General features: G+C 51.5%; 11 protein-coding genes across 30 annotated transcripts; 8 read left to right on the top strand and 3 right to left on the bottom strand.

Moving 5' to 3' along the window:
- The first annotated feature begins 11,243 nt into the window (after positions 1–11,243).
- Positions 11,244–19,085, top strand: Pklr (pyruvate kinase L/R). Its single transcript, XM_036190770.1, has 11 exons — positions 11,244–11,343; positions 12,275–12,457; positions 14,872–14,963; positions 15,048–15,179; positions 15,308–15,494; positions 15,791–16,061; positions 16,174–16,324; positions 16,518–16,670; positions 16,765–16,931; positions 18,140–18,321; positions 18,828–19,085. Exons 1-11 carry the CDS (start codon positions 11,244–11,246, stop codon positions 18,932–18,934), a joined length of 1,725 nt encoding a protein of 574 aa, XP_036046663.1. The 3' UTR covers positions 18,935–19,085.
- Positions 19,086–20,717: 1,632 nt separating this feature from the next.
- Hcn3 (hyperpolarization activated cyclic nucleotide gated potassium channel 3) lies at positions 20,718–34,552 on the bottom strand. 2 transcript variants are annotated; one of them, XM_036190763.1, is made up of 8 exons: positions 34,108–34,552; positions 26,804–27,233; positions 24,844–25,005; positions 24,244–24,279; positions 23,712–23,858; positions 23,085–23,325; positions 21,962–22,126; positions 20,718–21,622 (listed from the first exon to the last, which is right to left on the bottom strand). In XM_036190763.1, the coding sequence occupies exons 1-8, from the start codon at positions 34,407–34,409 to the stop codon at positions 20,922–20,924; spliced, it is 2,184 nt and encodes a 727-aa protein (XP_036046656.1). In that variant the 5' UTR covers positions 34,410–34,552; the 3' UTR covers positions 20,718–20,921. The 2 variants fall into 2 exon arrangements, with proteins under 2 accessions (XP_036046656.1, XP_036046655.1); XM_036190762.1 differs by having other exon boundaries at positions 24,244–24,462.
- Positions 34,553–38,566: 4,014 nt separating this feature from the next.
- LOC118585820 (dual specificity protein kinase CLK2) lies at positions 38,567–56,463 on the top strand. 4 transcript variants are annotated; one of them, XM_036190774.1, is made up of 20 exons: positions 38,700–38,862; positions 41,218–41,387; positions 42,813–43,041; positions 43,712–43,799; positions 44,146–44,212; positions 44,374–44,490; positions 47,094–47,260; positions 47,932–48,026; positions 48,677–48,806; positions 48,902–48,984; positions 49,144–49,223; positions 49,397–49,487; positions 51,709–51,786; positions 52,857–52,985; positions 53,078–53,198; positions 54,387–54,515; positions 54,814–54,973; positions 55,071–55,172; positions 55,626–55,743; positions 56,011–56,463. In XM_036190774.1, the coding sequence occupies exons 2-20, from the start codon at positions 41,218–41,220 to the stop codon at positions 56,155–56,157; spliced, it is 2,301 nt and encodes a 766-aa protein (XP_036046667.1). In that variant the 5' UTR covers positions 38,700–38,862; the 3' UTR covers positions 56,158–56,463. The 4 variants fall into 4 exon arrangements, with proteins under 4 accessions (XP_036046664.1, XP_036046665.1, XP_036046667.1 ...); XM_036190771.1 differs by lacking the exons at positions 51,709–51,786; positions 52,857–52,985; positions 53,078–53,198; ... (3 more) ...; positions 55,626–55,743; positions 56,011–56,463 and adding an exon at positions 50,141–50,668 and having other exon boundaries at positions 38,567–38,862; XM_036190772.1 differs by lacking the exons at positions 51,709–51,786; positions 52,857–52,985; positions 53,078–53,198; ... (3 more) ...; positions 55,626–55,743; positions 56,011–56,463 and adding an exon at positions 50,141–50,668 and having other exon boundaries at positions 38,567–38,862; positions 43,715–43,799.
- A 71-nt stretch (positions 56,464–56,534) lies between these two features.
- Positions 56,535–62,852, top strand: Fam189b (family with sequence similarity 189 member B). 6 transcript variants are annotated; one of them, XM_036190765.1, is made up of 13 exons: positions 56,535–57,667; positions 57,873–57,929; positions 58,138–58,248; positions 58,355–58,474; positions 58,609–58,716; positions 59,155–59,330; positions 59,460–59,559; positions 60,298–60,367; positions 60,575–61,123; positions 61,641–61,709; positions 61,789–62,042; positions 62,134–62,336; positions 62,432–62,852. In XM_036190765.1, exons 1-12 carry the CDS (start codon positions 57,422–57,424, stop codon positions 62,305–62,307), a joined length of 2,034 nt encoding a protein of 677 aa, XP_036046658.1. In that variant the 5' UTR covers positions 56,535–57,421; the 3' UTR covers positions 62,308–62,336; positions 62,432–62,852. The 6 variants fall into 6 exon arrangements, with proteins under 6 accessions (XP_036046658.1, XP_036046657.1, XP_036046659.1 ...); XM_036190764.1 differs by having other exon boundaries at positions 62,134–62,852; XM_036190766.1 differs by having other exon boundaries at positions 59,158–59,330; positions 62,134–62,852.
- A 7,347-nt stretch (positions 62,853–70,199) lies between these two features.
- Positions 70,200–76,006, top strand: Gba (glucosylceramidase beta). Of its 2 annotated transcripts, XM_036191026.1 has the most exons (11): positions 70,200–70,332; positions 70,726–70,813; positions 71,053–71,244; positions 71,365–71,511; positions 72,651–72,784; positions 73,001–73,173; positions 73,379–73,613; positions 74,427–74,651; positions 75,020–75,183; positions 75,635–75,751; positions 75,839–76,006. In XM_036191026.1, exons 1-11 carry the CDS (start codon positions 70,264–70,266, stop codon positions 75,942–75,944), a joined length of 1,650 nt encoding a protein of 549 aa, XP_036046919.1. In that variant the 5' UTR covers positions 70,200–70,263; the 3' UTR covers positions 75,945–76,006. The 2 variants fall into 2 exon arrangements, with proteins under 2 accessions (XP_036046919.1, XP_036046920.1); XM_036191027.1 differs by lacking the exon at positions 70,200–70,332 and having other exon boundaries at positions 70,754–70,813; positions 71,168–71,244.
- A 383-nt stretch (positions 76,007–76,389) lies between these two features.
- Mtx1 (metaxin 1) lies at positions 76,390–82,775 on the bottom strand. Its single transcript, XM_036191028.1, has 8 exons — positions 81,873–82,775; positions 80,925–80,994; positions 80,737–80,816; positions 77,916–78,008; positions 77,590–77,772; positions 77,403–77,479; positions 76,806–76,960; positions 76,390–76,721 (listed from the first exon to the last, which is right to left on the bottom strand). The coding sequence occupies exons 1-8, from the start codon at positions 82,398–82,400 to the stop codon at positions 76,507–76,509; spliced, it is 1,401 nt and encodes a 466-aa protein (XP_036046921.1). The 5' UTR covers positions 82,401–82,775; the 3' UTR covers positions 76,390–76,506.
- Thbs3 (thrombospondin 3) lies at positions 82,007–93,929 on the top strand. Of its 2 annotated transcripts, none has more exons than XM_036191024.1 (23): positions 82,007–83,377; positions 84,528–84,734; positions 85,600–85,856; positions 85,942–86,044; positions 86,848–86,874; positions 87,019–87,101; positions 87,183–87,234; positions 87,358–87,506; positions 87,828–87,968; positions 88,124–88,201; positions 88,578–88,730; positions 88,930–89,040; positions 89,135–89,242; positions 90,112–90,271; positions 90,477–90,595; positions 90,737–90,789; positions 91,022–91,215; positions 91,357–91,535; positions 91,656–91,704; positions 91,905–92,101; positions 92,338–92,510; positions 93,397–93,536; positions 93,618–93,929. In XM_036191024.1, exons 1-23 carry the CDS (start codon positions 83,302–83,304, stop codon positions 93,674–93,676), a joined length of 2,868 nt encoding a protein of 955 aa, XP_036046917.1. In that variant the 5' UTR covers positions 82,007–83,301; the 3' UTR covers positions 93,677–93,929. The 2 variants fall into 2 exon arrangements, with proteins under 2 accessions (XP_036046917.1, XP_036046918.1); XM_036191025.1 differs by having other exon boundaries at positions 82,008–83,144; positions 93,618–93,925.
- A 1,735-nt stretch (positions 93,930–95,664) lies between these two features.
- Positions 95,665–100,907, top strand: Muc1 (mucin 1, cell surface associated). 2 transcript variants are annotated; one of them, XM_036190381.1, is made up of 7 exons: positions 95,665–96,221; positions 96,888–98,797; positions 98,897–98,949; positions 99,068–99,201; positions 99,305–99,426; positions 99,502–99,651; positions 100,544–100,907. In XM_036190381.1, the coding sequence occupies exons 1-7, from the start codon at positions 96,164–96,166 to the stop codon at positions 100,616–100,618; spliced, it is 2,502 nt and encodes an 833-aa protein (XP_036046274.1). In that variant the 5' UTR covers positions 95,665–96,163; the 3' UTR covers positions 100,619–100,907. The 2 variants fall into 2 exon arrangements, with proteins under 2 accessions (XP_036046274.1, XP_036046273.1); XM_036190380.1 differs by lacking the exon at positions 95,665–96,221 and having other exon boundaries at positions 96,392–98,797.
- Positions 100,908–101,737: 830 nt separating this feature from the next.
- Positions 101,738–113,535, bottom strand: Trim46 (tripartite motif containing 46). 6 transcript variants are annotated; one of them, XM_036190086.1, is made up of 10 exons: positions 113,284–113,535; positions 111,731–111,992; positions 111,173–111,516; positions 109,784–109,927; positions 109,601–109,696; positions 106,750–107,003; positions 106,366–106,487; positions 105,092–105,394; positions 103,955–104,252; positions 101,738–102,844 (listed from the first exon to the last, which is right to left on the bottom strand). In XM_036190086.1, the coding sequence occupies exons 1-10, from the start codon at positions 113,467–113,469 to the stop codon at positions 102,451–102,453; spliced, it is 2,403 nt and encodes an 800-aa protein (XP_036045979.1). In that variant the 5' UTR covers positions 113,470–113,535; the 3' UTR covers positions 101,738–102,450. The 6 variants fall into 6 exon arrangements, with proteins under 6 accessions (XP_036045979.1, XP_036045983.1, XP_036045980.1 ...); XM_036190090.1 differs by having other exon boundaries at positions 113,274–113,531; XM_036190087.1 differs by lacking the exon at positions 113,284–113,535 and adding an exon at positions 112,692–112,765.
- Krtcap2 (keratinocyte associated protein 2) lies at positions 113,498–117,038 on the top strand. 3 transcript variants are annotated; one of them, XM_036190094.1, is made up of 5 exons: positions 113,498–114,090; positions 114,396–114,547; positions 114,687–114,750; positions 116,621–116,687; positions 116,874–117,038. In XM_036190094.1, the coding sequence occupies exons 1-5, from the start codon at positions 114,087–114,089 to the stop codon at positions 116,992–116,994; spliced, it is 408 nt and encodes a 135-aa protein (XP_036045987.1). In that variant the 5' UTR covers positions 113,498–114,086; the 3' UTR covers positions 116,995–117,038. The 3 variants fall into 3 exon arrangements, with proteins under 3 accessions (XP_036045987.1, XP_036045986.1, XP_036045988.1); XM_036190093.1 differs by having other exon boundaries at positions 113,499–114,090; positions 114,393–114,547; XM_036190095.1 differs by having other exon boundaries at positions 114,059–114,172; positions 114,393–114,547.
- A 16,173-nt stretch (positions 117,039–133,211) lies between these two features.
- Dpm3 (dolichyl-phosphate mannosyltransferase subunit 3, regulatory) lies at positions 133,212–133,900 on the top strand. The gene is made up of 2 exons (XM_036190975.1): positions 133,212–133,428; positions 133,550–133,900. The coding sequence occupies exon 2, from the start codon at positions 133,555–133,557 to the stop codon at positions 133,831–133,833; it is 279 nt and encodes a 92-aa protein (XP_036046868.1). The 5' UTR covers positions 133,212–133,428; positions 133,550–133,554; the 3' UTR covers positions 133,834–133,900.
- The last annotated feature ends 180 nt before the right edge of the window (positions 133,901–134,080 follow it).

Raw genomic sequence — 134,080 nt, forward strand, 5'->3', positions numbered from 1 at the left:
CCAATGTAAAATATTTAAGATTAGTTGTTGCTTTTCTTAGTTTAAAATTAAATTCAACAATCTACCCTTTTATCCTGTCATCTCTATATCCCTTCTCCTTTCCTTTTCAGAACAAGATCATTGAATCTAAGCTCCTTTGTTCAGCTTTTTTCCTGGTCATTACCAATAACAACTTGTAACCAACCCCCCTATATGATGACAAACATCTATAAACCATTGAATGACCAAAAAACAGCCACCCCACCTCTTGGGAATGTGGGTGCTGTGTTCTCTAGACTTCTTCCTGTTGTCTGGGGGCACTGGAATCTTTAGGGACCCTGCAAAAATTGAGATAATGGTCAAGTCCTGGGAGAGTTAGCTGTAACATTTGCTGTCCAGTCTCTGTGCAACGGGAAAGTGCAGGCTTCTCTGCAGTCCTGGCTAGAATAGTCTGAGAGGCTGGATCATCTCAGCCAGCAGCCTTGAAGCTGTTCTGGATGCAGAACTCTGAGGAAACTGCAACAGAGGCACTCTGAGAGGCTGGACCACCTGGGCGCCTTTTTGTTTGTTTTTTGTTTTTGTTTTGTCAAGACAAGGTTTCTCTGTGTAGCTTTGCACCTTTCCTGGATCTCACTCTGTAGACCAGGCTGGCCTCAAACTCACAGAGATCCACCTGCCTCTGCCTCCCAAGTGCTGGGATTAAAGGTGTGTGCCACCACCACCCAATTGGGCACCCATTTTTATTGGTGTCTGGTCCCCTTGCTCTAAAACACACAAACTTTCAAAGAAAACATACATATCTGCATTAACACAAGTATAGAATGTACAGTAAGCACAAGTCAGTTAAAGGGTTTTTTTTGTTTTGTTTTGCTTGAGCAGCTAAAAGGCATCTGTCAACTTTATAAGCCTGTTTGGACTGTATAAATAAATTCAAACTGTAGTATAAATCTCTATCCATGTCATATGAAAGGATGTAATGTAATAATAAGTCATGAGAATTTTGTAGCTAACAAGATGTATCATGACTCATCTCATGTCAAAGCTCTTCCCTGCTACAGGCCTCAGGAAAATATTATAAGAACTCAGCTGGCCAGGTGGTGGCGCACGCCTTCAATCCCAGCACTCGGGAGGCAGAGCCAGGAGGATCTCTGTGAGTTCGAGGCCAGCCTGGTCTACAGAGGCCAGGACAGGCACCAAAACTACACAGAGAAATCCTGCCTTGGAAAAGCAAAACAAAACAAACAAACAACAAAAGTAACTCAGCTGATTATAGCAAAGTCACTACCTGAAGGGATCAAGGAATTCCTTCAGAGGAACCCAAATTCCAAGGAGTTTTTGGTGTCATTTGGCTTATTATATATCAGCTGTCTTCTGTTATGAAAATCATGTGTGCCTTCATAGTTTTCCCAAATGATTTTTCCTTAAGAATTGCTAACAGTGTGGACTGATCACTCTCTGTACATATACACTCAAGGTATTTGGAGAACAGCCCCAGGAAAGGCTTCCTTCCCTGCAGCCCATCCATTTCTCCCTTTTCAGCACTGGAATCAGATATCTCCCTTAGCCACTTTCAAGGACTAGTCACCACATACTAGTCTCCTGATTTAATGTAAATTCCACAAGGAGACACCACCTAGGTCAGGTGGACCTTAAGTAATAGTTTTATACAATTTAGCTCGGACCCTCCTTTCTTACAGCCTTACTAACTTTATAGACCTTTAACTCCTTACCTAACCACTTCTAGAAATGTAGACTGAGCACACAGACCCCCTTTTTCATATACTAACCGGTCATTAGCTCTCAGGTGACCTTCTCTTTTGCCACTCCCATTTTGGATTGTAAAAGAAAGCCTGGTGGTCACTGCCTGAGGAAAATTCTTACTTACCTTTATGACTCCGTAGAATTCAAGCCTGGTGACCTTGCTCGACCAGGGAATTGCTACTGCTTGGGTCTATAACTGGACTCCTGAGAGACTTGGAGAGAATTTAGAGATGGAGAACAGAGAGGGATAAGGAGGATTTTGACCAGAGAGAACGTGTGGACGAGATGGGAGATGAGGAAGAGCCAGATGGGGAAGTCCTAGCTGGGTAAGAACAAGATGAAAAGGACCTAGATGAGGCAAAATTAAGACGAGAGAATTTAGATAGAACTTAAGAGGGAGAAGTAGATAAATACAGAGAGAAATCAGGCAAGAAAGGAGCTAGGCACGAGAACAGAACTGAAGCTGTGTAGATGGAATGTTATACCAGAGGAATTAAAGTGAATGGACTAAAGAGCTCCGTGTGCTGAGATTCTACTTCCCGAAAACAGTCCTCGCCGTTAGTAGTTCTCTCTCCTGGGATGCATAATATTAAGGCTGGTCCCTCCAATATTATACAAGACCTGGCACCCTTGGGTACCCAGTCTCAGGAAGAGTAATCTACCAAGCACACTCAAAAAGTAGTGGTGTGCTTCGCAGAGGCTGTCCAGAGATGAGGCAGTCTCTCCGGGGAGTCGTAAAGGTGACCCCGAAGTGCCGGCTACCAACGGACCTCACCAAAGGTGCTACAGCCCAGGAGGGACCCCAGGCCTCTTGGTGGTGAGTAGTTGAACACCCCCTTCCCTATTAAGAATCCTTCTTGCCCCATGAGTCAGAATGAGTCTAAAGAGAATCAGGTTTTGACGGAAGTTACAGGACACAGGCTTAAGACGAAAGGCATTTCAGTCAGCTCCAGTCTGTTTACAGGCTTAGATAAGGAAGCAACAGACTATCTTTTTTTTTTTTTTTTCATTTTTATATATTTATTTATTTTTCTATTATCAGCTTGATATAGTATAAATTCTTATCCTAATAGTGATAGTGAAATGTTTCATTGAGGCTTCCCTAGTAATTGAGTAAAACCAAAACTTATTATAAGCCACAGTTATCCTAGGGTCCCCCCTGCTATATAGCCTCCTTGGTTCTGTGGGTTGCAGTCTGATTGTTCTTTGCTTTATATCTAGTATCCACTTATGAGTGAGTACATACCATGTTTTTCCTTCTTAGTCTGGGTTACCTCACTCAGGATGATATTTTCTAGTTCCATCCATTTGCCTGCAAATTTCATGCTGTCATTGTTTTTCTCTGCTGAGTAGTACTCCATTGTGTATATGTACCACATTTTCTTAATCCACTCTTCAGTTGACAGGCATCTAGGTTGTTTCCAGGTTCTGGCTAATACAAATAATGCTTCTATGAACATAGTTGAGCATGTATCTTTGTGGTATGATTGAGCATTTCTTGGGTAAATGCCCAAGAGTGGTATGGCTGGATCTTGAGGTAGTTCAATTCCCAATTTTCTGAGAAACCACCATACTGATTTCCACCACCGCCCGGCTTCCTTTCCAATTTGCATCCCCTTGATCTCCTTTTGTTGTCTTATTGCTCTAGCTAGAACTTCTAGTACTATATTGAATAAATATGGGGAGAGTGGACAGCCTTGTCTTGTTCCTGATTTTAGTGGAATTGTTTTGAGTTTCTCTCCGTTTAATTTGATGGTGGCTGTTGGCTTGCTGTAAATTGCCTTTATTATGTTTAGGAATGTTCCCTGTTTTCCTGATCTCTCTAAGACCTTTATCATGAAGGGGTGCAACAGACTGTCTTAATCCCATAAGACCTCCTAAAAAACATAAGGAAAGATTTAGGGGACCCCTAAAAGCCACTGACCTTATGGGATGGATTTACTGGCAGACTATGATAAGCGGCAGAGATTCTAACCCCTTCCTTTTAGGGAGAAACCTACTTCATTCGGGGTCTTACAAGGAGGTAACACAATATTGTCACACTACCAGACCTCCTGAGAGAGTAAACTAGAGGTAATGAAGTTCACTAAGTTCTCCATAGCAGCAGCAGCGTCCTGCCACCAACAGCCCTTTTTGCTGAAACCACTGGAATCTAAGGGCTAACTTGAGCTGTAACCTCCAAAACTGCCCTGCAGCTAACTAGGAGCGCTGAGTAGCAAAACCGTGTGGATGTTTTTACACCCGAGGTAAAGGCGGTCTACTGAACCCCAAGCACACGACACCAGACTTTGACAACTGTCAACATTTTAATGATTTCTTTTATCACTTCACCTTCGTGCTGTCTGTTCCACCCGCATCCCAGTTTTTGTTGAGTTATTTAAAATCAGAACTCTCAACATTAATATCATCTTAACAATAAACATTTCATCCAACACACTCATAAACAAAATTAGCAGTAATGCCTCAGTGATACTTAACATGCTGTTTTAGTCAGGGTTCTCTAGACAAACAGAACCAATGGGATACATTTGAATATGTACACATACACATCAGATTTGATTTTATTTTGTTTGGTTTTTGGTTTTTTGAGACAAGGTTTCTCTGTGTAGCCTTGGCTGTCCGGGAACTCAGTCTGTAGACCAAACTGGCCTCGAACTCGCAGAGATCTGCCTGCCTCAATCTCTGGCATGACATCCAAATCACTCCCGAGATGCTGGAATAGCAATAGGTACTTGGTCTTAGAGGTTGGAAGTCCCACACCAACTAAGGTAGTCAGGACAATACTCTCCGTGAGGGTCCCTGCTCGGGTAATCCGAATTTATGGCAAGCTGACATTAAAACTAACTGTACTAGACCCAGCCCATGTCCCAAGCCCCTGAGTTCTCTGCTCAGTTCAGAAGTCAGATGAGGTCCACACACTGCACTTAGTTGATTGAGTGTCCTCCTCCCCCAGACTCTACATGGTCCTGACCATCTGGTACTTGCTTTATAGTCCAGGCTGGCCTCAAACTCCTAGAGATTCTTCTTCTGCTGTCTTCTGAGTGCTGGGATTAAAGGTTTGCACCACTGAGCCCAGCTTCCTTTTATTTTTAATTTTATGTGTTTGTGTCTGTCTGGGTCTGTGCATGTGAGTACAGATGCTCACAGAAGCCGGGAGGACTCAGAACACCTAGAGTTACAACAGTTGTGAGCCCACAGACATGACTGCTGGGAATCAGTCAGTCCTCCTAAAGAGCAGCACTCAGACCTTAGCTACTGAGCCATCCTCATAACCCTGTGTTTGTGGAGTCAAATCATTTTTACACATGTAGTATGTGAACGTGTGGGGCCTGTGCACATGTGTGCGGGTGCTTACGGAGGACAGGATAATCTCCATTGTCATCCTCAGAACAGCTGTTCACCGTCTTGGGAAAGGGTTTTCATTGGCCTGGAGCTTGTTAGGCTAGACTGGCTGGCCGGCAAGCCCTTGGGATGCTTCCGTTTCTGCCACCCCAGCACAGGGATTACAATCGTGCGCCACATTGTCTGTATATTTATTTTCTGTATATTTATTTTAAGGATCAACCTCAAGTCCTTAAATCTTGACACAGGTTTTGCCTGCACATATGTCTGTGTGAGGATGTCAGATCTCCTGGAACTGGATGGAATTATAGACAGTTGTGAACTGCTATGTGGTTGCTGGGAATTGAACCTGGGTCCTCTGGAAGAGCAGCCAGTGCTCTTAACCACTGAGCCATCTCTCTAGCCCCTCCTTCCCGTTTTCATTTTGCTGGCAGTCACTCGTGCGTTCTGAGCCATCACATCTCCAGGTTTTACCTAGTTCTCCCTTTCCTTGTACTTCTAGGTCAACTACTAGCTAGTGCTGAGGCCTCATGGGGATCCAAACTTCTCTGAGGTTGCCGTCAAGAGCACACTGGCTTGTCATCCTACTGTTACTAGTAGCAAACCTGCTGGATTTGTAGCTATTGACATGTTCTAGATTGCCCTTTCCCTATGGTAGTGGGAGCTGAACCCAGGGCCTCACACACAGTAGGCCAGAGCTTGAACACTTGGCCACATCCCCAGACCTTGGCTTACTTTTCTTTCTTTTCCGCCAAATTATTATTATTGTTGTTGTTATTATTATTATTATTACTATTTTCATTTTTCAAGAACTTTCATTTTTTGGAACTTGCTCTGTAGACCAGGCTGGCCTCAAACTCACAGAGATCCACCTGAATGGTGGGATTAAAGGCGTGTGCCACCAGGCCCAGCCAAATTCATTCTTTTTTTTTTTTTTTCTAATTACATTTTAAAAATCTATTTGTGCCCAGGCGGTGGTGGTGCACGCCTTTAATCCCAGCACTCAGGAGGCAGAGCCAGGTGGATCTCTGTGAGTTCGAGGCCAGCCTGGGCTACAGAGTGAGTTCCAGGAAAGGCGCAAAGCTACACTGAGAAAATCTATGGGTGTGTGTACAGGCACACTGGTACCACAGCATGGGTGTGGAAGTCAGAGGACAATTTTAGGAATCACTTCTCCCCTTTTACCATGTGGGTCCTCAGACATGAAACTCAGGCTTGGGAGTAGACACCTTCACACACTGAGCCATCTCACCAGCCCACCTTTTCATTTGGAGAGAGAGATACTCGCTAAGTTGCCCAGGCTGGCCTTGAACTCTCTCTGCAGTCTTGGTGGGCCTTAGACAGAGATATTCCTGCTCTGGTTCTGTAAGCAGCTGAGATATAACAGTCCTGCTCTAAAAGATATGCCTTCCTGTGTTTTCTAAATTAACCGAATTCTAAAAGAAAATGAAGCCTATTTAAGGGTGCCAACAAAGCTAACAACCATCTGTAACTCCAGTTCCAGGAGATCCGATGCCCTTTTTTGGCTGGCACCAGGCACCCCCATGGTGCACAGACTTACATACAGACAAAACACCCACATACATAAATGAAATTTAAAGAAAATGGGGGCGGTGGTGCAGAGGGCAGAAGCTGACTTGAGCACAGACAAGCGTCTCAGACCACTCCAACAGATCCCTGACTTGGGGAATTGAGGGGTACAGTGGATGGATTTTAGGGAGTCCCGGACAAAAACTGAGCTGAGCTCTCAGTGGAAACGAGTCCAAGGTGGGTTTGCTAAGTAGGGCTGGGCGGGGTGGGGTGGGCGGGTGTTTGTCGTTCTGTGCTGCTGTTGGCCCGCCCCTGTCTTTCCTCTCTTCTTGGCCTATTTCTGGCAGGATATTACAGGAAATTCCGGGGGCCCGGTTCCAGAATGGAACGTGCACTCCGTGTGCTGCACAATCACCCTCCCAATGCGCAGAAGCACATTTCGAACACACCTGGCCTCCGCGGAGGGAGGAGCGGCTGGGGCGCGTGCAGCGACTGGAGCAGGCGTCACAGCTCCGAGCTTATCACCCGGCACCCCCCACCCCACCCCCCACCCCGTTGGTTATCTCAGTTCACAGAGGACCAAGCTGACACCGAATTCCCCGCCTCGCCAGGCCGCCGCGGCTCTCCAGCGCCCCCCTCAGGCCGCCACAGGCTTTGTGCTGGGTGTGCCGAGCAAAGCCTCCGGAGGCTGAGGAAGGACCCTGTTGCCCTTGGCTGCTGGAGGAGTGGGGTGGGTGTGCACTTGGGTGTGTGCACGTGTGTGAATTTCAATGTGCTGTGTGTGGAAAGCAGAGAGTGGGGTGGGGTGGGGAAGGGGGGAGTGTCCTGGTTCTCAGAAGCTGTGAGCTGCGCCCAGAACTGGGGCCCAGAACCTGTGACCTAGAGGTATCAATGATTCACACATGTAGCAGCACCCTTAGAGAGAATGGAGAAGGGATGAGGAGATGCTTGCATCTGGGTGAGGAGAGACCTGAGAAAAGCAACGGAATGTCCTGACAGGAGGAATGGGAACTCAGAATTATAGTTAAACTCGATTAAAGAAAATAATATTAGGGTTGGGGATTTAGCTCAGTGGTAGAGCGCTTGCCTAGCAAGCACAAGGCCCTGGGTTCGATCCTCTGCAATAATAATAATAATAATAATAATAATAATAATAATAATAATAACAACAACAACAACAATAATAATAATAATATTGACAAAACATTGATAGGCTCAGTGTCTCTGCCTGACTCTGCAAGCCCGAGGCTCAAGTCTGCAGTCCTTAATGTCTGCCATATCCTTTCTGGTGACCAGTTATCAATGCTATTTGTTCTGTATTCTAAACACTGACATCCAAGACCCTGGTACTCATTTTCCCAACACCTCCTAACTCTCAGTTTCAACTCCAGAGTCGGAGGTTCTCCTCCTCCCTCCACCGACATGTCCCCAGAGGAAGGAATACAGTCTAGTGGGGTCAGGTCAGGCTCAAGTGCAACTTTCTCTCCAGATAGTTATCATCCTGGGACACAGTTCCTCCAGGAAATGAAGCATTCCCTCAAACTAGAGAGTTGGAGTTTAACAAGATTATCTGTGGAGGTTTGGGCAGCAGGGTCAGTAAACTGCAAGGCACCAGCCAAGATCAGCCTTTGTGAGCTCATTACCCCAAAAGGCTGAGGATGGAAGTGGTTCCTAGATCTGGACAGAGAGGCTCCTCTGTTAGGAGCATGTGCTCAGCCTCTTTCTCCTCACCTAGTCTCCGCTGGCCAAACTCTCCAGAAGCCATTGGACAAAGTCTTTGGCCTCTGGTCCCAAAGCAGAGCAGAAGGGAGCAGAGTCTGGTCTGGAGTGGACCCGGATGCACAGCTCACTCTCTTCAGCGCCTTAGGTCCTCCTGTCTTGACAGGAAAGCAAGCGTATGTCAGTGCTGAGTGAAAGGACCAAGCAGACACCATAACAGGCTGCTCAGTCTTCTCTCAGAGATCAGGCCTCAATTTCAGTGTCCTGAGACTTGAGCAGCAGTGTCTGGGAGGGCCGTGAATAAAAGACGTAGTCCCTGCAGTAGCTCCCTTTCTGCATGTACTCTGACCGCTCAAAGTTCAGCCAATTGTTTACTGTCTGGGACCCCTCAGTATGTCCATGGCAGCTCAAGGACAGAGCCTGGACCACTGAGCCAGCCCCCACAGTCAGTACGTGCTAGGCCAGCCAGCCCCCAGGGCAGCTCAAGGACAAAGCCTGGGACTTGTCCAAGACAGCCCCCAAAATGATCATTGTGACCCCCCACACACCAATAAATTCAAAGGTTACATACCCTCACCCAATTAAAAGAGAACAGAGATAAAAATAAACCAATCCCAGTAGCACCCAAGCCAACCCCCCCAACCCCCATGAAGGGCTTGCAGTTTTAGCCTTTAAATAGCCAGCCACACAGAAAGAGCACCTCCTCCCTGCCTCACTGTATTGGGTGCAGGAGCGAATTCCCTGTCTAGACTTGTAAACTTAAACAAAATAAACCTTGCTGTTGCATTCTGGACATCCACAGCTTTGGTGGTCTCTTTGGGGTCATGATCTGGGCATAACACTGAGTGCTCAAGGAACAATCCAGCTATCAGCCCTGGACTTCCGTGATTAACTGACACCTCAAATATAGCCTGGCTAAAACAGAAGCCTGGGTCCCACATTGTTTTGTTTATTTGCTTGGTTTTCAAGACAGGGTTTCTGTGTAGCCCTGGCTGTCCTAGAACTCACTCTGTAGACCAGGTTGGCTTTGAACTCAGAGATCCATCTGCCTCTGCCTCCCAAGTGCTGGGATTAAAGGCGTGCACTGCCATCACCCAACTGGTTTCCTCTCTTATCTCAGTGGGCAGCAGGCACTACTCTCCACTCACCTGCTCGGGCGTTCTATTAGAGGCCCCTTGAAATATCCTTTGCCCCTTTTCACCCTTCAGCCCCTCCTTAATCCTTTGGCTCTAGAAAAGGCCCTCCTAGACGCAAATGGCCTTTGTGACTAGTGCAGGAAGTCAGATTCCACCAGAGACCCCACCCAGCCCGAAGTCCTATGCCTCACCTCCCCAGGAAAGCCCTTTGCGCCCCTATTCCAGGAAGGTAGAGTGTTACAGAATTATCTCTCGCATCTTCAAGGGCAGCCTCCTGCCTATATTGCCTCAGCGCTGGTTCTGGAAGGGCAGATGGACAGGACATTTGACTCCAGCACAAAGTCAGACTTCTCCATGTTGTACTCCATGGAATGAAAGCCTCTCTTTCATGCAGATTCTGCTCCAAAACACATCTCAGACAACTCCCTCCCAGCCAGGCTAGCCTATCACCTTGAACCCAGATGTACTTCCAAGGCCCACCAGTGTCTCCTGCACCTATCAGCTAGAGCTACCTAAAACCTTATTTGGATTATATTATGTCCCTGCCATCAATACTAGGCCCCGCTCGGGTGCCCAGTTTCACCATGGCCATGTTCTCCCATCCAGCCTCTTTTACGTAACAAACTTTGTCCTTCTCAGATTTACGGCATATATTTCAGTACAGAAAACTGTACCCTCTGTCCCTGCTGGTTCCTTCTCATCCTTAGTGTTTTAGCTTAAGCAGAATCACATCAAAGAAACCCTCATCTTATTTAAGAGGCATCTAAGATACATCACTGCTCCCACTGGCCTCTCGGCCCCAGTATTGGGATCCATCCCTGACAGCCCTTACCCAGTTTATGGCGTTCCTTTATTTCTTTGCTATCAGTCTGTCTCCCCACTATATTATAATCCACAGGTGGGAAAGGTTCCATCTGCCTGACTCCCACAGAATAGATGTGCAATAAATACTAGATGGCAGTGAGTAGACAAACACTGGCCAATGTCATAGTGATAATGCCACCAAAGACTTTCCAGACACTACCACTGTTTTATCAAGGCTGCAAAGTCACCCAAGAATGGCGTCAGGAGAACCCCCAGAATGGGGCTAGCTGGGATTCCAAAGACAGCAGGAAGTGCCAGGTGGTCCATGATGGGTTGTAGGGATTTTACCAGCAGTACTTCAGCTTGTCCTCATGGTGGCCGGTAATGCAAGTCCCTCTCCCTGGTGCCAAAATAAACAGTGAGCTGGGTGAGGCATCCGTGTGATGGCTGAAGAAATTTGGCCAAGTGTTATCAATATGGTTGATCAATGACAACCTAGACAAGTTTATTAATTAGTGCCTAGAAATGATCATGGTTCCGCTTTTGGATTCACAGAAAAACAAGTGGGAGAAACTGAGGTAGCCTTTAGCTTTCACACTATCGAAGAGCTCTCCTTCCCTCTTTCCCACACTCTAGTCCCCAGCCTTCAAGCCCTTGTGTGGAGAATACACCCCGGACGCTCTTCTGGAAAATACAAAGAGAACGGGATTGTGTCATTGGCAATCAGTCTCTACTGGAGCTGAAGACCGTGTGAAGGAACTAAAAACTGATCAGGAAAAATGGATGGCTTAGGGAAGGGGAGAGGTGGAGGCAGACTGCTGGCAGTCCTGAAGAAGGGACAGTGTGGGGACGGGGCTGCCTCCTGGGTGTGCCCCTTTTCTATTCTCTGGCTCCCTCAGATAAGACCAGCGGTTCAGGCATTCTCTCCTCCCGGCCTCTGCTGCTGCAGCCCCAGCCTCACCCTTTGGAAGCATGTCTGACCAAGAGAACATTCCACCCCAGCAGCTCTCACCGCGGATCTCTAGGTCCCAAAAAGACTTAGCAAAGTCTGCCCTAAGTGGGGCTCCAGGAGGTAAGAAGAGGAAGGGACGCCACCGAACAGAAGGGGATTAGGGTAGAGTCAGAGTTGGGGGTGGAGGCCTTGGGGGAAGGACGTCCATTACAGCATCACCTGTGTTAAATACAGACCTGATCTGAGCCTTTGATCCAGGCTCTGCAGACAGGCCAAAGGAGATTCAGCAGCATGGATGCCACGGGGCACTCCCGTGGCTCCTGGACTCTGGCCCTTGGTGTACAAGGCTTCCATTGGCAAGAGAGAGATGCTGCTGGTTATATTTTAACCAGTCATCAGGGCTGAGCTCATCTAAGCCAGGCCTCACACCACTGGCAACACATCATAAAGCAGACCCACAGCCAGAGCAGGTAGGAAGCAGCATGGAGGGTACTTCTGGGCCGGATGCTCTACTGAGTTGGGCTGGATCAAGCTTTAGGATCCCTGGGGCATGGAGCAGCTCTGGGTAGATGGAGGGAACTTGGAGGGGAGCCAGGAAGTCCGCGTGTGGCCTGGAGCTGGAAAGAACTGGGTGAATCCAGAGCTCAATAAGGAAATGTAGATTTGAAGGAGCCGGTTAGGTTAGGCAGGCTGAGGCTGAGTGGTCTGAAAGGAGGCTGGGGTGGGGAAGGGTCTTTTTATTAAGAACTTGAGTTTGGGGTTAGCTACACCTAGATTTGAATCATCTTACTTGGAAGATGCATTTTTCTTGGACAATGTATTTTATCGCTTTGAAGTCTTTTCCCTTATTTGTAAAATTAGGATAGAGTGCTCCCAACAGCCTGCTCTATAGGACCCTGGAGACCAAATAAAGTAACATTTGTATGATACTCCGATTGAAGGAAGGCCTCACACACACTGGAGAGCTGAATGGATGCAGCGTGCACTGACGGGACACACATGGAGGGCAAGCAGGTGTCTGTGCACGGCCCTGAGTGCCCTTCTCCTGCAGGGCCAGCAGGATACCTTCGGCGTGCTAGTGTGGCCCAGCTGACCCAGGAGCTGGGCACTGCCTTCTTCCAGCAGCAGCAGCTGCCCGCAGCTATGGCGGACACCTTCCTGGAACACCTCTGTCTGCTGGACATCGACTCAGAGCCTGTGGCCGCTCGGAGTACCAGCATCATTGCCACCATTGGTAAGCTTGCATGGCTCCAAGTTTCTCCTTATTTTTTGCAATCTTTGGTCAGTCATTCAACAAATACTTGTGAGGGGTTTTTTGAGGGGAGGGGAGTTGTTTGATGTTTTTTGAGACAAGGTCTTTTTTTTTTTTTTCAAGACAGGGTTTCTCTGTGTAGCTTTGGTGCCTGTCCTGGAACTCACCCTGTAGACCAGGCTGGCCTTGAACTCACAGAGATCCGCCTGCCTCTGCCTCCTGTAGTGCTGGGATTAAAGGCGTGTGCCACCACCGCCCGGCGAGACAAGGACTTTCTATTCTGAAGTTCTGACTGTTGGGCAGGCTGGCCTTAAACTCAGAGATCCACCTGCCTCTGCTTCCTGAGTGCTGGGCTGCAATGAAAGGTGTGCGCCACCACACCTATTTGAGGCTTCTTTTTGAGACAGGGTCTCAGGTAGCCTGGGGTGGTTTTAGGCTTATTATATAGTCTTAGCCTTGAATTTCTAGTTTTCTGGTAAGATCTACTGCAGTGACAGCACAGGTGTGTGAAACCACACCCAGCCGCACAAAACACTTGTTGAGTCCCTGGAAGCCAAGGTTTGGAATTGGGAGCAGACCAGTAAATAAACAGTCCAGCAGGTAGGAGGCCTCAAACACTAAGCAATGACTCATTAAAATGTAATTAATTCAAAGTCACACTGGAGAAACTGAGCTCTGAGGATTGTAAATTTGAGGCCAACCTGGGCTAAATAGAGACCCTATTTCAAAAATCAATAAGAAAGAAAAAGGAAAGAAAGTGTCATCTGCACACAGATTGTCCCCCAAGTACAAGGACAGCTGGGGTCACAGAGTCAAGGTACCCACAGTAAGAGCTGGGGTCTAGGCAGACACACACACCACACATGCACATACACACCAAATACCACGTGCACACACAAACACTACATATATATACACCACACATGCACACACACAAATACCACATGCACACACAAACACACTATATATATATATACACCACACACACACCACTCGAGCATCACACATACATCATACACACATATGTCACACACACACACACACACACACACATACACTGCTCACACATCATATACTCACACATACACACACAGCTCTCACATTGCACACATCACTCACACATCATACACATACACACACATCACTCACATCTCTCTCTCTTTCTATTACACACACACACACACACACACACACACACACACACACACACACCATGATGTAGAGCCAGGTTCCTGGTGTACTCTTTTAACAGTATCACTTGAGAGGTAGAGGCAGAGGATCAAGTATTCAGGCCCTAAGGGTTGGTAAGATGGCTCTGCAGGTAAAGACCCTTGCCATGGAGCCTGATGACCTGAGTTCGATCCCTGGAACCCACATGATAGATTCTGACCACACACACTAAAATGAAACAAACAGAAAAGAACTCAACGCCAGCCTGGGCTGTATGAGACGCTGTCTCAAGGAGAAAGAGGGTGGGGTGTGTAGTTCAGCAGGTAGAGTGCGTGCCTGGTGAGCATGAAGCCCTGAGTTCTGTCTCTGGCGCTGCGCAAATGGGGTGTGGTAGAGCACATCCTTAATCCCAGCACAGGGGAGGTGAGAACAGGAGAGTCAGAAATCCAAGGTTATCCTCGGTAGCATAGCAAATTCAAGGCTAGCCTGGGTTCCAGAAGATCCTGTCTCAGAAGGAAGGACTGTGAAGGGTGGGAGAAAAGAAGGCAGACAGAAAAACAAAGGACGGGGCAGCACTCACCCAGTGTGGAGGAGGCCCTGGGCTCCATATTCAGTGCCGCAAGAAAGGAGGAGGGGCGGGTAGTGGTGCCTTTAATCCTAGCACTCTGTGAGTTCGAGGCCAGCCTGGGCTACAAGGTGAGTTCCACGACAGGCTCCAAAACTACACGGAGAAACCGTATCAAAAAAAAAAAGGATTAAAAAAAAAAAGAGGGGTTGGGGATTTAGCTCAGTGGTAGAGCGCTTGCCTAGCAAGCACAAGGCCCTGGGTTCGATCCTCAGCTCTGGCAAAAAAAAAAAAAAAAAAAAAAAAAAAGAAAGGAGGTCTGGAAGAGGAAGGCAGGAGCATGTATCAAACACTGATGCTGATTTAGGATGAGGAGGATGGGGAACGGGACAGAACTACTTGGCCTGCCTTGTGTTCTGACCCTCAAAGTAACCTCCATGGTGAGGCACTTCATATCAAGCCCCTTGCTAACACAGGTACCTAAGGCCTGGCTGAGGTTAAACATCCCCACAAGCTGCCTTCCCAAGGGAGCGCATGCTGCTTGGAGTGGAACTCCAAGAATGAAGGACTACTGGAATGGGGCAGTCTCTCGGAGGGTGCTAATGGGTTTGGGGGTGAATCAGGTTTGGGAGGAACTTCATAGCAGAAGCTCTGGTTCCAGGGCCAGCATCTCGCTCTGTGGAACGCCTCAAGGAGATGATCAAGGCCGGGATGAACATTGCTCGACTCAACTTCTCCCACGGCTTTCATGAGGTGTGGGGAGGTCCTGGAGGGTGGAGCTGGAGGATGCCCCAGGTCCTGCCCACTTGCCCTTGAAATTTTCGCTCTCACGGCTAGTACCATGCAGAGTCCATCGCCAATATCCGAGAGGCAGCGGAGAGCTTTGCAACCTCTCCGCTCAGCTACAGGCCTGTGGCCATTGCCCTGGACACCAAGGGACCTGAGATACGCACCGGGATCCTGCAGGGGGTGAGAAGCGTATGGGTTGGTCAGCCTGGGGCCAGAGGAGTGTTCGAGCTCTGGGGGCGGGAGAGAGGGTCAGCGCTGGGCCTACCCTCCTACGTTGGAAACTCACGTCTCTCTGGCCTCACCCACAGGGCCCAGAGTCGGAGGTGGAGATTGTGAAGGGCTCACAGGTGCTGGTGACTGTGGACCCGGAGTTCCGGACACGGGGCGACGCACACACAGTATGGGTGGACTACCCCAATATCGCCCGGGTCGTTGAAGTGGGGGGCCGCATCTACATTGACGACGGCCTCATCTCGTTAGTGGTGCGGAAAATCGGTGCGGACGTGCCTCCTGCTCAGATGGTGCTCTAACACAGGGCACCTTCTCTTCTCTTTGGTCTGCTCTAGGTCATCCATACCTTCTCCTGGCTATGCCTACTTCCCCACATGTCCTGGTGGCCCCCTGCCCTCATCACAGTTTGGGGCTGGGCATTTGATATCTCTTCTTGGTGTGTGTGGAGGGGGTGAAGGGCTCAGAAGTCCGATTCCTTGAGGCTTCTAGCTGAGTTTCCTCTCCGGTGCCTATAGCACGGTGTCAGCCTTGACCGACGCTGACTCTCTCTGTACCCGCAGGCCCAGAGGGGCTGGTGACTGAAGTGGAACACGGTGGTGTCCTGGGCAGCAGGAAGGGTGTGAACTTGCCAAATGCTGAGGTGGACCTGCCTGGGCTGTCTGAGCAAGATCTCTTGGACCTGCGCTTTGGGGTGGAGCATAATGTGGACATCATCTTCGCCTCCTTTGTACGGAAAGCCAGCGATGTGGCTGCAGTCCGGGCTGCCCTGGGGCCGGAAGGACGGGGCATCAAAATTATCAGCAAAATCGAGAACCATGAAGGCGTGAAGAAGTGAGGCTTGGATTTTGCTCCCATCAGCCCTGTTTCCCATTATCCCTCTCCTGCACACCACTTCCCAGCATCTCCTGGCTCTGCCATAGTCTGGATTCCTTCAACCTCCCAGGTTTGACGAAATTCTAGAGGTGAGCGATGGCATCATGGTGGCACGGGGTGACCTGGGCATTGAGATCCCAGCTGAGAAGGTTTTCTTGGCTCAGAAGATGATGATCGGACGCTGTAACCTGGCTGGCAAGCCAGTTGTTTGTGCCACACAGGTATGGCGTGAACTCCTGGGCTGTGCTTTAAAGATGCTGAGCAACTCTACACTTTGCTGTCTAGTGTCTGGTCACATATGACAAAGTTAGGTAGCGATGACATGAACTTTCCAGGGTTTCGTAGAACTAGCACGGGTAGGGTCCCCAGTCAGAATGTGACTTCTACAGCTTTGACATCCATGGTGTCACCCAGATGCTGGAGAGCATGATCACTAAGGCTCGACCAACTCGGGCGGAGACAAGCGATGTGGCCAATGCTGTGCTGGATGGGGCTGACTGTATCATGTTGTCTGGAGAGACCGCCAAGGGAAGCTTCCCTGTGGAGGCTGTAAAGATGCAACACGCGGTAGGGACTCAGTCCTGAAAGTGGATGGACCAGGGACTCAGACCCCTCTGGGAGCCCACTGACGCTTCTCAACCCCACTTACTGGTGCCTGCAGATTGCCCGAGAGGCAGAGGCTGCTGTGTACCACCGCCAGTTGTTTGAGGAGCTACGCCGGGCAGCGCCACTGAGCCGTGACCCCACTGAGGTCACCGCTATCGGAGCTGTGGAGGCAGCCTTCAAGTGCTGTGCCGCGGCCATCATTGTACTGACCACCACGGGCCGGTGAGACTTACTGGAAACAGGGCTGTGGTGAGCGAGCGGCTGACACAGTGCGTGATGAAAAGTGTTGCTTTAGGGCAAGAGATAGCCACGAATGCTAGAGACCAGGAAAGACAGCGCTTGGGCACCCCAGGACCTCTGCCAGTGAGCTCCAGGGAGTCAGCAGGTGGTGATCTAAGCACCTTGGTTTCGGGGCATTTGGGCTGCAGGGGCTGAGAGCGTTTCACAGTGCCAAGAGCCCAGTAAGCCTGCCCTCTGAGGATTTTCTCTCAAACTTAGCAGGGAGCCCCTAAGTAACTCACTCAGACCCACAAGTCGTCTGACTCCCTGGGTCTATGTGAGCCTGCCATTTGTTCCCCCATGGGGCTGTGAGGATGAACAAGCAATACTAAGTGTCATATGGAGGGTGGATATGAAATACATATACATCTTCTAGACAGTTTTACCCTCTTTTGTTGTTTGTTTGGTAGTATTTTCCTGAAATAGGGTCTCATTAGTCCTGGCTAGTCTGAAGTTTACTTAGCTAAATAGCCCTGAACTTATCCTTCGTTCTCCATCTTCCAAATGCTGGGATTATAGACACGTGTCACCATGAATTGCTGGCTGGTTTTACATTTCTAATTTTTTAAAATTATTTTTAATTATATGTATGTATGTGGGGGGATGCGCATTTGTGTACAGTACCCAAGGCCAGAAGAGGGTGTTGAATCCTCTGAAGCTAGAGTCACAGGCAGTTGTAAGCTATTTGATGTGGATGCTTGGGACCAACTCAGGCCCTCTGCAGGAGGTCTAAGCGCTCTTAGGGACTGAGCCATCTCTCTAGACTGGGTTTTATATTGTTTATTAATTATTTTTTAACTATGGATGGACATTTTGCCTACCTGTATGTCTGCATCATTTGCATGTATGGCACCAGTGGAGGCCAGAAGAGGGAGTCAGAGCCCCTGGAAATGGTCTTACAAACCACTGTTAGCCACCATATGGGTGTTGAAAACTGAACACAGGTCCTCTTCAAAAGCAGCAAGTGTTCTGAATGGCTGAGCCACCTCTCCAGCCTTGGTGGGTACTTAGTACTTAGTGAGAACGTCAAAGGCTAGAGAAGTGTCACTTACCCAGGGCAACATGGTTTCTTAGTGACATCTGGAGCCATAACTTAAACTCTAGTCTCTCAAGGTCAACACTGATGTTCTAACCGTCTCCCTCTCATCCAGCTCAGCTCAGCTTCTGTCTCGGTACCGACCCCGGGCAGCTGTCATTGCTGTGACTCGTTCCGCCCAGGCCGCCCGACAGGTCCACCTGTCCCGAGGAGTCTTCCCCTTGCTCTATCGTGAGCCGCCAGAGGCCATCTGGGCGGATGATGTGGACCGAAGGGTCCAATTTGGCATCGAAAGTGGTAAGCCTTTGAGACCTTACCCTTCTGCTCCACAGCCTGGCTTCTCACCCTGACCCAAAGGCTGTGCCTGTCCTCACTGGTCCAAGGGTTTCCCAAGGAGCCACTAAGATAGACAAGTGTCTTGGATGCTAAGCGGGGAGCTTAAGCTGAAGGGGAGGGAGGGAGAGCAGACATCTCCCTAGGAAGTCTGCGGCTGTCTGCCGCACCTAGTAGGACACAGGAGCAAGGAGAGGTGGGGGCAGAAAGCCAGAGGCGCTGGGACTAGATCTTAATGTATAACCATCATGACCACACCTGCCCTTGTCCCTCAAGTGCAACCACATGGGTGCAAAGGCTCAGTGCTTAGAAACCGTACTCTATGTCCATACACACACACACACACACACACACACACACACACACACACACACACACCCTCATTCCTTCCCTCTTACAGGGTAGCTTTGAGGTGCTGGATGGTGATGGTGACCTGGGTTTTTCATTGACTGTCACTTTCCACCTCCCAGGAAAGCTCCGGGGCTTCCTCCGTGTTGGTGATCTGGTGATTGTGGTGACAGGCTGGCGACCTGGCTCTGGCTATACCAACATCATGCGGGTGCTGAGCGTACCCTGAAATGCCTCTCTCCCTTCTGACCTAGTTGCACCCGGTTTCTTCCAACCTGCACCCCTCCCACAGCCCCACATCTGCCATCTAGCCCCATCCCTGTGCTTCACACAGGCCCTGAATGTCTGTCCAGTTATGCACTGGCCATCCAGCAGCATCAATCCCTATCTCAATCCGCTCAGTGACTCTAAGATGCCCTGAGCCTTTAATCCCAGCCCAGCTGGTTAATTCTATTCCTTTAGGCTCCCTATCATTAGAATGGGGGGGGGGTGGAAACAGGGTGATCTTGTCCAATTTCCATAGAACCATTATTTTAAAAACACTTCTGTCCTCTGATGTGGCCCTCTTGACTATTTCCTGAACAAAATGTCATCTTCTGACGGCCTTAAGTCAGGGCAGAATATTCATGGAGCCGTGGAGCACAGAGCCAGAGTCTAGGGGAGGTTGGGGTAGATGGGTACTGGGGAAAACTGAGCCAGGCTGCTTCTTTTTTTTTCCTTTTCTTTCTTTCTTTCTTTTTTTTTTTTTTTTTTTTTTTTTGAGACAAGGTCTCAATGTATATCTCAGCCTAGCCTGGCCTCAGATTCATAGAAATCCTCCTGCCTGACCCTCCCAAGGGTAGGGATTACAGGGATAAGCCACTACACTGGACTTCAGACAGCCTTATTTTCTTACTGACTCCTCAGCCTCGGAGCTGAATTTACAAGCCACTAATCTGGCTGTTCTCATGGCCACTGCTCAGCTGCGCCAGATGATCCAGAAACTTGTTCACAGCCACTTTTTCCCCTACACACAGTGCAATTACAAAAATTACTTTCACAGGCCAAGAATCCCAGAATCCCCCCACCCAGAAGAAAAGGAGATGTGTGGTCCTGGCCCCAAGCTTCATACTACAGTGTAGGAAAGGGGACCGAGTGGGTGGGCAGGGGTTACTCTCGTCCCTGAAAAAGCAGGGGTTTGCTGGTCCGCCCTTCCTAGGCTTGGAGACTCCAGGCCTTCCTCTTCGGCACCAACAGCAAGAGCCGATGAGGGGGTAATAAGTGCAGCCCTCCTATCACCCCCTCTTCCCACTACCTCAATACAGAGTTTGAGTATCGCTACTGATGGCACTGTGCAAGGACCACAACGATGTCCCCCTGTCCCCCAGCCTCCCTACCAGGAAGTGGGGAGGACAGATAAAGGAATGAGTAACAAAATGAATAAGTCAGATTAGCAAATGAATAAATAAAATTAATAAGTGACTGAATAAATAAGACAAAGAAGGAAAGATAAAAGGTCACATGAGGATCCAGCCCCCTGCCCCCCACCTGGGGGAAGCTAGGCTGGCATAATTTGTAAGGATGTGCCAAGTGTCCCTTAGCTTTAAGGGTGACCACTGAGGCAGGGAACACAGTGAAGAGCAGCTTCTAGAGTACAAAGGCAGTGCTACCACACAGCAACTGTGGAGGGCAGGCAGACTACGGCGGGCAGATACGTGTTCTCACCTGGTGTAGCCCACACGTAAGAGGGTAGATGTTCACACTCAGGACCCTAGACATTTGTTGGCTGTAAGAGACAGTACCCAGCTATGAGGAAGGGGACAGGAAGGTAAGACACCCTGGGCAGAGCCCACAGGGTCACTGACAGGGAAAGAGCCATCTAGTTACTTGGCAGTGACGGTGGCAGCAGGTATTTGTGCTTAGTAAAGGCAGGGTTGTCGCCGGTGCCTGCACCTGGCAGGACAGTGGCCTGGGGATACCCCTGTCAGAGGGCTCTGAGTCACTTCTACTTGGCAGTGGAGACACACAATGCCTTGAACACGGCAGGCAGTGGGTACCTATGACAAATGGGTACATGACTAGGGTTAGCAGGCTGCAGCTGCTGGAGCTGAGGACACAGGACAGCTTCAGAGTAGTAAGGGGCAGTAGTTTAGATCCGTCGGCCTTCCCCAAGGAGCTTCTACCCTCAGGCACACATTATTGCATGCCGATAGCTAAGGCTAGTGGAACCTAGGATTTCACATGTTGGCAGAAATTTGGGGACCTTTGGGGGTAACTGGCTCCGGCACTGATGACCTGGGCGGCTGGACTGTCCCTGGAGGTTTGGCCAGGAGCCCGGAGGGGGGCAGGCGCTCACTTCCAGAGCCTTTGCGCCCAGGAGAGCCATCGCCTGTTGCTCGCTGAGGCAGAGAAGGTTGAGAGGCAGAGAGTGGGCGGCCCCGAGGTCCTAGCCTCCGACCTCCTCCTCCAGGGGGAGGGCCCAGCAGGGACACCTGGGAACGCCCTGCCCGAGAGAGGCTGGCATGAAGGGTTCGGGCAGGTGGAGCAGGCAGGCGAGAGGTGGACGCCCAAGGTCCCCGGGCCAGCAGAGGACCTGCTCGGCCAGGCACCAGTGGGGAGGCTGGGGAGCCTGCTGAACGTCTGGCAGATCGAGCAAGGAGAGCCGCTGGAGAGTCAGGGGACAGGGGCAGAGGGCCTCGCTGGTGAGTCAGGGCTATGGCCACGTTGGAGGTCACAGCGGCTGCCTGCAGAGGTGCATGCACCAGCGGTTCCCACAGCACTGGCTTTCCACTGAGCCGAGCTCCCGTGCCAGGAGCCAGGCCCCGAATACCACGAGCCATGTCTCTGTCATGTAGTACCAAATGCTGCTCCATGGCACCACCGCTGCTGCCTGGACTCGGCTCAGAGCGTTTCCGCTGCAATATCGAATTCTTTTTGCCTACGAGTTATTCCAGGACCAAGAAGTTAGGAGAGAGAAGGAATCTAAGCTGGAGGCTGGACACCAGAGGGGGGGGGGAGTCGGAGGGGTAGGGGGTGGGAAGTCAGAAGTATGGAGAGAACGCCTGGCTAAAGGAACTGGAAGGTGGCATCAGTCAGAAACGATAAGGTTAAGGACCGGCACTCAGGAGGACTTGGGGAGACGTATGCATGGCTTTGGCTTGCTAGAGGGAGGGATAGAAGCAGTGGAGGCATGGGCGCACTCCAGCCAGGCTCCTTGCTATGGAAATGAGGTGAAGCGCAGCCCGGACCCAGAGCACATACAGTAGACCGGCCTCACCGATCCGACGAAGGCGGTCCATGGCCACGGTCTCGAAAGCCCGCCGCATCATGGGGAACTCCTCCAGCACGGCGTTGAAGTGGTCCACGCTGAGCGAGTAGAGACGACAGTAGGTGTCAGCCCTCACACTGGCCGTTCGCCGGCCTCGAGTCAGCAGGCAGATCTCTGCAAAGGTTAGGAAAGGCCTCAGTCCCTGTCCCCAGAGCTCCCTCCCGCTAGGCCTGCAGCAGCTAACCCAGCGCGCTCAGACCCGGCCCTAGACTGGGGAGAAGCCAAGGTGTAAGGTCCCTAACTGCTCCAAGGGCGGTCTGTCTCCAGACCTGCACATCTGGAAGCCGCTCTCTGACTTTCTCATTCTCTCCAAACTAAGAGAGCCCACAGGGCTGCCAGCCTCAGGTGCTCTCCGTTTACTCTCCTCCGCATTAACTCCAGTCACAGTTCTACGGCTCCATCCCAGGGTGCAGCCTACCCTCCTGCCCAGAGTGAAGACCCAGAGGAGAAAAGTGGGCTAACGAGAGCGAGGGCAACTGATGGGAAGCTTGCAGGCGATGGGGGGCTGGCAGGCTGGATGAGCCTCGGGACACTCTGGGCATCAGCCGGCAGCCCTTCTTCCGCTGCCACAGCAGGGGTTCCTGGACAGCTCCACAAAGCTTAAGTCTATGGGACAGCTCTGCTTCCTTCCTAGCTTTCCCTCAATGCACAGTATCCATTGGCCCAGTAGCTTGCAGCCTGGCCATGCACTGGACTCTCCAGAGAAAAAACAAACAAACAAACAAACAAATAATAAATAAATAAAATAAAGCAACTGCCAGGTGTGGTGGCACATGCCATTAATCCCAGCATTTGGGTGGCAGAGGCAGGTAGGTCTCTGTAAGTATGAGGCCAGCCTGGTCTACATATTGAGTTCCAGGACAGCCAGAGCTACATAAAAGAGAGACCTGTCTCAACCAATCAAAATAAAACAGAGCCTCAGGCCTCACTCAGCTCAGAGACTCACTGAGACAGTCTGGGGGAAGGGTTGTTCTGTGATTCTGCAGCACACACAGGTGGGGCCCTGATCCTAAGGAGCAACTGCATGCTGTCCAATGCTCATGACCCCCCACCTCCCCCGAGGCCTGCTGACCCCCAAAGTAGGATCCATCAGTGAGGCGAGTGTCCCGGGCGCCCCGTGCCAGCACACTGAGCAGCCCGTGCTGGATGAAGTACATCTTCCTGCCCACGGAGCCCTCATGCACCACCAGGTCCCCTGGCTGGAAGACCTCAAAGCGGAGCTTGGTGAGTACTGCGGTGACGAAGCTGGGGTCAGCATGAGCAAACAGCGGCATGTGGGCCACCAGGCCCCGGCAGGTGAAGTTAATAATCTCCTGGACACAGGAGGGGCTATCAGACAGGCTTTGCCCCCTGCTGGAAGATGCCCCCACCAAGCTCATCTGTCTCCAGAAACCCCATCCATCCTGTCAAGATCTGTCGATGGATGGGGATGCTACAGTGGGTCCGGGGACCTCCCTGAGAACCTGCCTTCAAAACCTTTCCACCATGGCATCCTACAGCCCCTTTTCATACAGCCTTCACCCCCGAAGACCCTCCACAGAAAGCCATCTCCCCTCAAATACTTGTCCTCCCACGGGACCATCTGCAGACCTCGGTCCCGACAGGAACACATGATAAGCACTCCCTTGTGACCCAGGCAGCACCTCCAGAAGCCCAGATCCTTGAAGAGCCCTTCCCACAAGGCCCAGCCTGGCCCCACCTCCCGAAGCGGCTCGCTCAGCTCCCCCAGGATGCTCTCTTCATCAAACATCTTGCCCTGGTAGCGATGCTCGTAGTACTCGTGGATACGCTGCCGTGTGTCAGGTGGGAGCTTGTGGAAGGACATGTACTGCTCCACCTGCTTGTACTGAAGAGGCAACACCAGTTGCCGGTCGGAAGAGGATGTGGAGACATGGGCCCAAAATGGGGGGGGGGGCGGGGGTGTGCAGAAAGTCACAGACACAAGCTGGACCCAGAGGTAATAAACGTGGTATACACAGGTAGGAAGACACACAGCCACGAAGGACGTATGGACAATGGTAGATACAGGGAAGACACAGCAGTTACAGAAAACCCCAAGTGTGGAGGGAGGAGGCGTCCAAGGACAGAGGCACAGGGACAGACATGGAAGCATTTCACACAGGACTATGGGACAAATGGACACGAGGCAGGAGAGGACATACGGGCCCCTCGGAACACAATCTCTAGCTCGTCTCCATGCCCCACCCCTTCCCTCTCTTGGCCCTACTAACCTTCTCCTGGTACTGTCGCCGGGAAGAGTCCAGGGACTGGATGAGAGCAGTGGCGTGACCGATGAACATGGCATAGCACGTGGCCCCCACAATCATGCTGAGCATGGTGAGCCAGACGTCAGGCATGCCTACGGGTGCCTGCTGCCCATAGCCAATACACAGCATGTGGCTCATGGCCTTGAACAGGGCATGAGAGTACTGTCGTCCCCACGAGTGGTTCTGGGGACAGAGTATGTTGCAGAACAGGGCATGGCCCCTCGGAGTCTCCTTCTCCACCTGCTCCCCTTTCTCCCTTTCAGTACTTGCCTGCCCCCTCCGCTTCGGCCCTTCTCTCAGCAGTCACTTGTCAAGGCAAAGGGGGGCTTCTGTGCATGGGGACCTGTGTTTGTCTAGGTTCCCTGCCCCGCCTGTTCCCGCCAACATACAAGCACGTCCTCTCTCTCGGTTTCTTCCCCTTCCCCTCCGCCAAGCCTATCTCCTCCTGTCATCTGTCTGGATCTTCCCCACCTCCTGCTCCCTATGATAACCCCTGTCATTCGGGCAGAGGAGCCCAGGAGCCCCAGGAGCCCCAGGAGCCCCAGAGCCGAGGGTGCTTCTCACCACCATGCGGTTCATGGAGACCCAGCAGTCAGAAGGGAAGTCCTGTAGCATGGGGACCAGGAACTGCAGACAGCCGTCCCAGTGACAGAGCAGCAGCATCATTCCAATGAGGTTGAAGATCCGAACCACCGCACTGGCCAGGTCATAGGTCATGTGAAAGATCTGAGGGGTCCAGGGAAGCACCACTGTGTTTAGGAACCCCTCTTGGCTGGTCCTCCTCCAGTTCCAGCCCTGCAGATAGATGCCCCTTGAACCTCGTTCTCCCTTTCCCAGTCTCTCTGAATTAAAAAAAAAAAAAAAAAAAAAAAAAATGTGGCCTTTAACCTGGCCTGGTGTCAAGTGCCTGTCATCCCAGCTACTAGAGAGACAGAGGCAGGAGGGTCAGAAGTTTAAGGCCAGTCTAGGCAAGTTTTTTGTTTTTCATGGGTTTTTTGAGCAAGTTATACTAGTGCACACATTTAATCCCAGCACTCAGGAGGCAGAGGCAGGTGGATCTCTTGAGTTCAAGGCCAACCTGGGCTACATAGCAAGCTTCAGGACAGTCAGGGCTACCTTGTCTCAAAAATTAAAACAACAAAATGTTTATGTATATGAGTGTTTTGTCTGCATACATGTCTGTGTATCATATGCATGTCTGGTGTCCTTGGAGGCCAGAGGGGATCTGATCCCCTTGAACTAGAGTTACAGACAGTTGTGAGCCAGCATGTAAGATCAGGCAATTGAACTTGGATCCTCTGGAAGAGCAGCCAGTGCTCTTAACTGCTGAGCCATCTCTCCAGTTCCCAGCCTTGGGAACTTAGTAAGATCCTATCTCAAAATAAAAAGTAAGGGCTGGAGAAATGATTCAACAGTTAAGAGCACTGGCTGCTCTTCCAGAGGACATGGGTTTGATTCCCAACACCCACATGGAGGCTACAACTCCAGTCTAACTCCAGAGGTACCAGGCACATATGTAGTATAGAGACATACTTATAAATAACACAAATACTTTTCAAACAAATAAATAAAAAGTATAAGGAGAACTGGGGATAAGACCCAGTGGAAAAGCACTTCCCTAGCATATGTGAGGCCCGAGGTTCAATCCCCAGGAAGGCATGGAGGTACAGGAGGCCATTAATTATCTATATAGGACCTCAGGACACATGGTGGCTTTTCTCATCTTTTATGCAGAGAGAGACTGAAGCCCACTCTGTGCCTAGAATTAAACACTGTTGAGATTCAGAGTTCTAGATTGCACAGGCTGCCCAGGTGCAGCCTGGGAAAGAAGGAAAGTGGAATCCACAGTGTAATGTCCTCAGGACAAGGATTAACACCAGCACTCCTCTTGCAAGAGCATTAAAGATAACATCATTTCTGGATGTGGTGGGTCACACCTGTATTCCTAGCACCTAGGAACTGAGGCAGGAGGATTGTCAAAAGACCAAGGCCAGCCTGGGCTATAGTCTAAGAGCCTGTCTCAAAATGCTGACACCAAACCAAACCAAACCAAACCAAAAACCCAGCTGACTCCTGGGAATGTGCTGTGTGGAGATGCCTTTTGCAGCGCTTCACACATTAACTCCAACCATATCACACACAACACCAACCAAGGGTAGTATATCTGACACTGTCACCCTACGCAAGAGGCCATGAGACTGCACAACTGGACACGGAGCCACTAAACTGCTGCCCGAAGAGGGACCTCCTTTCCATACCCAATCCTCCACTTCAAGAACCAACTAGCCCTCAAGTGTTGGAGCAGCTGGAGTGCTCCACCTCCCAGAACCCCCACCCTCACCCTAGACCACATTCCCCAAACCCTCCTTCTGTCCCTGTTTCTCTCCTACCAACTTGGCAGAGAATTCACACTTGGAAGCCTCACCTATCTTCCCACCCCATGAAGTCACCAGGACTCCCCCCCCCCCCCCCCGCAGCACCTTCCCAAGGAGTCCGATACCCCCTGCCCACCTCCCCACCCCACCTCCTCCCACTGGTGTATGTAACGGATGAGGCGGGAGAGACGGAGCAGCCGCAGCAGGCTGAGGATCTTGGTGAATCTAACGATGCGCAGGGCGCGTGCCGTTTTGTAGACCTCAGCATCCAGTCGTGGCTCCAACTCCACCACTAGGAAGATGTAATCCACAGGAATGGAGGAGATCAGGTCAACCAGGAACCAGGTGCGTAGGTAACGCGTGCGGATGGCCCTGGGCGCCAGCAGGATCTCAGCACCTTCCTCCACCACGATGCCAGTTCGGAAGTTGAGTACCAGATCCAGCAGGAAGAAAGTGTCAGAGAGGACATTGAAGACGATCCAGGGTGGCGAGTTCTCCTCCTTGAAGAAAGTGATGCCCACAGGCAGTACTATGAGGTTCCCCACCATCAGCAGCAGCATGATCAGGTCCCAGTAAAACCTAAGACAGGTATGGGATGGAGAGCAAGGTCGTGCCATACTCCATCAGCTGCTGTACCAGCAGAAAACAGTCTGGCACAGCTAAGAGCGGTCAAGAATACAAAATCACAAAATGGTCATTTAAGTCCACGGAGAGTGGAAACTGGAATTGCCATTTGGGAAAAGAGTTAGCATTATTTAGTAGGGTCAGATATTTGTAGTCCCTGCAACTCTGTCCCGCTGTGTATAAACACCCAATGGGAACATGCTCTCTAGGAAATATAACTGGTAATGTCTATAGCAGGATTAAACTTGGGAACAACTCAAATGTCTACCAGTAGAAAATGGAGAGGGCTGGAGAGATAGCTCAGCAGTTAAGAGAACTTGCTGCTCTTGCTGAGGACCTGAGTTTGATTCCCAGCACCCACATGGCTACTCACAACCATCTGTTAACTCTAGGTCCAGGGGATCTGATGCCCTCTTCTGGCTCCAAGGGCACCAGGCAAACAGAGAGTACACAGCCGTACATGCAGGCAAAACACACACATATAGAAAACATAAATAAAATTTTTTTAAATGTAGGTAAATAAGGCATAATACATAGAGGTAAATATGTCCACAGCTTGGAGCCCTATACGGCAGCATAGATGAATCTCACACTTGAAAAAAAGAGAGAGAGATCTATTTTTATTTTGTGCGTGGGTGTGGTTGTTTTGCCCTCACATGTGTAAGAACACTGTGAGCATGTTAGAAGACAGCATCGGATCCCCTGGAAATGGAATTACACAAAGTTGTGAGCCACCATGTAGGGCTGGGAACCAAACCCAGATCCTCTACAAGAACAGCCAGTACTTTTTAAAATAATAATAATAATAATTTAAGTCAGGCAGTGGTGGCGCACGCCTTTAATCCCAGCACTTGGGAGGCAGAGACAGGTGAATCTTTATGAGTTCGAGGCCAGCCTGGTCTACAGAGTGAGTTCTAGGACAGCCAGGACTGTTAACACAGAGAAACCCCATCTCAAAAAACAAACAAACAAAAAAAAAAAATTGGGGCTGGAGAGATGGCTCAGTGGTTAAGAGCACTGACTGCTCTTCCAGAAGTCCTGAGTTCAATTCCCAGCAACCACATAGTGGCTCACAACCATCTGTGCCCTCTTCCTGCTTGCAAAGACACAAGCAGGCAGAATACTGTATATGTAATAAATAAATAAATCTTTAATGGGTTGGGGATTTAGCTCAGTGGTAGAGCACTTGCCTAGCAAGCGCAAGGCCCTGGGTTCGATCCCCAGCTCAAAAAAAAAAATTAAATTTTAAAAATATTTTTTATTGAAAATAGATTTTTTTCATACAACATATTCTGATCATGGGTTCCCCTTCATCGACTCTTTCCAGATCCTCCTCTCCCCCCCCCCCCCCCCCCAAATCCATGCCTTTCTTTCTCTCTCTCATTAGGAAACAAACAAGCAACTAAACAAATCAAAATAGGACAAAACAAATGAACAGGGAAAAAAGTGCCAAAGAAAAAATCACAAGAAACACACACACACGTGAAATACATTTACACACCCAAATCCCATAAAAACACAAAAACGGAAACTGTAATATACAAGCAAATGACATGTAAGGTTAAAAAGAATGTCCAGACAAAGTGTTGAGATGAAAACTCTCCAAAATTACCACTGAGTTCATTTTGTGTTGGTTATCGCCTGCTGACATGTGGCCTGCCCTTAGTGGTTGTAAACAGTGAGACACCACTGGAGATGTTTCCTTTTCAAGAGGTTGTTCAGGGGAGACAGCTTCTGGGTCAGAGATGGGGCTTGTGTCCACCTCCCCTACCGATGCTGGCCCTCCATTTGGCTTAGACCTGTGCAGGCCCCATGCATGCCGCCAGTCTGCAAGGTCACGTAAGAGTAAGCCCTGCAGAGTCTAGAAGGCCTTGCTCCATGGTGTCCTCCATCCACACTGGCCCTTACACTCTTTCTGCCTCCTCTTTGCATAGTTCCCTGAATCCTGAGGGAAGGGGTTTGCTGGAGACATCCCATTTAGGACTGAGTATTCTAAGGGCTCTCATGGTCTACACACTGTCCAGTTGTGGTTCTCTGTACCTGTTCCCATACACTACAGGAGGAAGCTTTTCTGATGATGGCTGACCAAGATAATGATCAATGAATGTGGTGGTTCTGAGGTTTCAAAGGCCCACACCAGTCCCAGCTCCCCTTTCTGTCCCTCTACCTGTGAATCGGGATGTAGCTCTCAGCTACTGCTCCAGCACTGTGCTCACAGCTCTGATGATAATGGTCTAAGCTTCTGAAACTGTAAGCAAGCCCCCAATTAAACGTTTTCTTTTCTAAGAGTTTCCTTGGTCATGGTGTCTCTTTGTAGCATACAATAGTGACTAAGACAATAGCTGCATGTTGTTAAGAATCATTTTATTACTATGTCCTTTAGCAAAAACAATAGTATTTGGCTTTCCCGTGGGCTCACAGCCCGTCTAGTCTCAGGTTCTCTGCCATCTAAGAGTGTCAGGCATGGGTTCCCTCTTGTGGAGTAAGCCTTAAGTCCCATCAGAGAGGGGCTGGTTGGGTACTTTTGTGCTACTGCTGTACCAGTGTATCATGCAGGCAGGTAGCCATTGCAGATCAAGGGGTTTGTAGCTGGGATGGTGTTTACTTTTCTTGTCTAGTAACATGCAAGAGTACCTTTCGGTCCTGTGAACACTAGCAGGTAGGGGTGAGCAGCCAGAGCTCTTAACCACTGAGCCATCTCTCATTTTTGACATTGAGCAAAGAAGCAAGAGACATAGAGTACAAACTAGATGAATCGTGTATACAAAGTTCTGAAACAGACAAGGCTAAATTAGTATACATTGGTTAGGGAGTCATAGGAAAGTGGTGAAAGTATTTCTTTAAACCTTTCTGTTTTACTTATTTTTAATGTGTATGTGTGCATGATACGGGGTAGATGTGGAGTTCTGAGGACGGTTTTGTGAATCCCATTTTCATCTCTGGGGGTTGACTTCAGATTACCAGGTCTGTGCAGGAAGCAACTTACTGCTCTACCTTCATGACTTTCTATTTTACTTTTACTATATGGTGAAATTATTTTCAGTGTTTAATACTATCTTTTTTATTGACAAGTTAGAATCAAGAGACAAAAACAATGTTCTAATGCCGGGTGGTGGTGGCGCACGCCTTTAATCCCAGCACTCAGGAGGCAGAGGCAGGTGGATCTCTGTGAGTTCGAGGCCAGCCTGGTTTATAGAGCAAGTTCCAGGAAAAGCGCAAAGCTACACAGAGAAACCCTGTCTTGAAAAAAACAAAAACAATGGTCTAAATAACCAAATAGGCAGATTACTAAACCCCCAAAGCTCCCAAATAGAGAGAGAAAGGAAAAAGGAGGGGGAAGAACATAAAAAGAAAATTAAAGTTAATAACAATTTAAAAGAAGATTCTTCTTCTTCCTTCCCCACAGAGGATGAGTAAGTGAAATCTATTTGATGACTATATTAGAGTGTGCGCGTGTGTGCGTGTGTGTGTGTGTGCATGCCACAGCACACGAAGGTCTCCCCTCCCACCATGTGGGGCCCCGGAACTGAACTTAGTTGTCAGCCTTGTTGGTATGCACAGTGCCACAAAAACTAGAATATAAGAAGAACGATGTAACTCCGTGGTAAGTTGTGTCCTTAACATATTTGAGGGTCTAGTTTCAGTTCCCAGCACATTTCATCCACCTATGAAAAGTGAGAATAGTGGATTTGAGGTAAGAATGTGAGATTTTATCATGGGGCTTATACTGCACTTACATATGAGTATATTCAACCCTACTCTACAAGACCTCTGTAACCTGCCAGGCCTGGTTGGACAGATCTGTAATCCCTAATGCCAGCTACTTAAAGTGCAAGGCAAGGGATCACAGTTCAAGGTTTGTTTGGAATAGAGAGAGTTCAAGGCCAGCTTAGGCAGCTTAACGAGACTCTGTCTCGAAATACAAAGAAGCTAGTAAGATGGTTCAGAAGACAAGAGCACATGCTGCCAAGTCTGACAGCCTGAGTTCAGGCCCTCAAACCCACATAGGGAAAGGGAGAGCCAGGTCCCAGCAACTGTACTTTGACCACAAGCGCATGGTGTGTGAGAATGCACACACACACACACACACACACACACACACACACACACACAAAATAAATAGTTTTTCAAAAGTTTAAAAGCAAGTTGGAGCTGGGTGGTGAGCACCTTTGATTCCAGCACTCGGGAGGCAGAGCCAAGCGGATCTCTGTGAGTTTGAGGTCAGCCTGGTCTACAGATTGAGATCCAGGACAAGTACCAAAACTACACAGAAAAACCCTGTCTCAAAACACTTAAAAAAAAAAATAATAAATGAGTTGGGATGAAGGTCTTCGTTTAAAAAATTAAACTAGCATGTATGATGCTCTAGGTTAAATCCCGTGAATGCCTAACCAAAACAACAACAGAAAACTATGTCATGGCTGGAGAGATGGTTCAGTTAGCACACTGTCTACTGTGCAAAAATAAGGAACTGAGTTTGACCCCTGGCATGCACATAAAAGGAGCAGTGGTACATTTGTACCCCGGTGTTGAGGGGTGGGACAGGTGGGTCCCTGGAGCTCACTGGCTGACCAGACAACCCAACTGAAACAATGAGCTCTAGGTTCTGTGGGAGGCATTCTCAGGGAGAAAAACAAAGTAGTGAAGAACATTGAGGGGGAAACCCAATGTCCACCTGTCCCCTACACACACACACAAAGACACATGCACACAGGTTAAAGGCATTTGAGGCTCTTGCAGAAGTCCCAGGTTCAGTTCCCAACACCCACACGGTAGTACCTGTAATACTAGTTCAGAAGATCTGTCCTCTCTCTGGCCTCCTCAGTCACCGAATGCACATAATACACAGATATAAGCAGGCAAAACATTTATACACATAAAGTAAATGTAAAAATGTTTTCAAAAAGTAAACATGTACACAGCTGCACCCACCCACGTAAATAAATACACACAACACACACAAGGGTGCCAATATTGTTTTTTGAAATTCTTAAACTAAGCCCCCTCTGCAGATCTCTCTGGGCTGGTCAGGCAGTTTCCCAGAGATAAGGAGCAGGACGAAGCTGTATAAACAGTAGCTGTAGTCATGTCATGGCTCATCCACCCTTTATCTCCAGGCTTCTAAAAACGGCGGCTGCTTCTCCCATCTCCAGCTCCCTGTCTATTTCTAGTCTAGGCTGCCCTGCCCTTCCCAGTCTTCCCCACCCCTCTTCTCCAACACAACTCCAACAGGGACTGTTTCTCTGTGGGTGGGGGAACTGCCATCCATGGCCAGCCGGGGTGGAACTAGACTATCCTGCGCTCATCTACACCGGGCTTTCCAGGGGATGCCCATCCCCCGCCACAGCACCTCAGATGGCTGTGCACGCAGAGGACTCCCTAGGAGATCCCAAGGCAGCATGGCTTGAGATCCTTCCCTCCTCTGGCTGCCTGTGCATGCTGAGAGTCTGGCTGAGACAGGCAAAGGCAAGCCACATTGCTTCAGAGGAAGCTGTGTAGATATGAGGTCAGGTCAGGAGGGAGAGCTTCATTCAGGAAAAAAAAAAAAAAAAAAAAAACCCTGGCGCACACATGATGGTTTCAGTCTACCACACATCTAATCCCAGCATTGGTCCCAGACACGGCGGCCCCTTCTGATTCGGATTGCAAAAGCAATCCTTTCAGACCCTGAAAGGAACGTGGTGGTCCCCAAGTCCAGACCCACCCCGGGAGCCCCTCAGACTTCGTGCTTTCGCTCAGCAACAAACCCTTGATGTTTCTTCCTCTCTTTCCACAGCTTACTGAGGAGAAATCTTGCACTGGGAGACGCGGGGAGAGAGGAGGAAAAGGTTTGCCCCGCCATCAGAGCCTCTTCACAGCCTGACTCACAGGCAGTCACAAGCCCAGCGGGTGATGTGGTGGAGGACCGCGAAGCAGCCCAACTATGAGGGGACATGGCTTCTGGGGCTCTCTGTCTGAGGGTGAACCGGGGGAGGGGAGGAAGCTGGGGAGAATAGATGGCAGGTGCGAGTGAAATCATAAAGAAGTGGAAAGAGCGATGATAACTGGAGGACTATTTTCAGGGAGTGGGTATCTGAGCACGGAAGACACTGTCTGGGGGCTCCGACTGTGTTCCCAGGCTCCCGGGACACACCTCATTTCTTCACCTCAAAGCTGTCCTTCAACGTCCCCAAGGGCAGGGCGGCCTTTCTCCCCTAGCGACCTTGATGTAGACGTGCAGCCTGAAGGGGACAGTGAAATGGCCTCACCCCACTCTCTGTCCCTGGCCTATGGGAAGCACCTGGGCGGTGGCCGAGCCCCTGCTTCCCCCCTCGACCGTTCTGAGAACCGGCCCCGCCCCGCCGCATGCCGCCTTCAGCACCACGGACAGCAAACAGCGCCGCGGACCCGGACTGACCCGGGTCACTCTCTGACATCCCCAGCTTCCCTTGCAGTTCGGGGCCCCTCATCTGTTGGGCTGGAATGGGCAAGCGCTTGGTGTGTGGGTAGAGCGTGGTAGAGATCGGAACTGGGCGTCTTCCTCAGGTCTCCCAGCTTTGGGGGATGATATAATTTCCCACACCCCCAGAAAACAAGTACTGGTTTCCCAACTCCTACAGTCTCCGTGGTCCAGGTGGGTCATGGGGTTCCTGCACTGGGAAAACCAAGTCCCTGGAGAGTCTCTGATGTCTGCTGTCCCTTATGCCTCCCTAACCTGACAAAACGCAGGGGACCTCGGGGTAACCCGCCTAGGAATTCCCAGGCTGGGTTAGAGAAGGTGACTCCGCAGGCAGCCCCACCCGGCCGGGAGCCCGGGTGTCCCTGGCCCTCCCGGCTGAGCCCCCCGTACCGGAAGTCGCTGTAGGGGTGGATGATCCAGGCCCCGGCGGACTTCACCCTCTCCTGCTCGATTTCCACCGCTTTGTGGCTGCCGAAGACCCGGAGAGAGAACTTGTTGACGGTGGGCTGCAGCAGCGTCCCGAGCTGTCGCCTCTTGGGCTCGGGCGCAGACTCCGGGACCCCACCTGAGGCCGCGCGGGCCTGGGCGGGAGCGGCGGGAGCGGCGGGAGCGGCGGGAGCGGCGGGAGGCGTCTCGCGCGCGGGGGTCGCCGCTTCTCCGGGCCCCGCCGCCGGCCGCGCCTCCTCCTCCATGACCTCCTTCACTCCAAGGGCCTCCGCAACGGGTCTAAGGCCATGGCGGGCGCGCTGGTCCCCGGGAGCCCAGCCGGGCACTCGAGCTTCCGACCGGCGTGCGCCCGGGGCGCGGGGGGCGTGTGCGGGCGGCAGACGTGCGGGCGCTGCGCCCCCTGGCGAGGGCTGCGCGAGACCCGGCGGGGCGTGGCCTGGGGGGTGCGGGGTGGGAGGGCGGCTGGCTTCTGGAGGCGGGAAACTCAAGGGGGCCAGGCACGGCATGGGAATGTGAGGTTCTTCTTCCCCATCCTTGTCCGGCGTGTTCTGTTCCGATCACGTCCTTTCTCGGCACTCTCTAGGTGTCTCCCTCCTCCTGAGAGCCTCTAAAACTTCTTTCCGTAGTATGATACTCCTGATTCGTTAAGGCAACCTTTGTCGAATGCCGCTCACTGAGTGTGTGCATGAACAGATCAACTAAGGGGAAAATCCCGTACTACATGCCATTCAAAGAGCGGAGCATCTCAGCTTCTTCCCTTGGTTTCCACTTCTTACTGCCTTAGGAAAGCCCTCTGCTTAAAACAAAACAAACAGACCTCTGCATCTCCAACTAAATTGTTTCAGTTTTGTTTTTGACGTGGGTTGCAGCTCAGGCCGGTCTTGAACTCCTGGTCTGCCTGCCTCTACCTTTCAAGAGCTGGGATTACAAGTGTGTGCCACTACACCTGGCTTTAGAAAATTTTAATAATCTTCAAATTTTGCTAGGCATGGTGGTGCACGCCTTTAATCCCAGCACTGGAAGGTAGAGGCAGGTGGGTCTCTGAGTGTGAGGCCAGCCTGGGCTGGGCAATATAGCAAGTCCCAGTACAGACAAGAAAAAAAAAAAGTCTTAAATTCTGCTAGACCAATTCATTCTCCCAGATCAATGCATTTTTTTTCAGTCTGCAAGTAAACTTTCTACACTCCACATGGAACTGTGGGACTTGCTTAAAGTCCTTAAAAGGTCCCCATTTTAGGAACACATTTAGGGGGCTGGAGAAGTGGCTCAGAGGTTAAGAGCACTGGCTGCTCTTCCAGAGGTCCCGAGTTCAATTCCCAAGCAACCACATGGTGGCTCACAACCATCTGTAACGAGATTTGGTGCCCTCTTCTGGCCTGCAGGCATACATGCAGTCAGAACACTGTATATACAAAAAATAAATTTTTTTAAAAAAGAAATACATTTAAGCTCCCTAGCAATACTATCACCAAAATTTTGGATTTAGTCTCAACAACTTGTATTTTGTATGAATATTATTTATTTTTTGTGTGTGAATGTTTATTCCTATGTATGCCTGTACCACGTGTGATCCTGGTGCCTGCAGAGTAACAAGTGGGATCAGATCCCTTGGAACTGGAGTTACAGACAGTTGTGAGCCATCGTGTGGGTGCTGGGTCTAGAACTGGGGTCCTCTGGAAGAGCAGTCCATGTTCTTAACCACTGAGCCATCTCTCCAGCCCTCAGTAATTCCTCTCGTAGTAGTCTTTCCCTTTCCTTTTTCTTTCTTTTCTTTTTTTTTTCAAGGCAGAGTTTCTCCATGTAGTCCTGGCTGTCCCGGAACTCATTCTGTAGCCCAGGCTGGCCTCGAACTCACAGAGATTCTCCCGCCTCTGCCTCCTGAGTGCTGGGATTAAAGGTGTGTGCCACCACGCCTGGCAAGTAGGCCTTTTCTTAAAAGCCAAAGCTTCGGTTGATGGATTGCTTCTTCTGCTGGCTCTGGGCCTTTGTAGATAGTTTCCCTGCTTGTTATTTTCTTCCAATTCTCTTTCCAACAACTGATTCACATCACACCTAACACACATTCCTAATTTTTTTTACCCTCAGTCTAGAACTTTCTAGAGCAGATAGGGCAGCTCTCTTAATTTTGTAAATAATTTATTACTTTATGTAAATTAGTGTTTTGCCTGCATGTATGTCTGTGTGAGGGTGTCAGATCTTGGAGTTACTGTTGTCAGCTGCCATGTGGGTGCTGGGAATTGAACCCAAGACCTCTGGAAGAACAGCCAGTGCCCTTAACCGCTGAGCCATCTCTCCAGCACCGGCAACACTCTTTATACCAGCTCTTGTCACAGGTTTACTTTTGTTGTTTTGATACAGGGTCTTACTGTGCAGCCTTGGCTGGCCTGGAACACAATATGTAAATCAGGATGTATGGAACTCACACAGAGCCATCTGCCTCTGCCGCCACGCTTGGACACCATTATTCTTTCACAGGTCTAAGCCCTCTCCTGCTCAATCTTCAGACTGATGTTCTGAGGAAAAATAACTTGTGCAGGGTACATGCTGGGCACATGTACAGTGAACAGTCAGTAAATGCTTGGTAAAAATGACCTGGGAAAGTCTCCCTGAGAAGGAAATTAAATAGCTTGCCTAATTCCTTCACATACACACATACCTTTTGAGACAGGTCTTTCTATGTGGCCCTGGCTGTCTTCCAACTCATTATGCAGATATGCTGACCTTGAACTCATAGAGTGCTGGATTAAAAGTGTGTGCAATCTGACTTGGCTCTCTTCCTTCATAGGGATTCCTAAACTATTTCTGGCTAATTAGTCTAATCTACATTTGACTCTTCCACCCAGTTCCACTCGGATTTCCTTAACTTTAAGATTTATTGGCTGAGGGTTGTTTCCCTCCCAACCCCCTTTCTGATAATTTCCCAGTTCCTTTATATACTGTTGTTTCCTCCGTCCTGTCTTTTAAAACTACACTTTTTTATTAATCTTTTTACGGCTTGCATGTATATCTGTATAGTACATGCATGCAAAGCCTGAAGAAGCTAGAAGAGTGTCCAATGCTCTGGAACTGGAGTTACAAGGCTGATATGAGCCATCATGTGCATGCTGAGAAATGAACCAGGTCTTTTGGTGGAGCAGCCAGTGCTCTTAACTGCTAAGCTATCTCTCCATCTCCTCAAACAAACAAACAAACAAACAAACAAACAAACAAAGTTTGCTGTTAAGACAAGAATCTCAAGTATCCCCAGTATAGCTTTAAACTCAGTTTAGCCAAAGATAATCTTGAACCACTGATTCTCCTGCCTCTACTTCCTATGTCCTTGGTCAACTGAGCCACACCCTGAGCTAGTTTTTGAGACAATCTCAAATTTTCCAAATCCTCCTGCCTTCTGAGAGCTGAGATTATGGGCATTAGCCACCACCATGCTTAGCTTCTTGTTCTTTTTTTTTTTTTTTTTTTTTTTTTGGTTTTTCAAGATGGTTTCTCTGTGTAGCTTTGCGCCTGTCCTGGAACTCGCTTTGGAGACCAGGCTGGCCTCGAACTCACAGAGATCTGCCTGCCTCCGCCTCCCTAGTGCTGGAATTAAAGGCATGCGCCACCACCGCCCGGCTTTTTTTTTTTTTTTTTTTTTTTTTTTTTTTTTTTTTTTTTAAATATTTAGTAAACTGGGGCTGGAGAGATGGCTCGGCGGTGAGGAGTTAGAACTGCTCTTCCGGAGAACCCAGCACCCACATCTGAGTTTCACAACTGTCTATAACTCCAGGTCCAGGGAATCCTGGAAGCCCTCTTCTGACCTCCAGGACATGCCTATACCCTGCTACAGACAAATAATTCAAAGTAAATAGGAAAAAAAAAAAAAAACATAGAGAAGATTCTGTAAATTTGTACTTAATACAAATTAGCTAAAACATCATAGTTCCCCATTCTGGCCCCTAATTCTCCCCTTCTTCCCTGACCATGCCCCTGCCCCAAACATAAATGACTTTTGTGCAGGACAGAGGGACCTCTCCTTGCTGGCGTTGGGCAGCAGGAGGATGTATCTTCAAGCTACGCTTGAAGAATCTGACTTCTCAAAGCCTCGCTGGAGTCGACGCCCAATAGTGATACAATGTAAATAACAACCCTTTCCTTAAACCTCCAATATGAAATAAGCCACAAATGTCTTCAGGTGAAGAGCAAGGAGGCATGGGGAAGGATAAGATGCGTAGAGGCCCAACAAACACGTGACAACCTCCTTAGCGCCACCCGACCCGAACCCACAGGCAGGTGCACCCCGATCTTGGCGGACTCCCGCGGGTGCCGGGGAAGCCGAGGAGCACACCAAAAGGGTACGGTGAGCGAGGGCGGAGCCCAGCAGAGTCTGGGAAGTGACGCAGGGCGTGCGCGCGTACGTGCATGCGTGCGTGCTCGCTCACGGCAGCGGCGGCGGAGCGGAGAGGCCAGAGCCGGAGACCGAGCTGGGATCGGGCCCCGGGCGGGGGCGGTGCGAGAGGCGCCGAGCGGATCCTGGGGGCGGGGACGGAGCCCGGGCGGGCGGGACTGGAGCAGAGCCCGGGAACGGGGCGGGAGGTCCCAGGGCCCCGGGGTGGGGGGTGGAGCCGCACTTCGTCGCCGCGGGGGTGCCGGGACTCCGGCCGCAGTGCCGCCGCCATCACGGACTTCCTGTGGGACAAGCGCACGGGCCTCGCCGCCAGAACGGTGAGCGCGCGGGCCGGCGGACCTTGGGGCCGCGGAAAGATGGCTACCACCAGACGGGCGGCGACGGGATGAGGCGAAATTAGGAGTGTTGGGCTCTGGAAGCTGCAGAGGAGAGCGAGGGAGGGAGGTCGACCTGCCGCCGTGTAGCGGCGAGACCTATTAGTAAACTTGGGGGGAGCCATGGAAGTGATGAGGTAGGGACAGGAGCGCTGCAGACGTGCAAAAGTTGGGCCGAGGGTTTAATAGGAACCGAGAAGTGTTACTTGAAGTGCACAGCAAGAGTTTGACTCTTAGGGCATTATTCTGGGTTTTCTGCGTGAGAAAGTGGAGGAACAAGAATGAGAAGTTGAGAAAGTTAGACCGGGTTTGCTTTTCCAGGAGAGGCCCGAGTGACTTTGTTGTGAGGGTGTCCGAAGTGAGATGGCATTTATGTTAATCAGGTTAATCAAGATTGAGTTACCTGGGGAAGTCTCGTGCGTCCATCTTCTTGGTTTTCTGCCAGGCGCTTTAGGCCAATGCACTACAGGTCACCTTCCTTAATTGAAGGAGGTTGGGAGGAAGCGGCCCAGGATGGCAACCAGATGTTAGAATTAAACCTGCAGACCTCATGTTCTGAGTCCTGTACCAAGACTGCCCCTGAGACTCAGCTTATTCAGCTTGTTCTGCGCCTTTCCTGGATTATGGCAGTGATTTCGTTCTCATCTTTCCCGTTGACTGAAAAATTACTCATAAACCTTAACCAGTCCAGTTTTATTTAATGGAATCCCAGCTATCAGCCAGGTAGTACTGATATTAGTTAAAAACTAGTTTTTAGGCTGAGGGTGTAGCTCAGTTGGTAAGGTTGGTGCTCACCTAGCATGCTTGAAGCCCTGGGTTGATCTCCAGTGCTGTGTAAAGCCAGGCATAATGAGGCTGCTCTGTAATTCCTTAGACGTTCAAAGCCATCCTGGGGTGCCATATCAAAATTGAGAACAGCCTAGGATATGTTAAGTCACACTTCTCACAAAAAGAAAACAAGCCAAGTGTGGTTGTGCAAGCCTTTCATCCCAGTACTCGGGAGGTGGTGACTAGCAAGATTTCTGAGTTCAAGTTCAGCCAGGTCTGTATAGCAAGTGCCAGGCCAGCCAGGGTTACATAAAAAGACCTGTCTCTTAAAAAGAAAAAAAAAGAAAAAAGAAAAGGCCGGGTGGTGGTGGCACATGCCTGTAATCCCAGCACTCAGAAGGCAGAGGCAGGTGGATCTCTGTGAGTTCAAGGCCAGCCTGGTCTACAGAGCTAGTCCAGGGGAGGCTCCAAAGTTACAGAGAAACCCTGTCTCTGGGCAAAGAAAAAAAAGAGCCAGGCTGTGGGGTAGCACACACTTTTAACCTCAGCTTTTAGGAGGAATAGACAGGCGGGTCTCTTGAGTTCCAGACCAGCCTAGTACACAGAGTTCCATGATAGCCAGAACTACAGAGAAGCCCTGTCTTGAAAAGCCAAAAAGAAAAGAAAAATCTTAGTTATTTTCTTTTTTTCTTTCTTTCTTTTTTTTTTTTTTTTTTGTTTTTTTGTTTTTTTGAGTCAGGGTTTCTCTGTGTAGCTTTGGAGCCTGTCCTGGATCTCACTCTGTAGCCCAGGCTGGCCTTGAACTCACAGAGATCCGCCTGCCTCTGCCTCCCGAGTGCTGGGATTAAAGGCATGCACCACCACCACCACCACCACCACCACCACCACCACCACCACCGCCCAGCTCTCGTTATTTTCTGCTTACTAAATGGTGGTGGTGGGAATATACAGGTGGACAACTACTTTGTGGTACTGTTTTACACCTTTGTCAGAGATTTGGCCAGATGTGTGAGAAACATTTATAGGAACACACTCTGGTCCCTAGAACTTGCTAGTATTTGGTACCAGCTATTTATAAGATCTGGGAAACTGAGCTCCTGCCCTTGTGGTACCTCCGACCGTAGTAATGAGGGGTGGGTAAGGTTTGCTGTTAATGACTTAAAAGAACTGTGTAAACTAAAGCTTTGTTTTGTTGGCTGGTGAAGAACTCGGGGTGGCACAGCTGCATATCTTAGATGCAGCAGAGATGAACTGTGGCGATGTTTATCAGTCACATACTTGCCGTCTGTCATGAACTGTGGCTCAGACCTGAAGGTCTTCATGGAGCCATGTTTGAGGTAGAGCAATTGAATTTGACTTTCTTGCGTTTTCAGCCAAAATTCGTATAGTCCATAAAGGAAAAGTTGTATACACAAGACTGAGCAATCTGTGTGCTACAAAGCATACAAAGGCAGCTTTGTATCTTAGAAGTATGCTTCCAAAAACTCAGAATGTTCTCTACCATTCATTCTGCTTTTCCTTCCCTTCCAGATGCCTCATCCCCGAAGGTACCATTCCTCAGAGCGCGGTAGCCGGGGGAGTTACCACGAACATTATCGGAGCCGAAAGCATAAGCGAAGAAGAAGTCGCTCCTGGTCAAGTAGCAGTGACCGGACAAGGCGGCGCAGGAGAGAGGACAGCTATCATGTTCGGTCCCGAAGGTGAGGCCTCAGGAAGAGAAACTGATTCCAGGTCACTGGATTAGTCATTTAGTCAATAAATGTTTATTAGTTACATGCTGAGGCCAGTGAGCTACGCAGCTGGCTGAAGGTGACATGGGGCTAGGGATATACTTCTGTGGCAGAGCATATGCTTAACATGCATTTGGTCCTGGGTTCACTACCTGGCATTACAAAAAAAAAAAGTGTTGGTGGTATACACCTATACTTCCGGTTTGGGCTTCATACCGAGTTTGAGGCCAGATGATCTACACAGACTCAAAGGGGAAAATACACACACACACACACACACACACACACACACACACACACACACACTTGTTTTTTTGAAAGGTGCTTTTGTAGGGGAAGTACTTAGGGTGGAAGCTATACCCACCAGGCATTGTTGGAATCCATCTGGATGTGTATAATTAAGGGGAAAATTACTTTTTTTCCTTCTTAAATTTTATGTGTATGAGTATATTGCCTACATATCTGTCTTACATTTTATGCATCCCTGGTGCCCTCAGCAGTCAGAAGAGGGTATGGGATTCCGTGGAACTGGAGTTACAGATAGCTGTGAGCTTCTGGGTGCATGGGAATTGAACCCAGTTCTTCTGCAAGAGCAGCCATGCTCTTAACCACTGATCTGTCTCTCTAGTCCTTTTCCTTTTGTTCTGAGACAAGGTGTCATTGTGTAGCCCTAGCTGGCCTAGAACTTTCTGTGTAGATCAGGCTGGCCTTGAAACCACACAAATGTACCTGCCTCCTGCTGCAGCCCTGGGGTTAGTGGTGTGTCCAACCACGCCTGATTCATAGAGAACTTTTTAAGAAAGGGATTCCTAGGGTCAGACAGTGGTGGCGCACGCCTTTAATCCCAGCACTTGGGAGGCAGAGGCAGGCGGATCTCTGTGAGTTTGAGGCCAGCCTGGGCTACAGAGTGAGTTCCAGGAAAGTCGCAAAACTACACTGAGAAACCCTGTCTCGGAAAAAAAGACATGGAGCTTGCTGAGTGGGACAAATGAGAATCCGTAGTAGAAATGAATGTCTTCAGGTGTCGGTGAAGTGCATATCATGGACTAATAACTAGAGAATAAACTAATAGCTCATGAGCTAACGTGAGAGGTAGTTAATGATTCAGAGGTGTGAGAGGAGCCGGTTGGTTGAGAGCAAGGCCGGATTTCGTTTGGAAACATTAGCTAGCATACTGGTTCTTTGCTCCCTTGTGTCACTGGAGAGGAGGAGCCCCCAGAAGAGGTCTGCAGGTGCCTCTGGGCAGGGCTTGGTGACATGCAGCTGTGGGGGAGTGCCCTCTGTGCTTCCTCGTGTTGCTCCTGTGCTTGTTTTTTCCCTAAGCCAGGACCTTGTTTGGTGTGAGAGGGAGTGTGGCCTGGACTGACATTCCCCATGGTGTTGCTTATGTAACAGCAGCTACGATGATCATTCATCTGACCGGCGGGTATATGATCGTCGGTACTGTGGCAGCTACAGGCGCAATGACTATAGCCGGGATCGAGGAGAGGCCTACTGTGACGCCGACTTCCGGCATTCCTATGAGTACCATCGGGAGAGCAGCAGTTTCCGAAGCCAGCGCAGCAGTCGAAGGAGACACAGACGGCGGAGGAGACGGAGCCGCACATTCAGCCGCTCATCTTCAGTGAGTGCCAGCCCAGGCCTTTACTCTCCCCTTTCTTCTCCCGTCCCTCTGGGACCCTGATGAGAAGAAGTCCCCTTGTTCTCAGTCATGCTTTGGAGCATGGACATCGAAGTGGGCACTGAGTGTGCCCACCCTCTGGAAGATCTCCGACTCTTGAGGGGCCCCAGATCTACTTTGGGGATAAAAGGGCATGGGACCTTTATGCCCTAAGTGATATGTTGGGCTTGTGTTGGGCAGCTGCTCTGCCCAGAGGCCTCTATTTTGATGAGGACCTTGTTTTGAAAGGCCTGTGTCTCCCAAGCCCTGGGCTCTGTGGCCCCTCAGCAGGCAAATTTGGGTTGGAGGGCAAGGGAAGACTGCGTCTGCCTAGAAGGGTGCCTCATAGAGCATGGGGTTGTGGGTAACACCAGCAACATCATCACTCTTCTGCTCTGCCCCTGCCTCTCCCTGTCCTGATTTGGGTTTGGGGACTTGGGATTATGCGCCGCTCTCTCTTCTCACACCGATCCGCCTTACCGCATCTGACGTGTTCCCTTCCACTGTCCCCCATCATCGTCTGTCCCCCCTGGCTGGGCGCCTGTGACCGGTGACCCCTCCACCACCCACCCCGTCTCCCTCCGGCCCCTGATCCGACACCTGGCTTGCTCCGACCCCCCCCCCCCCCCGACAGCAGCACAGCAGCCGGAGAGCCAAGAGTGTAGAGGACGACGCTGAGGGCCACCTCATCTACCACGTCGGGGACTGGCTACAAGAGCGATGTACAAGCCAAATCGTAACAATCCTATAGCCTGTAATGGTCCCATAGCCATCCTAACGTCCCCGCCAACCCGAGCCGCAGCCTCTTTTGCCTTCTCTCAGTGTTGCTCATCTGGGTGGTTTGAGTTGCTGTTGAGAATTGACCTGTTGTCCACTCCCAGCTCTCATGGCCCCTGGGTTAAAGGTGGTGGGAGTCACACAGGGGTTTTCTTCCCCTGCAGCCATCTATATCTGTTCCCCCTTCCTTCATCTCCTCACCCCAGGTTGCTGTGCCCTGTTCTCTTCCTGTTCATCTCATTCCCCCCTTTTCTCCCTCCCTCTCCCCGACCCTGCTCTCTTTCATTTCAGATGAGATTGTAAGCACCTTAGGAGAAGGGACCTTTGGCCGCGTTGTGCAGTGTGTGGACCATCGCAGGTAACCGCTGGCCTGCTCTTCCTCCACATCTGATAGGCATGGAAGATTATGAGGGCATCAGATTTGTTTGCAACTTAGACAGAATTTCTTAGTACTTAAACCGATCCATTCAGTGTGGGATGTTCTTGAACCCAACAAAAGCCTCCCCTGTTGATCTACAGGGGCGGAGCAAGAGTTGCCCTGAAGATCATTAAGAATGTGGAGAAGTACAAGGAAGCAGCTCGACTAGAAATCAACGTGCTAGAGAAAATCAACGAGAAAGATCCTGACAACAAGAAGTAAGCAGAGGAGTGTGTGAGGAGGCTAAGAGGCTCTCCCCTCCAGAAGGAAGGTTCCAGACGGGGGCTGGGCAGGCAGGAGAATATGGACGTCTGGTCCATTCTTTCTTTGCTTTTTTTCTAAGATAAGGTTTTCCTGTGTGGTTCATGCTGGCCTCTAAGCTGCTTGCAGAGCTGACTGGCCTTGAATTCACAGAGATCCTCCTGCCTCTGCCTCCTGAGTGCTCTGATTGAAGGCGTGCGCCACCACACCCAACCCATTCAACTTTTATCATCTGAGAATAGTAGACATTTAGGATAGGCCTATGACCTTTTTTTTCTTTTGGTTTTTCGAGACAGGGTTTCTCTGTGTAGCTTTACGCCTTTCCTGGAACTCCCTCTGTAGCCCAGGCTGGCCTCGAACTCACAGAGATCCTCCTGCCTCTGCCTCCCGAGTGCTGGGATTAAAAGTGTGTAGCACCACCACCGCCTGGCTCTATGACATTCTTAACCACCTTTGTTTCTATGACATGTAGATTGCTCTGCAATCTGGGAACACTCCTGGCAGTGGTGAGCATCACTATTAATGATGCAGGCCTGTCATCCTAGCCACTTGGGAGAAAGAGGAAAAGACAGATTGGAAGCACAAAGCCTGCCTGGGCTACAGAGCAAGCTCAAGGTGGCCTGGGCAATTTAGTAAGAACTTTTCTCACAGTTGAAAAAGGTGCTGGAGAGGTAACTAGCGATGGAGTGCCAGCCAACTATTTCACAGAGTCCTAAATTCGAACCCAGTATATACACACACACACACACACACACACACACATACACACACACACACACACACACACACTTTGTTCAGGAAGCTGAGGCAGGAGAATCAGAAGTTGAGGACTAGTGCTGGAGAGTTTCTCAGCAGTTATGAGTCCATACTTCCTTTGGATAGGACCTGAGTTTAGTTTCCAGTACCCATAGAGAAGCTCACAGTATTTCTGGAAGCTAGGCAGTGGTAGCACATGCATTGAGGCAGAGGCTGGCGGATTTCTAAGTTCACAGCCAGCATGGTATACAGAGTGAGTTTCAGGACAGCTAAAGCCATGCAGAGAAACCCTGTCTCAAAAAAACAAAAACAGAAAAAATAGCTCTAGGGAAACCCAGCACCTCCGGCCTCAGAAATCTACAGTCATGTGCACATAACTCTCACACAATTAAAAATAAAATCTTTGAATGAAAATATAGAACCGTTGGTGGGATGTAAAAGGATTTGATCCTAAGTATTAATTGAAGTGTGACAGGCTTTAGGACTTCGTTGAGACTGTGGGTATTTATACAGTTCACACACAACTGAAAGGCTAAACTTGCATAAAATTGTTATGCAGAGGTTTGATTATTTGTTTTTCAGATTGTGGATATTTTTTGGGCTTTTGTTTTGTGTTTTGGGGTTTTGTTTGTTTGCTTTTTTGGTTGGTTGGTGGTTTTATTTTTAGGCAGTATCTCATTGTAGCCCAGGCTAGTTTCTAATTTCAGTCTTGTAGCCAAAGGCAAGAATAACCTTGAACTCTTGATCCTCTTGACTTATCCTAGGATTATAGAAGTGTACCACTGCACCTAATTTTATGTGGTGTACCAGGTATTAAACTTCTGTGCATGCTAGGCAGGTATTTTACCAACTGAGCTGTGTCCCCGACCCAAATAAGACTTACCAAACGGTCAGTATAAACTTGGGCAGCACAATGGCTGGTAGTAAGTTTCAGGCAATGGGGCTGGAATGCAGTGGCTTATTTTGAGACCAGGATGAGCCACATAGGAATTTCTAGATCAGGCTAGGCTACAGTAGGACCCAGACTTAACAAAAAGGTGGCTTTGGTAATTGAGAATCCTCATTGTTTGGGGTTTGGTGCTAATAGCTTTTCAGCAAATAGTTGGGGGGCGGGGTTGGTTTTTGTTTGTTTGTTTGAGACAGGGTCATGCTGCATAGCCCAAGCTGGCCTCAAATTCATGATGATTCTCCTGCCTCTAAGTTCCTGAGTGCTCTGATGCAGGAGTGCACCACCACACCCTGCTTAAAAAACAGATAAAAACAGATTTTGTTCTCCTTGTTTGAGGGTTGAGAATTGAACATGACCAAGTGCTGTATTCCTGAATTACAGCTGCAGTCTAGCCAATAGGTTTTAAACTGCCTAATATGTTTGGGAGTTTGGCAGGTAGCGTTTTTTTTTAGTTCTTCCACAAAAGCCATTCTCTAGCTAAACTGAATTGTATTAATTTTTTTTTTAAGTGACAGGTTATCATGTAGTCCAGGCTATCCTCAAACTCACTGTGTAGTTGAAGATGACCTTGAGCTTATGATTCTCCTGCCTCCACCTCCCAACTGCTGAGATTACAGGTTCATGCCATCATAACTGTTCCATGTAATGTTACATATTGAACCTTGGGCCTTGTGCATGCTAAGTAGGTGCTCTACTTTGGTACTTTGGTAGGTGAGCTACATTGCTAGCCTTTTATTAGTGATATTAACTGGCATGTTTGTATACGACTGTGGAATCAACAACTGCAGTCCTTCCTTGTGGTGGGTGGTGGGTGGTGGGAGCTATTAGACATCCAGCTTCCCTATTTTTCCCCAGCCTCTGTGTCCAGATGTTTGACTGGTTTGACTACCATGGCCACATGTGTATCTCCTTTGAGCTTCTGGGCCTTAGCACCTTCGATTTCCTCAAAGACAACAACTACCTGCCCTACCCCATCCACCAAGTGCGCCACATGGCCTTCCAGCTCTGCCAGGCCGTCAAGTGTGAGTGGGGTGGGTTGAGGCGGACTCTGGGGCAGTGCTTCCTTCCATCAGACCTCTTCTGTGTACTTGTGTGCTGGGCAGCCCTAACCTGTCAGTGTGCCGGCACACCTGTGGCTGTCTTGACATCTCTTCTGACTTAACTCCTTGACTGGAGTCTACCATCACGACCGCTCTTAGTCCACACCCGCAGCACTTATTCTCTTTGCCTCACCCTTCTTTCCTGGACAGCAAGCACAAAAGCACAGGAGTACCCTTGCTAGAGTCTTAGGTGTGTGATGAGGTGCTTTCCATTTACGCGGAGCGGATGGGAGAACACTATTCATTCAGCTTAGGTGCCAGCTTCAGAATGCAGAGGATTTGTTTTTCTGCATCTTCTCAGTGATGCAGTTTTAATTAATTGAGTTTCCAAAGTGTCTGGGAATTACATAGATCAAAGTCAAGACCAAACAAAAACTCCCACTTGTAGCAGGCTGCTGCTTTTCCATCAGATGAACTATGTGTGCACTTTCTATTACTCAGGGTAGAGCCTAGGCCAGGCAGAGCAGAAAGTAGTCCCAGTAGAGTCTGGGCCTGCCTTCTCCCCAGCTTTGTCCTTGGTACGCAGTTGGGTCAGCTGTTGCCAGTTAGCACTAGCCACCTGGATCAAGCCTGATCTAGCCTTCTCCCCGCAGTCCTCCATGATAACAAGTTGACACATACGGACCTCAAACCTGAAAATATTCTGTTTGTGAATTCAGACTACGAACTCACCTACAACCTAGAGAAGGTAAGATGGACAGGGGCCACCCTCTGTCCAAAGGGGCAGCAACTGGGCCACTTGGCTTTTGGTTGGCTCTGTGGTCTCCCTTTTACTAGTTTCTCCCTGTCTGGCTCCCGCTGGATAAAACCAGCGTCTCACAATAAGTCAAAAGGGAAGAATTTAAGAAGACTTACATAGAAGGACAGTTGGTAAAGTTTCCTAACAGGGCAAAGATGTCCACGCTCCCTTTTTTAGATGTATATTTCTGTGTGGTAGGAAAACTCAGCTTGCTTGGCAGCTTGAGGTCTCAGCACTGAAGGGTCCTCTTCACCTTTTGTTACATATTACAGATTTCCAGGACAGTACAGCAGACACTTGAGTCCAGTCTTTGGATACTTGGATACTTCCATATTATTCCATAATCATTACTCAGCCTTATTCCTTTCCTACTCTAAAGTCCTGTGCTGGAACATGCCTGTAATCCCAGCACTTGGGAGGCTCTGAGGCAGGAGGATTGCTGCAGGTTCAAAGCCTGACTGGGGTACAAGTGAAATCCTGTTTTAAACAAACAACAGCAAAATACCAGGAGCCAGATTCTCCTGAGTGTATGGACTCAAGAGCTCCCTAGTCTGCAGGTCTGTTTTGACGAGATTCATTCCCATCTGCTTTGCTCCTAGAAGCGAGATGAGCGTAGTGTGAAGAGCACAGCTGTGCGGGTGGTAGACTTCGGCAGTGCCACCTTTGACCATGAACACCATAGCACCATTGTCTCCACTCGCCATTACCGAGCCCCAGAGGTCATCCTCGGTAAGGGAAGGGAGCTCAGGGCTACCCAGTGTGTGAGGTGATGTGAGGGTGGCCTATCTTAAGCATCATAATACCTCTTGCTCCTCACCACGCAGAGTTGGGCTGGTCACAGCCATGTGATGTGTGGAGCATAGGCTGTATCATCTTTGAGTACTACGTCGGCTTCACCCTCTTCCAGGTAAGTGGTGGGTTGTTACTGGACACCTCGCATTCTTCTGCCTGCTTTCTTGATCTGCTGAGGACATACCTACTACTCAATCCTCCACATCGCCATCTGGCAACCAGTCCCCAGCATTCCTTCCTGAGTGCCAGGCTGAGATCTGTCTTTGTTTCCCAGACCCATGACAACAGAGAACATCTAGCCATGATGGAAAGGATCCTGGGTCCTATCCCTTCTCGGATGATCCGAAAGACAAGGTGAACCTGAGCAGGAGGGGCTTACCCTTTCCTGTACGTGGAATTTGTCTGTTGCATACCATTTTCTTTTTCTCATTGATACTCCCTAGCCCTCACTTTGACATGGTCAAACAAGGGAAAGCATTTTATAAAAGGGGAACCTTTTTATGTAACAACTTCCCCTTCCCCTCTAGAAAACAGAAATATTTTTATCGGGGCCGCCTGGATTGGGATGAGAACACATCGGCTGGGCGCTACGTTCGTGAAAACTGCAAACCACTACGGGTGAGCCAGGCCAGGGATATATATTGTCCACGAGCTAAAGGTTGATTCCTTCTTAGGGTGGTTTGCCCCTGGAATACATTTTATAAGCAGGTTAGGTCAGGAGGGGAGGAAAAAAGAAGACAATTTGATAAACAATGGACAGAGACAAGAGAATGGTTTCCCAGAGCCAAGGAAGTTGGATAGCCTAACTTGAGACAGAGATCAAAGCAATGTCAGAAAAGAATAAACTACCTTTGAAGAGCTTACGTTTTAATGTGGCGCTAAAGAAGATTCATGAAGTTGACAAGGATATACAAGTAAAACTTCCAGACTAAAGGAGTAGTTGTGTTGGTAGGAAGGTAGGTTGAGTTGTAAAATCAGAAACACTGGTCAGAATGTGGTTGTGGGAAGGTAGCGTTCAAATTGAATGCAAACAGCCAAAAATGGAAGGTCGGGCTTTAAAGGAGGCAAAAGCTCAGGATGATGGCACTGGTTTGTAATCCCAGCATTGGGAGGCTGAGGTAGGAGAGTACTGAGTTCAGAGTCAACCGCAGTGCGTAGTTACAGAACAGCCTGGGCTCTGTGGACACCCTATCCCAAAAGGAGAATGAACAGGAAAGAAAGAATAACGTTTGTGAGGCATCTTGCTTTACCTTATTCCTGCCCTCCACCAGCGGTATCTGACCTCAGAGGCAGAGGAACACCACCAGCTCTTCGATGTGATTGAGAGTATGCTAGAGTATGAGCCTGCTAAGCGGCTGACCTTAGGTGAAGCCCTCCAGCATCCTTTCTTCGCCTGCCTTCGGACTGAGCCACCCAACACCAAGTTGTGGGACTCCAGTCGGGATATCAGTCGGTGACAATCAGGTCTTGGACCCCCTGCTGCTTGTGCAGCAGTGGGTGTCCAGTCCAGGACACTGGTGCTTTTTTATACAAGAGAACAGAGCCAGAACTCGCCTCCTCTCCTGCCCCTGGCTCCTTTATACCTGTAAATATGTGAAATAGTGTATATATATGAGAGAACTTGTACCTGTCACTTCAACCCCTGCCTTGTATATACTGCTATTTACACTCTTCCAACCTCATCTGCCCCTTGTGGAGTTGGATGGGGGGCAGAATGAGGTGACCAGGTGGTGTCTACCCCATGTTTTATAAGGGATTTTGTACAGTCTTTGTGAAATAAAATTACATGCTTCATCTGACCCCCATCCCTGGAATTTGAGGTTCAAGGGTACTGGGGTAACGGGGTGAGACAAGTGGTAGCCATTCTGAATTTGGGTACAAAGGCCTGTTTCCCCTGCCAGATTATTAGAGTCAGACTGATTTTAAATGCACTTTGTATTCAAAGGTAGTGAAGATTAAAACAAATACAATCAGGTAGAACTTGTGTGATCTGGAGTAGCTGGTGTTGGGAAATAGCTTTGACCCTCTACATAAGTGGACATGTGACAGTAGCCATGAGGCTGTCCCCTCTAATAGAGCCAGAATCCCATATAGAAAACACACCCGCCACTGGCCAGTGCAGGCATTTCCCATCAGTGCTGCTTGGCGTGAGGCTACCTGGGATAAGTAGTTCTTGCCTGCTGGAAGTCACGTGAGTGGAAGTGCGGCGCTAGGCTGCTGGGACTGGCTCAGTGTTATCACGTGGGGTGCTTCCCGCTTTAGGGTTTTTTTTTTTTACGCAGGCGCAGTTCACTACTGCTGCGGGAATCTTGGTGACTCTTCCGGTTGGTTCAGCCAATTGGCGCACAGAGAAGCGGGTGGACCGGGCGCACCGGAGGGAGTTTTCAGGGCCTCCGCCGCTGTACTGGCGCGGCAGGGGCGTGGAGGGCAGGAGCGGCCGGACTCAGTTGCAAACATGGCTCAGAGCAGAGACGGCGAGAACCCATTCCCCGACTCCGGCGAGCTTGACAATCCCTTTCAGGTGACTTGCGCCGGCCTCTTGGGGCATTCTTTTTCCCAGTTCTGTGGGCTCGGACTGCTATACCCATTCGTGACATTTGACCCAGGGAAGGAGTGTCGCTAGCGTAGAGGTGACGGTAGCTCCAGACCAGTGAGCATTTGGGGGGCTAAGGGGAAGTGGGCTCTGCCGAGTGGGTTCTAGCAGTGTAGGGTGATGGACTTGAAGGCAAATGCGGCGTAGCACCCAGGGCTCAGTACTTGGAGCCAAGAGCGGTTTCAGGAAGTTCCTAGGAATTCCCTTGGCACCGACTGCCCTCTGAGCCTAAGTCTCTGCTCTCAGGACCCGGCTGTGATCCAGCACCGACCCAACCAGCAGTATGCCACGCTGGATGTCTACAACCCTTTTGAGAACCGAGAGGTGAGCAATTGAAGGAACACAGAATAGCAGGGGAAGGGGGTGTGCCTTAAGCTCGGTGTGTGCATGCTGGGTTTGTTGGTTTGTTTGTTTATATATGCAGAGAAAAGATGAAGTGCTATGCTTTTTAACGCACCTAGAGATGCCATACAGTCAGGGCAACGGTGCCATCTAGTTTTGATGAAAAGTCAGTCCAGGGAGGACCTTGGGTCTGTGGGAAGACTTACTGAAAGAGAATGAGGGTTGGGGCTAATCGGGGTTGAGAAACCTGCTTAGGTGTGCGGTGGGAGGACTGGTAGGCACTGGTTATTAGAAGGAGCTAAAGGGGAGCTATGGGGATGTAGTGCAGCTGGTAGAGTGCTGGCTAGCAAGTGCACTACCCTGGATTGCTCCACAGCACTCCATAAGCAGAGTGTGTGACGCGGATGTGTGGTCCTAGCATGTGAGAGGTACAGGAGTGTTAGAAGTTGAGGGACATCCTTGGCTAGTAGCAAGTTGGAGGCCAGGGTGGGATGTATGAGACCCTGTCTCGGGGAGGGGGGAAAACATGGCTCAGTTGGGAAAGGCTCGGCTGGTTTTCCTAGACTAACAGGCTTCGTTCAGTCCCCCAAGAACAATGAGATGCAGAAGAAGGCAAGCTCCCACAGCTTGCCCTCTGACCTCCACATCATACCACACACGACTCACACACGACGAGTACATAAATGTAATTTTAAGTTAAAAAACTTGAGGGGACACGTGGATGAATGTTAAGTGTTGCTGAAGCATCGGATAGCAGGCTGTGGCCAGGCCTGCTACAGGTCCTGAAAGAGTTGTCCAACTTAAGTTCACACATGCACACAGGGCTGTCAGTCCCAGCCAGTGCTTAGACTGAGGCGTGAGGATCGCAAGTCCTAGACGAGCCCAATGCCTGTTGTCTCAAAAAGAAACCAAACAACAAGGAGGTTCCTAACTGCAAGAGAAGAGCTCCTGGTGTGGGCAATGAGTTCTGGTTGCAGGTGATGTCAAGCAGACTAGATCATGCTGTTATGAGGGCTTAGTTGATCTCAGAGGCTCGTTTTTGTCTCCACCAGCCCCCACCAGCCTATGAGCCTCCTGCTCCAGCGCCAGCCCCGCTGCCTCCACCCTCAGCTCCCTCTGTGCAGCCTTCGAAAAAGCTCAGCCCTACAGAGCCCAAGAACTACGGCTCCTACAGCACTCAGGTAAGGGGTGTGCAGGGGTGAGGAAAAGGAACCCCAGTCCAGGGGCTGGGCCTGGACTCACTTACACCTCTACCTCTGCGCATGCTCTGTAGGCTTCTGCCGCCGCCGCAGCCACCGCTGAGCTACTCAAGAAGCAGGAGGAGCTCAACCGGAAGGCAGCAGAGCTGGACCGCCGGGAGCGGGAGCTGCAGCACGTTGCCCTGGGAGGCACAGGTTAGGGTGGGAAAGAGTGCTGGACAGTTCGGAAGGAGCTACAAAACATCCTCTGTCTGCTTGGCTTTTCCAGTCAGGGTTTCTCTGTGTAACAGCCCTAGCTGTCCTGGAACTCTCTCTGTAGACCAGGCTGGCCTCGAACTCACAAGAGATCCTCCTGCCTCTGACTCCCGGGTGCTGGGATTAAAGGTGTGCACCACCACCACCCTGTTTACAAAAACATGAAGAACATGGGTTCATCAGTCAGATTGTTAAAACTGAGTTATAATTAAAGTTGGCACTGCTTCTTAGCTATGGGCTCTTAAGCAGTTACATAATGGGATTTTTAAAAGATCTTTTTTTTTTTTTAGCTGAGGACCAAACCCAGGGCCTTGTGCTTGCTAGGCAAGTGCTCTACCACTGAGCTAAATCCCCAACCCAGTATTTTTATTTTATGCATATAAGTGTTTTGCCTGTATGTATGTAAATGCATCCATATGTGTGCAGTGTCCCTGGAGGCCAGAAGAGGGCAATAGACACAACCCCCACCCCCCCCCCCCCCCCCAACCCCTGCTGGAGCTGGAGTTACATGCTGACATAAACCCCCATGTGAGTGCTGGGAGCCAAACCTTGGGCCTGTGCCGGAGCAGCCAGTGCTCCTAACCACAGAGCCATCTCTCTAGCCCTTGGGTGATAATCTTAGAAATCTCACCACTGAGCTATGCCCCAACCATTTGGTGCTCTTCTTCCCCTCCTCCCCTGGAGCTGAGGACCGAACCCAGGGCCTTGTGCTTGTTAGGCAAGTGCTCTACCACTGAGCTAAACCCCCAACCCCCATTTGGTACTTTATATTGAGCACTTTGGTTTCCTAGTTTCTAAAACTTTGTTCTCATTTTACAAAAGAGCAGACAGGGTTGAAGAGAATGACCTCTGCAGAAGTCATGGCATGATCCTCAGAGGTTTCCAGTAGCTGTGTGCTTACTAACTCTTTTTCTCTTCTTTGTTTTGTTTTGGAAGAGTCTCCTGTGTCGGGCTGAGCTGGAACTTTCTGTCCTCCTGCCTCCGTGTGCTCTACCATGCCTACTGTTTGCCACTTTCTGTTTCTTTGGACCCACAATTGAGAAGCCTTAGGAGTGGAGGGAGAGGGAGTGTGTCCCTTACTGATTTACACTCATTTTTGAGGTCTTCCTCCTGTTTTTTCCCTTGCAGCTCGGCAGAACAACTGGCCTCCCCTACCATCTTTTTGCCCAGTCCAGCCTTGCTTTTTCCAGGACATCTCCGTGGAGATCCCCCAAGAATTTCAGAAGACAGTATCCACCATGTACTACCTCTGGATGTGTGAGTGTGAGAAGTCTTGGGAGACATTACAGATCATCTGTTAAATGCCCCAGAACACACGCTGACGTTGGTTACTCTTCTCATGGTGTGTGTTCTTAGGCCTCTCTCCTTTCCCTCTGTCACCATGCGTAAATGGATTCTGAATTCTTGCAATTGTTTTTCATGGAGATCATGTCTGATCTGTGGGGTAGATTCTCCGGGGCCCATCCTCTCATGCTGCCGCCACACTGGGGAGGCATATTTGACGGGCTTCCTCACATTGCAGCAAGTCCCTTCACCCCGCCCCTCTGCCCCTCAGGTAGCACTTTGGCTCTTCTCCTGAACTTCCTCGCCTGCCTGGCCAGGTTCTGTGTGGATGCCAGCAGCGGTTCCGGCTTTGGGCTCTCCATGCTCTGGCTCCTCCTTTTCACCCCCTGCTCCTTTGTCTGTTGGTACCGCCCGATGTACAAGGCTTTCCGGTAAGTGAGGGGGCGTGGGGGTCTGCAGTGGATCCCCAAGTTGCTCCTCCAACCCTAATCTCCTAACTCCCACACTTTGCTTCTTTTTTCTTTGCAGGAGTGACAGTTCATTCAATTTCTTCGTTTTTTTCTTCATTTTCTTCGTCCAGGATGTGTTCTTTGTCCTCCAGGCCATTGGCATCCCAGGGTGGGGCTTCAGGTGTGTGAGTTGCCATCTGTCCTCCCCCACTCCCACCCCCACTCCAGGCAATTCCGTTATAAGGTAGAGTTGTCTTATACCTTATACCCACAAGCAAAAGGGCATGTGGGCTTTCTCCAAAAATCAAGATACTTGGCTAGAGAACCCAGAGAGCTCTAGACAGGCAGCAACTGACTGAAAAGAAGTCTTCCTGAGGGAGGCCATGCCACCACAGTGGAAAGAAGGGAGCACTCTCAGGGAGCCAGGAGAGTTAGGAGCTGACACTTCAGAAGTGAGTTAGAATGTGAAGGGAGTAGATAGACTAGACGTAAAGGGACTGGTTCATCGCATGCTGCCATATTGACAGAGGAGGGGGCAGTGATGGGCATAGAGCATGTGCCCGGCGTGCTGGGCGAACTCTGGGAAAGCAGCGCCTGTGGAGGGCAGCGCTGCTCACCGGCCCTCTCCCCACAGTGGCTGGGTCTCTGCAGTCGTGGTGCTGAGAAGCAATGCAGTGGTGGCGGTGCTCATGCTGCTGGTTGCCCTGCTCTTCACTGGCGTCGCTGTGCTGGGGATTGTGATGCTGAAGCGGGTGAGGGACTGGGTGGAAGTGGGCGTGGGGGCTGATCACGAGTCCCTAGGGGGTGCAGAGTGGAACATTAAGAAGGAACTGGGGCCGGACAGCAGAGGGGCGGGTTCTCAACTAATGGACTTGCTTGGGCGAGTGAATGTATGTGTCTGGAGGGAGTGCCATCCCAGAAGGAAAGCAAGAGCAGCAGGCTGGTGAGTGGGGGTGTCAGCTTGGGGTGGGGTAGGAGGGACTTGCCTGTGTTGTAATGTCTCTGCCATCTTCCTGCAGATCCATTCCTTGTACCGCCGGACGGGTGCCAGCTTCCAGAAAGCCCAGCAGGAATTTGCTGCCGGTGTCTTTTCCAACCCTGCAGTTCGAACTGCTGCTGCCAATGCAGCTGCAGGGGCTGCTGAAAATGCCTTCAGGGCCCCATGACCGCCACTGGGCTGTCTTGACCCTGCCACCTGTGGGAACTAAGACAGTCCCTGTCCCTGAAGTTTCTGGGATCCAGGGAGGCATTGCTACTTAATGACTTCTAGGGGGCTCTTAATTCCACAGCCATGCCGCTAAGCCTGACTCGGAGGTGTGGGAGCCCACTGTGACTCAGTCACTACTTGCCTTTATCCCCCATCTGACAACACGCTGCCGCCTCTCACATACCCCAAGCCCAGCTTCCCCGCTGTGCCAAGGATGTCTCTTCCGTTATTTAAATTAAAAAAGAAAAAAAAAGTGTAACTGGAACTTAGCCATTTCCTGGATCTTTACTGAAGATTAGGGCCTTTGAAAGTGTCGAGAGGGGGGACTGAGTGGAGGGACGGCAGAGTCTACAGGACAGGTTGCACTTAGCAAACTGGGTGGGATGACAGGAGGCCTGCGACGTGGGGAACCCCAGCCCAGTCAGTTTGCCACCCCTTCCCATTGATAATGGGCCGTCAGCCACCTCTGCTGAGAACTCTGCCTCCTGGGAACCTGAAGTGTTGGGTAGGGCGGAAAATGGGCACAGAAATGATCCTTGACCAGCCAGGCTTCAGGAAGAGGCTAGGGTTGGAGGAGGGCCTCTCCCTATCTCCTCCTCTCTCCTGGGTTGCTTTCAGACTACAGCTCCCGAGATGCATTGCACCAGCCACCACACCCCTCGTCCGCACCACGCACCATCCCCCACCCCGCCTCTAGAGCCTGACCTGCTGCGGCTGGAGGAGCTGAGGGAGCAGAGCGTGGTGGGGAGGGGAGCGGGCCTCGCGACCCTGGAGACAGTTTCCGCGGCCTCTCCCCACCAGGCGGCCCCGATCACCAAAGGCACCTCTAGTCCCTGCATGCAGACCTTCCTCCTCTTCTGTAGACTTTGCATCCCTCTTTGCCCTCCCCACCCTTCCCCGGGCTCCGGAACGCTCCTCTGTCTTCAGTCTGGGATCAGCCCTTCTCGGCACCCCTCCTCATTAAGGAAATGCAATGAGCCGGTGCCCTCGCGTCCTCTTCGCTGCCCCGGGCACGGCACCCGTCTGGTGGTGGGGAGGGAGCCCCTCACTGTCCCTTCGGGACGCCCCTCCTTTGGGCCTTCCTCCAGCTGGCGTCCCTGGGCGATGCCCCAGAGGACCTAGCCAGGAGGTGGGCTTTACAGCGAGGGCGCTGGAAAGGATAAAGAACGGGGCTTTGGGCGCCTCTGAGATGCTCCCCAGTATCAAGGGGGACCGAGCGAGGTATGGGCAACCGGGCGGCAGGCATGATGCCCTCGCCTAGTGACTCCAGCCGCTCGCTGACCAGCCGGCCCAGTTCCCGGGGCCTTACCCATCTCCGCCTCCACCGACCCTGGCTGCAGGCCCTGCTCACGTTGGGGCTGGCCCAGGTGCTCTTGGGCATCCTGGTGGTAACCTTCAGCATGGTGGCCTCCTCTGTCACCACCACCGAGAGCATCAAGAGGTCCTGCCCGTCTTGGGCTGGGTTCTCGGTGAGTTGGGTAAAGAGTGTACCAGTAGTGGGGTGGGTGAAGCTTCTCAGGCCCCACCCCTCCTCACCTGCAAGCCTACAAGCTTGTTTTTCCTTCCTCTCCGGGTCCTCTCCCTCCTTGCAGGGCTGGGGGCATCATCCTGTGGCGAGGGGCTCACTCAGGTGCTTCTCCTGCCAGGCTAAGCTTGTACCCACTCTGTCCCTAGCTGGCGTTCTCCGGGTTGGTTGGCATTGTGTCCTGGAAGCGTCCATTCACTCTAGTGGTAGGTGCCAAGGCCCAACGCCCACTGGGAGGCAGGTGCCCAACACCAGCGGGGATAGATACCCTTTATGCCCTCGGGAAGGGAATTGGTTTTCCAGTTGGTGCTAGGCTGGCAGAAAGTGTCTCTTAGGAAGAGAGGGTGGCTCATTCTGTGGAAGAGAGGTACTGGTGAAGGCCCCAGCCCTGAGGTGACAATCCTCCTTTCCCAGATCTCCTTCTTCTCCTTGCTTTCGGTGCTCTGTGTCATGATCAGCATGGCTGGCTCTGTTCTCTCCTGTAAGAACGCTCAGCTGGCTCGGGACTTCCAAGAATGCTCCATGGTGAGGTCTGGGGTGGGGGACCTAGAAAGGACTGGCTAGGGGAGGTGTGAGGGACCCCTGAGTTTGCTCTGATCCAGGCTGCCTTGCCCTTTCCACTCCCACACAGGAAGGGAAGGTCTGTGTGTGCTGCCCCCCTATGCCTCTACACAGACCCTGTCCACAGTGGGGCCAGGAGCTGAAAGTTGCCCTTAACTCCACCTGTGATGAGGCGCGAGGGGCCCTCAAGGTGAACATGCGCCCCCCCCCAATTCCTCCCTCCTACGCTGTCATCCTGGTTCTCCTTCTTGCCTCCTCTCTCGGGGTTCTCAAAGGCTCAAATATGTGGGGTGTACCCCTCAACCGTTATCTTTCCTTCTCCAGAACTTGCTCTTCAGTGTCTGTGGGCTCACCATTTGTGCCGCAGTAATCTGTACCCTCTCGGCTATTGTCTGCTGTGTCCAGATCTTCTCCCTGGATCTGGTACATATGGTGAGAAGGAGGCCCAAGCAGACAGGGCTGTGGCAGGCAGCAGGGGTGTGTGCTGGGACTGGGCTTGCAAAGCAGTAGCTACAGGTCTGGGTTTTGAGCTTGGGGCTCTGGGTCACCTGAGGATATTTATTGCAGGGATGTTTAGGGCCAACAGGAGTGAGGAAGACTGGGTGGGGAGAAATCAAGAAGGTCCTAGATGGAAGTAGGGATAAAGGATGAATAGGCCTGTGGTGACAGCGAGCAGGTGATAATCATGGATGGATGTGAGATTAAAAGAGGGATTGATGGGTAGAGCCAGAGCTGGAGGTACTGAGTGGGCACAGGTTGAAGAAGCGACTGGGTGTGGTTCAGGAGGCTTGGGACTGCATCTTCCTAGTGGCGCTAGGATCATAAAAATAGCAGAAAGGGAAGAAATTTGAAACCAGGCTTGCTTCCCAGCAGCTGGCCCCTGAACGCTCAGTCTCAGGCCCTCTAGGGCCCCTGGCTTGCACATCATCGCCTCCAGCTCCTCTCCTCCACACCATGTTGGACCTGGAGGAATTTGTCCCTCCTGTGCCTCCACCACCCTACTATCCTCCAGAGTATACCTGCAGTTCAGAAACAGATGCACAAAGGTAAGGCTGGGTGAGGTCTTGCTGGGGACCTGAGGGAGAGGACTGGGGCTGGGCCTGGATTGGTGGGGAGGCATAGATGTGGAGTAGGAGCTATTTTCCAGGCCCTGATCCTCTCCCTCATCCTGCCAGCATCACGTATAATGGCTCCATGGATAGCCCAGTGCCCTTGTACCCTACTGATTGCCCTCCTTCTTACGAGGCCGTCATGGGGCTACGAAGAGACAGCCAGGTGAGGAGAGGGCTTGGTGCAGCTGGGAGCAGTGGATAGAGCCTTGGAAAGTTGCTTGATTGGGATGCCCGCAGTTCCCATGATCTCTGTAGCACACCCACTTCATCTCTGATCTGCTCTGGAGCTGCTGAGGTGGGTGGGAGGTGAACTAGTATACCTCTATTAAAGATGTGCTGCTGGGTATGATGGTTCACTCCTGTAGTCCCAGCACTGGAGAGGCAGAAGCACTAAGCACCACAAGGCAACCCGGTCTTAGAGAGTTCTAGGCCAGCCAGGGCTTCAGTGACCTTGTCTCGAAAGATAAAGACATAAGTGACCCATACAAAGCCAACTGGCCGGGCGGTGGTGGCGCACACCTTGAATCCCAGCACTCGGGAGGCAGAGCCAGGTGGATCTCTGTGAGTTCGACGCCAGCCTGGGCTACCAAGTGAGATCCAGGAAAAGGCGCAAAGCTACACAGAGAAACCCTGTCTCGAGGAAAAAAAAAAAAAGCCAGCTGTCGTGGCATATGCCTGTCAACATAGCACTTGGGAAGTGGAGGCAGCAGGATTCGGAGCTCAAAGGCTAGCCTAGGCTACTCAGTTAAACCCTGTCTCAAAAAACCAACCAACAAAAATCAGCTAACTCATACAGAGTGACGAAGCTGGTCTAGACTCCAGTCTCCAGAGCTCTTTCCGGTGCATGGGAACGGTCATGCCAGTGTGAAGGGCCGGACTTTCGTTCCCGTGTCTTCTGCAGGCCACTCTGTTTGATCCTCAGTTTCATGATGGCTCCTGTGTCTGTGAGCGGGTGGCCTCCATTGTAGATGGTGAGCAGAGTGGGGTTGGAGGGGACCAGGGCAGGGTGGGGCCATAAGGAGGGAAAAACATGGTTGAGCTCAGCTGATGGTTTGGAGTTGAAGACTGTGGCTTCTTAGAACCCTGGGCCTGTCTGTCTCCTTGAGGATGAAGCTGGAGTCAGAGCGGCTCCCGAGGGGCAGCTGCCCTCCTACCTAGCGCTCCCTTGCCACCCACAGTGTCCATGGACAGCGGGTCCCTGGTGTTATCGGCCATCGGCGACCTCCCCGGGGGCTCTAGCCCATCAGAAGACTCATGCCTGCTGGAACTCCAGGGCTCCGTGCGCTCCGTCGATTACGTGCTCTTCCGCTCCATCCAGCGCAGCCGAGCAGGCTACTGCCTTAGCCTGGACTGCGGCCTGCGGGGCCCCTTTGAAGACAGCCCCTTGCCACGGCGGCCCCCGCGGGCTGCCCGCTCCTATTCCTGCTCTGCCCCTGAGGCCCCACCCCCACTGGGTGCCCCCACCGCCGCGCGCAGCTGCCACCGGTTGGAGGGGTGGCCGCCCTGGGTGGGACCGTGCTTCCCCGAGCTGAGGCGCCGGGTCCCCAGAGGAGGCAGCCGCTCAGCCGCACCCCCTCCTGCCCGAGCCCCAACCCGACGCTTCAGCGACAGCTCAGGTTCCCTCACCCCACCCGGGCACCGGCCTCCTCACCGGACACCTCCTCCACCACTGCTGCTGCCGAGGTCTCACAGCGACCCAGGCATCACCACCACCTCCAGCGACACCGGTGAGCCACACACCCTCACCTGACTCAGGGAAGGGTGACCACTAAGATTGGGACCCGGGAGGTTCCTGGGTGGGGGGGACAAGAAGGTGACGCCCTCCTGCAGTGCCCTTCCTGGGTGCTCACCGCTGAGGGACAGAGAGGCCTCATGGCCAGCCAAGGAGGACTTGGTTCTTGAAACCATTTCTACAGCGCCTAAGCCTGGGCTGCACGACCACTCCGTTGTAGCAGCAGATCAACCCGAAATAGTTCAGGGTCACACAGCAAGTGCTCCGGATCCCATCTGGGGACCCCAGACAGAGCTGGGGGGGGGCGGGCACAGCAGTGAAGGACAGCACTGGCGAGCCCATCTCCCTAGATGTGCCATCTAGTGGGCAGAAATGATTGCCCCTCGAATGGTGGTGCAATGCAGAACCAGGGAAGTCCCACTGAGCCTGGGCTCTCTCGGGATGGTGGGGCGTGGGTGGGAGGAGAGGTGTGTCCATGTAGCACTCACACGGTCCTTTTTTTCTCTCCCCAGCTGACTTCAGGGACCTTTATACCAAAGTGCTTGAGGAAGAAGCTGCCTCTGTCTCCTCTGCAGACACAGGTCAGGCGTGTGGCAGGCAGCTGGAGGGTGCGGCCGCCGTGTGCCCTGCACACATTCCCCGCTTTCTCTTCCTCTGCAGGGCTCTGCTCTGAAGCCTGCCTTTTCCGCCTAGCCCGCTGCCCTTCCCCCAAGTTGCTACGTGCCCGCTCGGCCGAGAAACGCCGCCCAGTGCCCACCTTCCAGAAGGTCCCCCTGCCTTCAGGTCCTGCACCTGCCCACTCTCTAGGGGACCTGAAAGGAAGCTGGCCAGGCCGAGGCCTGGTCACTCGTTTCCTCCAGCTGTCCAGGAAGTCCCCGGATCCCGCGGGGACTGCAGCCCATGGCCATAAGCAGGTATGCGTTAGAGGAGCCAGGAGGCATCCCTGGGAAAGCCTGGCGCTTTAGGTTGGCCCATACCCATGCCCTCTTCTGGGTCCCCTTCCAGGTGCGCAGGAACCCGTGGGGACGACCAGGTCGGGAGAGCCTCCACCTACGAAGCTGTGGTGATTTGAGCTCTGGCTCCTCCCTGAGGCGACTCCTCTCCGGCCGCCGGCTGGAGCAGGGCGTCCGCCCACACAGCCTCAGCCTCAATGGAGGCAGCCGAGAGACTGGGTTCTGATTCGGGCTTGTACCAGTGAACAGATGCAGGTGAATGCTGGAGCCACAGGCATCGGCTGGTGGGGCCCAGCAGCCCTCTGTGCACTGGCTGGCTCAAAAAGAAACCCGCTGTATCCCCTCCCCAGGCGTTCCTTTCCTGCCTGCCTTCGGGGGCTCCGCCGCCTGCCTCCGTCCCTCTGGACGGCAGAGCTTCTGCCCCGTGCTGCATGGGAGGAGACGCCGCTCCCCCCCCCTCCCCCGCTTACAGCGTTGATGGAGGAACCTTAGTAAACTCCCCCAGCATGATCGTGCCCCCTTCTGGTAGTCCATGGCACTGTATGGGGGCAAAGGGATGAGGGTTTGAGGTCAGGTTGATCTGTGCCTTGACATGTGGTGGTAGGCGGACAAGAAGACACGAGAATCTAGGTGGCTTTGGGCTCTGCCACCTCCTGCTGCATGACCTCGGGCAAGTTATTTAACCTTAATTGCCTGACCTGTGAAACATTGTGAACTTGAATGTTTGTGACACTGAGTAAGCCTTCAATAAATTTCAGTTTCTCCCCTTCTCTTTTGGACTGTTTTGTTGTTTAAGCAGACTTGGAGTTTATAAAGACATTTTAACTTAGGGTTTTTTTGTTTTGTTGTTTTTTTAGGCAGGGTTTCTTTACATAGCTCTGGCAGCCCTGAAACTCACTCTGTAGACCAGGCTGACCTTGAACTCAGAGATTCCCCTGCCTCTGCCTCCCGAGTGCTGGGATTGAAGGTGTGTGCTACCACGCTCGGCTAGCCTACAGTCTTTCAGACTTCTCTAACTGTCGTTCTGCCTTGTGCAAACATGGAAGAGGAATTCTTTCTGTTCTTGTCCAAGGACAGCAAGAAACCACAGGGGGCTGGGTGGCACGATTCAAAGACCATTCATGCAGGAACTTCTCCCAACTGCTCTGAGCTTGTTTTAAATGCCACTGCCACTGTTTGCACTGAAAACTCAATCCCAGCCAGGCATGGTGGCACACACTGGTAATTCCACCATGCAAGGGGTGGAGGCAGGAAGATGAGATCAAGGCCAGACTTGACTACATAATGAGTTTGAGATCAGCCTGAGCTATATGACGCCCTGTCTCAAAAAAAAAAAAAAAAAAAAAAAGGAGGTACAGGACAGAACAAATACGGCCCTCTGCGGCCACACTGCCAGCCTTCCCTCCCCAGCTTCTGCCTACCAGGGCAAGGCCATGGTTAGGACGGCTGTTTCAGCATCCAGTGCAGCCAACCCCGTGACCTTGGACACAGGACCAAAAAAACAAAAAAACAAAAAAAAACAATAAGATATCCCTATGTGTGGTGTGGGTTTCACAGGAGAGCTACTCTTGGATACTGGCTTTTTATGCCCAACAATAACTATGCTCCATTTAAGAACACTCAAGGCATATTTGCAGAAACCATTTTTTTGTTTTGTTTTTTGTTTTTTCAAGACAAGGTTTCTTTGTGTAGCATTGGAGCCTGTCCTGGAACTCACTCTGTAGTCCAGGCTGACCTTGAACTCACAGAGATCCTCCTGCCTCTGCCTCCCGAGTGCTGGGATTAAAGGCGTACACCACCACCGCCTGGCCAGAAACCATATTGTATCTCTGTTCTTTTGTTTGTTTGTTTTTCTTTTTTGAGGGGGTTCTTTTTTGTTGGTTGTTTTGAGAGACAGGGTCTCATGTTGCTCAGAAGGATCTCAGAGTAACTGTGTGGCTAAGGATGACTTTGAATTTTTTTTTGTAGAATCACTTTGTGTGTGTGTGTGTGTGTGTGTGTGTGTGTGTGTGTGTGTGTGTGTGTGTTTACCACAATGCATGTATATGTGGAGGTCAGAGGACAATTTACAGTAGTCTTTTCTTACCTTCCATCACTAAAGGTCAGTAGGCTTGGCTTGGCCATCTTGATCCTCTAAACCATCTTCTGGGGATGTAACTCAGTGGTGATAGGTTTAAAAGATCTGGAGTTGGCCAGGCAGTGAGTGGCATGTAACACAAATTCCAATAGGTCTTTTAATAAAAATCCAGGAGCCAGATATTGGGGTAAATGCTGAAAGGTCAGAGAGACAAAGGAACAAGCTGCAGCCACATCTCACCTCTAGGACTCCTCAGCCTGGAAAGCTTCAGTTCCTTCTCCTCACTCCTTATATACCTTTCTCTGCCCAGTCATCACTTCCTTCCTAGGGCTGGGATTAAAGGTGTGTGCCACTGCCTGACCTCTGTGTTTAATCTAGTGGCTTGTTCTGTCGTCTGATCTCAGGCAGGTTTTATTTGGGTACACAATATATTACCACAGTGGTGTCACATGGCTTTAATCCCAGCACTCGGGATGCAGAGGCAGGCAGATCTCTGAGTTTGAGGACAGCCAGAACTATACAGAGAAATCTTTTCTTGGAAAAAAAAAAACAACTAAATAAATAACTCTGGAGTTGGAGAATTTGCTCAGTGGTTAAGAACTCTAATTGCTCTTCCAGAGGATCTGAGTTCGATTCCAGCATTCACAAGGCAGCTCACAACTGTCAATAACTCCATTTCCAGGGGAATCTGACGCCCTCCTCTGGCTTCTGAGGAACTGAATATACATGGTGCACAAACATACATGCATGCAAAACAACCATGCACACACATTAAAAAAAAAAATTAAGCCGGGTGATGGTAGTGCATGCCTATAATCCCAGCACTCAGGAGGCAGAGGCAGGTGGATCTCTGTGAGTTCGAGGCCAGCCTGGTCTACAAAGTGAGTTCCAGGACAGCCTCCAAAGCTACAGAGAAACCCTGTCTCAAAAAACCAAAAAATAAAAAATAAATAAAATGGGGGCTGTTGGGCCAGGTGTGGTGGCATACTCCGTTAATCCCAGTACTCAGGGTCAGAGGTAGGCAGAGATACAGGCCAGCCAGAGCTACAAAGACCTACCTTGTCTCAAAAAAATAAAATAAAATAAAACAACAACAACAACAAAATAAGGAGTTGGAAACAGCTCATTGATGCTACAGCTCTTTCAGAAGACCTGAGTTGGGTTCCCAGCATTCACCTGAGGGCCAATAACTATCTGTAACTCCAGTCCCAGCAGGTCTAATGCCCTCTCTGGTCTTTGCAGGCTCCTGCATGTTCGTGGTGCACACACATATGCAGGCAAACACACACACACATAAAAATAAACAAATTTTTTTCTAATTATTTTAAGCCTAGAGATGTAGTTCAGTGTTGGGGTGCTTGTCAAGCATTTGAGGCCCCAGGTCAATCCCCCATGAAGCAAATAAAACAAAACCACACCCATCTTTTTTCTTTTTTTTAACACTTATTACTATTACTATTATTATTATATTGACAAAGACTCTCTACATAGGCATGACTGTCCTAGAACTAACTGTGTAGACCAGACTGGCCTGAAATGTACAGAGATCTGTCTATTTCTGCCTCATTAGTGCGGAGATTAAAAGTGTGAGCCACCATATCCACCTTTAGGATGTTTTTGTTTTGTTTGTTTTTGAGACAGGGTTCCTTGTTTGACCTTGCTGTCATGGAACTCTCTCTGCAGACCAGGCTGGCCTTGAAGTCTCGGAGATCTGCTTGTCTCTACCTCCCTGTGGGGATGGGGATGGTTTGCGATTAAAGTTGTGCACCACCAACACCCAGCTAAGATGTATTTTTATTATGTGTACATTCACTTGAGTCCTGGTATCCCTGGATATATATAGGTTGCTGTGAGATACTGAATGTAGATAATACAAACTCTACCAGGTCCTCTAGAAGAGCAAGGAGTACTCTCAACCACTGAACCATCTCTCCAGAACTTTTTTTTTTTTTTTTAATACAGTGTCTCATATCATAGAATATAAGCCCCAGATCAGGGATTTGCTCATTGAACCTAACACAGTGTATCTTTCTTCAACTAAGATTAGTATGCCAGTCATGGTGGCTCACACCTGTAATCTCACAGCACTTGAGAGGCTGAGGCAGGAGGATTGCCACGGGTTCAAGGCTAGGATAGGGTAGGTAGCTACCCACCCCCCCAAAAAAAACAACCCATTCATTATCCAAGTGGCAGCGAAAGGGAAGGACATCAACAGTTTTCGGCTCCTACTACTGTGGGAGCAACGAGATGCCCTCCAGGAATGGGGAAAGGAAGAGGCCCAGAGATGGCGTCAGGCTGCAAAGCCTCTTGAATAATTCACTATCATAACAGTGCAGCCTCAGGGAAGGTTGGGATGCAGCCAGGACAACAAAAAGAAGTGGGAGGTGAAGAGTGCCCCACAGGGGCAGTTTTTGGAGACTAGATATTTGGAGACTATGCCAAGGCTCTTTAAGGCGTAAATTCAGGAATCCTGATCCGCTTCCGTGGGATGCGCTCCACGACCCAATCGCCCCCCGACTGCCCACTGCAACATATTCGCAGTTTGCGGCCATACAGACTCGGTGGCGCATGCGCCACCCTCGCCTCACCGCACATCCCTGCTACACTGTAGACCAAGAACAAATTTAGGCTTCACGTGGGCTACGCACGTCAGACAGACCACGCTGTCCTAGGAGAACCAATGAAAACTAAGAGAAAGCCTGGGATCCCACCTTCTGACAAACCTCAACCTCCTAAACCGAAGTCACGGCCTTCAGGCTCGCGCCTGCGCATTGTGGCACTGCGGCTCTGCCCGCGCGGGCTCTGAGGGGCACGCCCCTCGCGCCCCGCCCACCCCACGCCCTGCCCCCTCCTCGAGTCTCAGGCCTGGCTCCGCCTGGGGTGTCCTGACTGTCCCCCACCCCACCCGTCCGTTTCCCCGCCTCCTGGACTCAGGCCCTTCCCCCTGATGTCACCCCGGCCTAGTCTCGCCCCGCCCACCTCCCGCCCCGCCCCTGCCTCCCGGGCCACGCCACGCCCCCTCGCCTCTTGGCTGCTGGGATTTCCTTTGGCCTCCGGTTGGGGCTGCTGTTTCTCCGATTAGACCTCCGGCCGAGTTGCTCCTGGGTTTGATGTCTTGACTTTTCCCTTCCCAGCATTTGCACTGATCCAACCCATTATCGTTATTAGTTGCTGTGTTGGTTAGTTTTCGTCACCTTGACGCAACCTAGACACCTAGGAAGACACCTCATTGAAGGAATCTCTGATTAGCCTGTGCAGCATTTTTTAATTGCTGGTTGATATGAAAGGGCCCAGCCCACTGGGTGGTGCTGCCCTTGGACAGGTGGTCCTAGGTATAAGAAAGCAGGCAGAGCAAGCTATGGGGAACAGCCATGGTTCCTCCACGGCCTCCGATTAAGTTTCCGCCTTAAGCTCCTGTCCTGACTCTCCTCGGTGATGGATGGTGTCTGGGAGTTGTAAAATGAAATGAACCCTTTCTGTCCCAAGTTGTTTTAGTTCTGGTGTGTATTACAGAAGCAAACTACAACAGTTGCAAAGAAACTTGTGTTTTACTAATAGAGAAAAGAAAAAAATTTCAGTAAGTACAGTATTGTAGAGTAGCTGACAACTTGTCTGATCCCTGGGGTCCATATGATGGGAAGGAGAGAACCTACTCCCTCATGTTCTCTGAAATCCACATGGTGCACCCAGGCAAATGCACACACCTATAATAAATACAACAAAATAAGTTTAATTTTTAAAAGGGGGTAAAAGATGGGCCAGATGGCTCAGCCATTTCTGGAACCCATGTAAACAAAACAAAACAAAAAAAGAACACTGGCTGCTCTTCCAGAGGACCTGGGTTCAATTCCCAGCACCCACATGGCGGCTCACAATCATCTGTAACTCTAGTTGTGGGGAATCTGACACCCTCGCACAGACATACATAAAGCAAAACGCCAATATACGTAATTTTAAAATAAATAACTTTGTTTTTTTTGTTTTGTTTTCGAAACAGGGTTTCTCTGTGTAGCTTTAGAGCCTGTCCTGGAACCCACTCTGTAGTCCAGGCTGGCCTCGAACTCACAGAGATCCGCCTGCCTCTGCCTCCCGATTGTTGGTTAATTGGCACTGCCAACGGAGGAGCGTGCTGGAGGAAAGTCACGAGCCATAGTTACCTTTTTAGAGCTTTATTAAGAGAGAGAGGGAGAAAGGGAGAGAGAGAGAGGACCAGAGAAACAGAGAGACCACGTGGAGGGAAAAGAGCAGAAAGAGAAAAAGGAGACACACAAAGGGCCTGCCTGCTTTTTAGGCTGGGCTTCATCCCAGGCTGATGACATAATTAAGGACAGAATCCTTACACCGAGTGCTGGGATTAAAGGTGTGTGCCACTATTGCCAGACCAACAACCAAGTTCTTATTCAAACAAAATTAAGCCCCTGGCAGAGGAAGCACACAGCTTTAACCCCAGCATTTGGGACTCAGAGTCAGGCAGATCGCTGAGAGTTTGAGGACAGCCTGGTCTACAGATGGAGTTCCAGGACAGAAAGAAGAAGAGAAAGAAAGAAAGAAAAAAAGAAAGAAAGAAAGAAAGAAAGAAAGAAAGAAAGAAAGAAAGAAAGGGAAAAGAAATCAGCTCTGGCCCAAGCACAAAACTATGGAATTGTGGATGAATGAACTAAGGGGAGTCAGGTCCCATGGAGAACAACAGGTCCTAGGCAACACTTTCTGGAATTCAGGGAGTCTAAAAAGGGTGGCTACAGACAGCCATAGCCATAGGGTAGTTCAGGAAATATGACAATGTGCCACCTATCCCTGTGACAGAGTAGAAACCACAAATGCTATGAGGCTGTGTAGTACAGGTAAAAACATTTCCTTGAGGTTCCCCACATACACACAGGCCTGATCAGTTGCAACATCCAGTGGGAAGCACTGTTCTCCACATACTCATCTCAAAATAGCCCCAGGAGGTGGCACAGATAAAAAGCAAGTTTAGAGGAATTAATTTACGATCTTAACATGATAATCCAACAGCAAATGACTGTGAGTTGCCAGGATCCAAACACCATGTTTCTCCCAGAAACTATACTTAAATACTGTCAGAATCTAAGATAAGAAATCAATGTTTTAGAGGCAAAGACTTCACTGTCATAATCATAAAAACATAAAAGACTCAGTCAACAAGCATAAAGCTCCTGATGCCTATTAAGTGGCCCACTTGGCTTATCGGACTGACTCCTGTGAGATTGTGCTATTGCCTCTGATTTGCAGGTGAGGATACAGGCTTAGAGACCTGGAATTAGTCAGATCATATCCTATGTGTCACTGCCAATAAATCTTACTTGATGTGGTTCACAAAGAAACCTCAGGGACAGCCCTCTTCTGGTGTCCACGGAAGGTATGACTTTGTACAGCACTTTCCAGTTCTGAGCTACTTCAGTAACCTCCCAGGATCGTGAGGAAAGATGAATAGCTTTCCAGCCAGCATCTGATGATGAAACAGGGAATCCAGGAAGGGCACTACTTCCTGCCACCCAGGGCCGGACTGTGACTCCCTCCACCTTCTTCTCGGTGAGGTCTTTCTGGGGAGAGAAGCCTTCAGTCACAAAGAGCCCTAATTCCTCTCAGGAAGTCCTTCAAGTACACCTGTCAACATTTCTTCCCACCTCATCTGGAACTCTGTGTAACTGTCTGAATCTCGTGCCTCACTAGTCTCTTGGGGCAAAGATATTGTGTGTGTGTGTGTGGGGGGGGGTTCTTTCTTTTTTTAAATTATGTTATGTATATCTATGTGTGGGTATGTGCATGTGAGAGCAGGGGCCTTTGGAAGCTAGAAGTCCCCTCTGTCTTGGAAATAGAAGCCTCTACTCAGCTCTCCACACAAATCCTTGTTCTAGCCTCTTCCTAAAGCTGTCAACCACATAGGCCTCCCAGAGTGTCACAGGGTATGCAATGAATGAACAGCCTGGAAGAACCCAGCTGCCCATTGCAAACATGGCTCCAATTGCTTCACTTCCTGTATCACGTGACTGTCTTAGTCATCACATGACTTTGCCCGCCCCTTTAAGCCGGAATTAACTTGCAGTGCTCGTCCGGTTCCTATAGCTATGGTACCTGTCCACATCCATGTTTTTATTCATAGTCTCCTTATTCATCGACCCTGAGGAGCTCAAGTCTTCAAGACCTTCTGAAAAGGTAAGCAGGCAGAGTTGCAATTTGCCATGTCAACCTTGCTTCTGGAATTCTGCTCAGCCAGACTACAGAATTCAACGAATGGCAGATTTTTTTTTTTTTTTTTTTTTTAATTCAGTCCATCATGGCTTTTTGAGCAAGGCACAGATAGAGAAAGGGCTGAAGGTTGAAATCGACGGGGAAAAGAGTGTAGAGAGTCTTCTTTGGGAAGGGCAGAAAACCCACTAGCAGAGTAGCTGCAGAGGAACACATGCAGTATCTATGGGCATTGTCTAGTCACTAATAAAGATGGGAGACTATGCTGTGGGCATCCACAGGCAGCTAAACGCTGGCCTGGAGAGTGGTTACGGGGTAGAGAGGGGCTTACCTTCTAATCATTCCTCATTCTGTTCTCAGGATCGTCTCAAACACCTGGGCGGGGTAGGTGTCATGGCTGCCTGGCTCACAGGCTTCTTCCTACTTCAGGCAGTATCGTGGGCATATGGTAAGTGAGTCAAGGAGGGTATGGTAGCATGGACATTTCCTCTGTCCCACAGCCTTTGGAAACCTTGCACTCTGGTGGTAAACTTCCAGCAGGGGCTCTGTAACTCCTTTCGAGTGCCCGACACAGCCATGGGCTGGGGGCACAGTGAGGGTTGTTTATTCACTCTCCTTCACTGGCATACCCATGCCCCTCGACCACCCACTTTGATGCTTGCGTCCGCTTGTGCCCCTGCCTTCTAGGTGCCCGACCCTGCATCCCTAAAAGTTTTGGCTACAGCTCGGTGGTCTGTGTCTGCAATGCTACGTACTGTGACTCTCTTGATCCCCTGACCTTACCTGCCGCTGGTTCCTTCAGCCGCTATGAGAGTACTCGAAGTGGACGTCGGATGGAGCAGAGTGTCGGGTCCATCCAGGCCAATCGCACTGGCACAGGTAAGCACTGTATCTCTCACTCTAAGCCTAGCTGGGTTCCCTGGCTGGAAGTCACACCAGTTATCAGTGTGTTCTCCTCCGCACACTGATTTATTCCTTCTTTCCTCACGGTGTTCCCAGGGCTACTACTGACCTTGCAGCCAGAAGAGAAGTTCCAGAAAGTGAAAGGATTTGGAGGAGCCATGACGGATGCCACTGCCCTCAACATCCTCGCTTTGTCACCGAACACCCAGGACCTGCTGCTCAAATCATACTTCTCGAGTGAAGGTGAGGAAGGGCAGGGTGAGATTGCTCAAATCATACTTCTCGAGTGAAGGTGAGGAAGGGCAGGGTGAGATTGCTCAAATCATACTTCTCGAGTGAAGGTGAGGAAGGGCAGGGTGAGATTACACAGTATAATTGATAACCTTTTCTATACCCCGGCTTCAGTTTTTACATTTCTATTCCATTTTATTATCTAGTGTGTGTGCTGTGTGGGGGTGTTGAGGTCAGAGAACAGTTTCCCGGTGTCTGTTGTCTCCGTCCACCAGGAGGATCATGGGGATCGAATCCGGTCCTTGGGCTTGGCACCAGGCACCCTTACCACTGAGCCACCCTGCCAGCCTCTTCCCTCCGACCTGCACGTTCTCCCCTGACATTGCCTCCTCCATTCTTTCTCTTCTCCCCTCCCCTCTCTGTCCCTCTCCGAGCGGGTCTCATGTATTCGAGATTCAGATTCACTATGTAGTCAGTGCTGACGTTGAACTTCTGACCCTCCTGCCTCTGTCTCCTAAGTGCTGGACTACAGATGTGTGTCAGCACACCCGCTTTACTCAAGCTCAGAGCTTCATGCGTTCTTGGCAAGCTCTTTCCACCTGAGCTGGATCCCCATCCTGCTTCTCTCTCTCTTCCTGCTTCCCCTCTGTCCCTTCCCTGTTTCTTTCTGTAGATCAGGCTTGTCTAGAACAGTCCATGTAGGCGTGTCTGGCCTCAGACTCAACTGACTTGGTCTCCCAAGCACTGGGGATTACAAGCACACGCCCCCAAGTGTTCCTGCCTCACCTTTTCGGTATTCTGCTAAGTGCCCAAGGAAACGCATGGAAACTGCTCAGAAGGGGCTTGTTTTTCACTCAGCTTCTGGTTTCCACAATTCTACACCTAGACCCTGGGTTCCCTTTGGAGAAGGGACCCTATTGAATGAGACCAGGGGGTCTAACATGTAGAGGACTAACACGTGATTAAAGTCAATTTCCATACTCGCTCTTTTTTTGGAGACAGCGTCTTAGCTTTTAGCCCTGGCTGGCCTGCTCACATGGATCTGGCAGGCTCTGCCTCCAGAGGGATGGGATTACAGTCATGGTGCCACCACACTCAGCTCCATACTCTGTTGACTCAGATGTCCCTATCTTGACCATCCTTTTCTGCAGGAATTGAATATAACATCATCCGGGTACCCATGGCCAGTTGTGACTTCTCCATCCGTATCTACACCTATGCTGACACCCCCAATGACTTCCAGCTGTACAACTTCAGCCTCCCGGAAGAAGACACCAAGCTCAAGGTGGGCATTCCAGTTGCTTCAGACCTATTGGTGTTGCTGTCTGAGGGCTGGGAAGGTCCAGGTTAGAGCTTTCTGCCCATCCTATAGAACCTTCTCCTGCAGCCTATTTGACCTGGGGGTAGGAGGGTGGGGGTTGGTGGTTGGACTTGATGCACTGGTCGGGCTAGTTTGTGTTCCAATTCTGGGTGTCTCTCTCTTCACGACTTCTGTCTCCAGATACCCCTGATTCACCGAGCTCTGAAGATGTCCCCACGCCCCATCTCACTCTTTGCCAGTCCCTGGACATCACCCACTTGGCTCAAGACAAATGGAGCTGTGAATGGGAAAGGGTCACTCAAGGGTCAGCCAGGGGATATCTATCACTGGACCTGGGCCAATTACTTTGTCAAGTAAGGGATCATTGGGGCCATGGGTCTGTCCCAGGCTCCCGTGTGGACACCTTAGTCTATACCCCTCGGCCCGCTCCACTTCTAGATTTGCATCTCAGCTCATCTTTCTACGTGTTGTGGCTTTCATGTTATTGCTGGTTTCACCTGTTCCCAAGGTCTCGGTCCACTTCCTTGGCCTTGATTATGCACTCCCTTTCTCTTTCAGGTTTCTGGATGCTTATGCTAGGTACAAGATAAAGTTCTGGGCAGTGACCGTGGAGAATGAGCCTACTGCAGGGCTCATAACTGGGTACCCCTTCCAGTGCCTGGGCTTCACTGCTGAACATCAGAGAGACTTCATTGCCCGTGATCTAGGGCCGGCCCTCACTAACAGTTCTCATGATGTCAAGCTCTTCATGCTAGATGACCAGCGCCTGCTGCTGCCCCGCTGGGCACAGGTGGTAAGGTCTGGAACTCCTGGGGGCCCCAGTGGACCCCAAGTTACCATCCAAAATGACTGGCTACAATTTTAGGATACCTTACCTGTGCCAGGGTTGAGATAGGGCCTTGCTATATATGCCAGGCAGACCTTGAAGTTGTGGTCATCCTCCTGCCTCTTAAGTGCTGGGATTATAGGCGTGCACCACCACCGCCTGTTTTTTTGTTTTGTTTTGTTTTGTTTTTTTGAGACAGGATGTCACTATATAACTCTAGTTGGCCTGGAACTCTATAGACCAAGTGGCCTTGAACTCATAGAGATCTACTTGCCTCTGTCTCCCGAGTGCTGGGATTAAAGGCACATACCACTCAATCCTTTTTTATGTACTTGTAGGGGTAGATGTGAGCCTTAAATGACAATTCACCAAGAGCAGCTGAGTTTGGTGTGTTCTTTGCTTTTTCGTTTTTGAGACAGAGTCTCTCACCAATTAGGCAGGTTTGCCAGCCCCTGAGCTCCAGGGATCCACCTGTTCCTACCTAGCCAGTCCTAGGTTCTCAGGGCCTTGCGTGGATGTGGTGCTGGAGATCAAACACAGGTCCTCCGCATGGCGAGTACTTTACCAGCTCCAAAGACTCCTGAGCAGCCTAGGCAGGACCTGGCTGCCCAGGGCACTACTGTCTCTGGACTTGCAGGTCTCTATGAACCCCTAGGATGGTCATTTTAACTCCCAGCCCTTCCATTCCACCACCACTTCCCAGGACATGTAGTTCCTGTCCGCCCCTCTGCAGGACTGGTGGCCACGGCCCTTCCCAATGCTCCCTCCTGCTCTCTGCAGGTACTGTCAGACCCAGAGGCAGCGAAGTACGTTCACGGCATTGCTGTACACTGGTACATGGATTTTCTGGCTCCAGCCAAAGCCACTTTAGGGGAGACACACCGTTTGTTCCCCAACACAATGCTCTTTGCTTCAGAGGCCTGTGTGGGCTCCAAGTTCTGGGAACAGAGTGTCCGGTTGGGCTCCTGGGATCGAGGGATGCAGTACAGTCACAGCATCATCACGGTAAGCCGCCTGTCTTCCTTCCCCAAACAGACCACCTGAGACCCTTTTCTAATCCAAGAGGCAAACAGGCCTTCCTTCTCAGCTGGCATGGCAGCTTACTCTTTCGGGCAACTGTGGGATGCCATGATTATCGTTTTTTTATAGGTGTGTATATGCCAATCACTCTTTCTCTATGTTTGGGGCCCAGGCAGTCATATCTGCCTCAGCTTTCTCAGCTCTGAGATGCCTCCATCTTCACAATCCTCAGATACTGAGACAGAACACTCCTTCAAAGGAACAAGCCACCCCTAACCCTGAACTCCCTTGTGTGATCTTTTTACCTCTTTTCTCTGGGGATACCCACTTTTAACATTTACCCTTGCTTCTAGAACCTCCTTTACCACGTAGCTGGATGGACTGACTGGAACCTTGCTCTGAATCCCGAAGGAGGGCCCAACTGGGTCCGCAACTTTGTCGACAGCCCCGTTATTGTAGACATCCCAAAAGACACGTTTTACAAACAGCCCATGTTTTACCATCTTGGCCACTTCAGGTGAGTGAAGGGTGGGCATCCCCATTCCACATTAGGCCTATCTTCTGTATTGGGCTTACATCATCCTGTATCATGAAGGAGCAGGAAGGTGTTGAGGGTGGCAACCTAGGAGGGGCACACTCCTCCTCTATTGCACCATGGAGGCAGGAAGTGACTAGGTGGCATCAGAGCCACGATAAGCCTTGGATGACCGATGGCAAGAGTGGTGATGCAGGAGAACAGGCTAAGCCCAGGAGCACAGCTGAGGCCTCGAGTTAAGTCTGACTGTTGCCCAGCAAAGCCGGGCATTTCCTCTCCCCTGTCCAGGTCTCCCACATGCCTGGGACTATAGCTGCACATCCCCAGGCAGCTTTGGTAGGTCTCATGAGCAGAGATGAGGCTGGGGAAAGCTTGATGGGACAGTGCCCTCAGGGGCAGAGTCCCTGATGATGCCTGTCTTCACCACATTCAGCAAGTTCATTCCCGAGGGATCCCAGAGAGTGGGGTTGGTGGCCAGTGAGAAGAATGACTTGGAGGCAGTGGCACTGATACGCCCTGACGGCTCTGCAGTTGTGGTCGTGTTAAACCGGTAAGCTGCGTGCAAGGGCAGGTCTGGGCCTGAGCAGTGTTGGGTGGTTGGCCACAGCAGGTTGATCTCCGCTTCTCTTCTCTCCAGCTCCTCTAAGGATGTCCCTCTCACCATCAGTGATCCTGACCTGGGCTTCCTAGAGACCATCTCACCTGGCTACTCCATTCACACTTACCTGTGGCGGCGCCAGTGATGGACCAGATACCTGAGCAGGCACCTGGGCTTAGTATGGACATTAAAGGGAGAGTTAGCTCATCTGCTGTCTTGTGACTAAAGAAGGCACAGCAGGGCCTGGGTGGCCTCACAGTAACCCAGGTGCAGGGGCAATTGTTTGGGGGGGGTCTTAGTCTTCCTTCTAGTATGTGCCAGGGGTGGAGGCCTCATGTCCTCACAATTACCCATGCTTGGAAAGTGTGTGCCATGCACTAGTTGTATGTGGAGGTCTAGGGTGAGTTCACTGTGAAACACAAGCTAGGGAGGGGGGTGACTCGGGAAGTTGGACTATGCAGAGAAGCAATACAAGTCAGCAATATAAGGACTGAAGCACTTCTGGAACCCGACTGTCAGTGGGCAGGCCTACACCTAAGCATTCTTATTGCAGCAGCTAGGAAAATGGCAGCCCCACAAAGAAGAAAATGTTTGATCTCCGCGTGAACAGCTTTATTCTAAGGAAGCACCCCATTTTTGGCTGTTCCAACAATGGGGCATCTGGAATGCATGACAGTAGAAAAATCAGTCCTAAGAGCATGAACACATCATTCCTCTTCATCTTCCTCAGCCATGCCCAAGGCCCGGGTGCTTGGGGCCCGAGCAGGGGTTGCCCGCTGGATAGAAACAATGCCACTGAGCAAGGCATAGCCCACCATGGCTGCCAGCCCTGCCAGCACAGACAGAATCTGGTTCCGGCGCCGGTAGGGCTCCTCCTCGGTCTCAGGGGCTGCTGGTGTCTGGCGTGGAGGTGGCACCTCAGCTAAGGGGCAAGGAAGGACAAAGTGGGCAAGGGAGGCAGACCCCAGCCCTTGGACCCCAGCCCATCCTCCCCATTGCTGCTTACCTCCATCCCGGGGAAAGTAGAGGTTAAGGATGTGGGTACTGTAGACACAGAGGTTGTGCAGCCCGTGAAGGTGGGCCTGCAGCTTCCCACTGGGCAGCTTTGCCTGCAGCAGCAGGGCCAAATGGCTGAAGACAAAGGCATCCAGGGAGGCAGGGCTGGGGAGACAGAAAAGGGTGGGGTGGAAGTGGACAGCTGTGCAGAGGGGTCAGCATGGAGCGGGAGGAAAAGTCGCCTTTGGTGGAGTAGGCTCTGGGCAGCAAGGGGTCACCAGGGGAAGGGCAGGACACCTAGCTCTGGATTTGGTAAGGGGAGTTTTCCCCAGGTGGCGCCAGCCTGGCCCTGAATGAAGCGCTCTCTATCCCAGGGCTGCATAAAGGACACATTGAGTGGCCTACAGCCCAACAGTCTCCTCCTGTGCCTGGCTGCTCTCCCATCCCACCCTCCTGTACCACCAAGGAGCTTCTAGCCCCACACACAGCCCCCGGCACCAGAGTCAGTGTCTGTCCCAAGAACTTGTTCACACCCCAGCTCAGGCTCTGACACCCGAGCCTGTATTTTCTTTAAACATCCATCTGTTCCCCTTGGAGTTAGACTCACGCATCGCCAAAGAAGAACTTCTGAGAGCCCAGACGTTGAGAGAGAAGGGTTAGGCACTCCCGAGCCTCTTGATAGAGCTGTGGGGAAGGACACAAGGAGTGTGTTTGGGGGGGCTCCGACATGCCGTATCGTGGACACTCTTATTCTTAGCCATCATCTTGGGGCTCATCTCTTGTTCCAATGCTACCTCCTTCTCTAGTTCTTCCTCGTTCTCTGGTTTGTGCTCGCCACACAGCAGCTGCAGCCGCTCCATGTACTGCCGCTGCATGCGGCCTGGGAGGAAGAAGTTGAGGGGAAAGGGCAGAGCCTCTGCATACCACTTCCGGGTTACTTCCACATAGTTCTTGGCATCTATCCAAAAAGTATGTATCTGGATCGGGCAGAGAGAAAGGAAGAGAAACTCTGAGCCCGTGCGCCTGCCTATCCAGGTGGGGCTCTAAGTCCCATGTTGCTCTGAGGCATGTCTCTGCCCCCTTTCTCAGAGGCTGTGAATGCGAGGCTGGGCGTACTCACTAGCACGGGGAGTAGTTTCTCCTCCAACAGAGACATGAAGGCTAGGGTATCCGCTCCTTGCCGAGCTGACAGATCATAGTCGGCATTATATTTCTGTGGAAGACATGTTCATGAGGTGATACTGAAGGACTGCAGGGGCACTTCCTCAGTAGGGCAGAGATGGTACCTTCCCCCCCCCCCCGCTACCCTCCAGCACTAGCTAGCCTCTGAGCACAGTGGAGGTAGAACAGGGAGCTTTTCCTCCTGAGGCCTCCTTGCCTCAGCCCAGCCAGTAGCCTGTTGCTGTTGGCAGAAAGCCTGGGCTTTGGAGCCCACTGGCTGTCAAGGTCCTGCACCCACCGGGGGGAGGAAAGAAGGCCTGGCCGCAAAGTGGGAGCAGCTCCCAGAGTTTCCACGGAAAGCTGGCAGTGTGCCCACTGACAGCCACTTTCTAACGGTAACTTCCAGACACCACAGAGCCGGCAAAGTGGAGCTCAAGGCGGGCTGGGCCTCAGCCCATGACTCAGAAACTAGGGGGCACCATCCTTACCCGCCTTGAACCCAGGAAATGTATGCCCAGTCACCCCCACCTCGTCTCTCATGAGCGAGCTCCTGGCTCTTCCTTCTGCTTCACTTCAAAGCCTCTGTGCCATCACTGCACATGTGTCCCAGCAGGATGCCCATCTCTTAGTGTGGCCTACCTTTCCAGGCCTCCGTCTGTTCCTTAGGGCCTCCCTCCATGTACCAAGAAAGCTTTGTCCCCACATAACCTCTGGAACATGATTCTTAAACTTCCCTGAACCTCAGTTTCTCCTTTATGGGATGAGATATTAATCTTTTTCTCTCGATGTGGCTGGCTGGCAATAATTTAGGAAAAAACACTTGGGAAACTATAAAGGCTGTGTTTATATGCAAGGAATCAAGGCAGTAACCCCGGTCTTGCCAGGAACTTTGGCTTTGATCTGGATTCTATTTCTGCAGGCCTCTAAGCTTCCATTACTCTCCCAGCTCCCTGGAAAGTAGGGATGAGAAAAAGGATCCCATTTCTGACTGTGTGTTCCCTCATGGGACAAGACCACGGATCCCAGACCTCTTAAAGCATGCTGACTGAGCCCCCTAGTTTTACAAGTCAAGAGTTTTGGTGATGAGATGGTTCAGCAGGTAAATGTACATACTATCAAGCTTGATGACATGAGTCCCATCCCAAGAGCCCATATAGTGGAGGGACAGGATTTATTCCAGCAAGCCGTCCTCTGACCTCCCCAAGTATGCCACGGCATGTGTGCACATCCACCCCACACACAAGATAAGTAAATGTTTAAAAACATAAACAAGTTTATTGTCTTTTTTGTTTATTTGTTTTGAGACAGAGTTTCTCTGTGTAGCTCTGGCTGTCCTGCAGCTTGATCTGTAGACCAGGCTGGCCTCAAACTCACAGAGCTCTACCTGTCTCTGCCTCCCGAGTGCTGGGATTAAAGGTGTGCACCACCACGGCCCTGAAAGTTTATTGCTCTGAAAAGTTAATACAGTCAATGTCAGAAGAACAGAACTAAGGCCTCCCAGTCTCTTGTAATTCTCTTTCAAATTACAGCCTAGCACTGAGCTTTGTTCCCCCTGAATCCTCTAGCCAGCATAACTTGCCCCTGAAATAAGATATAATCCTTAGGGATCTGGAGAGATGGCTCAGAGGTTAAGAGCATTTACTGCTCTTCCAGAGGTCCTGAGTTCAATTCCAAGCAACCACATGGTGAGTCACAACCATCTGTAATGAGATCTGGCGCCCTCTTCTGGCCTGCAGACATACATGCAGGCAGGACATTGTATACATAATAAATAAATAGCCCGGCGGTGATGGCGCATGCCTGTAATCCCAGCACTCGGGAGGCAGAGGCAGGTGGATCTCTGTGAGTTCAAGGCCAGCCTGGTCTACAGAGCTAGTTCAGGTCAGGCTCCAAAGCTACAGAGAAACCCTGTCTTGAAAAAAACCAAAATAAATAATAAATAAACAAATAAATTTTTTTTAAAAAAGATACAATCCTTAGAAATCCCTTCTTTCCTTCCTCTCTCCCTCCCCTGACCCTTCTCTTCCTTTCACAGGCTCTTACTATCTAGCCCTGGTTGGCCTGGAACTCATTGTATATATATTCGGGCTGACCCTCAATGCACAGAGATTTGCCTGCCTGTCTTCCAAGTGCTGGGATTAAAGGTGTTCACTGCCACACCTGACTTTTTTCTCTTTTTGAGACAAGGTCTCATGTATCCCAGGTTGCTCTCAAACACATTATATAGCCAAGGATGATTTTAAATTTCTGATCCCGCCATGGTGCTGGCGCATGCCTTTAATCCCAGCACTCTGGAGGCAGAGCCAGGCAGATCTCTGTGAGATCTACAGAGCGAGATCCAGGACAGGCACCAAAACTACACAGAGAAACCCTGTCTTGAAATAACAAAATATTTCTGATCATCCTGCCTCTGCCAACTGCTGGGATTATATGCATGTACTTCCATGCCTATTTTTATAGACGTTTTTCCGGTTCCACTTGTCAGGGCCTCCCCAAAGCCGACTGCTACTCTCTATTCTTCTCCATTCTCTATGCGTCATCAGCCTCTCTTTCTCTCCCTCCCTGCCCAGCATTCAGAAGAAACTGGATTTGTCCGTCTGCCCAGTCCCCTAGGTTTAATATCTGGCCAATAGTTTACGACGGTGACACTGCCTTCTTCATAATGCTCCTTGGTGCTCTGGGTCACCCTCATCTTGCTTGCCCTGTGTGTGGTGTTCAGTAAACACTGCACTGAATGGACTGGATTTCCCTCCTTGTCAGGACCCTTTCAGGCCACCTACCTCTTTACGAAGATGGGTGATGATCTTGTGGGGTGATGAGATGACCTCTCCACTACTGGTTCGAAGGGCAGGCAGAGTTCCTGATATTGAGAAAGAAGTATGTCACAGGCTCCTAGCTTGCCCATCACGCTTATTTGTACCCCATTCCTGCCTCCTGCTCCCCCCTTTCTTTCAGGGACACTGTATACCTGAAGGACTCTGCCAAGGATTGCTGATCTTGTGTACCTTCAGTGGAGCACCTGTAAATCTGGTATAGGTCTGCAGGGAAGGAAGCAGAAGGTAGAGAGGCCAGGGCATGGCTTCACAACGAACATTATGTGCCACGCGCTACCCTTAGCACTTTTACACCGAGAGGAGAGGTGGAAGGAGGGAGCATTCCCATTTTCAAATGGACTCAGAAATGCAGGAAGTGTTCACTGTCCATAGGCACAATTACAGTTAGGGCAATCTACCCCCCTTCTGCCATCTACATGGTAAACCTATTCTTAAAAGCCTTTCCTAATATCCCTCCTCCTGGAAGTGCTGACTTACTTTGGCAGTCTCTGTTCCTACTTCTACATCATACTCCTGAGCCTTTTATTATCTGCTGACGTGTTTGCCTTTCTGTAAACAACTTCGATACGGGGGCGGGGGGGGGGGGCGGGCTCAAAATCTTACTGCAAGGCAATGTTTGACATCTGTAAGAAGCATGACACATGCTTTTATAATCCCGAAGAGGTCGAGAAGTGAAGCAAGTCTGTCTAGTTCCAAAGCTTTTCCTACAGTCCGGCTGTGGGCTGTCTGGTCTACGAAAACTAGACTCAAAACACTCCTAGTGAAAAAGAGGGTGAAGGGGGCTGGGGGCAGAAAGGCCAAGTCTGGGACCGCTGAGACTGTCCACAAGGGATTACCAAGGTCACACGGCCATTAAATGGATAAGCAAGGTCTAAAACCCATCTTCTGAAACCCTGATCGGGCCAACTTCCAGTGCTACACGCAATCTATCCTAGGAAATCATAGCTGAAGTCGCCGAGCCCATGTCGGCCTTCGACTGCCTCAGTTTCCCTCAATTCGCTCGTGCTTGCGCTCCCGGCAAAGCGCGGGCCCCCTCCCCGGGCCTCCAGGGCGTAGCAGAGGACGTCGGCATCCTCTCTCACCAGCACGGCCAGACTGTCCAGGTCCACCGACGGGAGCCCCCAGCCCCCTGCCCAGCAGAAGAGCTCCATGGGCGCCGCCATCTTGCACGCTGTCTGACCCGGAAGCACCTCCCCACAAGTGTCCGCCTTCCCTGGCCGGGAACCGCCCCCGGCCGCTGTCTCTTTGGCCCCGGGGGGCTGGGGTTTGGGGGAGGCCCCGGGGGAGGCGCTGTTTTTCGCGGCCTCCGAGGCCGCGGCGCTGCCGGAGGTGGGGCCTCGGACCTCGGAGGCGCGCGGCCGCGGGCTCATCCTGAGGCGGCCCGGGCCAGGGTGCAGGGCTGCCATCCAGGCGCGCCTGGGAGAGTCGCGGCGCCAGTGCCGAGCGCAGCCGCGAGCCGCCGCGGACGCCGAGGGCTTGGGAGACGGGCATCTGGTGCGGCTGGTCTGGCGCTGGGGGCACTTGTCAAACTTCACGTGGCCTCGGCAGCCCCGGGCCCCCTCGGGTCTCTGCCCCGAGCGGACGCTGCGGGGGGGTCCCCCGAGCCGCATGCTTTCCACTGCGCGTTATGTTTGGAGCGGACCTCGCGCGGCCTGTCGCCATGGAAACAAAACAGGGGCGGTGGCGGCGCCCGAGCGGAGGCCCGGCTGGGGCCCGAGTGGGGGCAGGGGAGGCGCGGCTGGCGGGCTGCTGCCTTGGCAAGGAGAAGTCCTGGTTCATCCCGAAGCTCCCCTCCGGTTCATCCCGGACAGGGCCTTCCCGGCACGGTCACCCAGGGTCCACCAACCCCCATCCCCGCCGCTGCCCTCTGGTTTTCTGCACCAGCCTCTCTCTGGGGGTGTTTTCCTGATTTCCTCATTTCGACCTCACTGACCCGTTCCCGACGGACGCTGCCAGACTTCCATTTCTCCCAAGAATTAGAGAAAATGGAGGAACGGGCCCGTGTCAGGGACCCAACACACCGCCAAAAAAAGTATTGGCTGTGCCACAGCAATAAGCCTCATGTCGTGGGCGTCCTCTGGTACTGCAGCAAGCTCGTTTCGGCCAAGTCCCTTGCTATCTATCCCTTTCCGTCAACTGCCTAGAAGCCCACGGCAGGGGTTCCTGCCTTCTCCGAGCGGGGCTTCCAGACAACAGTAGCATTTGGGAGCGCTTTAAGTTGCAAGCCCCCAAGAACCAGATGTCAGCGTAAAGGGGGGCATCCAGGAGAGAGGACAGTTATGGAGGAGCAGGAGGCAAGGGAGGCTCCAGGACTCCCAGTGCCCCTGGTTCCTGGAGCTGGTGATGCCTCAGAGGTGATTGGCAGCTCTTTGTTTCAGCCCCCCCTTACCCGCCTGCTGCCCCCCCCCAGCTCGCTCCTCAGTCCCTCCGCCCCCCTCCCGCTCCTGCTCGCCGCCCAGTCTTTCCCTCCCAGTCGCCCGCCTGCCAGGGGTAGTGAACCGGCCAAGCGGCATGGAGAAGCCGGAACTTTGGGGGGCCCTGGCTCTTCTCCTCTGCTCTTACGCATGGGCCAGTCAGGACCTTCAGGGTAAGCCTGCATCCATCCTCTCTGACATCTCTTTGTCTCCTCTCTTTTGCCCCCAGCCAAATAGCAGACCACATGTGGGTCTGAGGAGGGAGGGAGGAGTCCTGAAATTGGGTTGGAGAGAAAAGTTACACTCGGAAGAGTGAAGAGTTGGTGATAAGGTGGGAGGGGTGGGCACCAGAGTGGTGGGTGAGTGCAAACTGGCCCCGTGTGAGGCGTTGAGACCAGGATGGACTCAGGATCTGGATGCCAGGACTGCGTGACTAAGTTAGTGTCAGTGCATCAGCAGGACGGTCTGGGGAAGCAGCCTGATGGACGGTGGTTGCACTATGTGGGACCCTGGGCTTGGGCTCCCCTTTATCCTGGCGCTTGGCTACTAAAAGATAGGGTGGGGGTGGGGATTGAGCCGCTTGAGCTCTGCCGGAGGTCTGGTGGTGGGATGGGCCCATGGGTGGTGGAGCAGAGGTAGTTGGAGGAGATGACACAAAGATTCTTTACTGGCTGGAGGGGAAACCACAGATTGGCCAGGACACAGGAGGCAGAGGCAGAGGCTCTGGGTCCTACATTCCCAGGAGAGGTGTGGGGAGGGCGCTAAACAGGGGTGGGAGGGTCAGGGCCCTTTGCGGACATGTGATGAGCCCCTAGGATTCGAGGATCGGCACCAGGGGTGGAAGTGAGCTAAACCCAGCTGTGGAGACAGGCCACCTCTGGTTTCTGAGCTGTGGGCACCAGGTGCCACTCCAGTCTCTGCTCAGCCATGGCTCCCTTGCGCCACCTGGTGGGACATGCGAAGTTTGTGGGGTAACTGGTATTTCTAAGTGGGCTCTAAGCCTATAGGTTCCAAGGCTTTGAAAGCAGCAGGAAGTGCTGGGAGGGAGGAATTGCCCGTTCCCAAAAAGGGTTGAGGTTTTGTTTTTATAGATGGGGTCTTGTAGGCTGCTCTGTGTAGCTGAGGCTGGCTGCTGGCTCGAGGCAGTCCTCTCAGCCTCCGCCCGCAGGCACGTACCACCACCCCTAGTGAGTTTTGAGGTGATTTAGGCTGTCTCAAGGCAGGTGGAGGATAAATTGGGATGCCTCACCCTCAAGGGCTCGAGGGAGGGCAGGCCTTCACACTAACTCCCGTCTTTGATTTTGATAATCCCTACCTGGCCAGTAATTGACCTGCTGACTGTGGGCGAGTCCCGGCAGATGGTAGCCGTGGCAGAGAAGATCCGGACAGCTTTACTCACTGCTGGGGACATCTACCTCTTGTCCACATTCCGCCTCCCCCCAAAGCAAGGTGGTGTCCTCTTTGGTGTCTACTCTCGGCAAGACAACACACGATGGCTAGAGGCCTCTGTTGTGGGCAAGAGCAACAAAGGTGACTGACTGGTGGGCACCTCCTGTCCTGAGTCAGTGACCCCTGAGCAGCCTCCCTCATCCCCACTCCCAGATGCCTCTTTATTCTCCTTGACTTCTACTAGGGACACCTGGGACGGAGGTACCCAAACCAGGGTAAGGCCTGGTGTTTGTAGGGATGGATGGCAGGTTGTATGTTGGTACACTCACAGGGAGAGTCAGTCATCTCTGAGTCCCAACAGTAGTAGAGGGACTCAGATTTTTGTTAACGTTCAGTGGGTACAGATTAGATATCACCTTGGGAGAGCATAGTTATCTGAGGCATTGAGAATTAGGTCCTCATCTAAGGCTAGTTTGAAAACATTTATTGTGTACCTGTTACATACAGGGTGTTGAGAAATACATATACAACTTAGGGGTTAGCTTTAAGAGATGTGGTATCAGCCAAGTGTTGGTGGTGCGTGCTTTTAATTCTGGCACTCAGGAGGCAGAAGGAGGTGGATCTCTGTGAGTTCAAGGCCAGCCTGATCTACAAAGCAAGTTCCAGGACAGCCAGTGCTACAGAGAAACCCTGTCTCAAGGAGAAAGAAAGAGGACAGGGGGAGAGAGAGAGGGAGAGAGAGAGAGAGAGATCTAGCTGAGTTGTGGTGGCACATGCCTTTAGTTCTAGCACTCAGGAGGCAGAGGCAGGTTAGATCTCTGAGTTCAAGGCCAGCCTGGGTTAAAGAGTGAATTCCAGGGCTACACAAAGAAACCCTGTCTCCAAAAACCAAACAAAACAGAGACAGATGGCCAGCGGGTGGGGGAGGTGGTACCTAGAAATGATCCAAGTCAATTGGGACATGGGATTTGGGCTGGCGCCCACACTGACCTCCACTCCTGGGCAGTACTGGTGCGGTACCAGCGGGAAGATGGCAAAGTCCATGCAGTGAACCTACAGCAAGCAGGCCTGGCTGATGGGCGCACACACACGGCTCTCCTGCGGCTCCGAGGACCGTCTCGACCCAGCCCTGGCCTGCAGCTGTATGTGGACTGTAAACCGGGTGACCAACATGCTGGCCTCCCAGCACTGGCCCCAATTCCTCCAGCGGAGGTCAGTGGCCTGGAGATTAGAACTGGACAGAAGGCTTATCTGAGGATGCAGGTGAGAGGGCGGAGCCTCTGGTCTGGGGAAGATGGTTTGTAACGAGGAGCTGCTAGACACCCCCTCCCTACTTGCTGACCCTTAGGGCTTTGTGGAGTCGATGAAAATGATTATAGGTGGATCCATGGCTCGGGTAGGAGCCCTGAGTGAATGTCCATTCCAAGGAGATGAGTCCATTCACAGTGCAGGTAACAGTTGGCTCCTACTCTCTCACCCTCTGCCCACATAATACCCATTCCTTTATCTTGCCCATTCCTGAGGCTTTTGACCCTGTAACTCCAAATTCTTCACCCCCGACTCCATGGCCTCATGTGGAGGTGGTGTGCGTCAGAAAAATAAGAGCAGCCAGCAGGACCAGGACTCTGAGGAGCTCTGGGGTGGAGGAGTAACATGACAGTGGAGATGCTTTCTCAAGGGGTTGGTAGTCCTCTTGGCCTGTCACCTACCAGTGGGCAGCACCTCCAGCCAAGGCCTCTCACCCTGCTCTCTGACAAGGATGCTCAGAGGCTCTTACCCAAGCAAACACCCACTTCTCCCAGAGACTTCAAAGGGTTCTTCAAGTGGCAGCTTGGGAAAGGGGCTGGAAATGGAATGTACTAGGGCCCTGGCCCTGCTTTGGATGGCCTCTCACTTGGCATCCTCCTGGTATGACCAAGCCTGGGATCCAAGATGGGTTTTTTGGTTTTGTTTTGTTTTTGGAGACAGGGTTTCTCTGTGTAGTTTTGCGCCTTTCCTGGAACTCACTTGGTAGCCCAGGCTGGCCTCGAACTCACAGAGATCCGCCTGGCTCTGCCTCCCGGCAAGACGGGGTTTTTGACTCCCTTGGAGGCGATACCTAGATGGCCTTTAGCCCAGTGGAAAGGGCTGTGCTCGCTGAGTATAGGGCCGTGGAAAGAGTGCTTGTCTCCTGAGGTTTCGGTCCCGTCCCTACCCCAGACCCTACCCCCCCTTCCTCAGCAGCCCCACCTGACTGCTATCTCTTCTCCTCTAGTGACCACTGCTCTGCAATCCATTTTAGGTGAGTGAGCCGAGGCCAGGGTGGTCCTCTGTCATGGGTGGGGTTTAAAGGTGTGGTGTGGATTTTGGGGGTAAAAACTGGGCCCAGAGAGGGCCCAGAGTGGCTTCCCAGTTCTGAGTCTCTCCATACCCTGGACCTTGACAGGGGAGCAGACCAAGGCACTGGTCACCCAGCTCACCCTCTTCAACCAGATCCTAATGGAGCTGCGGGATGACATCCGAGACCAGGTTTGGGAGGGCCAGCCGAGGAAGCTACTGATTCTGGGGTGGGTGGCAGGTGCGGAGAGCTGACTACTACTCATTCACCAGGTGAAGGAAATGTCCCTCATCCGGAACACCATCATGGAGTGTCAGGTGTGCGGTGAGTGGGAGAGTGGAGGGGGGCTCCAGACGGCACCGCTCCGCTCCCCGGTCTGTGGCTTCTCCTTCCTGGCGGTCTGAGTAGGGACCCTAGAGGGTGGCTCTGACTGTGTCCACCTCCCAGGTTTCCACGAGCAGCGTGCCCACTGCAGCCCTAACCCCTGCTTCAGAGGTGTGGACTGCATGGAAGTGTACGAGTACCCAGGCTACCGCTGCGGGCCCTGCCCCCCTGGCCTGCAGGGCAACGGCACCCACTGTGACGACATCAACGAGGTGAGGAGTGGAGGGGCCCTCGGGGTACAAAAAGTTGGGTGAAAATCGTGCAGAGGCACAGGGGTTTAGGGGAGGCCCGAGACCAGCCAAGCCAGGCCGGGGGAAGAGGGCATAGGCTAGACTGGAGGAGGACACAGCCAAGGAGCTGCTGGAGAGGTAGGGACGTTTGAGATGGCCAGCCAGGGGAAAAGGAGCACCATGAGGTTGGGCTGGGAGAGCTGCAGAAGGGACGGATACCAGGAGCAATGCTCTAGGATCACACGCGGTTGCCTCACTTTCCCTGGAAGATGTCTGACTTCTGCCTTCTCTTTTGGTCCCCAGTGTGCTCACTCCGATCCCTGTTTCCCGGGCTCCAGCTGCATCAACACCATGCCTGGCTTCCACTGTGAGGCCTGTCCTCGAGGGTACAAGGGCACCCGAGTGTCTGGTGTGGGCATCGACTATGCTCGGGCCAGTAAACAGGTCAGATTGTGTAGCCTGTGTGGCTTTGTGATCCATGAGATGAGGCTGTCCCACATCAGCTCTGGCTTTGGGCCTGTATACGCCAATTTAGACCCACGAAGCCCATCGTCCTGACGCCTGCATCTGTGAGACCTGCCTCAACTCTGTCCTTTTAGGTCTGCCATGACATTGATGAATGTAATGATGGTAACAATGGAGGCTGTGACCCAAATTCCATCTGCACCAACACGGTGGTGAGCTGAACGCCCTGCCCTGCCCATGACTGGGGAAGGGGAACCGTGTAACCCTCCTCTTCACATTTCCTGTTTCTTCCTGCTCTGCTTGGACCCTACTCCAGTGTTCCCATGAACCTGGCAGAGATTTCCAGGGTCTGCCTTTTACTAGATGTGGCCTTTAGCAAATTGTTTAATCTTTCTGAACCTCGGCTTTCTCTGAAAAGTGGGGCTGTTATCTACCTTGAAAGAGAACCTAAAGGAGATATATATATATATATATATATACCTGATGTGGTTCTAAGTGCCTGTCTTATACTCCACAGATAGAATGAGGTTAATCCAGGGCTCATGGTGAGTTCATCCTTTCTTCCTAACTCTACCTCCCTACTCTTAGGGGTCATTCAAATGTGGTCCCTGCCGCCTGGGTTTCCTGGGAAACCAGAGTCAGGGCTGCCTCCCAGCAAGGACCTGCCACAGCCCAGCCCACAGCCCTTGCCATGTCCACGCTCACTGTCTCTTTGAACGCAATGGTGCAGTGTCTTGCCAGGTAATGTAGACCTAGAGCAGGAGAAATGTGTCATCTAGTGAAAATCGACAGGGACTGACCCGAATGCCTTCACAGGAAAAAGAGAGAAGCCTGTGCCCGGGAACTTACCAGTGGAGAGAACAGAGCCCCGGGCAGGGAGAGGGCAGGGCACAGCGCTGCCAAGCCAGACTGCTAACGCCTACTGTATGCTTCTCCCTAGTGTAACGTGGGCTGGGCAGGGAACGGGAACGTGTGTGGGCCTGACACAGACATCGATGGTTATCCGGACCAGGCGCTTCCCTGCATGGATAACAACAAACACTGCAAGCAGGTGCAGGGTCAAAGGCTAGCTGGAGGGGGGCTGGGGGTGGCGCAGGCTGGCCCACCCCAGAACTCACCCACCCTTTCCTCCCTCTGAACCCCAGGACAATTGCCTTTTGACACCCAACTCCGGGCAAGAAGATGCTGACAATGATGGTGTAGGGGACCAGTGTGATGATGATGCCGATGGGGATGGTGTCAAGAATGTCGAGGTATGGGGGATGGCGAGATAGCTCAGTGGTTAGAGCACTTGTTGCTCCTGCAGAAGACCCGGGATCAGTTCCCAGCACCGCCACGATGGCTCACAACCATCTGTAGCTCCAAATCCACGTCTGGCCTCCAGAGGCACTGCACGAATGTGATGCACACACATGTATTCAGACAAAACACCCACACACAGAAAATAAAAATGAGACCCTGCCCCTCGAAACCAAACAAGGCCAGTGTGATGGCTCAGCAGGTAAACGCACTTGCCACCAAGCCTGGTGACCCGAGTTTAATCCCCGGAACCCACGTAGTGGGAAGAGAGAATTTATGGCTACAAGTTGTCCTGACTTCCATAGGCACAGGGGCACTTGTGCACCCACAGACACACACTAAATAAACAAGTACACGTAAGAGAAAAGGAAGAGGTGAAGAGAAAATGAAGTAGGAACCAGCCAGGCATGGCAGCACACGCCTTTAATCCCAGTACTTAAGAGGTGGAGGCAGGCGGGCACCTGTGAGTTCAAGGCCAGTCTGATCTACATAAATGAGTTCCGGGCCAATAAAGGCTACACAGTGAGGCCTTGTCTCAAAACACACTAGCAACAGAACAACCAAAACAACAACAACAACCTCTCAAGTCAAAGGATGCCCGGCCTCTCTCAGTCCTGTGCTCTCTCCATGTTATAGTCTCGGGTGCTGAATCCCATTCTCCTGTCTCTGCTTGGCCCTGGGCAATAAATTCCCCAGGAAAGTCTCTACAACGTGAATTGTGGAGCCCTGTACCTGGTGTCTAGATAAGATGGACCATATGGAGGTTGGGTGGGTGGGACAGAGACAGGGATTTCTGACCCTTCTCCTCCTCCCCTTTGCCCAGGACAACTGCCGACTGTTCCCCAACAAGGACCAGCAGAATTCAGACACAGACTCATTTGGTGATGCCTGCGACAACTGTCCCAATGTCCCCAACAATGACCAGAAGGACACAGATGGCAATGGAGAAGGAGATGCCTGTGACAACGACGTGGATGGGGATGGTGCAGGCCTGGGGCCGCGGGGATGGCTGGGAGATGTATAGGGATGAGGCGAGGAGGTTGGAAGTCAGTGGCAGCGGGGGAAGTAGGCTTGGAGACACGGGGCTAAGAACATGAGGTGGTTGGACAAGACGTAAGCAAGCCACACGAGCACAAGCAGAGAAGAGCGCAGTGTAGTTCCTAACCGCCTCGTCTCTCTATCCGCTAGGCATCCCCAATGGACTGGACAATTGCCCTAAAGTACCCAACCCACTGCAGACAGACCGGGATGAAGACGGAGTGGGAGATGCCTGTGACAGCTGCCCTGAGATGAGCAATCCTACCCAGGTACAGGGGAATGTTGGGGGTGGGGGGGGTTAGGGGAATGTGGGGGGGTTGGGGGAGTTGGTGGGTGAGGCCTTTAAATAAGAGGTGAGAGCGCCCTCTCCAGAGTTATCAGGAGATGGTGAGATCAGACCCCTCTCTCAGACAGATGCAGACAGCGACCTGGTGGGGGATGTCTGCGACACCAATGAAGACAGGTAGGGTCTGGGCCAAGAGACCCAAAGTCTCCTCTACCATGTAGCCTTAATTCACTGCCCCCACTTAGCAGGAGGTCATTCTCACAGTCTACCCTCCACTCCTATCTCTGGATTTTCATCTCATCTGGATGGTGGCCAGGGGACCAGGCAGGCCCCAGAATGCCCACAGAAGATAAGGAAAGGATGGAACCTACATTTTCAGCTGGTATTTGTTGCCTTTTCTTCTGAGCAGCGACGGAGATGGGCATCAGGACACCAAGGACAACTGTCCCCAGCTGCCAAACAGCTCTCAGCTGGACTCAGACAACGACGGCCTGGGAGATGAGTGTGACGGGGATGACGACAATGATGGCGTCCCAGACTATGTGCCGCCTGGGCCTGATAACTGTCGCCTGGTACCCAACCCTAACCAGAAAGACTCAGATGGTAAGGCTGGGGTCCCAGAGACGGTTAAACTGAAGGGAGGGATGGGAGGGTGGGGAGGGGTCAGGAATGGAAAATCCCACTGGTGACAGTGGGCAGGGCCTGAGTACCTAGCCTCACCCCCACCACCCCCAACTCCCCCAGGCAACGGTGTTGGGGACGTGTGTGAGGATGACTTTGACAGAGATGCAGTGGCTGACCCTCTGGATGTGTGTCCGGAAAGTGCAGAAGTTACCCTCACAGATTTCCGGGCCTATCAGACTGTGGTTCTGGATCCTGAGGGTGATGCTCAGATTGATCCAAACTGGGTAGTGCTCAATCAGGTATGCAGGGCAGTGGGCTGGGCAGGTGCTGTCAGACCAGACCACCTATTGGTGTCTGGGTGGCATTGTGCACCTGGATCAGGGCTTTTTTTTCCCTCTTTCTTTCCTTAACAACCCCAGGGCATGGAAATTGTTCAGACTATGAACAGTGACCCAGGTCTTGCAGTTGGTATGTAAGGGACACCCAACCCAGTAATTTCCAAAGGGAAGGCTCCTAGAGGGGGTAGAGAAAGAACCAGGGGTGGGGGGGCCTTACAGCAAGACTCTGGCCCTACATACAGTAGGCATCTCTGCCCCCACCATGGACTACCACCATGGACTACCAAGTAGCTTTAAATGGCCCTAACATTTATCCCACTGCCACCCCAGGATACACAGCCTTCAATGGTGTGGACTTTGAAGGCACTTTCCATGTGAACACCGTCACTGACGATGACTACGCAGGCTTCCTCTTCAGTTACCAGGACAGTGGCCGCTTCTACGTGGTCATGTGGAAGCAGACAGAGCAGACCTACTGGCAGGCCACACCATTCCGCGCAGTGGCCCAGCCGGGGCTGCAGCTCAAGGTATCCCAGCTTCCCCGTTTCCCCAACCCACTGACTTTGCCGAAGCTGTTCCTGGCCAGCCTTAGGGGCCCCACTGCCCGACGAGGAAATTTCTTCCCCAGTCATCTGTCTGGACATCAGGTGTATGGGATTCCAGAGAATTCTCCGGATCCCTTTAACTCCCTTCCTCACCATCTTTTGTCTCCCTTCACCCTGGTCCTGTGGTTGACAACACTATCTTTGTCAATAACTCCCAGGCAGTGACATCAATATCTGGCCCGGGTGAGCACCTCCGAAATGCTCTGTGGCATACCGGCCACACCCCTGATCAGGTACGACTGCTGTGGACTGATCCAAGAAATGTGGGTTGGCGTGACAAGACATCTTATAGATGGCAGCTACTCCACCGGCCCCAAGTTGGCTACATTCGGTATGGAAAGGGTTTGAGCCCTGGGGGAGGGCGTGGGGCGAGACTCGACCTCCTTCCTCTGCCCTCTTGCTAGCAGGGACTCAGTAACTGACCTTCCCCCTGCTGAATGTCTTGGTGCCATGGGTAGGGTTCGAAGAGAGTTCCTTCCACTTCCCATCTCAGCACAGAGGTGGTGGTAGGCACACCGTTCCTTCACACCAAATTTCTAATCCCCTCTAAATCCAGGTGTTGAGCCAGATGCCTTTCAGTTCTCTGGGAGCTTCTAGGCCCCAGTCAGTCTGTGGAAGAGCGCGGTGCTTCCAGCCCCTTAAGCGTGCTGAACTTGCTCAGCAGCAGCTGACTTTGGAAAGGCACCATGGCTCACAGAGGAGCAGACTGAGGCCCGCAGTTTACAGGCCTCTCTGGCATTTTGTTCACAACTCTGATCTCTCCCTCCTACAAGGGTTCCTAGTTGGTGGGAATGACCTGAGAAGGGAAGGGAGAGGGGTCTGCTTAGGAGCTGGACTTCCTGAGGCCAAGAGCCTGGGGGCTGAGTTGGTTTCTCTTTAAGGTAGCTAGAGCGGTGGGGCGCCAGGGCAGAGGATAAAGGGGGGTGTGGACTGGAGCCTGGGAAGCGGGTGACTTCACCCCCAGCCCTTTGTGCTCATTGTCATAGCAACCCAATCCTTGCTAGGAATGTGCTGGTGCTTTGAGATGCAAAAGGGGCTGGACAAAGAGCTAGGGGCCCAAGGCCTGAGAAAAAGCACCCCTCCCTCCCTCCCCTCAGCTGCCCTCCCCTCCCTCAGGACTAGTGTGCACAGGGTGGGGGGAGCACACCAAACCCCAGGACATGGTGGCACCAGGCCCACTGGCATCTTAGCACCAACGATACCTCTATCCTGGACAGGGTGAAGCTCTATGAGGGTCCCCAGCTAGTGGCGGATTCTGGGGTGATTATCGACACGTCCATGCGAGGGGGGCGCCTCGGTGTATTCTGCTTCTCCCAAGAAAACATCATTTGGTCCAATCTCCAGTATCGATGCAATGGTGAGGCTTTAGACCGAGAGCAGCTTGACCCGTGCCCTGGGAAACCCTCATCCTCTGACGTGACTTATTTCCCCTCTTCAGACACAGTGCCTGAGGACTTTGAGCCGTTCCGGAGACAACTGCTCCAAGGAAGGGTGTGAGGAGGCGCCACCGGATTCAGAATCCTGATTGGAGACCTTTGACCTTGGGCTCTGTTCTGGAGACCCTGGGGTCGAACCTACAGCCCCCTCAGCCTAACAGATGGTTCTCTGGTACCCATCAGGGAGCTCAGCCCCAGACGGGTAGTGACCCCATTGTGCAGGGGTTGGGGGACTTTCAAGGGGTATCACTCAGGCACTAACCCGGGGAGAGACATCAGCACTTGCCATAAAGTTTCAGTTATTTTCTAAGTCAGTGCAATTACTTATTTTAGACCTTTTCTGGGACAGAAAGGAACCTGAGTGGTAAGAGAGGTCGGGAGCTGTAGGGTAGAGAGCTAGGGAGAGTTTGCCTGAGTTGAAATGTGGGTGGGAAAAATACCAAAAGAAGGACGAGGTTGGAGGATGGCTAACGTCCTTCCAGCCCCAGTTACTCACCATGGCAGCGGCGACACTTCAGTCTAAGCTCCTCAGGGATCGAAAGCCCAGGGCCAGGGCTGCCCCACTCTGGGTGAGGGGTGCCGGGGGGGCCGAGGGGGCCGGAGGCCGGGACGAGTGCAATATTGGTAGGGCAAAGAACAACACTGCACCGCGTCCCGTCCCTCCCGCCCGCCCGGGGCCCCGGAATCCCGCTCCCGACCTCCTGGGCCTCTGGGGCCCAGGGACTGGGGGCGCTCTGGGGAGCTGGGGTCACCTTAGAGGTAGGTACACCAGAGCCTGGGCGCCCGGAAGGGTGAAGAGAGTAGGGGAGCCCCCGTGCCTGGGAAGGCCACTTTCCGACGCTGAAGCAGTGCGCGCGCTTGCTCTTTAAATACTCAGACTGAGAGGCGCGGAGCTATTACCATGGTGACCCGTGTCCCAGCAACCGAATTGAATGGCTGTTGCCTAGCAATCCCAGGAGTTGGGGTTTGGTGCCGCCCACCTAAATACTTGTGGGCAGGCTGACGCAGGGCGTCCCTACTCCGCCCGGAGCCGGTCTCACTAAGTCGCTCAGAGGCGCGACACACGGCGGGAGCGTGGGTTCCACGCCTCCGTTCATGCACCTCCGAAATGGTTCTAAAGTACTAGCTTCCGTTTTGTATTCGCTGGGACTAAGAATTGTTTGTCTGCTGTGGCTGTAACTGCTCCTGCTAGTTTACGCTGCAACCTACCCTGCAGGATCTGGCCTGGTGCCCTCAGTCCACATGCTACTGTGAACCCAAAGCCCTCCCGGTCCCCAGCTATTTCTGCCCTTCAGAATATCTCTCGGTTCTCCCTAAATATACACACATGGGTTTGCCCCGCACCATGTGCCTGTCTGCCCCAAATATCGTTCCTCTCCCAAATACAGCTCTGTGCTCCCAAATTCCATGGTCTCCCCACCTACTCTGCCTCCTAAATACCTAGCTGACTGCACATAACCTGTCCCCTCCCACATTCCGATGTCCTCCTCACACAATTCAATGCCCCCTTCCACGTGCCTTGGGATCCCCCCCCCCCCGTTAGCATCATTCCCCCCCCCACACACACACACCATCCCCAGAAGTCTGAGTGAGTAACCCAAATACTGATCCTTGCTCCTCCACCGCACTGTGCATTCCTTCCTATCTGTCCTAGGTACTGATTCACCAAGGCCCAACCAACTGCCCTAAGATCTCAGTCTCTGCTCTCAAACCTCCCCACCCGGTCTCAACTCCCCTGCCACTCGGCCCGAGTGGGTCGGGAGCCACTAGAGGGCAGGCGTTCCCGGCCAGAAGGACCGGCCAGCCTGCCACTCAAGGTGGAGAGTTGGATAGGAAGGACCTTAGGCTTCAGTGGAGCCCAAGTTTCGTCCTTTTTAAGTGGAAATTTCCCCCCACTGCCTTTCTCGGGAGCAAGCCAAGGAGGGACCCAGGCTGCTGGAAAGTCTGGCAGGGGCGGAGACTGTGGTTTTCAGAGTACAGGGAGGGGTTAGAAGGGTGGAGCTATTCCGGGAAGTGGGGGGGGGGGGGGGCTAAAACTAGTGACCTGTCCACTATTATCCAGCCCCTTGTGTCCTCTCAACCTATGGAAAGCGGTTTCAATGACCTAAAGAGAGAATAGGGAAAGGGATTGGGGGATCTAGGGATGGGCTTTCCTGGGCAGGTTGTCCAGGGCCTTTCTGAGCTCCATTTCCTCACCTTGGCTGTTGTTCTGGGGCTAAAACCAGAGCCAGGGGGCCCCAGGTTTCCTCCACATACACGCCTGGGGAAGTCAAGGAGTGGTTGGTAAAAGGGGGAGGCCAACTAGAGAATAAACAGGTTGTCATAAGGTTGAGTGATTGGAGCCCAAGTACCCTACACAAGAATGGCTGGGGAGGAGGAGGAAAAGGTAGGGGAGGGGGCGGAGTTTTGCTACCTGTCACCTGCTCTAGCTGTACCTAGGGCGGGAGGGGTACTGGTATAAAGCAGCAGGCACCAGAGCTCGACCGCACACACGCAGCTCCTGCTTTGGGTCTGTTTCTGCCCCCTTTCCCGCCTGTTCACTGCCACCATGACCCCAGGCATCCGGGCTCCTTTCTTCCTGACGCTACTTCTGGCACTTGTACCAGGTGAGAGGCCGACGGTGGGGAGGGCTGCACTGTTCAGGTGGGACTCCTCACCCTTCTGTGGCTTTTGCCTACTGGTAGATGGTACTACAAGATCCATAAGTGGCAGACAAGGGTGTGCCAGAGTGAAAGAGGCAAGGACGGAAGCCAAGAAGAGGTGACCCCCAGGAGAGTGGGCACCACAGTAGGCAAATGTTCTGATGCTTGTGGGGAGTGGAGAGGGTGGGCTGTGTCGGGAGAGGTAACGCAGTAGTGGAAGAATAGGGCCACGTGCAGTGGTTAGGTCAAGGCCAGCCTGGGCGGCAGTGTGATCCTTGTCTCAAAAATAAGTAGCGGAGGAATGGGTGAGCCAAAGCCGAGGTGAGTCTTTCAGGGAGGGAGAGAGTAGCAACGGAGGTTGTCAGCAAGGAGGAAGGTAGACCAGGGGCTGCCTGATCCTAAACTGACCCCCCTTCCTTCTGGGGTTACTTTGGTTTCGGAGTTTATACTTTTCTCCTTGTTCTGATTTTATTCTCCAACCCAGAGTTTTTACAATTGCTGGTTCTAGCCAGAGCCAGAAAAACATACAGGTTACCCAAGGAACCTAGTGTCCACCTGTTGAGAGATGTATGAGCATAAAATGTCTACTCCCCACCTTCAACTCTGGTTCAGGCTTTCTTGCCCTTCCAGATAAACACAGAGTCGCCTTATCTGGGGACACTAACAGTTTCTCAACCTTGACTACCATGCCAGCCTCTGCCCCAGCCACCAGCTCTACTACAGTGGACTCGGCCACCACTCCCGTCCACAGTGGTGACTCTGCCCCTGCCACCAGCTCAACAGTGGACTCGGCTACCACTCCCATCCACAGTGGTGACTCTGCCCCAGCCACCAGCTCTACAGTGGACTCGGCCACCACTCCCGTCCACACTGGTTCCTCATCCCCAGCCACCAGCTCTACAGTGGACTCGGCCACCACTCCCGTCCACACTGGTTCCTCATCCCCAGCCACCAGCTCTACAGTGGACTCGGCCACCACTCCCATCCACAGTGGTGACTCTGCCCCTACCACCAGCTCAACAGTGGACTCGGCTACCACTCCCATCCACAGTGGTGACTCTGCCCCAGCCACCAGCTCTACAGTGGACTCGGCTACCACTCCAGTCCACACTGGTTCCTCAGCCCCAGCCACCAGCTCTACAGTGGACTCGGCTACCACTCCAGTCCACAGTGGTGACTCTGCCCCTGCCACCAGCTCTACAGTGGACTCGGCCACCACTCCAGTCCACAGTGGTGACTCTGCCCCTGCCACCAGCTCTACAGTGGACTCGGCCACCACTCCAGTCCACAGTGGTTCCTCATCCCCAGCTACCAGCTCTACAGTGGACTCGGCCACCACTCCCGTCCACACTGGTTCCTCATCCCCAGCCACCAGCTCTACAGTGGACTCGGCTACCACTCCCATCCACACTGGTTCCTCAGCCCCAGCCACCAGCTCTACAGTGGACTCGGCTACCACTCCAGTCCACAGTGGTGACTCTGCCCCAGCCACCAGCTCTACAGTGGACTCGGCTACCACTCCAGTCCACAGTGGTGACTCTGCCCCTGCCACCAGCTCTACAGTGGACTCGGCCACCACTCCAGTCCACAGTGGTGACTCTGCCTCAGTCACTAGCTCTACAGTGGACTCGGCCACCACTCCAGTCCACACTGGTTCCTCAGCCCCAGCTACCAGCTCTACAGTGGACTCGGCCACCACTCCAGTCCACAGTGGTGACTCTGCCCCTACCACCAGCTCTACAGTGGACTCGGCTACCACTCCAGTCCACAGTGGTGACTCTGCCACAGTCACTAGCTCTACAGTGGACTCGGCCAACACTCCAGTCCACAGTGGTGACTCTGCCCCTACCACCAGCTCTACAGTGGACTCGGCCACCACTCCAGTCCACAGTGGTGACTCTGCCCCTACCACCAGCTCTACAGTGGACTCGGCCACCACTCCTGTCCACAATGGTTCTTCCATCCAAACCACCAAGGCTATATCAGGCTCAGCTACCACTCCAACTCACAGTGGCTCCCTGGTCCCAACAACCAGCTCTACGCTGGGCTCAGTCACTAGTCCAGCCCACAGTAGTGCCTCATCTACGACTAATGTCTCTGAATCAGACTTGGCCACCACTCCAGTTTACAGTGGCACCTCCATCTCTACTACCAAGGCTACTTCAGGCTCTGCCATCACCCCAGTCCACAATGGCTCCTTGGTGCCAACTACCAGCTCCGTGTTGGGCTCAGTCACCACTCCAATCCACAATAATGTCTCTACAATGGCTACTACAACTCCAGTTGGCAATGGGACTCAATCTTCAGGCCCAAGCCAGCCCCCTGTTAGTCCCACCACCCTCGCCATCTCCAGCAACAGCACTGTTACCTATAGCACGGCCCTTTCCCCTGCCTTCTCCAGTAATAGTTCTCCCCAGGCGTCTGTTAGGGTCTCTTTCTTCTTGTTGTCTTTCCACATCTGGAACCACAAGTTCAATTCTTCCCTGGAAGACCCCAGTTCCAACTACTATCAAGAACTGAAGAGGAACATTTCTGGATTGGTGGGTATCAGCCTGGCCTCTGCCATGCTCTTCTGAAGGCGCTCTTCAGGACGGCATGAATGTTTCACATCAAACCTGAGTCTTCTCCTCTTGTCCCAGTTTCTGCAGATTTTTAACCAAGATTTTCTGGGGATCTCTACCATCAACTTCAGGTACAGTCTGGCTGTGACTCGGGGTGGGATGGACACTAGTGACTTTGTGACGGTGGGGGAGGGGATGCTGAGCCATAAGCAGCTACCTCTGACTGAGCTGCCCATTTCCTGTGACCAGACCAGGCTCGGTGGCAGTAGAATCCACTGTGATTTTCCGGGAGGGTGCTGTCAGTGCCTCTGAGGTGAAGTCGCAGCTTTTACAGCATGAAAAGGAGGCAGAAAACTACAATCTGGCTATTTCAAAAGTCAATGGTGAGGCAATATCCCCAACTCCAGCGCCTGCTAACCTATGGTGGTGGCAGGGTCGAGCCCACCTCCTTTCGGGGACTTCCCTGACCACTGTTTTCCCTTTTAGTGAATGAGATGCAGCCCCCTCCTTCTGCCCAGTCTTGGCCTGGCGTACCAGGTTGGGGTATTGCCCTGCTGGTGCTGGTCTGTATCTTGGTTGCTTTGGCCATTACCTATCTCATTGCACTGGTAAGTCTCAGGCCTTCACCAATGTGCCCTGGTAAGTGGGGACCCATGGGCCAGCATAATCTCCTGTCTCCCCAGGCAGTGTGTCAGTGCCGTCGAAAGAACTATGGGCATCTGGACATCTTTCCTACCCAGGACACCTACCACCCTATGAGTGAATATCCCACCTACCACACTCATGGACGCTATGTGCCGCCTGGCAGTACCAAACGAAACCCCTATGAGGAGGTAAATCTGTGTCCCACAGGTTGGGGCTTGGTGAGGGTTTCTGGAGAGGTACTTGGGAAACCCAAGGTACTTCAGAGAGGTGAGCAGGGAAGGGCCTGGCAAAGTGGGGAATGGAGGTAGAGCTCCGGAGTTCAGATCTTAGGGGACTACAGAAGAAAGGAAGCGTCTGTACTAGCAAAGCCTTGCTATCTGCGCTGACTGAACTCTGAACTGTACCAGACTGTGCTCATTAGGATGCCCTGAGGTGAAGTGAGGGGATACTATGTCCAGGGGAGCCCTGCCTGAAGCAGGAGTGAGCATGTCCCGCTCACCTCCTAGGGGTTGGGCAGTAGATACAGACAGCTGCATTGGGGGTGGGAGTACTCTGGTGTAAAGAAGTCTCCACTAGTAAGGGGAGCGTGCAGAGAGGGCTCTTGGGAGTTTTAGGAGAGCAAGGGCCCCTCCCTCTTCCCTCACTCGGTTTCTCTACAGGATCTAGTAAATAATTACTGTGGCCACCTGAGACTGGAGGGCCAGAGGGTGGGAAAGAGAGACAAGAGCTTCCTTTTCTTGCCCCATTTTCCTCCTCCTAGAGATCACACACACACACACACACACACACACACACAGAGAGAGAGAGAGAGAGAGAGAGAGAGAGTCAGTCCTTTGGGCCAGAGGATAAAAAGATGAAAGGAGAAAGGGACCAGAGAGGCCTACAAGAGGGGCTGAGGGGAGGGAGGGAGGGAGCAGGAGTCCTGTGTTTACAGTCACCTGGCTGCTCTGAGGCCCAGCAGGTGCACACTCTGAATTAACTCCTTGAGAGCTTGCCAGGCCCATAGCCTGGGGTGCCATGGGGGGGGGGGGTTCTGCCTGATAGACTCTTTCACCCTGAATTTATTTTCCCTTCACTCAGGTTTCTGCAGGTAATGGGGGTAGCAGCCTGTCCTACACCAACCCGGCAGTGGCAACCACGTCCGCCAACTTGTAGGGGCAAGTCACCAGCTCAGGGGACGGCTGCAGCCACCTGCTCCCTGTTTTCACTGCCAGATCCCTGCACTCTGATCTGGGCTGGTGAGCCGGAGTTCTGGAAGGCAGCTCACAGCCTTTCTGAGACTCTGTCAAGTGTCTCAACCATCCTAGTCTGGTGAAGCCCAGCCCTGCCCTGGGGGATACCCTGGGGCAGTGATGCAGTGGTGGGTCTCAGAAGGACTGGCCTAGACATCCTGGAGATGGGGATGAAACCCAAGCATGGCTGAATAAAAGGTGGCCCCCAGTTAGTTCTGCCAACTGTGATTCTTCATCCACAGCTCATGATCAGAAGTGCCAGAACACGTCTGTGAGGGGCCTGGTAGGGATCTTTGGATGAAGACTCCTGAAGGCAAGGAAGGGCGGGTACACTTGAAAAAAAAAAGGGGGGGGATAGGAGGAAGGGGTGACGTGGAGACAGAGGTGGCCTGAGAAAGAACCCAGAAGTCACCTCCTTCCCATGCCCGACGGCCCTGAAGGAAGGAGGAAACGAAACCTAGGCAGGCTCCAGTGGGCCTGCCCCTGACCTGGCCTCAGCCCGCGCCAGTGACTGTCTCTCCTGGACCAGCCCATGCCCCTCTCTGGCTGGCACGGTGCCTCTAAGGCAGCTCTATTCTTAGTTGTCCAGGTGTGAAGCAAATCCTTGGACTACAGATAACAGTGGAAGAGTCAACACAGCCATGATAAGCCAGGGCTGGGACAGATCCGGGTGCCACTGGCACCAGGCCCTGGCCTTCTGCCATCCCGCCCGCTGCTGCCTCTGGGTGGGCTCTCTGGCACCCTGGGAATGAGGAAGTAGTTCTAGTTCCCTGGCTCCTTTGAGCCCAGACACCATGCCATACCCTCAGCCACATCCCCGCAGGGTCCATAGCTGTGGTCCAGATGCCCAAGCTGGGCGTGACGCTAGCAGCCAGTCAGTGCTGCACCTCCCTGGCAGTGAGGGTCAGCTGGGGCCTGGGGCCTAGGTGTAGCAGGAGGCTGTGTACACCTAACGTAGAGACCTCCATCCAGTGGGTACCGTTATCACACCAACTAGACCGGAAACTCCCAGGGATGGTCACACTCCGGGAAAACAGCAACATGCCTGGTGTCACAGTTTATTGTTTATAAACCATGAAAAGTACAGCTGTTACTCAGCACAGGCCTAGCAATGCCCACTGCAAGGAGGCAGTAGCGGGCACCAGAGGCCTAGCTTGGCCCAATCCAATGGGGACACCAGCCTCAGCCGGGTTCCCAAGGGAGACTTGGCACATTGGCATGGGTGCAGGATAGGTAAAGCATGCGAGACGGAGAAGAGAGACACAAGGGGCATGCTGCTGGGGGGGTATAGGGACCCAAATAAAATGGTGGGTTCTCCTCCCTCTCACTGGGGAGGCTCAGAGCCTGGCTCCAAGGCATCAGTGGAGCGGGGAGCTTGGCAAGGCAAAGGGCAGAGCTGTTAATCACACCCTTGTTCCAGGTGCCCTCCCTCCCAGTAAGTAAGCCTCGGGAGCACAGGACAGGATGGGATAGGGGCTTTCTATGCCTCGGTTAAGATGCCAGGGGCAGGGCCTGGGGCAGAGACTTGGTGGGCCTGGGGGCCTAGGCCAGCAGGTAACACAGAGAATGGAGGACATCCAGAGGGAAGCAGGGGGGAGCCCCTTAGTCAAGGGAAGCCCTGGGAAGACATGGCTGGCAGGTAGGAGGGAAGGGCCACAGTTAGGAAAAGTCTGGGGGAGAAGCTGCTGCATGAACAACCCGCTGCCTGGAGGCTTGGGGAGCAGAGCTTAGGTCTGGAGAGGGGTCCCGGAAGGCTCAGTCCAGCTTGGCAAAGCCCCCGATGGTGACTTTCCTCTCAGGCTTGGTGCCCACAGGCTCTTGCAGCTGGACAGCGCCACCACCAATGAAGCAGAAGGCAGGGCACACAGGCCCTGAGCAGTCCAGGGGGCACTCTAGGAGCCCACGGAAGGACACAGCATCCAGGAAGGAAACTCGTCCCCGCTCATAGTCCAAGCAAATGCCCAGGCGGGGCGGCAGGGGTACTGTGCAGCTGGCTGCTGGGCCATCCCGCCCTGTCAGCCCTGCATTTGAACTTGCTCCGGAACCCAGCAGGATCTTGCCCATGCCAATGGTGAGGAAAGCAAAGGGTGGCAACGCTTCCACTGTGGCATCTTCAGCACCGCTGTCGTGCCCACTGTCTGGGTCATACCTGTAGGGGTGGGAATCAGAGAGGAGGATGCTGGGAGGCAGAGGAAGGGAGTGGGGGAGGGGGGAGGGAGCTGAAATGTTGGAAGGATGGAATGTCAGCGAACAAGAGGTTGCAGGTGTTAAGGTGAACACATGTTGAGGAGGCGAGGGTTACAGTGTAAGGCCTGAGGCTTCAGTTGGTGTAAGAAAGAAGTAGGGAGCCAGGCGGGTGGTGGCGCACGCCTTTAATCCCAGCACTCTGGAGGCAGAGGCAGGCGGATCTCTGTGAGTTCAAGGCCAGCCTGGTCTACAGAGGGAGATCCAGGGCAAGCACCAAAACTACACAGAGAAACCCTGTCTCGGAAAAAAAAAAACAAAAATAAACAAGTCAGGGAAGGAAAGTACGTGAGAAAGGTAGGGAAGGAGAGATGGGCAACACTGAAGAACTGTGGGGCGTGTCAAGATGGAAGGTGCTGAGAAAAAGGGTGCTAAGGAATCAGATTGGGGAACAGTGTTGACAGGTGGGGATGGGGGGCGGGGCAGAGCAGAGATGGAGATGGATTAGTGTCAGGATGCTAGAGGGATACAGGAACAGTGACAACAGAATTCCAAAGGGAATTTGTCTTGGGGAGAAGGCATTTTGAAGAAATGGGATGTTGGAGGATGGAGGACTCGGGAGAGGGGGTTCAGGAGGGAAATGTGGTTAGATATATTAATGAGGCAATGGAGGTAAAGAGGGCTGTGGAGATACGTTCAGGGGAAGAACTTTGAGATGTTGAGAAAGAAATGGGGGAGGAGGTCTGGGAGAGACAACTTTCCATGGAAATAAAGTGCAGGGGAAAGGATCTGGGAGCTTAGGTGGTATACTGGTCCTGAGTGACAGACGGAAGGAAGAGGTGATGGCTGTGCCTTCTCTCAACCCTTTCCCTAACCATATTCCCCAAAACCTGTCCTCACAGACCCTTCTGCCCAGCCCACATCTCTTCCATCCAAAAGCCTCCCAGTCTGGAGGCTTTTACACCCCCCTCCCCAGCCCCACCTCAGCAAGTCTGTGTCCCTACACCACCCTTGCCAACCCCAGCTCCTTCCCCAGGGCTTCATTCCCCCACCACCCCTTGCAGAAGGGCCTGACCTGGGGCTGATCACATCCGGGGCACCCTGGAAGCTTTCCTGAAGCTTGCTCTCCAGCCCGACGCCCACCTTGACCAAGTAGGAGGCAGGGTCTACTGCGCAGGCCCAGTAGCTGCGGCCCTGCGTCACAGCCACGTCACCCAGGACCACGTCCACACTCAGGTGGCAGCCTGTGAGCAGCCGCTCGGCTGCCAGCAGCAAGGGAAGCCCGGGGATACTCCGCACTGCTCGCTGGTCCTTGCTGATAGCTAGCCGCTCTCGGCTCGCACCCCAGCGGCCATCAAGGAAGAAGTGCAGGACTAGAAGCAGGAGGAGGTTAAGACAGAAGGAAGGGTTTCAGGGACACACACTGGCGCTGGGGATCATGGGGCGTCAGCACAAACACTGGAGTTTGGGAAACAGGGAACAACTTGCCAAGTCACCAGGAACTGGAAGGGCCCCAAAGGAACAGGACGTAGGGAACTGAAGTAGCAACATAGAGAAGAGAGGGGCATCCCAAATAGGCATGGGACCCCAGGAAGAGCTTCAGGGGTGACTAGTGGGCAGAGAAAACACTGTCCCATCTCTGGTTGACTCAGAGTTCCTGCAACCCATTTTCCATGGTTGGCCCCGTGGACCATCTCCACTGTCATCCTGTCCCATCTGGTCACATTCCAAACACCACTGACCTGGACCTTCCATCCCACGCTCTGGTACTCATACCTGACCCCTGGCCCCAACCTTGTCTCTCTTGCCCTCTACCCGAGTGGTGAGCACACTCGGCAAGCCACTTCTAACATTGACTGGGCCCTTACTATGAGTCAGAGGCTAAGTCTTCACATGTGCTATCTTATAATGTGTTAATTACCAAACCACTCTCTTAAGTATTATTATTACCTCTGTTGAAGAGGATTCTGAAGTTCAGAGAAGGAAAAAAAGCGTGACTAAGAACACACAGGAGCCAAGGTGGGCTTTGAACCCAGGCAGTTCAGTTCCAGAGGAAATGGGTGTAACCCACGCATTAAACTGTACAAATTATATAAGTCAAATTCCATTCAATTGCTTTCCCTGTGCCCATTGGGAACCAGCTGAGTACCTGGGCCATCCTGTACCCTCCACGTGGTCATCTAAGTTTGCCACATGAAGTCTGTCTACTCACCGGGAGCTGGAGGTGTGTGCAGGTGCACATCTTCACTGTACTCTCCATAGCCAGCTTTGTTGCAGCCGCGGACACGCAGCACGTACACAGAGCCCGTGTCAGGGTTCTCAAGGAGGGCACTGGTGCCCCTCACCTCCTCCCGTCGCTGCCAGCGTGCAGGGCCTGGCTGGGCAGGGACATCTGTGCGCCGGAACTCAACAGTGTAGTGCCAGGCAGGTGGTGAGTGGGGGGGCAGCCGCCAGCACAGGAAGATTTGGTCGTAGGCAAAGGTGCGCTGGGTGTCAATGACAGGAGCCTCAGGCACTGTTGGGAGAGACAACGGGGTCAGTCAGGGTCTGGCCGTTGGCCTGGCGTGGAGAGAGGGTCAGGCAGGAAAGAGGAAGCAGCGGGAGCCGGGGGGATGAGTGTAGGTGAGGGAGCTGGGGGAAAGGACCTGGGTGGGCAGGACAGGGCCCAAAGGAGAAAGAAGTGGGCAAGTGCTGGACAGGGAGCAGGAGCCGAACTCTGGTCCTAGCTTGCCGCCACCCTACTTTGGCCTGAAGTAAGCCATCCACTCTCCCTCTCTGGCCTTCAGTTTTCGCTGCAGTCAAAAGACAGCACCAGACCAACTGAGTTCTGAGGGCCCTTACGGCTTAGATTCTTTGAGTTAAGAGGAGCCCCAGAACGAGGCAGGAAAGGCCACTGGAACCCAGGCAAGAGAGCCCTGAGCAGGAAGGGATGCAGAAGGGTCGGGAGAGAGGTTCCGGGGTCAGCAAGACGGAAAACAGGAAGGTAGCAGAGGAGAGCAAGCTGGCTAGCAGGGCGGTGCATGTAGGTCAAGAGGAAGAGAGTGAAAGTCCAGAGGGTCAAGATAACAAAAGGTCAGAAGGACCAGGATGACGCAATAGCCTGAAGAAGGTAGAAGAGACAGGGCGTTTGTCAAGTGGGAGGCCCAAGAATTCAGAATACATTAGGAGAGAAGGAAGCAATACGTGGGTGGCCAAGCTGTGTGGGAGCACAAGAGAGGGTGTAGGGAGGGGGCCCCGCGGGTGGCAGGGCCCCCAGGGCAGGGCTGCTGACTTGCCTGGGGTGTTCCGGAGCACAGTCCGCGGTGGCCACAGCCTACAAAGAGAGAGGGAGAAGCAGCGCTGAGCGCGGAAGGATGGCGTGGCGGGGGTGGCTGGCCAGGCCAGGCAGGAGGCCAGGAGGTCCCTGGTGGGCACTGCCCCCCGGGTCCGCTGCTGGGGGGAAGGGAAGAAGGCTCTGGTCGGACATGGGCCTGGCTAACTCCTTACCTCTCAGGAAGTTAAGCTCCGTCAGCAGCTTCATCTCACGCCCCACGTCCAGCTGGCAATGGCGGAAGGAGGAGCTGGCAGCTGGCCGGAATGTCTGGAGGGCCTCCGTGGCTCGGGCAATCCTAGAATGGGACGGACAAGGGTCAGGCACTGCCAGGCGGGCAGCCACCCCTCCCGGGGATCCTGCCCTGGCTATCGTTAGAGCCCTGCTTTCTGCTTCAGCTCTCCACCTCACTCTTCAGAAGTTAGCATCAGCTCGACCACATGAAAACTCTCGGGGCTCCAGCTCTCCACCTGGTCTCCCAGCTACTGTCCTAGGCACTAGCTGCACTCATGATGCCCACTTCCCTGGAGCCTGCACCCTTGGGCCCTGTCCCTCAGTACCTGTTATGCAGCTGTTTGGCTGCTTGCACAAAGCAAGGCTGGTCTGTTTCCTTAAGGACTTCCTGGGCATAACCCACCAAGCCCGAGCTGTCCAGCAGGCTCTGGTGCTCGTGGATCTGGGCGCTGAGCCGGGATAACCGCTCTTGCTGGTACTCTTCGATGGCCTGAAGCAGTGAGGCTCGCTTCTCCTCCAGCACAGCCCCCAGGCCCCGAACCAGCTGTGACACCTCCTCCTTCGCCTGCTGACCACTCACCTGTCCAAGGAGCAACACCCAATCGATGAATGACTAAACTATCTTCTTGGAGGCAGTACTTATTCCTAAGGTGCTACATCCTACTATCCGAGGGAATTTGGGGAAATTTAACCCATGCATCTCCGTCGGGCCAGGATCATGACTGGCAAGGCACCTACACCACAGAGGTGGTCACCTTCTGACCATTTGTGCTAACTTTCCTGAATGCTCTCATCATAACTGTAAGGCTATGGAGAAGCCCCTTCTATTTCCTAGGTTTTTGGCTTGATCTAGGAAACCAAATTAATACAGGAGAAAAGTACAAAAGTCACATTAATTTGGTACCTACTTGGGTTTTTGTTGTTGTTGTTTTTTGTTTTGTTTTGTTTTGTTTTGTTTTTTTGAGACAGGGTTTATCTGTAGTAGCTTTTAGAGCCTGTCCTGGACTAGCTCTGTAGACCAGGCTGGCCTCGAACTCACAGAGATCCACGTGCCTCTGCCTCCCGAGTGCTGGGATTACAGGCGTGCGCCACCACCGCCTGGCTTGGGGGGGTCTTTTAAAAAGTATGTTTACTATTTTATGTATACAAGTGTTTTGCCTGTATGTATGTCTGTACATCAAGTATGTGCCTGGGGCCTGTGGAGACTAGAAGAGGGCATCAGATACGCTAGAACTACAGATAGTTGTGAGCCACCATGTCAGTGCTGGGAACTGAATCTCAGTTCTCTGGAAGAACAGCCAATGTTCCTAACCACTGAACCATCTTCCCAGCCTTTACTTGGGGATCTCTATAAGAGACAGGGTTTCATGTAGCCCTGATCGACCTTGAACTTGCTGTGTACTAGAGAGAGATCCCCTTGCTTCAATTTCCCCAGTCCTAGGATCACAGTGTAAGTCACCATGACCAGCTTAACTCTTTTTTTTTTTTTTTTTTTTTTTTAAGAATAATTCATGCCTGATGGTGGTAGTGCACATCTTTAATCCTAGTACTCAGGAGGCAGAGGCAGGTAGATCTCTGAGTTCGAGGCCAGGCTAGTCTAAAGAGTAGTTCTAAGACAGCCAGGGCTATACAGAAAAACCCTGTCTGGAAAAACCAAAATAATAATAATAATAATTAATTAATTAATAATAATATTAGTTAATAATTCAGTTGCTAGAGAAGTGGCTCAGTGGTTAAGAGCAAGTATTGCTCCTTCAGAGGACCCAAGTTCAATTCTTAGCATCTGTGTAAGGTAGTTGAGTCACCTGTAACTATAGCTCCAGGAGATCCAGTGCCTTTGGACTCCGTGGGCACCCCTCACACACCTGGCATACACTCAGAGACACACATGCATAACACATGATTACTTTTTTAAAATTGAAAAGAACAATGCAGTTACATTTTTAACTTAAAATTTTTTAAATTTAAATTTGCCAGTTTTGTTTTATTATTGTGGTGATTTGGGGCCTTGACCATGTATTAATGCAGCAGGTATACCCAGTCTTTCAACATAATTTTTATTAAAAAATATGTATTGTGTTTATTTGTATGTGTGCCTGTGTGAGTTTATGTGCACCACATGTGTGCAGAAGCCCTTGAAGGCCAGAAGAAGGTATCTGATCTCCTGGAGCTGGAGTTCTAGGTTCATAAACTGCCATGGGGGTGCTGGGACCTGAACCTGGGTCCTCTGCAAGAACAGTAAGTATTCTTCCCCCCGGAGCTGAGGACCGAACCCAGGGCCTTACGCTTGCTAGGCAAGTGCTCTACCACTGAGCTAAATCCCCAACTCCAAGAACAGTAAGTATTCTTAACCACTGGGTCATCTCTCCAGTCCTCTTTGCCCTTTGTGGTGGAGATGCACATGCCCATCACTGAACTTCACGGTCAAGTCCACAGCAATGCACTTGTGAAGAAATGATGTGCTAAATGGAGATATGAGCTGGCTTAGTCACGGAGACAAATGGGGAAAGGCTAAAAACTATTGGAAGGTGAGCGTTGCTTTAAATAGTTGGTTATCTGGGTACACTGCAGCCTCAATACCAGTGTCTGGCAAACAGTATTGTTTGGCCTTAGTGTGTGAGGGAGATCCTTCTCCGAAGAACCCTTCTACCTCGATGCATGTCAGAAGTACAGCAAACAGCCCTTTCTGAGCCTATAGCTCCTCCAGTGATTGAAACCCAGGTCACCATTATACGTGTTGGCCATATTTTGCCTTAGCTCTTTCATAGTCTTAATCTCTTAATGTCTCGCCCAAACAAGAAAGGCCATGGTTGCTCTAATGTCCACTTTGGAATGACATTAGCTATGGCACACTGTTGGCTACGCCATCCTTATCGCCCATTCCACCTCAGTCAACTCAGACAACCCTGCAGAAGCCGTTTGTGCCTCACACACCCCGAGCTTCAGGGTTGTGTCCCTGCTGGGCTCAGCGTCCATGCACTTGAGCTCCTTAGTCCCTGCTTCCACTGCAGCCCTAGCTACAGCCTAAGCCAGGGCTCTGGTGTTCTTGCCAATGAAGTTTAACCAGAGCCTCCACCCACACACATCCTCCTCCAGTGGGCTCTGAACTTGCAGCAAGGCAATGGGGGCATGCCCATCCGAGCAGGATCCAAGGCACACGTCCACGCCCTTCCTCACCTCAGTGTGCCTGATGGTCTCTTCCAGCTCACAAATCTGGGTCTGTACTGTGTCCTGGTTTCCCAAGATGTATGCCAGGCTCTTTGTCAGCTTATCCTAAGGGCAAAGAAAGAGGTGGGCATCATCCTGGCTCCAGGAAGTAATTAGTAGATGTGTGCTGGTGTGAGGAAGTAGGGTCTTTACCTTGAGGGCCTGATAGGCACTGAGTACTGGAGTAATCTTGTGCCCACTGTGGGTGCGCCGTACCCTGCAGAGTTGGCACACCAGCCGTTGGCATGTCTTACAGTAGTGGGTCACCTCTTCCTTATGGTCTGGACACATCAGCCCCTAGGGGTAAAAGGATAGTTGAAACAGTCAGCCAATGGTGTGGGTGAGGGCTACCAGGCATTGGTTGCCCTCGATGAGAGGGGTGTGGAAATAGTGGTGGTGCTCCACAGTGCCATCTGATGGTGAATACTGGCATGAAAGCGCTTCTGAACTGTCCAAGCAATGTCCATTTCAGGAGCTTTTGCTCCCTTCATCCACTTCACACAGATACGTGTATTGTAGTAACAACAGTCATGATAATTAATATAATCCTGCAGTTCATCCTTGCTCGGGGTTGTACCCAGTTTCTAGAACAGCAGCATCCTGAATATAAACAACTTTTTTTTTTTTTTTGAGACAGGGTTTCTGTGTCTATCCTGGAACTCACTCTGTAGACCAGGCCTGCCTCACATTAACAGAGATCCACCTGCCTCTACCTCTTGAGTGCTGGGACTAAAGGTGTGCACCACCACTGCCTGACTATAAACACTTTTTTTGAGATAGAGTTTTCCGGTGTAGCCCAGACTGGCCTTCAGAAGTGTCCACGTCTCTTGATTCAACCTTCCAAGTGTGGGGAACTCAGGTATGTGCCGCCAGGCTTGGCCGGATAACACTTTTTGAGACAACAGCATCTCCTATGATCATATCAACAGTTCTTCTGGTGTGGATATTGCAGAATGGACTCTTTCATCTCTGCAGCAGGTGAGATGAGAGACCCATAAATATGGAATCATTTGTTTAGTGAATGTTAGAGACAGGGGCTGCTAAGCAGCTTGACGTGACGGTGCATGTCTATAATTCTAGTACTCAGGAAACGGAGGCAAGGGAATTGCCATGAGTTCAAGGCTAGCATGGGCTATATGGCAAGGCTCTGTCTCTTTTCCCCCTTAATGTTTAATTTTGAATTATGTGCATGTGTGTGTGTGTCTATGTGTGGAAATGTGCACATGAGAGTGGGTGCCTGAAGACGCCAGAGGTGTTGTATCCCCTGGAGCTGGAATTCCAGGGACACAAACCGGGATTCTCTGGAAGAGTTCTTAATCACAGAGCCATCTCTCCAGCTCCAAGACCCCCCTCTCTGTCTCTGTCTCTCTCACACACACACTCACACATATACACATACACTACACACACATACTCATACACACTCACACACACACACACACATACTCATACACACAGAGACAAAAACTCAACCTGGCCCACCACGCTTTGGAAGCCCAAACGCCAGCCACCCCCAGCCCCCCACTTCAGACCCTGGCTCACCTTGGGGCGGAAGGAGAGGGTGGGCAGAGTTGGCTCATGCTGGGCCTTCTGAGTGCCCCAGGGGTGGAAGAGTTTGAAGCACTCGTTGCAGAAGGTAGCTCGGCACTCGGTGCAGCCCTTGGTGGCCTCTAGCGGTGGGGGCTTGCACAGCTGGCACAGGATGGCGCCTCCCACACTCACACTCTGTCGGTACCGCTCCACCACGCGCTCTAGGGTCAGGTTTCGGAAAAGCCCCGAAAGGCCCCGCTCCCCCAGCTCCACGTCGCCCTGGCAGGCTGGGCACGGGAATATGATCGTCTGGGGGTGCAAGGCACCCCGCTTCCGCCCAGGGTATGTCCCAAAGCCTGTGGAAGGACCCAGGAGGTAGAGGTGAGAATTCCAGCTGACGAGGGGTGGGCGACATCTGTTCAATTAAAAAGTGGACTTTCATTGCATCAGAGCTCAGCTCTCATTAGAATCCAGGCAAGCAGTAAGTAGTTCCACCTCAGCATGACAGATGCCCCTGACCCTCTTCCAGCTTTCTGCATTCCCACCCCATCCCACAAACCCCAGCCCCACCTGACTTAAGGAGCCGGTCCAAGCGATCTGGCTTGGGGAGCGTTCTCCGAGAGAGGCGGGGGCTGCGGGTAGAAGGGGTGGAAGCAGGAGAAGTGGGCTCCGAACTGGGGTCCCCACCATGGCCTATGTACCCCTGCTGGCCCAAAACCTCCCGGGCACAGGCCTGGCACACGTTGTGGGTACAAGGCAGCACTAGTGGCTGCTTGTACATCTCTTGGCACACTGGGCACAGCAGTTCCTTCTCCATGTTCTTCATGCTTGTCTGTGGAGGGACCAGGAGGCTGTGTGAGAGCTAGGACACTTGGGCATATCTCAGCCGGTCCCTTGGCTGTCAGGAAGGGCAGCACAAGCTACCTACTGCTTTGGCCCACACACCTTCCCAGCTCTCTGTCTCCGGCTTCTGCTCCCTCTTGGGAGAGCTTAAGGCCCAACAAGAAGGTACGGTTGGAGCCCTGGCCTCCCCAGCATCACGCCCCACCCCCACCACTCCCGATGCAGCAGAGCTGGCAGGCGGTCCTCCTTCCTCACCTGTCTCCATCCCTCCATCTCTGGATTAGTGGCCTGCTCCTGGGGTTTATTTCAAGGGCACCACCCATTCTACATTTGGGTGCTGTCCCCCGCCCCCTTTTCTAGCAACCCTCAGGCGCATGACTGCTCCCCGCAGCCAGCGTGCGCTGGCTCTCCGAACCGGCTGGGCACGGGCCCGCGGCCGCCCCAGCACCCGTCCTCCATTCTTCACTTCCATTCCTTCCAGTCCCCCCAAATCAACCCGTTCCTCTTCGCCTCCTATACCCGAGCTCTCCGGCCCAGTCTGCTGGAGAAACTCGGCCTGCTGCAAGCCTTTGCCCCATCTGGGGGTGGGGGGGGAGAGCGCCCCGCCTACTTGCCCCCTCCCCACCGGAAGTATCCCTCCCCCTTTCGGTGAGGGGTCTTCAGGCTATTCCCCACCCCCACACCTCACCTTGGTCCCTCTCTTCGCAGCCATCCCGGTCAGGGGCGCAGCTGACACAAAGGAGGGAGCGACAGGGAGGGAGGGGGGAGGGAGGGGTGGGGGGGAGGAGGGTTGGCACCGCCTCTGCGAGAGACGGGCACGGGTTGCCATGGCAACCGCAGGCTGCACGGCAGCTCGCAGGGGGTGGGGGTGGCAGGGTGGGGGGTCGGGATGGGTCCAAATTGGGAACTGCACCTAGGGGCAGCTTTTTCATCAACCCCCCTCCCCAACCCGGCCTCAGTTTCTTGGAAAACCTCCAAGCTCACACATGCCCCTTCTCATAACCCTGGTGCACTGTTGGCCGCTGCCCCCAGCCTACCCGCTGGGTCCGGGCTGCTCCTCGCTGCCTACACCCCAGCAGACGGGAGTCTTCAGGGCACTCACCACTCGGCTGTCCCCGGGATCCCTGCACACCTGCATCTCCGCCCTTCCCGTCATCTCTGTCTTAACTAGTCCCTTCTCTACATTCCAGACTCTTCCTGGACCCCCACCTGTTCAAAGCTCTGGCTTGCCCCGACCCCTCTACACCCCCTCCCTTCCCCTCGACCCCACCTTAACTCACACTGATGCGGACTAGTGCATCCATGATGGAAGTGAAGGTCTGCATATCCTCACCCTCAGCCATGGCCCTACTGTGCCCGCCCGCCCCCGGTTGCCCGATCCTGGCTGCTGCTGCGAACCCGGGGCTTAATGCAGGAGCCGGGTGGGGTGCAGGGAGGGGTGGAGAGGGTGAGATATCACTGCGCATGCTCCAGGGACCTGCCTCGAACTGCGCCCGTCGAGGTAGGGGGTGGGAAATAGTTCTTCCCACGTGGTTCTCCAAAGGCGGTCTAGGGGGTGGATAACATGGAAGGGTATTTGAGAGAGGAACCATCATTCCTTCTGTTAGAATCTTTCATTGATCCCTAGTCATACTACTCACATGAAGCAAGATTTCAGAGGAAGATGAACTCCTGGTTGAGAGCACTACATTTTGGGTGGGGCACGTCTTCGGGAGAGGTTGAGGCCATCAGAGTGGGGCAGGGAGGGCTGAGCAACTCGTGCTAGAGGTGACATAACAGCAAAGAAGACATAGGCGACTCTAGGCCGTGGGGTCCTGACCGAAAGCCGTGGGTGCAGCTTGCCCCGAGAGTTAGCAGATGCCCTCGGTACAGAAGGCTGGAGACCAAGCAGGGCGGTGGCCTAGAGTGCTCTTCGAAGCAATATTTCCTCCTTGCCGCGAGAGGGCGCTGCGTCCAAGACGCCCAGAGGAAGAAGTGAAGCGGGTCCACGCTGGCCCCGACGCCTGCGTACAGACACCCGCGCCGGCTTTGGCTCCCCTGTTTCACGGCCACTGGCACAGACTGGACCCACGGGCGGGGCGTGATGGGTAACCGGACCGGCGGGGTGCCCGGGCTGCTCTCGCAGGGGTGGGCGTTGGGGTGGTCCTCTTTCCCCGCCACGTAGCTTCGGTAAAGCTGACGTGTCCTGGTTTCCAGGGAGCTGGCATTTCCTCGGGACAGGCGGGAACTTGGGTGTGCGGGGCCGGGCGCCGGGGGTTCCTGGAGGTCTCCGTGGCGTGGGAGGTGGGGGAGTGTGGCTGCGGTACCCGGAGCGCTTGGAAGTGGTTGGCGGGCCGAACTCCGGAGCGAATCTGCCGGAAGCTTAGCCTGATCTTGTTCTCATCACCAGTAGTCGGTACCGGAACCTCCTTGGCGCTGTCGTCCCTCCTGTCCCTGCTGCTCTTCGCGGGCATGCAGATATACAGCCGCCAGCTGGCCTCCACCGAGTGGCTCACCATTCAGGGGGGCCTGCTGGGCTCCGGCCTTTTCGTCTTCTCCCTGACCGTATCCTCCCCAAGCTGGGAAGAGGGGAGGTGGTGGTGTTTGAACAGAAGATGGGTAGGGGACCGCGTGAGCTTCGCTTGTCTCCTACTCTCCAGCCCTGTCTTGTTGCAGGAGTTTCTCCTTAACGCCCTCAACCCAGGCCTTCAATAATTTGGAGAACCTGGTCTTTGGTAAAGGTTTCCAAGCAAAGATCTTCCCTGAGAGTAAGTGGAACTCGGTAGCTGACTGAACGCTTTTTAACCTCCCCCAAACATGATGCTGAATTTCCCTGTGCTTAGATGGTAAAGGAGATAGACAATTGCTAAAACTGTCTTGAAGACAGGGGACGCTTTTGGATCCAGCATCTTGTCCAGCTCCGGGCATCGGAGCTGGAAGAGAAGGCACAAAAGCAAGAAAAAGAAGAAAGAAAAAGGAAAACCTGGCCTGCCCCCAGGAAAGGTTTCAAGCAAACAGTTAAGTTTGGCTGATGTTTGATAGGCATCCTCAGGAGAGAAGAGAGCAAGACAGCTTCACCGAGCGAGTCTGGTGCGAAAGTGAGCCCGCCTGGAGTTCTCTTGAGAGATTATAAGTCTTACTGGGATGTTACTGATAGCAGGACTCCCCACCAAAGGAGAATAGAGAATCACTGTTAGAGCCCTCTCTTTTCTCTGCTCCCATGCTTTTTCTCTGTCCCTTCTTTCCTCTCCTGTCCTCTGTAGCCCAGACTGGCCTTGAACTTACTATGTAGCTGAGGATGACTTTGAACCCTTGAACTGCTGACCCTCCTGCCTCCATCTCCCAAGTGCTGGGATTAGCACCACCTCGTGTGGTTTATGTGGTACTGGTGTACCAGGGCTTCCAGCATGATAGGCAATCGCTCAACCAACCGGCCCACATCTCCAGCCCTGATGAATCAGTTTTAACCCTTGTTAGATGGTTCTTTTAGAGGTCTGACGATTTAATTATTTATGGAGAATTAAGTTCACAAAGCAAAGTCAGCATCAGGACCAAATCACGTGAGGGAAGTCACATGCTCAGAAACTTACAGCAGTTGTAGTCTTGGGAAAGCCTCACCCAGCAACACCAAAACCTGCTGTTACCCATTCCTCCTTGCCCTCCTCTGGGTTTTCACAGCCCTGCTGCAGGTTTCCCGAACTTCCACCCAGCACTCAGAACTTCTGACTCTTAAACTTTGTTGCACATATACCGTCTTTGCTGTTTTCTGAAAGAAGCCATTGTTGCCAGGCAGTGGTGGTGCACGCCTGTAATCCCAGCACTCCTGTGAGTTCGAGGCCAGCCTGGTCTACAGAGTGAGTTCCAGGACAGGCTCCAATGTCTCGAAAAAATAAAAAACAACCCCTCCCCCCAAAAAAAAACCCAAAACAAAAAAAGAAGTCATTGTTGGGGGACAAAATTCCTGTCCTTCTTTGCCTGCTCTGCTGGCTCCAGCTGGACAGGCGGAGCCTCTTTGCCCTTCCTGCCCCTCACCCCTCTCCTGTCCTGTCAGGTCTTAGCCCTCTGCCTAAATAACAGGGACCAGCCTTGCTCTCCAAGCCCTGCTAGTACGTTTTATTTTAGCTATTAATTTACTTTTGAGACAGGACCTCACTGTGTTGCCCAGACTGGCCTTGGCTTGAATTCCTGAGTGGTAGTGGTCCTTTCGCCTCAGCTGTCTAGGCCTGGCCCGCTGCGTTCAGCTGCCTTTTGGTTTGGGGTTTCTTGTTACGGTTTTTAGTGTGTGTGTTTGGGGGGAAGGCCAGGAAGTTGAATGAGAGGCGGAGGAAAGCTAGTAACACAAACCAAACAGAACTCTATTCCTATCTTACCTCCATGTTCTGAACCCTCAACTCTTATCAGGACATGTCTTTTATTTATTTACTTATTTATTTATTTGGGGGCAGGGTTTCTCTGGGTAGACCAGGCTGGCCTCAAACTCACAGAGATCCGCCTGCCTCTGCCTCCCGAGTGCTGGGATTAAAGGCGTGCGCCACCAGGATGTACCTTTTCAAGCAGGTGCCTCAGAAAGGCTCCGCACCGCTCCTGGCTGGTGCTCCGCTCCTGAGCGCCTGCTGACGCCCCTGTCTGCCTCCGCAGTTCTCCTGTGCCTGCTGTTGGCCCTCTTTGCATCCGGCCTCATCCACCGAGTGTGTGTCACCACCTGGTACGTATCTGACAGTTGGGCAAGGGGTGCGATGATGCCTTGGCTTTTGGAACCAATCCCCCTGGGGTGGTGCCGGCCCCTTCCCTTCCCACCGCGGACCACCTAAACCAGAATCCTTTCCCTGCAGCTAGTGTCTGCCACGCTAGCACCATGCCCGTTGATGTAACGACTTCTTTCGCCCTGTAGCTTCATCTTCTCCATGGTTGGTCTGTACTATATCAACAAGATCTCCTCCACTCTGTACCAGACCACAGCTCCCATCCTCACACCAGCCAAGGTCACCGGCAAGGGCAAGAAGAGAAACTAACCCTGAATGACCAATAAAGTTGACTCTGTACTTCTGTCTCTGAGCTCCGATAAGTTGTCGGCCTCATCTGTCAGCGCCTGCGCTTGGCAGGCCGTGCAGTGTCCTCTACTCACAGGAGACTCCTTGTGGAAGAAGCACAGAAATGATTCGGGTCTTAACCTGTGGGGAGAGAGGTTAGAGGCGAAGAGTATATCACAGGAAGGGCTGGCATCCAGAACCAGAGATTTAAAAAAAAAAAAAACAAAAAAACTTTATTTTTATAGAGGCAGAGAGTGGTGAGCCACCATGTGGGTGCTGGGAATTGAACTCAGGACCTCTGGAAGAGCAGTCAGTGCTCTTAACCTCTGAGCCATCTCTCCAGTCCCAAGATTTTTTTTTTTTAGTATTGATTAATTGTGTGTGTGTGTGTGTGTGTGTGTGTGTGTGTGTGTGTGTGTGTGTGTTGCTCTCCTCATCTCTCTGTTCTACTCTAGCATGTAAGGTGGGCAGAGTGCCTGTGTTTACAAGGCTTTGAGGCTAATCACTAGCCCTTGCCTCTGCTCCGGAGATTTTGCCCGTCCCCCCCATCCTGTGTCCGAGATATTAGGAGATTCATAAGTTTTCTCAGAGTGTGTCAGAGAACAGCCAGACCACTGACCTCAGCCAGTCTTGATGGAAATGAGGCAGGTGTGGGTAGGGTACATACAGTCCTGGCAGAAGGCCTCCTGAGTGTCCAGAGGCTTCCAGAAGGCTGGCTCGGTGGAGCCAGGCAGATAGCATCGTTTCTATGGTTAGGGGAGTGAGGGGAAGACCAGAGAACAGGTGTCTTAGCAGGCCTAAGGGATCTAGGCACCACCTTTCCTGGAGATGCTGTAGGCTTTAGGGAACACCCATTTGGGTCACTTTGCTATGCTCATAATGCCTGATAATGGAAAATAGGTTGGTAGGTTGGTTGAATGAAAGAACTTATCCTTCAACCCTTCTAGAACAAAATTCTAATCTTTAGAGGCACCTAAAACTTAGGCAACAAGGCCTAGTCAAGATGAATTAAAGTGAAAGCAGCCATGAGCAAGCGAGCGCGGGTTAGAGGCCACCCTACCCTACCCCATACCCTAGCTTTTCCCGCCCCTGGGAGAGGGAGCACCGCGCAGCTTATGCAAAGTGCCTGCAGAGGGCGCTGTGAGCTCATCTGTCCCGGACACTTGACTGCTCCCTGCAGGTTGTCCCCGGAGGGCGGCTAGGGGGTGCTCTAGTTCTTTGAAAGCCTACGCAGGGAAGCCAGGGGTCCTGGGAGGGTAGAAGCCTCCCTTCCAATCCTCGGGCAGAGTTTTCAGTGGAGATGGCAGTCTGGCTTCCTGAGGATGGAGTTCCAGGCTCCTGGTTCACCTCGGGAGATTGCAGGGAAGTAGTGATGTGTATAGGGCCCTCTGACTTTGTCCGCCCCTGGAGTGGGAGCACTGGCAGAGCACATGTAGTCCTGGGAGACCTCCTGAGTGTCCAGAGGCTTCCAGAAGGCTGGCTCGGTGGAGCCAGGCAGATAGCATCGTTTCTATGGTTAGGGGAGTGAGGGGAAGACCAGAGAACAGGTGTTTTAGCAGGGCTAAGGGATCTAGGCACGTGCTACCATCTACCACGTAGGACCAGGGGCAGTGTGTGCTTCAGGAGTAATGACCCACTCCTCAGGAATGGGTGGATTCACAAGGCAGGTCGGCGCCAATAGCAGTTTTATATTCAGCCTATCTGTGGTGTCTAGTTGTAGGCTGTACACAGCTGACCTGCCAATTAACCCTGGCAGGGATATCACAGCCTCTAATCACCATCATTAGGGAAAGGGGCCTGAGGACATGGTGGCTTCCCAGAGCTGAAGGTGAACGGGGCAAAGGAACCTGGGGCCCTTGGGACTCTGCTCTACCCCGGAGGCAGCAGACCTGAGGGAGAGAGGGGCATCCCTCTGGAGGACAGGGAGCCAGATGTTTCCTCCTGTTCACTCACACGTGGCAGTGACACCCGCAGGCACCCGCCGCCAACTCCGGAAACAGGAGTAAATAATACGTGGGCGGAGTCAGTGCAGCCCGGCTGGAGGCCTCTGGCCCCTGACCCGAGGCGCTCCTGGGAGTCAAAGGTGATGCCACCCTCCAAGAAGGCAGTGGGACACTGAGACTGAGGCAAGCAGGCAGGGCTGGCCTCCCTTCCCGGGACAGGCATTGGCATGAAAGAGCGCCTGGCATTTAGGGCATACCAGTGGGACAGGGCGGGACCTGGGGGCGCCCAGGGCAGGCGGGAAGGCTAGTCTGCGCCAGGCCTTGGCTCCAGCCCTTTCCGCCCCTTATTGTCCTTGGTGAGAACCGGACACTGTCCTGTTCCCACTGCCCCCTGCCTCCACAGCTCTGCTCCCCAGGGCCTCTGGAAGGATGTTGGGAAACAAGAGAAGGCCAGAGACCCATAGAGACAGAGATGCTGAGAGACACAGAGACAGATGCACAAGAGAAAGGTTCAGCGAAAGGCATACTCTGAAGTCATTGGGTGGCAGGCTCTGTGGGAACCCGGGTAGAACCGGAAGCTGGCAGCCCTGTCTTCTTTGGGGGGACTCCAACAGTCTACCCTGTGCAGCCCTTGACGTATGTTACAAATACTGCTACCTCCTAAGCAAACAATGGTCAGAGCCCCAAGGTAGACAGCCTAGGTTCTTTAATTGTTCCCTTTAGGTACATTGCTTTGCCTCCCTTCAAGGGAAATGGAAGTTTCTGGAGGTTCAAGGGCCAGAGCCAGGATCTCGCTCCCCAATCCACCCCTTCCAGGGTTGAGAGCCAGTTGGATTTATAAAAATTGTACCATAAATGCTACTTGGTTGAGTTCCTGCAGAGGCAGAGCTCCTAATTGGCCATAGGGTTAGGCATTCTCAATATCTATAGCAAACAGCTATAGGCCAACCACTGGTAACACAGACTTCAAAGCTTCCCCTTGGGCTCCAGGGGACAGCCACACCCAACCAGCCTCTCCAGCTGTGAGCCTGTACAGGGTGGGAATTGTGGCCCACAGGTCTCAGCAGCTCCTTCCTGGGATTCAGATCTGTTGCCAGTTGGAGAGAGATCTAGGCCCCTATATCTATAGAGGTGCCAGCTACAGCTGGAAAAACCAGGCACGTCTCTGCTTAACAAATTAATATATTTCTTGCACGTATAGAGTGTGGCGTGCACACATGTACACATATTCACATATTTGTGGGCACATGGGTGTATACACCTATGCATGCAAGGTTGGAGGCCCAAAGTTGAAGTCTAGTGTCTTCCTCGGTCTCTCCCTACTTATTTACTGAGAACAGTCCTTAACACAGTGTTCCAATTGTGCTACCCACTCGGTCATTTCAGGATTTATGGAAATTCCCAGGAGAGGAATTAAGTTCCTACTTTATCCCTTCAAGGTCTGTGGTAGTGGGCACACCAGATTCATTGGGCTAGCCTGTGTTTTGCGAATACGCACACTCTGAATGCACACTCACTCAGAAAGCACACTCAGAATGCACACTCAGATTGCATACTCAGAAACAGAAGTCCCACCAGTGTTATGGCAACCCCTTCTTTCTGGTTTCTTGGAGTAACTGTGACTTTAGCTACATTGGGAAATAACACCAGAAATTTTAGTTGGAGGCCCCTGGAAGCAATAAAGCCTAAACCAAATGGCTTTCCTAACCTGTGAGGAGGAAGCCTTGAGGTTCCCTGAGAACTTCTCACACCTCGAGAAAGCTGGAAAAGAAAAGCCTAAGGTCTCCAGGGCAAGAGGCAGATGCTCCGGTATGCTCAGGGCGCCTAGGGAACTGGATGACTGCCCCAGATGATACAGAGAAAAGCTGTACTCTTTGTGTCTGGGTAGAGTTGCCTTGAGCACTGACCTCAAGCTATTTTGAGGGATTTCTGGGGCTGGGATGTGTATATATGGCACGTGTGAGGGTATTAGACTAGCCGGAGCATTGCAGGAGACCTTCCTGCTCTGTTTCTGGACTGCGATCCAGGGCAGTGTTAGGTCTGTGGGCAGTATGAGGCTGGGAAAGGGATGCTTTTTGATTCTGCTGTTGCTGTTATTTAATTTAATTTGTATGAGTGTTTGCCTGTGTGTATATGTACGCCATGCATGTGCCTGGTGCCTGCAGAGGTCAGAAGAGGACACTGAACCCCCTGAGCTGGAGTTACAGATGGTTGTGAACCACTGTATGTGTGCTGGGAATCTAACCCAGGCCCTCTGCAAGACCAAGTGCCCTTAACCTGAGTGGTGCCACTTTTTCTGACCCCTGTTAGTTTTTGAGACAATGTTTCATATATCCCAGGCTGGCCTGAATTCTTTGTGTTGCTAAGGATGATGGACTTCTGATCCTCCTACCTCCATCTCTCCGGTGCTGGGACTACAAGTATGGGCCACCATGCCCAACATTATTTGATACTGGGTGTAGAAACAGGGCCTCATGCACAGTGGCAAGCCCTGTAACCCACCAAGCTACATGCCTGGCACCAAGAGCTACATCTTGAATCAGACAACTCTGAGATTTGAGCAGGTGAGAGACAGGGGCAAACTGAGTGACTTCTCCACACTTTAGACTCCTTGACTGTAAAATGGGGCTAATCACAGCTACCTAGATTATAGTGCTAAAGATTTAAGTTAAGTCCTGCGGGAAGCCGGGTAGTTGAGAAATGGCTGTTTCTTCTATGATGATGACAACTTTTTTGGTCGACGGAGGGAGGTAAGGTCTCACATGATAGGTAGCTTAACAGTGAGTTACAGATCCATCAGGAACGTGTTTTAAATGAGATTAATTTACCTTTAAAAAAAGAGGGGGGGGGTGCCGCCAGAGAGACAGCTCAGTGGCTGAAGTGCTTGCACTCAGGGTAAAAACAGGGTTCAGATCCTTAGAACCCCCCCAAAAAATGCCAGGTGGGTGCGGTAGCCTGTCTGTGACTTCAGTCTTAGTGGATGGAGACAGGGGATCCCCAGAGCAAACTGGATAGCAAGACTAGCCATGTCAGGGAACTCTGGGTTTGAATGAGCAATGCTTCTCAAAGAAGGTGAGAACACAGTCAAGGGTTCCTGACATCACTATCCGTGTGCTTGTGCATACACACACACACACACACACACACACACACACACACACACACAGCCTTCACACTTGAACTGAAATACTGGATCTCTCCTGGTCTCCAGCCTGCTATCCACCCTCAGGCTTTGGACTTGGCTGCTTCCATGGTTGCTGAGCCAATTCTTTAAAGTCAGCCTGTCAGTCTGTCTGCCACTGCTTCTGTTTTGCGGGAGAACCCTGACTCATGCACTGTTTTCACAAAAGGCAGGAAAGGCTGAAGTTATCTGCTCAAGACTACACAATCTCGGGCTGGCAGGGCAGCGCACTGTCAACAATCACACTTGCTGTTCCCATGGCCAGGGTTCCCCTGCCCCCAGCTTGAACATTTTGTTTTTTAATTTTAAGTTAAATTTATTTATTTTTATTTTATGTGCATTGGTGTTTTGTCTACATGTATGTTTGTGTGAGGGTGTCAGATCTTGGACTTACAGACAGTTGTGAGCTGCCATGTGGGTGCTGGGAATTGAACCAGGGTCCTCTAGAAGACAGCATATGCTCTTAACCATTGAGCCATCTCTCCAGCCCCCTAAACATTTTTTATCACATTTATTTATTTGTGTGTGCTGTGGCATGCCTGTGGAGAATAGAGGACTAACAGGGAGTTGGTTCTCTCTTTCCACCATGTGGGTCCCAGGGAGAGAACTCAGGTCCTCAGGCTTAGGGACGAGTACCTTTGCTTACTGAGCCAGCTCACCACCCCTCTTCCGGCTTTCCTGAGATAGAGTTGTACTATACAGTACTAGCTGGCTTGATACTTGCTGTCTGGCCCAGGATGGTCTCAAACATGTGACAGTCCCTCAGCCTGAACCTCCTATGTGATGGATATACACCAGCTCACCTGGCTTCCCACTGCTTGATATAGTACATGTTTGCTTCTTGTCTCTGTCCCTACCACCCACTTTGTGGAACGGAAGGGATTGGTTTGTTTAATAGTAAGTCCTCAGTCCCTTTTTTTTTTTGTTTTTTTGCAGAAGTGAGAGTTCAAACCCAGAACCTTGTGCACACTAAGCAAGTTCTCTGCCACTGATGTATACCTCTGCTCAAAGGTGTTTGCTTTTTCCGCCAGAGTTTCACTGTGTTGTCTAGGCTGCTATCAAACTCAAGCTCATGCTAGCCTCTTGTTTCAGCTTCCTAACTGTCTGAGATAAGTGACACCAATGCACCAGCTAACAGGTGACTGTAGCCAGCATGGGGTCCTGGTGCTCATAGATAGGCACTAGGAAAACCAGGAATGTTAAACACGCAGAGCTGTCTCCCCAGTGGGGGAGATGTATACCTGTTTTCCACACAGAAGCCAGGAGTGGACCTGGTTAATAGCCTGGTAATCTGTGCAAACTGTAGGGCCAGTGTACACCCGAATCCCCAACACGATCCCAGACTCTCCCTCCCTAGACCTTTATCATCTGCTTCTCAGTCGATGGAACCCATCCTTAGGGAAGATGTCACATGTGCTTTATTGCTTGGTGACTTCTATGTTATCTGTATGACAAGACCAGACCAGATCCAAGGCCCTTAAGCTACAGAATGCATCTTTATGGAAAAGGTCACATGTACTTTGCAAAAGAGTTTCAATGTAGTCACACTTTGAGCTTTATTATACACATGGGATTGAGATCATTGTTACCAGGAATCTTCCCCAAATTACACTGTACTTAAATATGTCTAAAATAAACTTCCCAGAGTCAGACTCTAGAAGTTTGAATCAGCACCAGCTAACTAAGTTGAGTTGAGCCTGATTTCCTTCTTGCCTTATGCAGATCATTAATCTGTGGTGTGGCATTTGCAAAGACCCCCACAGGTGTCTATTGGGCAATCAAGACAGCCACCAATAGCGTACCATGGCACACTGGGCTTTGTTCAAACTTAGCTTCTGCCTTGAGTCAACTTGAAAACACTGAACTCAGATGAAGCCAACTTCTGCCAACTGCCCAGGTCTGTCTCTGGGTCCTTTCTCTCTAAAGCTGTCATCTTTTCTTGTCTGGGTACTTCAGGTTAAGTTCCCTGGAAACCCTGGCTCACCTGAGCTCTTTCCCCAATCAGCACTACATCTTTGATCTATCACTTTCCTGTAAAACCTGTTTGTAATCTTCCCAGAGTATGTTTTTATGGATTATATGTATGACTGTTCTGTTGTCCCTAGGAAACTGTGGGTATCTTTAGGGCAGGGACAGACACAATCTGACTACCTGGAGCCCTCCTGAGGGACTCAGTAATCTCCGTGGCACCTGTGGGTACCTATATGCAGGTCATAGAGCAAACCACTGACTAAGCCCTTACCTCCAACATAAACACACTTTTTCTCCAAGCTACTGGAGATTGACCCAAGGGCCTGGTGCATGCTAAGCAAGCTCTCTATGACTGAGCAGATAACCAAGCCCCAGACACAAATACTTTTTGGAAGATTTGTATATTTTTATGTCTATCATTTGCCTGCCTGTATGTATGTGCACTGTGTGTGTGCCTAGTACCCGCAGAGAATAAAAGAAGGCTCCAGATTCCCTAGGGTTACAGATGGTTGTGAGCTGCCATGTAGGTAATGGGAACTAAACTTGGGCCCTGTGCAAGAGTAAGTGCTCTTACCAACTGAGCAATCCCTCCAGCTCTATGAATACTTCAAAACAAATTTTAAAAAACAGTTTATTTTTATTAAGCTGGATGTGATAACATACGCCTTTAATCCTAGCACTTGGGAGGCAAAGGCAGGCAGATCTCCATGAGTTCGAGGCCAGCCTGGTCTACATAGAGAGCTTCAAGACAGCCAAGACTATATAGAGAGACTGTGTTTCAAAAAACCAGAAGAGAAAAAAAAAAAGATTTCTTTTTATGATGTGTGGTATGTACACAGGTGTCTGGAGATCAGAAGAGGCTGTCGATCACGTGGGCTGGAGTCATAAGCAATTATGAGCTAGAATGCTGGGAACTGAACTCAGATCCTCTGTAAGGCAGTAGGTGCTCTTAACCACGGAGCCATCTCTCCAGCCCCCTAACACAACACAAACACTTCTCAGCCTTGTCTCCTGCTATTTCCACCCAGGAAGCATTCTTTGTCCTGGAGACAACCACAGAGAATTACTCAGCGTGAACTGTCATACCCGTCTCTGTTCTGGCTCTTCTTCAGCTTCGTGCCTCTTACTCATCTTTCCACAGTCAGGTCAGGCTCCATGAAGTCCTCCTCTGAGGCGATCGAGCCGTCCTCCGTGTTCTGGTTAATAGTGCACATTCCTCACTCTTCAGTGACTAGAATAAAGAGCCCTCCGGTTTAGAATTTGTTTCCTTCTAAAACCTTAGCCAGAAAGGTAGACAGTGCCAGGTAGGTGCTCAGCTGTGCAGAAGTAACTCCCCTCAGCCAGTTTTCAATGGTAATGGGGAGAGAGCAGTGTGAGTTCAGGGTGAGTCTTTTAGCAGGTGTCATCTTTATGTGTGTGGGTGTCTTGTCTACATGCATGTCTGTATACTGTGTACTGGTGCCCTCCGAGGCCAGGTGTCAAAGCCCCTGGAACTGGAGCTACTGATGGTTGTGAGTCGCCCTGTGAGCATTGGGAGTTAAATCCAGGTCCTCTGGAAGAGCAGCCAGTGCTCTTAACCACGGGGCCCTCTCTCCAGCCTCCACATAACTACTGTTAATAAGAAGCGTTAACCCCTGTTGTATGCCTTCTGGATGCCACTTCTTCCTTTCTTCTTTCCTTCCTTCCTTCCTTCCTTCCTTCCTTCCTTTCTCTCTCTCTCTCTCTCTCTCTCTCTTTCTTTCTTTGCTTTTCAAGACAAGGTGTCTCTGTGTAGCCCTGGCTGTCCTTGGAATTCTCTCTGTAGACCAGGCTGGCTTTGAACTCAGAGCTCTGCCTGCCTCTGCCTCCTGAGTGCTGGGATTAAAGGTGTGTGCCACCACCACCTGGTTATAGATGCCACTTAAAAAAATGTATTTTTTTTTTTTTTCAGACAATGCCTCCAAGCTTCCCTCAGACATAGTCTGTAGTACAGGCTGGCCTTGACTTTACAGCAATCCCCTTGCTTCAGATTACAAGCCAAGTTATCATATCTGGTTCCTGGTATTGACTTAAAAATGTACTAAGATTTTGTTTGTTTGAGACAAGCCATGGCTGTCCTGGAACTCACTCTGTAGATCAGGCTGGCCTCAAACTCACAGAGATTCACCTGCATCTGCCTCCTGAGCGCTGGAATTAAAAGCATGTGCCACTATGCCTGGTTACTAGATTTTGTTTGTTTGTTTTTGTTTTTCAAGACAGGGTTTCTCTGTATATCCCTGGCTGTCCTGGAACTCACTCTGTAGAGCAGGCTGGCCTCAAACTCAGAGATCCACCTCCCACCACCTCCTGGCTAGATATACATATTTTTAAAGGTTTTATTTGTGTTTGTGTGTATGTTTATGCCATGTATAATATGCAGGTGCTCTCTGAGGCCAGAGGAAGATATGGAATCCCCTGGAACTGAAATGATGGGTTGGGAAACTTCCAGACCTAGGAACGGAACTGAACTCAGGTCCTCTAGAAGAGCAGCAAGTGCTCTTACCTGCTGAGCTGTCTTTCCAGGCCATGTACTAGGTATTTTAGTATAAGACATGAGGTTGAGACTTAACTTTCTTTTTTAAATAGTAAACTAGTTGCAGATGTATTTGTTTTGGGCGCCACCTGCCTGTAAGTGCCTTCAGAAACCAGAAGAGGGGCATTGGATCCTCCGGAACTGCAGTTACGGACAGTTGTTAGTCACCATGTGGTGCTGGGAACCTCCTAAAGGCTGAGCTATCACTCCAGTCCCCACCCACCCACCGCCCCCTGTCGTCTGACAGGGTTCCATCTGTCTTAGGCTGGCTGAAAACTCCTCAGGTACGTACCTGAGGCTGACCTTGAACCTCTGCTCCTCCTCCTCTCTCCTTCCCAGTGCTGGAATTACAAGCATGTGCCACCACACCCAGTTTATAGTTTTTCCCTTCTGATTCTGTTTTATTGATTTGGTGAAGGAGTCAGAGTGTCTGGGTTCTGTTTCTCTTTCCTCATGTGCCTACCAGAGGAGATAATAGCATGTGTTTCTTACAGCTGTTGTGATGATTGCATGAGCTAATGCACGTTAAGCACTCTCCATGGTATGTGGCACCTAGCAATCCATTAGTGAATGTCTTTTGTTCTGATAATCCCTATCTGCCCATTCCTGTGCCAGCAAAACAGAACAGGGAGATCACCCAGAATGCATAACAGAACAGTACCTCTTTCTATCTCATGACCTTGGGCAAACTACTTACCTTTTTATATTCTCGGTGTCTGTTTCTTCATTCATATATGGACATATATAAATACCCACTGCATGGGGGAGGAATGAGTGGATTAGAAGACATTCTATGGGGCTGGAGAGATGGCTCAGTGGTTAAGAGCACTGACTGCTCTTTCAGAGGTCCTGAGTTCAATTCCCAGCAACCACATGGTGGCTCACAACCACCTGTAATGAGACCTGGTGCCCTCTTCTGGCCTGCAGGCATACATGCAAGCAGAACACTGTATACATAATAAATAAATAAATCTTTTAAAAAAAAGCTTCATGAAAAAAATACATTCTATGAATTTCATAGAAATACTAATTAAAAACTATCTACTGAAGGGGCTGGAGTAGTTAAGGCTGCAAGCTGATGTGATTGCAGAGGTCATGACCCATGCCAGGCAGCTCACTGGAATTCCAGCTCCAGGGGATCCAACACATTCTTCTGGATTCTGCTGGTATCAGAACACCTGTCACACACACACACACACACACACACACACACACACACACACACAGAGAGAGAAATAAAAATAAAATAAAAAAATCTATTGTGTAATGTTAACATTAGACAGTGTAGTGTCACACAAGCCAAGATGCCCGCAAAACTCTGAATGAAGGTTATTTTTCTGCCCATGATCATTATTGAATTCTCTTTATTTCTTAAGGGCTGAAGCTAGGAGGTTGATGATGAAGAGCACCGAGGCTTGTTTCTCTAGTTCTGATCTAGCGGGGTCCTAACCAGGCCTGTGTCCGCCCCCTGCTGAGTAGACGGAAGGCCCCGCCCCTCCTGAGTAGATGTAAGGCCCCGCCCCCTGCTGAGTAGACCTAAGGCCCCGCCCCCTGCTGAGTAGACCTAAGGCCCCGCCCCTCCTGAGTAGACCTAAGGCCCCGCCTCCTGCCGAGTAGACCTAAGGCCCCGCCCCTCCTGAATAGCCCTAAGGCCCCGCCCCCTGTCAGCATCACTTCCCTTCCTGTGGGCTGACAGAGCACAGTGGAGCAGCCAACATGTGAGACAGCATTTGGGTGTGGACAAAGACCATGGGGATCCGAAGAATCCTGAACATTTCATGTCCATGAGGTAGGAATGGGGCTTTGCACCAGGCACTGCTTCTTCTGTTTCCTCTTTTCTTCTGGAGAGGGATGAGGGATAGCCTTTGTGAGAGGCATGTCCGAATAGGGAGGTCATGGGGGGGGGGCGCATTTTTCTTTAAGCAAAAAAAAAAACCAAACAAACAAAAAACAAAAAAGAATTTTTCTTTAAGCAAAACAAAACAAAAATTTATTGAACAAAGGAATTTACAACGGGTGATGGTGATGCACGCCTTTAATCCCAGCACTTGAGAGGCAGAGCCAGGTGGAGCTCTGTGAGTTCGAGGCCAGCCTGGTCTACAGAGCGAGTTCCAGAGCAGGCACCAAAACTACACAGAGAAACCCTGTCTCAAGAAACAAACAGACAAACAAAAGGAACTTACATAGTTTTAAAAGCCAATCAGTTCTACAAGCATCTGATGAAAACCAGTTCCCCTTCTCACTTCCCTGTATTCCTGTTTCTCCACATCAACATTCTCAGCCCGAAGCTGCTGCTTCTAAGATTTACCTATGTTTCTTTCTTTTAAAAAAAAAAAATTATTTATCTATTTTTATTTCATTGCATTGGTGTTTTGCCTACGTGAATGTCTGTGTGAGGTGTCAGATCCTCTGGAACTGGAGTTATAGACAGTTGTGAGCTGCCATGTGGTTGCTGGGAATTGAACCCGGGTCCTCTGGGAGAGCAGTCAGTGCTCCTAACCTCTGAGCCATCCCTCCAGCCCCTTATCTATATTTCTAGATAACATATGATTGTATGATTTTTCCTTCCTTCCAGTTTTTTTCTTTTTTCTTTTGGTGATATTGGGATTGAATCAGAACTTTGTACTGCTGGCATGGTTTCCTAAAAGACTCCGTGCCATCGAATAAGGATTCAAAGGTCACTAATCCTCATTTTCCTAACATAGTTTCCTATCTTACCTTTTAAATTTAAATGTATTCTAATTCTCAGCTAAAGTAATAATCAATTTTTACATCATTATTCGTGTGAAAACTGAGCTCAGGAGGAATGTAAATAGCGCTAGGCTGGGATATATAATGAGTATCAGGCCAGCCCAGTCAGAGCTACAAAGCAAGGCTATTTAAGAAAACTTTAGAGAAAAAAAGAAAAAAGGAAAGCAGATTTTGAGGAGAGCCAGAGGATCAGTGAGTCAGCTGTGATATTTCATCGCCTAGAAATGTCAGAGAAGCTACGTGCATGAAGTCTCAGCAACAGGGCTGCCTAAACAGGACCACACCAACAGACATGACCAACAGACATGCTAGCACAGAAAGGGGGAAGCCCGTGAGGTCTCAAGCCTAGACAAAGAACTACAGGCCACTAAGGAATCTCAGAGAAGCAGGAGAAACTCTTCCCCAGAACAGCATGCCAAATGATCAGCCCTAAAACATATACAAGTACCATTATATTGACCAAACAGGTTGTATTTATATATTCAGGAATGTACACACACACACACACACAACAACAACAACAACAACAACAACAACAACAATTAAAGAAAAAGAGGCTGGAGTTAGAGAGATAATAGCTCAGAGGTGAAGATCATGTACTGTTCTGGTAGAGGACCAGGGTTCAGTGACTGTCACCCATGTTTTGCCCATAACCAACAATAACTCCAGTTCAAGGGGATCTGACCTCCTGGTGTAACACACACACACACACACACACACACACACACACACACACACACACAGTATACAAGTACATTACAGGCATAACTGATACACATAGACACATAGAATAGAAATCTAAAAGAATTAAAAAGAGGTCATGCATTTGAAAGAGAGCAAGGGAGGAGTTCTAGGAAGGAAATGGTGGGGGAGGGTGATATATTTATCCTCTCAAAACTTAAAAAAAATTAGCCCGGCGGCAGCGGCGCACGCCTTTAATCCCAGCACTTGGGAGGCAGAGGCAGACAGATCTCTGTGAGTTTGAGGCCAATCTGGTCTACAGAGCAAGTTCCAGGACAGCCAGAGCCACACAGAGAGATCCTGTCTCAAAACCAACCCCCACCCCCAAAAAATTAAGTTTTGAGGCCAGGTGGTGGTAGCACACTTGGGAGGCAGAGGCAGGTAGAATTCTAGATTTTGAGGTCAGCCTGGTCTATAGTGAGCTCCAGGACAGTCGAGGCTACACAGAGAAATACCATCTTAAGAAACAAAACCAAAAAGTTTTGAGGATGAATCTGGAACTTGTGCTAAGAGTATCACTCTGTAAAATCTGCTTTGTTAATCCATTTCCAGGACACGGGGCTAAGAAATCCTCTTTTACTCACGAACTACAACTTTGCTATTTGAAGCCAGTTGATGAAAATGGCACATCCTATCCTTGCCTGGTAGTCTGAGTATGTGGGTATGTGGATTACTTTATTTTTTATTTCTTTCTTTTTCTTCTTCTTCTTTGTTGTTTGTTTGTTTGTTTGTTTTTCCGAGACAGGGTTTTTCTGTAGCTTTGGAGGCTGTCCTGGAACTCACTTTGTAGACCAGGCTGGCCTCGAACTCACAGAGATCCGCCTGCCTCTGCCTCCCGAGTGCTGGGATTACAGGCGTGTGCCACCCCCGGCCGGCTCTTTCTTCTTTTTAAAAAAAATAATAATTGCTGATAAACAGTGAAGGCTTTGAGAAAATAAGGTTTTTTAGTTTTGATTCTTGTAGATGTGCTTTTCTTTGGGCTGCCAGCTCACAAAAAATGACATGGAGACTTACTATTAATTATGAAAGCTCAGCCTATAGCTTAGGCTTGTCCAACTAGCTCTTATAACTTAAATTAACCCATTTTTATTCATCTACACGTTGCCTCGTGACTCATGGCTCTTACCTCTCTTCCTGCATGTTTTGCTCTCTCTCTTCATCTGGCTGGCAACTCTGTCTTTTTTCTTCCCAGAGCTCTCTCTGTCCAGAAGTCCCACCTATACCTCCTGGCTAGCTATTGGCAGTTTAGCTTTTTATTAGACCAATCAAAGTGACACATCTTCACACAGCGTAAAAGAATATTCCACAACAGTTTCTATTTTATTTTATATATATGGGTGTTTTGCCTATATGTATGTCTGTGTACTAAGAGGGCACCAGATCCTCTGGAACTGGAGTTACAGACCATTGAGGGCATCATGTGGGTGCTGTGAATAGAGCCCAGGGGGTCCTCTGGAAGAGCAGCCAGTGTTCTTAACTGCTGAGCCATCTCTCCAGCCCTATAGATTACTTTTGACATACCAAAGTAGTCTGGATTTCCAAATCCAGGTACAAGGCTTTGAACAGTGGATCTTTGAACATTACAGTCTACCTTTACCTTTACTTTGGAGTTTCTAAGTGGACCTTCAATCCACTCGGACCAGATTTCTTTTTTTTTTTTTTTTTCCAAAACCAGGATCTTCCTTATGTAGCTCATATTGTCCTTGAACTTGGAGTCTTGATATATTAGGTATGTCCCATCTTTCCTGGCTTAGTCAGGACTTCTTGATTCCTTCACTTACTCTTCTATTGACCTTGAAGCCAACAGAACTGCTTCCAGCTGGGTTTGGTGACATATGCCCTCGATCCTACCACTCAGACAGCAGAAGCCGGAGTGTCAAGAGTTCAGAGTCGTTCTCAGCTACATACCATGCTCTGGAGTCCACTAGACTCTGTCTCAAAGCAAAACAAAACAAAACCCAGGCTAGAAAGATGGCTCAGTAGTTAAGTACACTTGGCTGCTCTTCCAAAGGACCCGAGTTTGGTTCCTAGCACTGGTGTCACACAGCTCACAACTGCCTGTAACTCCAGCTCAGGGGATCTGATATCCTCTTCTGGCCTCTGCAGGCACCTGAATGTACATAGCATATGCTCACACAGACACACATATGCACACATACAGACTTTAAACCCAAACAAACCCAAACAATCAAACAAAAACCCCTCTTGTTTTATTTAAATTAGAATTCTAAAGCCAGCCCTTTATCTTATTCTGCAATGCTCCTTTTTTTCTTCTTTTGTGGAGTTGCTCTGGAATCATAGGTACGTGCCATTCTGATCATGACCAGCCTGTTTCTCAGAAAGGGTCTCAAACTGGAGTTCAAGGTCATCCTGAGTACTTAGTAAAATCCTGTTTCAAAATAAAAAGGGCTCAATGGTAGAGCACTCTCCTAGCAGGTGTGAGTCGGCACGTGCATCTCCAGTGTTTGGTGGGAGTGTTGGAGTAACTCTTGAATAACTGAATGGGTGGGGTTTCTGCGCTGGAGAACTGAGTTTTAGGGGGGCCATTGTTGCACGAATCCTAATCGGTCTTATAATAAAAACCCGGAGCCACATATCAGGGTGAAAGCTGAAAAATCAGAGAAGCAGAGCAAGCCACAGCCAACACCTCTTACCTCACCAACTCTCAGCCTGAAAGCGAGAGCCAGAGCTCCTGTCTTCTCCTGCCTTATATTCCTTTCTGTGCCCAGCCATATCACTTCCCGTTTCAACCTTCCTAGTGCTGGGATTAAAGGTGTGTGATCCCAAGTGCTGGAATTAAGGGTGTATGCCACCACTGCCTGACTCTGTTTCTCTTTTAGACTAATCTCGTGTAGCCCAGCATGGCCTTGAACTCAGAATCCAGCAGTTCTGCCTCTGCCTCCTGAGATTAAAGGTGTGTGCCACCACTGCCTGGCCTCTCTGATTCAACTAGTGGCTTGTTCTGTCCTCCGATCTTCAGGCAAATGTATCACCACGGACGAGATTATATTCCTCTCTTATTGCAATGTTTTGGTGTATCCTCAGACTTTCCACAAGTCTATCCAGTTTAGATCTGGGTCCCCAGAAAAAGCAGCAATATCTTAGCCTGCCGTATCCGAGGAGGGTTCTGTAATCTTCCGGGACCTGAGCGCGACCGGAAGTTCCCCAGGCTTTGTTCTGAGAACTACAGTTCCCAGAAGGCAGTGCGGAGGAAGGGAGGTAGAAGAAGAGGACTTCAGACGCTGATGCGGACCTTGAAGTCAGCGCGACGCCCAGAGGTACGTTTAGGTGGCGGGCTGAGTGGAAAGGTGAAAGAGGGTGGCACTGACTGGGAGTGAGTGTCAGATGCAGGGCGGTGATGGTAGAAAGGATCTCTAGCCTTGATTTCTGTCTTTGCAGCGACCATGACGAAGTTGACCCAGTGGCTTTGGGGACTGGCGCTCCTGGGCTCTGCCTGGGCTGCCCTGACCATGGGAGCTCTGGGCCTGGAGCTGCCTTTCCCGTACCGGGAGGTTCTGTGGCCACTGCCTGCCTACCTGCTGGTGTCCGCCGGTTGCTATGCCCTGGGCACTGTGGGCTATCGCGTGGCCACGTTTCACGACTGTGAGGACGCCGCCCGAGAGTTGCAGAGCCAGATCCTGGAGGCTCGAGCGGATTTAACCCGCAGAGGGCTACGCTTCTGACACCTTCACCCATTCCTGTCCGGACATCCTTGCTCATTCCCCATTAAAGTACAGTTTTTATTTTCTAGCCTTGTTTAGTTTGAGTGTGGAGGATAAGTACTGGGGATTCTGTATACCAGAAGTCAAGAAGTGCAAGGCAGGAGAGCCATCTTCCCAGGCTTTAGCTTTGCGTTTTGGTGTTCTGTCTTCTCAGATTTTTTTTTTTTTTTTTTTTTTAATAGGATCTCATGTGTCCCAGACTGGCCTC

This window comes from Onychomys torridus, chromosome 6, assembly GCF_903995425.1.
Source record: "Onychomys torridus chromosome 6, mOncTor1.1, whole genome shotgun sequence".
In the NCBI taxonomy this organism is placed as follows: domain Eukaryota; kingdom Metazoa; phylum Chordata; class Mammalia; order Rodentia; family Cricetidae; genus Onychomys; species Onychomys torridus.

Coding starts and splice junctions, on each gene's coding strand:
- Pklr (XM_036190770.1), top strand. CDS start 11,244: ATGTCTGACCAAGAGAACATTCCACCCCAGCAGCTCTCACCGCGGATC. Junction 15,180..15,307: donor GCACCGGGATCCTGCAGGGG/GTGAGAAGCGTA, acceptor CCTCACCCACAG/GGCCCAGAGTCGGAGGTGGA. Junction 16,932..18,139: donor GTACTGACCACCACGGGCCG/GTGAGACTTACT, acceptor CCTCTCATCCAG/CTCAGCTCAGCTTCTGTCTC.
- Hcn3 (XM_036190762.1), bottom strand. CDS start 34,409: ATGGAGGAGGAGGCGCGGCCGGCGGCGGGGCCCGGAGAAGCGGCGACC. Junction 25,006..26,803: donor ACATACACCAGTGGGAGGAG/GTGGGGTGGGGA, acceptor TGGACCCCTCAG/ATCTTTCACATGACCTATGA. Junction 23,859..24,243: donor GGCGACAGTACCAGGAGAAG/GTTAGTAGGGCC, acceptor TTGCCTCTTCAG/TACAAGCAGGTGGAGCAGTA.
- LOC118585820 (XM_036190774.1), top strand. CDS start 41,218: ATGCCTCATCCCCGAAGGTACCATTCCTCAGAGCGCGGTAGCCGGGGG. Junction 53,199..54,386: donor CGTTGCCCTGGGAGGCACAG/GTTAGGGTGGGA, acceptor TTTCCCTTGCAG/CTCGGCAGAACAACTGGCCT. Junction 54,516..54,813: donor CATGTACTACCTCTGGATGT/GTGAGTGTGAGA, acceptor TCTGCCCCTCAG/GTAGCACTTTGGCTCTTCTC.
- Fam189b (XM_036190764.1), top strand. CDS start 57,422: ATGGGCAACCGGGCGGCAGGCATGATGCCCTCGCCTAGTGACTCCAGC. Junction 60,368..60,574: donor GGTGGCCTCCATTGTAGATG/GTGAGCAGAGTG, acceptor TGCCACCCACAG/TGTCCATGGACAGCGGGTCC. Junction 61,710..61,788: donor TGTCTCCTCTGCAGACACAG/GTCAGGCGTGTG, acceptor CTTCCTCTGCAG/GGCTCTGCTCTGAAGCCTGC.
- Gba (XM_036191026.1), top strand. CDS start 70,264: ATGTTTTTATTCATAGTCTCCTTATTCATCGACCCTGAGGAGCTCAAG. Junction 71,245..71,364: donor GGCCAATCGCACTGGCACAG/GTAAGCACTGTA, acceptor CGGTGTTCCCAG/GGCTACTACTGACCTTGCAG. Junction 75,184..75,634: donor TACCATCTTGGCCACTTCAG/GTGAGTGAAGGG, acceptor CACCACATTCAG/CAAGTTCATTCCCGAGGGAT.
- Mtx1 (XM_036191028.1), bottom strand. CDS start 82,400: ATGCGGCTCGGGGGACCCCCCCGCAGCGTCCGCTCGGGGCAGAGACCC. Junction 78,009..80,736: donor TCACCCATCTTCGTAAAGAG/GTAGGTGGCCTG, acceptor TGTCTTCCACAG/AAATATAATGCCGACTATGA. Junction 76,961..77,402: donor AAGTTCTTCTTTGGCGATGC/GTGAGTCTAACT, acceptor CTGTCTCCCCAG/CCCTGCCTCCCTGGATGCCT.
- Thbs3 (XM_036191024.1), top strand. CDS start 83,302: ATGGAGAAGCCGGAACTTTGGGGGGCCCTGGCTCTTCTCCTCTGCTCT. Junction 87,507..87,827: donor ACTGTGACGACATCAACGAG/GTGAGGAGTGGA, acceptor TTTGGTCCCCAG/TGTGCTCACTCCGATCCCTG. Junction 89,041..89,134: donor ACAACAAACACTGCAAGCAG/GTGCAGGGTCAA, acceptor TCTGAACCCCAG/GACAATTGCCTTTTGACACC.
- Muc1 (XM_036190380.1), top strand. CDS start 96,827: ATGAGCATAAAATGTCTACTCCCCACCTTCAACTCTGGTTCAGGCTTT. Junction 99,202..99,304: donor GGCTATTTCAAAAGTCAATG/GTGAGGCAATAT, acceptor TTTCCCTTTTAG/TGAATGAGATGCAGCCCCCT. Junction 99,652..100,543: donor AACGAAACCCCTATGAGGAG/GTAAATCTGTGT, acceptor CCCTTCACTCAG/GTTTCTGCAGGTAATGGGGG.
- Trim46 (XM_036190086.1), bottom strand. CDS start 113,469: ATGCGCAGTGATATCTCACCCTCTCCACCCCTCCCTGCACCCCACCCG. Junction 111,517..111,730: donor GGACCGGCTCCTTAAGTCAG/GTGGGGCTGGGG, acceptor GTCCTTCCACAG/GCTTTGGGACATACCCTGGG. Junction 107,004..109,600: donor AGACCATCAGGCACACTGAG/GTGAGGAAGGGC, acceptor CTCCTTGGACAG/GTGAGTGGTCAGCAGGCGAA.
- Krtcap2 (XM_036190093.1), top strand. Junction 114,548..114,686: donor TTTTCGTCTTCTCCCTGACC/GTATCCTCCCCA, acceptor CCCTCAACCCAG/GCCTTCAATAATTTGGAGAA. Junction 116,688..116,873: donor CGAGTGTGTGTCACCACCTG/GTACGTATCTGA, acceptor TTCGCCCTGTAG/CTTCATCTTCTCCATGGTTG.
- Dpm3 (XM_036190975.1), top strand. CDS start 133,555: ATGACGAAGTTGACCCAGTGGCTTTGGGGACTGGCGCTCCTGGGCTCT.